At 47.1% G+C, this 117,395-nt stretch overlaps 2 protein-coding genes and 2 pseudogenes across 6 annotated transcripts; 3 read left to right on the top strand and 1 right to left on the bottom strand.

Moving 5' to 3' along the window:
* Positions 1-8,037: 8,037 nt before the first annotated feature.
* LOC114079444 (mitochondrial nicotinamide adenine dinucleotide transporter SLC25A51-like) lies at positions 8,038-8,914 on the bottom strand (annotated as a pseudogene).
* A 4,776-nt stretch (positions 8,915-13,690) lies between these two features.
* Positions 13,691-49,657, top strand: Twsg1 (twisted gastrulation BMP signaling modulator 1). Of its 5 annotated transcripts, none has more exons than XM_027920681.2 (6): positions 13,933-14,192; positions 16,284-16,448; positions 35,350-35,449; positions 40,121-40,387; positions 42,489-42,715; positions 46,811-49,657. In XM_027920681.2, the coding sequence occupies exons 2-5, from the start codon at positions 16,326-16,328 to the stop codon at positions 42,668-42,670; spliced, it is 672 nt and encodes a 223-aa protein (XP_027776482.1). In that variant the 5' UTR covers positions 13,933-14,192; positions 16,284-16,325; the 3' UTR covers positions 42,671-42,715; positions 46,811-49,657. The 5 variants fall into 5 exon arrangements, with proteins under 5 accessions (XP_027776479.1, XP_027776482.1, XP_027776480.1 ...); XM_027920679.2 differs by lacking the exon at positions 46,811-49,657 and adding an exon at positions 44,466-45,219; XM_027920678.2 differs by lacking the exons at positions 13,933-14,192; positions 46,811-49,657 and adding an exon at positions 13,691-13,826 and having other exon boundaries at positions 42,489-45,219.
* LOC114079465 (bromodomain-containing protein 7 pseudogene) lies at positions 45,456-70,956 on the top strand (annotated as a pseudogene).
* A 5,745-nt stretch (positions 70,957-76,701) lies between these two features.
* On the top strand, positions 76,702-113,807 carry Ralbp1 (ralA binding protein 1). Its single transcript, XM_027920670.3, has 10 exons — positions 76,702-76,803; positions 96,522-96,812; positions 98,844-99,302; positions 104,133-104,482; positions 106,250-106,411; positions 107,296-107,427; positions 108,842-108,943; positions 111,117-111,238; positions 111,831-111,954; positions 113,508-113,807. Exons 2-10 carry the CDS (start codon positions 96,569-96,571, stop codon positions 113,715-113,717), a joined length of 1,905 nt encoding a protein of 634 aa, XP_027776471.2. The 5' UTR covers positions 76,702-76,803; positions 96,522-96,568; the 3' UTR covers positions 113,718-113,807.
* Positions 113,808-117,395: the final 3,588 nt, after the last annotated feature.

The raw sequence follows: 117,395 nt of genomic DNA, 5'->3' as shown, positions 1-117,395 counted from the left end.
GCCCTCCCAGCCCCTGGGGCAGGCCCTCCCCCCCAGGGCCCTGGGAGCCGCAGAGAAACACAGGCTCATCCACTGTCGCCCCAGAGATGCTGTCATTGGGTCCCTCCAAAGCCTACCACACCCCTCTTCACCCAGGGGACATTCATGTGCTGATCCGAAAGCCAAGGTTCCCTGGGGACGGGGCAAGGGAGGTGTCCACACCTAGGACTCGAGGCTGGAGTGCAGGGTGCTGAGACACGTGGCCCAGGTCTCACACAGAAGGTGGAATCACTGTGGGGGAGGGAAGGGCTCTCAGCTGCATGGAGACCCGTGGACCCCAGGATGGCAAATGGTGGGTCCCAGGAGGTTACATGTGGTGGGGGATCAGCAGTGGGAGACCCCCACCACCTCTGCACTGATTTCTAGGACATTCCTCTCTGCAGTCTCTAGACAGGACCCAGGGCAGGACAGGGGCTCTGGCCTGGGGGTTTGCTTCAGGGGGTGAGAGAGCCAGACCTCGTTCCTGCCTGGGGATCCAGATATGGCATCAGAGGCAGTCTTCATCTCCACGGGTGCTGTCCAGGCTAAGGGTGGCCTGCTGGCATGGCCTCTTGAGGTCCTCAGCTTCAGGTCCCCGAGGGAGATAGGAGGGGCGAACATGAGGAGGGCAGCTGCCCTCACCACCCCACCCCTGGGCTCGCCCAGCACCTGCCACACCCACCTGGGGGTCCTCCAGGGTCCTGGCAGGGGATGTCCTTGACATAGACTGAGTTCCCCTGCAAGGGGCGGAGCTTCTGATTGATACTTTCCAGGCTTCCTCCCTGGTACAGGCCACCCAGGGGAGGATGAGACACAGCTGGCTCAGGCCTGGCCAGCCCGAGTTCCCAGTGGCCAACCCAAGCAGGCTCCAGTTGCTCAGAGCCCCCAGGGACAGCTGCAAGGGGGAAAGAGACAAAGCGGGCCCCTGTCACTCGCCCTATGCTGGAGACCTGGCTTCCTGTCCCTGTACCCCATGCCAGGCAGCTTCTGCACCCTGGACCTACTTGATTTTTTAAAAATATTTTATAAGTTATTGGTGGCCCTTTATTTATTTTTATGTGGTGCTGAGAATCGAACCCAGTGCCTCACACATGCTAGGCAAGCGCACTGAGCCACAAGCCCAGCCCTACTCGATTTTCCCCCCAGAATTTCTCTCTTTATTTTCACTTCCTGTATTTTCTCTGATTTCACTCCTTACATGGTCCTAGACCTCACAAATCAGTTTTACTATGGACAGTCTAAACTCCCGCTCTGACATTTCTTCCACTGGGGTGTTTTAGAGTATCTTGGTTTGTTTGGGATGATTTGTTCCCTTGTTTTTTCATGTTGGGTGTCTACCCCTCTAGCAGAATGGGTCTGAGGCAGTCGAGTTTCTACTCTGTGGACAGCACCTCACAGCTTAGGGGGAGACAAAAAATAACAACAAATAATGCCAACAATTATACAGCATTAAACCAAATAGTTCCTGCTATGACATCTACGATGCTGTCACAAGAAACAGAAAATATATGATCAGTTATTGCCTACAATAAAAACAGCGAGTTTGCAAAAGGGTTTACAATTTCAAATGGTGGACAGGGAGAGAACCCAAGAGATGTAGAACGTGGTAATTACAAAGGAGGAGAGAAGATAGAGATAAAACATCAGGGCTGGGACCGGGGCACAGAGGTGGAGCACTTGCCTACCATGCGTAGGGCACTGGTTCGATCCTCAGCACCACATAAAAATAAAATATTGTGTCCACCTATAACTAAAAATAAATATTTCTTAAAAATCAAAGGAAGAATAAAAGAAAGAACAACAGACATTGGCTATTAGCAGAAGAGAGAAAGAGAATCAAGATAAAAATTTTTAAAGTAAAAATAAAAGAATACAAAACCAAACCAAAATAGACTAGTCAAACACGCTAGTCCTCAAAATACTGCTCCATGAAAAATAACTGGCTTCCAAAAATGCTAGAATTAAGAAAAAAGAAACAAATATGTATAAGTGTCCATGAACCATTCAAGTCACAATTAAGGCGGGGGTGGGGGTGGAGGGGGGATCTCAATGAAAAACTATAGAATTGTGTCCTTAGTCCAAACCCGCCTCAGCTTCTCTTCTCAGCAGCCTAGATGGGTGGGCGGAGCTCCTGGGGGCGGGGCCTAGGCCTAGGTGGGCTCCAGGTTCTCCACTGAATGGCAATTGGTCTGGAGGTTTTGCCTCGGCGCACCCCAAGGGCCCAGCATTGCTGTGCCCCAGGCAGACCGTGCCCCAGGGCTCTCCCCTGGGTTCCACTCTCAGGGAGGAGCCAATCCTTAGTCCCCTCGGCCACCCATAGACCCCTGGTCTCAGGTTCAGTCTCCAAACTCATTTGCTGCCCACCCCCCCAGCTGCTCCTGCAAGCCACTGCTCAAGGGGAGGGAGAGGTGGTTTCCACGGCCTGTATTCCCCTGTGCAAACTCCTCTCCATGTTTGATTTTCTCCTGGTCTAGGTCCTACTGCGTGGGTTTATCAGGCCTGGTCTGCCCAGCTCAGGTTTGCCAGGAGTCTGCGCCCCCAGCAGCTGGCCCCCAAGATGTGGCTGCAAAATGGCTCAGAGGACAGAAGTCCTCTGAGGGCAACTGGAGGGAGGCGCTTCTTTCCCGCCCCTCTCCAGTTGGTCAGCAGGGTCTTTGATTTCCGCTCTCTGGGTACCCAGACATGCCACAGGCCTCCTGAAGGGCAGGTCCCTTTAATTCCCTCATCCCTGCACTTTATCCATGGGGGAAGGAGGGGTTGCTCTGGCTGGGACCCCCATCAGTGGTGGCACTTGTGGCACTGGGTCATCTTCCTTATTTTATTATATCCAACCTCCTTAGGCTCTGGTCTGCTTTGAATGTCTAGGATTAAATCTCAGTAAAGTACCTTTTTTTCTTGGTGTCACATGGAGCAGTCAGGGTAAGTGACCTCTTCCATTTCCCCATTTTCTGTGCCCTGGACCTGGAGGAGGCTGGTTCAGCCCATGTTCCTAAAGAGCCAGGGTGCAGGTCTGGTTGGCTGCCGCTGGCTCTCGGAGACCCAGAGCCTCAGTTTCCCTCAGCAGATCTCCCTGGTGGCCTGCTGGCCAACAAATGGCCCGTGCCGCTGTAGGCAGTGGTGGATGCTGGGTGTATACAGTGCTTCATGCTCATTGAGAACCTCCGAGGCGGTGCTCTTTGTTTTCCCGTCCCCTAGCCAACCCCTGTAACGCCTTCATGACCGGACACGGATTAGTGATCCTGTGCCCACATCCTCACAGTCCCTGTGCTCCCTGCTGGAAAGAACTATGGGGGTCCCCTGCCCACCCAGGCCAGCAGAAATGCCAGAGGGTGTCCACGCCTGCTGGTGAGCTACCTCAAACTGACCAAGAGTCTGTCCTCATGAGGGTCCTGGAGGCAGCTGCTCATCTGCCCTGGGGAACTAAAGCATCCTGCTGGGAAGTGGCTGTCCAACCTCAGAGTCCAGCGGTTCCCCTCCTGGTGCCATCTCCTCTCTGTTGGTGCCCAGCACAGGACCATTCTGCTGCTCCACAATGGCCTCTGCTTCCTGGATCTCACCTGGTCCAGGTTCGAGGTGGGGAAAGCAGGGTCCCAGCAGCCCTCTGAAGTCAGGTTAAGGGGCCCTGTCACGCTGGGTGGGAGTGGGGGTGGCCGGACCTGACGAGAGAAGGAGCCTGTCACACCCGCCCGGCACTTGGGCAACCTGGGCCAGGCCCCTGAGCTTCCTGGTCTCAGTCCCCCAGGCTTCTGGAAGGGGGCAAGAGCCGGGTCAGTACCCGAGGGACTGGGAAGTCCCTATCAGAAGTCTCTGTGACTGGTCTGGTGGCCTCAGGGCGGGGGCTCTGGAGTGTGGGGGTCTTCAAAGGAGTGGAAGCATGGGGGTGATGACTGGCTGTTGGAGCAGAAGGAAGGTAGTGGGTCCTTTTGGCACCTCAAAAGGACTCTCCCAAGAAAGAGCAGCATCCCTGGCCACCCCGCATGGCCAAAGTAGCCCTGGACCAGTGCCCCAACTGCCAGGTTCAAGGGCAGGTCCCAGGGGCAGGAGTGGGTGGAGAGAAGGGCCAGCTGGGGAGAAGGGGTGGTGTTTTTTTTGGGGGGAATGAGTGTCACTCTGAAACCAGAGGAGATTATCCAAGTGACAGACTGCCATGCGTTAAGTCTCAGGAGGGTGTCTTCAAGGAGTTTGCCCACAATTGAGGTCACCTCTCCCTGAAACTCAGGGTGCTCCACCCACTGCACAGCCTCTTCTGGACTGGAGACAGCCCTGGCCAGGCGCATCCTTTCCAGCCCCTCAGCCCCTCAGGCTGGGTTCTGTAGCCCTCACCCACCTGGAGCCCGTGCCTCCAGCTCCTACTACAGCCCCATCTGTGCCACCCTGCACTGTCACCAGGGCCAGCAGGGACCTGCAGATCCATGCTCAGGCATCTCTGTGTGCAAGAACCTGATCCAGTGTGCAAGTCTTAATGAAGCACGGTGGGTGGACAGAGGCTGGAGGACCCTGGGGAGGGCAGGGGAGGAGTGGGTCACCAGGAAAAGGAGGCAGAAGGATTTGGGCAGGAAGTGCATTTGGCAACTGGGTCTTTGAGAACACTCATTCTAGTTGATTGATTGATTGATTGATTGATACCAAGGGTTGAACCCAGGGGCGCTTAACCACTGAGCCACATCCCAGCACCTCCTCACCTTTTTTGTTTGTTTAATTCAATTTGTTTGTTTAATTTCTCAAAGTTGCTGAGGTTGGCTTTGAACCTATGATCCTCCTGCCTTAGCCTCCTAAACTGCTGGGATTGCAGACATGAGCCACCAGGAACAGCTGACTACTCTAATTCTGAGAGCCTGTGCTGAAGGAGTTAATTCTGAATTGCCCTGGAGTGTGGCAGCTGCTCAAGGACATTCAATGCACTGTCATTTAAAAGTAGCTAAGAGGGCAGAGACAGGAGGCTGGAGGGGAGGCGGGGCTGAGAGCAAAGGAGGCCTATTCCTTCATTTCTACTTTGTATTTAGAGTAGTTTTACATTCACAGCAAAATTGAGCAGAAGGGACTGAGAGTCCCCATAGAAAGCTCCTTCACAATCCAGACCCCCAGGGTGGGGTGGTCCAGGACAAACATGGGGTGTACCATGGACAAACCCCACACTGGCACATCATACACCCACAGTTCCCAGAGTCCCCATTGCACAGAGGGGTCACTCGTAGTGTGGGATGTTCTGTGGGATTGGACGAAGGTCTAATTTCGTGTGTCTGTCACCACACATCATCCAGTATGGTGTCCTGCACTCCGCCTGTTCCTACCTCTCACCTGACCCTTTGCAACACTAATCTTTCACTGTCTCTGGCGTTCAGGCTTTTCCAGAATGTCCTAGAGATGGAATCATAAAGCACATGGCCTTTTCAGATTGGCTTCATTCACCAACACACTTAAACTCCCTCCAAGTCTGTTCTTGGCTTAACAGCTCCTTTCTCTGTAGTACTGAATATCACCATGAGCTATTGAAGGACGCCATGGTTGCTTGCAAGCCTGGGAAATCACCAATAAAGCCTCTATAAATATTTGTGAGCAAGTTTAGGTGTGAATGTAAGTTTTCAGCTTCTTTGCGTACACACCAATGAGTGGATTGCTGGGCGGGATGGCAAAGGTACACAGCCTTTAAGAGACTGCCTGTCCCCAGAGCGGTGGTGCCTTCTTTATTCCCACCAGAGATGAAGGGGCCCCAGGTCCTTGCCAGGACGCCCTGGTGTCAGTCTCGTGGATTTTGGCCATTCCACTAGGTGTGCGGAGGCACTGCACTGTGGTCGATGGACCCTTCCCTGAGGACATGTGATGTGGAGCTCGTCCTCAGATGCCTATTTGCCATCTGTATATCTTGTTTGATTCGGAGCCTGATAAGGTCTTGGCCCAGGTTGTAATCAGGTTGCTTCTTATTGGTGAGTTTTGAGCGTCCTTTGCGTGTTTTGTGTAGCAGTCTTTTTATTCCATGTCTTTTGCTAAGTTTTCTCCCTTGTCTATGGCTTGGCTTTTTCCTTCTCCTAAGAGTGTTTCTTTTGCAGAGCAAAACTGGAGGGCATTAAGTGGAAGAAGCGAGGCATGGAGGACAAGCCCTGCTGACCCCTGTTTGGATTTTGAAGATTGCAACTGAGATATCACTTAGAATTTTGGTCTAGCTTCCATCATTAAACAGGATCTTGGGTCAGAGAAGGAGGATTGATTATGATCATGTTACTTGTTTGAGTTCTTCCTTTCTGAGAGAGAAAGAAAGTCTGGTGGTCCATTTTCAGAACATAGAATAATTAGTAAGACTGGCTCTTACCAATTTAGCTTTAATTGGTAAGATCCAGTCGCAGCTTATTTCTGTCATTGGCTGTGGTTTGACAAAAAAGAAAATGAGTTACAAATTGGAGAAAGCTGCCCCTTGACTGTAAGAAAACCAGATACCCACAAAGAGGAACTTCACCCATGGTAACATGGTGAAGAACTGAACTGCCAAGGTCTGAACAGAGAAGGACTTTGGCAAGAGAACATATCTTCAGGTGGGCAGGGGACCTAGTGAGGTGGCACAAGACTGTGTGTGTTCTCCTTCCTTTTGGGGGATCTGTGTTCACCTTTTGCTGGTCTCCAGGTATGTATCACTCCTCCATTATGATTCCTAAGTATGCTCAATTGATTCCTGAACATCTCTTTCCTTGGGTTCTCTGAGCACAGCTCAGTACACTGGAATTTGCAGTAAGAAGTTCACCTCTGCAGCTGAACGCCACCAAGTGACCTCAGTCAATTCCACGTGGAATGAAAGGATTGCCCAGCTGAGCCCAGGCTGAATTCCTGATCCACAAAGTCATGGGCTCTGCACCCAGTTTTGCATTTTTCCTTTTAAAAATTTTCACCAGTTAAATGGTGAAAATTTCCTGAGAATAGAGTCTGTCTGCCTCCTCCTCGCTCTGCTTTTCAGGAAGTCCTGCCTTCTGGTTTCTGTGCCGTCCACACCAAGTTCTTCTTCCTGGAAGGGAGATGGAATTCCAGGCTGAAATCTCTCAGGCCAGACAGTTTCAAAGATTTCAGCCCATAATTGATTGATCTTATTGCAGAACAGAATATCATGGCCGGACTGTGTAACAGAGGATGCTGATCACCTCATGGCAAAGCTTCAGAGGTCTTAGTCCATAGAAGGCCAGCTCCACTCCCCAGGGCCCAAGGTGAGACTGAACATCATGGCGGGAGAGTATGGCAGAGGGAAGAAGCTCACATCATGGTGATCAAGAAACAGAGAGCTGGGGCTGGGGATGTGGCTCAAGCGGTAGTGCGCTTGCCTGGCATACGTGCGGCCCAGGTTCGATCCTCAGCACCACATACAAACAAAGATGTTGTGTCCGCCGATAACTAAAAAATAAATATTAAAAAAAAAAAAAAAGCAGAGAGCCCGGCCCTGTTTTTTTTTTTTTTTTTTTTTGCTTAGAGATAGGGCCTCACTAAGTTGCTTAGGGCCTTGTTAAATTGATGGCTTTGAATTTATAATCCTCCTGCCCTAGCCGCTGGGATCACAGGTGTACGCCACGCCCGGCTCTGTTTGGCTTCTTTGTCCTGTCGTGTATATGCTTGAGTTCTGTGAAGAATACCCTTGTAACTGCTCCTGAGAGGCGAGAAGCAAGGAGGAATAGAGTAACAAAGCAAGCCAGAGAAGTTCCAGGCCCCCCCAGCATTCTCTCTTACAGGCTGTTCTGGGAAAAGAATCATATCTTTGCTATTAAGTTACCCTAGGAAAGGTCATCAGATAGACAGCTATTTACCAAAAAATCAGCCAAAAACTCTTGGTGAGGATAAAAACAACAAAAAACAAAACAAAAAACCCTAAATTTTCCTACTGAAACTTTTTATTGTGTGTTGTTGTTGCCTAAGGAAAGTAACTTGACCATAATGCGTGCAGCCTGGACTTAATGACACCAACTGTATCTGAGCCACTTAGGAACAAGACAATCTACATTCTCAGATCTACTTAGTTGATAAATGTCACTTCACCAATGGCTTTTCTCACATAACCTTTAAGAAGAACTCATAAGTTGCACTGATTATGGCCCAAGAGATGAGTGACTGGTGGTAATTCAGATGGGCACCTCTGAAAAGATTTGTCAGTTTCTGGTCTTGTTGTAGCCAGGTTGTTTTGAACACCTTGAGAAAGACTGAAATTTCCCACCAATCTGTGTCTGTGTGCAAGTTTTTATGACACTAATTGGAAAAAGCAAGAATCCCAACGTGGCACCCAATAGACCTCCAAAGATAAAGTCATTGACCAAATGAGCACCACAAGTCCCTGTAGTAGGCTCTTTACTGGACCTCACAGGCCAAAGGAAAGGACATTGCTGAATCCATTAAGGAATAGAGTGGGCAGCAACCCCCACCGATACTCTCCACTCCATGGCATTTCAGTGCCCTGAAGCCTAAAGTGTTTGTGACCTTGTCATGATACTTGTGGTCTTGAAGCCACGTCTGAACTCCTTCTGATGGAGTGAAAAAATGGATTCTGTTGTCCCTGCCAGTGTGCCACCACGACACAGGGTGCAAACTCTGGGGCACAGAGGCACTTTCAAAGAAGGCAGGGGAAATCCTTAAACAGACCAGACACAAGTGCCAGGGTGGTTGTCTTCTGCATCAGTGGGGAAGGATCCTGCCATACAAGTTCCAAAATCCATCCCTCAACAGTAGTTCTGCATCGCGAGTTTGGCTTCCATAGAGTTGCTGCTGAGAAAGGATCTCCTGCAAGGGAATGTGAAGGCCACATTGTTGGAAGCTCCACAGCGGCCGCACAGCAGGGCTTCACTTCTCCAACACTGGTGATGTGAGGTGAGATCTCTGGTTTTGAAGATGTTAGAATCAGTGGCCTCTTCTCATGAGCTTCTGAATTCATCATGTTGCCTAAGTTGCCTCCCCTTTGTGAAGTTTATTTTTTTTAGTTGTAGTTGGACACAACATCTTTATTTCACTTGTTTATTTATTTATTTATTTTTAATGTGGTGCTGAGGATCGAACCCAGGGTCTTGCACGTGCGAGGTGAGCACTCTACCACTGAACCACAACCCCAGCCCCATGTGGAAGGATTTTTTAATAAACTTATTTCAAAATTGCATCTTATGTCAGGTAAGTTGGCACACCCCTATAATACCAGCAATTTGGAATGCTAAGGCAAGATGATTGCCAGTCCGTGGTCAGCCTGGGCATTTTAGCCAGAACTGTGATCCCAGCTAAGCCTGGCGGTGGGAAGGATGAAACTTTCCCAGTTTCTTCCATTGTTACTGTTTGTTACTCCATTGTTAAACAGTAACAATGGAGTCAATTTTGTTAACTGGATTTCCAAACAAGAGACTAAATGAGTCAACTCCTCCCTGAGGTGAACAGCTTGTTATTTTCCCCTAAGATGCATTAAGGGTGACCCCAGTTCCAAAGCACCTAACCTGTGCCCCAGAAACACTCTGGGACATGAAGTGTCCTAGCACATCTGATTCTGTGGAATCCTTTCAAAGCAAAGGCACAAGAAGCCCCAACTGGCCAGGTCACCATTCATGTATTTCAAGGGCTTTTGTTTACTAGATTATAGGTAAAGAAACTATAAGGATGGCCTTAGCCTAAGCAACTCCATTTTAAAACTCTATCTTAAAATAAACCTGCATTCTCACCAGGCAAACCACAGAGCCCTCCAATATGTCATCAAGCATAGCCTGATAAAACAAGTCACTTTCCACAACCCTGATAAGAGCCAGGAGGGTGATATTAGGGTGGAAACCACCAGACCATATGTCCTCACTAAGAAACCTGGTAACAGCTGATAGGGACCAAAAGTGCATGCAGAAGCTCTCAAAATTTAGTATAAATAATGGAACAAATGAACAGACATTCAGCCAGCTGATGCTGATGCACACAAGCCTGAGAGCCTGATGAGGACCTAGACTGACATCCCATCTCTCCTCATCTGCCTTATCCTCTGCTTCATCCTCACTACTCTCAAACTCTACAGCAGCTTCTTGACCCTTCTCCTCAGCCAGCCATCAACTCCACACCAGGAGAAGCCTCGGTGCATCTGCTGGACTTAAAACCTAAGACTTCAGACTGTAGCACTTGAACTTGGCAAGCAGAGGGAATGTCTGTAATGAGTCTGTCATGAATTAGTGTGTTTGCAGTGCTTAGAGTTAACTTAGAATTGTTTGCTGTGAATTGGTTTATGTCTATTGGAGAGCCCAGCATTAAGAATTGTCATTTCTTGATTAAGAACCTATAGAGTGAAACGTTTTGAGTGATTTTGAGTGAATAAAACATTGAAAAGGGCATTAGCATGTGGACATTCTTTATTTCTCCCCTCGACTGCATAAGTCATACTTTCGCCCATCACAACAGAAACAGAAGTGGGAATTAAGACCAGCTCAGTAGAGCTTGGCCAAGGAAACCCAGCCCCATGCCTAAGGCTGCCAGTGGCTATAGGACAGTAGCCAGTGAGCCCTCTAGCCAGTGCCCACCCTGACCTTTTCATCAAACCCTACTAAGAAGCATCCTAGCACCATCAGATCCTCTCCTTCACAATGACATAAAGGCTGCTGGTCAAATAAAAGAGCCACCACATTGACCTCTGTGGGTTTTGGGTTCCTGAATCTCAACCGCAGACCTGGAACCATTGGATAACTACCTGAGAGGGCTTAACAACCATTTGACTCTCTGGGGCCTATCAGAAAGACTTGTTTGTTTGTTGCTGTACTGGGGACTGAGCCCAGGGTGCTCTACCATTGAGCTACATCCCCAACCCTTTTCATTTTTTATTTTGAGAAAAGGTCTAACTAAGTTGCCCAGGCTGGCCTTGAACTTGCAATCCTCCTGCCTCAGCCTCCTGAGTCTCTGGGATGACAGGCATGCACTATAATGACCAGTCAGAAAAGATTAATTTTAAAATAACCATTTTCTCCTTATTACTCAAGTAATACATGGAAGGACATCAGCAAATGTACAAGAAGAAAAAAACATCAACAAGTAACAACACTCAGTCTCACTAAGACAAGCATGCCCAAACCATGATCATCTTTCCAGAACTTTTCAACACCTGTACATGCAATTTAAAAATATCTAGACATGTACATGCATTCCCAAAATATATAGACTACTCTAAAAGTTTTATAGATCATTAATATCTTTCCATGTCAACAATACTCATCTGCCCCATTAGCTCAAAAAAACAGTGTGATCTGTGAACCTCTGGGGGATTCAGGAGCGCAAACTATTTGTATTTTAATGGTAAGACATCATTTGCCTTTTGCACTTTCATCCTTTTTGTTGTTGTTGTTTTTAGGTATACATGACAGTAGAGTGACATCATACATATATGGAGTATATCTTCTCATTCTTGCAGTTGTACATGATGTGGAGTTACACTGGTCCTGTATTCATCTATGAACATAGGAAAGCTATTTCTGATCCATTCTGTCTTTCCTACCCCCATCCCCCCCTTTCCTTCATTCCCCTTTGTCTAATCCAGTGAACCTCTATTATTCTCTCTCCCCCTTATTGTGTATTAGCATCCTTACATCAGAGAGAACATTTGACCTTTGGTTTTTTGGGATTGGCTTAGTTCACTTAGCATGGTAGTCTCCAGTTCCATCCATTTACCAGCAAATGCCATTATTTCATATTTCTTTATGGCTGAGTAATAATCCATTATGTATATGTACTACATTTTCTTTATCCATTTATCTGTTGAAGGGCACCGAGGCTGGTTCCACAGCGTAGCTACTGTGAACTGTCTGCTCTTGTTCTATCCCAAGCATACACTTAACCTTCCTAGAGGCTAAATGATTTATAGCAGGATGAATATAGAAACAGATATAAAAGTAAAGCTGCTTCTATTGTTTGATGCTAAACAGAATAACAAAAATCTTAAAGCATACCATTCTTTCTACTGTTTTATTAGTTTGGGAATATATACTTAGTTTTCATTAAATATTATTTATGCTACCATATAATGAATTTATTGTTATTTTTAAATGAAATAGTGAGTATTTTAAATTTCTCTTTTAGTTTCAAAAGCTTTGACAGATGCAGCTATACATCCTCTTTGGAACCTCTATAATTTTGAAAAAAAAATGTAAAGGGATCCTGAGACCAAATAGCTTAAGAATCTCTGATTAACTACAACATTTTTTAAAATGGCTGACTGATTCCATTGATCTGAAGTATCATAACTCCTTTAACCAGTAAGTAACCCTGCGAATAAGATCAAGGTAAATTTGTGTATACCCTTAATTATCCTCTTAGAATAATTTTCAGAGGTGAATTTTCTTGTTTTTATTTTTTAATGCATTATTTTGTTTTTTCAGGGGTGAGTTTCAAATGAACTAGTATGGACAATGCAATCTGCCCCTCAGCCACTTGGTTATTTCCCTACAATACACCAAGGGGAGTGAAAGGCACGGAGACTCCTCCTAGCTTAAGGGTTTCACATTAGGTGGTCGTTCCCAAGGGGAAAGGACCTTGTGGACTATCTACTTCCATGGGCTCTAACCTAAACACCCTCGAATCTTGTTTAAAAGCAAATTCCTGGTGGGGAGGGGGGATGAGTGCAGCTACCTACACGCTAACTATTGCTGGGACGAGCTTCCTTTTCCTAAAATACAGGCTGAAATGATGCCCAAGTGAGATGGGCTCCGCTGCCCTCTGTGCTGGACTTCAGGTTAGTTCCTTTCCCAGGGCCTGGGGCTTTCCCAGCCAGGATCCACGCAGCCTTCTCTTCATTTCCATCTCAATTCTGAGAATATTTCAAAAACAATTAACACAGGTGCTTTAAAATCAGTTGGAAATGATAATCTAGAGCTTCCAGGTGTATTAACATTATAATTACCATATTATTGTTATGTAATTACAATATACTATATTTAAGTATTTATGAGTGTGCCACACCTGGGATGATGCGACACAAAGGAGTTTTTTTGTTTTGTTTTGTGCTACGGGGGACTGAACCCAGGGGGACTACGGGGGACTGAACCCAGGGGGGTTTAACCGCTGAGCCACGTCCCCAGCCCTTTTCCTTTTCTGAAACAGGGTCTCCCTAAGTTGCTGAGTGCTGGCCTTGAACTCGCGATCATCCTGATCTTCAGGTCCAGCCTCCGTAGCCGCTGGGATAACAGCTAGGCTGACACGAAGGATCTCCACCAACCCTGAAGAAGTCTGGAAGGTTCTGACTCAGTGGGCCCCAGGCCAGTCCAGAAGCCTGCATTGGAAATGCGCGCTGCTGCTGACGTCAACCAGGGCCAGCGTCCGCCCGTCGGTACGGGATAGGCGGCTCCGCGGAGGCCGCGGTGCATCTCCCGCAAAACAGATGCCCCCAGGGCTGCGGCGGGCATTCGCCGGCTCCGGGCGCAGGTCGGCCTTTGATCCCAGCGGCTGTCGACTGCAGCACCTCAACCCCAGGACCTCGGGTCTGGCCGCAGGTCTGCAGGAGCCTGAGGAGGGCCCACCCAGGCGTTGCAGGAGCAGCGGGGAAGACCGCGGAGAGAAGGCGCACCAGGGCGGCGCTCGCCCAGGCTAGGTTCCCTGCAGGGGCGCGCGCGAGTGGGCGAGCCTGGGGCGTGGCTTCTGTAGGGGCGTGGCCACCTGGTGGGTGGGGCCGGCCGAGGTGGGCGGAGCCGGGAGCGAGGGCCGAGAGGAGGCGGCCCCGGGCCCCAGTCTTCGGGGCTGAGGCGCGCGGAAGCTTCCGGGTGCTGCGAGGAGGGGCGGCTGGAGGCGCGGCCCGGCCTCACTCGCACGGCCGCCGCGGCGCGCCCGCGGGGAACGAGGGCCGACGGCGCACGGTGAGCGGGCGGGGCGACGCCGAGCTGGGCCGGGCAGGTGCGTGCGGGGCGGGGCGGGGCCGCGGACCGTCCCCTGCGCGTCCCCGGGCCCCGCACGCCCCCGTCCACCCCCTGCGCGTCCCCGGGCCCCGCGCGCCCGCCCGCGCAGACAAAAGCTGCCGGTGCGCCCCGCTGCTGTCAGCGGCGCCTCGGGGACCTGGGCCACCGGGCCGACATCGGAGAACGTCGCGGCGTGGGGACGGGCCCGCTGCGTCGCTCTGCGGCTCTGTGGACAGGCCGCAGCCCTCGGCACGGGTTCGGGCGGTCAGCAGCGAGGCCCGCGGTGAGAGGAGCGAGTGACGGGCGCGGGAGGGCTGGTGGTCGCAGGTGAGACCCTGGGCACAGCCTGTCGGGGGCCTGCTCGGCCGCGCCGAGGGCCCGGAAGTGGGGCCGGCGCTGCGCTGCGCGGGGGCCCGCTGGGCGCGGAGGGGCCGGACCGGGCCTGCGGAGCGCGGCCCGCCCTGCGCGGCCCTGACCCACCCTGCGCGGCCCTGACCCCCGGTCACGGAGCGTCCCCGCGGGTGTCCCTGATGTCCAGGAGTGTGCTCCCCACCCACCGGCTACCTCTCCTGCCTCAGTAGTTACTTTATTCGTTATAGTTTGGAGATTTTTTTTTTAGTTGTCCACGGATCTTTTATTTTATTTATTCTTATGCGATGCTGAGGATCGAACCCAGGGCTCTTCCACTGAGTCCCAGCCCCTTGGAGATGTTTTTAGCCTCAAGAAAGTACATTTTCTCTTCCTTAAGCTGTTTGTGCGTGTCTTTTTTATCCTTTCTTTTTGTACTGTAGTGTCTTCTTTTAGTTTTTTTTTCTTTTTCCTTTTTTTTTTTTTTGTAGTTGTAGATGGACAGCATGCCTATATTTTATTTGTGTATTTTTTATGTGGTGCTGAGGATCGAACCCAGTGCCTCCCACATCCAAGGCAAGCGCTCTGCCACTGAGCTACAGCCCCAGGCCCCTGTAGTGTCTTCTTAATAAGTTAAGAATCCATGGGTCTAACAAAATAGATTTTTTGAACATAATACTATTTATTTATTTATTTAATCTCCATCTTATAGATAAAATAGAATAGGAATGACATTAAGGCGTGTTTCCCCAGTATTTTTATTTATTTTTATGTGGTTCTGAGGATCGAACCCAGGGCCTTGCACACGCTAGGCCAGCGCTCTCTACCTCTGAGCCACAACCCCAGCCCACAAAATAAATTTTTTATTTTATTTATTATTATTATTTTGGTATGGGATTGAACCCTGGGGTGCTTAACCACTGAGCCACATCTCCAGCCCCCCTTCCTTTTTTTTAGTTGTAGATGGACACAATACCTTTATTTATTTATATGTGGTGCTGAGGATTGGACCCAGTGTCTCACATGTGCAAGGCAAGTGTTCTACCACTGAGCCACAACTCTAGCCCCTCCCCAGCCCTTTTTATGTTTCATTTTGAGACAGGGTCTTGCTGAATTGCTGAGGCTGGTTTTGAACATGCAATCATCCTGTCTCAGCCTCCCGGGCTGCTGGGATTACTCAGCATTCTTAATGCAATTAATAATTTACTGCCCCCTTTGTTATTGGTTCAATTATTTAAGGAATGACTTCGGACTGGACTCCTTTCATTGAGCTTCTTTATTCTCTTAAGAGATAAAGTGAAACCCTTTAATTATGTATGACTATAAAGCTCTAATAAAAAAAAAGTCAAGCAAACACACACACAAAAATAAGAGAGATAAAGCAAGATGGTCATAAATAATCATTAGAATAATTTCCACCTACAAGTTTGTTTTGATTCTAAACATTTTAAAATTGGGGCTGGGGATGTAGCTCAGACGTAGAGTGCTTGCCCTGTATGCAAGAGGCTTTGGGTTCACCCCCCCACCAAAAAAAAAAAAAATCTTGTTCAGTGTTTTTAAAATTATATTATAACATTAGTAATTTTTATGTGGGTTTGAAGTTGAATAATGGACCTGAAATCAAAGTTGAATAATAGCAGCATAGTACTGAAACTCATTGATTGAGTGTTGAACTTTCTGGTTACTAAGAATTTAGACTTGGTCACTTTCGAGGTCACCATTTTTGGGTAGGTTCTGTATGATAGGTTTTTGAAGATGGCTATCAAGACATTATTAAGATATAGTTTAGAGCTGGGGTTGTAGCACAGTGGTTGAGCACTTGCCTTTCATGCATGATACACTGGGTTTGATCCTCAGTACCACATAAAAAATTTAAAAATAAAATAAAGATATATTTAAAAATATATAGTTTAATTTTTGAATGTTTAATCTTTCATTGGGATGATTTTGAAATGATCATTCAAAGTATTCTGACACAAACAACCAGTTTTGGTTCATTTTGATTTCCGTTTCAGTACTTGTCTTTTACCCTGCCATTCACCTTTGAATCAACTGCTTGTCTGTCTGTAGCTTCCTGGGAGTACTGATCCGCCTTCATCTCACTGAAGCATCATGAAGTCACACCATGCTGCTGTGCTTATGCTAGCCTTCCTGACACTCCTGATGTGGCTCCCTGGGTCACTGAGCTGCAACAAAGCACTGTGTGCTAGTGACGTCAGCAAATGCCTCATTCAGGTAGGACCAAGAGTCCTCTGTTAATGTTAAAACACATAATAAAGGGGCTGGGGATGTGGCTCAAGTGGTAGTTCGCTCGCCTGGCATGCACAGGGCGCTGGGTTCGATTCTCAGCACGACATAAAAATAAAATAAAGATGTTGTGTCCACCGAAAACTAAAACAACAACAACAACAAAAACACAAAGAAAGCTGAAAAACAGTAGACAGATAGTGTGTATATGATGTGGCATTGGGCCTGAGGTGCTAAACTGTGGTGCACTCTGGATTTTTACCTCTGTCATATGTTGCACACAAGCACTGTAGAATTTAAGAAGTTCAGTACTACCAGGTGCAGTGGTGCATACCTATAATCCAATTACTTGGGAGGCTGAGGAGGTTTGCATGTTCTAGGCCAGCCTAGGCAACTTAGTGAGACCCTGTCTCAAAATAAAACAAATAAGCAAAGGGGTTTGGGATGTAGATCAATGGTAGAACTGGGTTCAATCCCCAGTACCATAAAATATAATTAAATTCAATACTGAGTCTCATATCCTGCTTTTTTAAAAAATATTTATTCTTAAGTTTTAGGTGGACACAATATCTTTATTTTACATTTATGTGATTTGGTACTGAGGATCAAACCCAGTGCCTCGTGCATGCTAGGAGAGCACTCTACCTCTGAGCCACAACCCCAGCCCCTGATATCCTGCTTTGTAAACACGCTGTTATAAGGTGATGAGCATCTTTTTCAGGTGAATTTCAGGATTCCCTTATGTAATCTAATATTTAATTGCAAAGAGACTCAAAGACTATGTTTAGAAAAAAAATTTAGCAGCTCAACTAATAGAAACATTGTTCCCTAAGTGTAATATATCATTTTGTATTGTAGTATAACAAAGTACTTCAAAACATAGTAGCTTAGTGGAGTAAATACTCATTCTCTCTTGAAATTTCTGAGACTGGAACCCTGGGAGCAGTTCAGCTTGGTAGTTCTGCCTCAGTGTATCTCATGGGTTGCAGGCAAGTGTTGGCTGGGATTAGAGACTCCGCATCCAGGATACTTTAACATGGACTCTTCTGGTCATCAAGCCAAGCCCACTACCCTAGTTACTGCTCTCTCTCTCTCTCTCTCTGAGGAGAAAAGAGGCTCCATAACTTGGCAGGGTTCATATAGGGAGTAAGTACTTGAGGGACCTGATCTGGCTTGACTCCAAGTCTGCAGCCTTCCGCTGAACGTTCTGGCTCGTCTCTTGTTCCCTCTCCCATTAGACTAACAATAGCCTTTTCATTTTGAGTATGTCTTTATTTTTTTTATTTTTTAAAGAGAGAGTGATGGGCTGGAGATGTGGCTCAAGCGGTAGCGCGCTCGCCTGGCGTGCGTGCGGCCCGGGTTCGATCCTCAGCACCACATACAAACAAAGATGTTGTGTCCGCCGAGAACTAAAAAATAAATATTAAAAAATTCTCTCTCTCTCTTTCTCTCTCTCTCTCAAAGGCGAGCGCGCTACCGCTTGAGCCACATCTCCAGCCCTTGAGTATGTCTTTATTAGTCTCCCTTCTTGTTATTGATTGTGGGCTAAGAAATTTAGTAACCGTGCTTGTAGGTTGAGTAGACTTATCTAAAATGCCAGAACTGGTTCAGATTTCAGACTTTGTTACAGAGTTTAGAATATTTTCATATACCTAATGGTATCTTGAAATGGGACCCAAATCTAAGCATGAAGTGCATTTGTTTCATATAAACCTTACTTATACACAGAGTCTGAAGGTAACTTTATGTGCTTTTTTTAGAGCACCTGCATTTTGACTGTGACCCAGCACCTGAGGCAGGTGAAGTGTCACTTGTGGCATCATTCTGGTACTCAGCCAGTTTCACAATTTGGAGCAGTTCATGTTCAGGATGCTGTACCTTTATTAGCATTCCTTGTGAAGTGTGGTTCAGCCAGCTCTGCAGCATGGTGGTCCTTACTGGGGTGGTAGTTATAGATCAGAGGCACTGCGTGCTTCTTTCTGGTGTTTTGAGTCTTCTCATACCATGATAACCCTTCTTCGTGTTTCAAATTAGAATGTTTACCTGGAAGAATTTGCTTGTTGTCTGGCTTTAACTTTTTCCTGTGGACATGTTCAAGTGTGGACAGAGGAGACGTGAGGAGGCAGCCGTCAGCAGTCAGCGCATCCTGGCTGTGGGCTGCCCTTCTTTTATTGGTGTGTGATTCTGCTGCCTGTCTCTGGCAGGTCAGACTCTCTGACACCCAGCTGTGAGACCAGAATGCAGCTGGAGCTTCTGAGGTGGCAGGTTCTGTCATCTGCACAGCAACTGGCTTTGTGCTGTGGTCAGATGGGCTCTGCCCCTTCCAGGTCATTCAGCATACCTTTGTCATTCATCGTTGATAATAAGGTCTTGGAACCATTACTGTGTCTGGGGGTTAGGGGAGATTCACTTGAACCTCAGGTTGTTTTCGTTTTTTGGCACTCCAAGTTTCCATTAGTTCCAGTAATTAAAAATAGTACTTTAAAATACTTTTCTTTGTAAGGAAAGTTTAAAAGAGAAAGCTTTGGGTTAATGTTGATAAATACTCTGTAAGGCTTTTGTTTGTTTGTTTGTTTAAAAAAACTTTTTTAGCTTGAAAGTTTTAAGATTTACAAAATATTTCAAAAAGTAAAGAATTTTATGCAAGTATAAAAACTGGACTAGTAAATAAGACTCCACCTTGTGAAAGAAGCTAGGATTGGAGTTTTGTCTGATGCACGGGGCTGATATTCTGAGGCTGCGGCTGCTCTTCAGGCAGGAAGTGGTGACTCTTTTTCTGGAGTAGCAGACCCAGGCCTTCTGGTGCTTGGCGGGTGCTTGGGGTTGCAGATTGTGTGGGGCGGGGACTTCCTCTGCTCTTCCTCTGTTCAGTCACACTCTGAGCACTGACCTGGGACATGCTTTCACTGCACTTCGGAGCTCTGGCAGATGTCCTCACGATTGGACCCCCAGTTCCCTTGTGTTCCTTTCACTATGGCTGTGTGATAGATCACCCCAAGAACCAATGACTGAGCTCAGCATTTATTTTGCGGAGGCATTTCTTTCTGAGCAGGGCATGGGGAGAGCTGGCCTCTTGTGAGGTCCTTTACTGGAGTTGAGGCAGCATTACCCACCAGGCCTGCCCTGTCGAGTTGGTGGGAGCTAGGTGCATGTGGCAAATGAAGTGTCACTAGTGTGATTGGAACACCAAGTTTTAAATTTTACCCAATTTAATTAAAATACCTACGTGTGACTGACGGCTGTTCACTGTACTGGACATCCAAAATCTGAGTGCTCACAAAATCTGACACCTGAGCTAGAAATATCCTTTGGGCATTCCTCCACACCCCAGACTCCCTCGCTCCCTCCCTGCCTGGGCCTTCTGCATGTGCTCTCCACTGAAGCAGCGCGATGCCTCACATCCTGGATCACAAATGCTATAGGTAGAGAGGATGTGGGCCTCACCTGTGGTGTCGGGGATTGAACCCAAGGCCTCATGCACACAAGGCCACCACTCCACCAACTGAGCTATATCCCCAGCCCTGGGCCTCTGCCTTTCCATGGAGGAGCAACAGTGTCACTTTGTCAGGAAGCATGAGGACAGGACACAATCCTGTGGCCACCTGTGGAAAAGACAGCCCATTAGCCACTCACCTGGGAAAGGGGCGGGCTGGATGGCTCGGTGTTCTCCTGGTTCCATGCAGCTCTAAAGAAAAAACCAACTACTGTATGTCAGATATTTGTTTTTTAATTGTAGTAGTAAATTGTTAAATTTTCAGAAGAATACACAGCAAAAAATCTCTGGATCCAGTTCTCCCTACTCCTCCTCCTGTTACAAAGGGAGATCCACTTTTAATGTTTTAGCTACTTCTATTTTCATTTCTGTTTGTGATTTTTACCGAGGTGATGAAATACTAAACTTTTACTACCATTTCTTGATTTTTCAATTCTAGGTATTGTGTGTCTAAAACTGCTTTTCTGCTATAATAGATGAGGGTGTATCTCACTCACCCACCCCCACCCCTGCCCTCGGTGGTTTCCTCACTGTTTCAAGTTTATCTCTGGTTTCCTTTTTAATTTCTACAATGTATTTAAGCCTTTCTGCTCTGTTCTGATTTCTGATATAAGAGGAGATTAATAGTCCCATTCTTCCCTTTAAAAATTCTAATTTTTAGCAACAAGATATAGTACAATTTTTAAGAACAGTGCAGCCAGACACAGTGGCACACACCTGTGATCCCACCTACCCAGGAGGCTGAGGCAGGAAGATGGCCAGGTTGAGGCCAGCCTGGGCAATTCAATAAAACCCTGTCCCAAAATAAAAAACAAGGGCTGGGGATTTGGCTCAGAAGTAGAGCACCCCTGGCGTCAATCCCCAGTACTTTCCCCTCCAGGGAGCATAGAGAAAGGAGGGTTTATCAGGGCTACAGTCTCAGGCAATCCTTGCCACACATCATGTCATAGAAAGCCAAGAATTGCGATTTCCTCATATATGCGAATGCTGCCCTCAGCGTTTTTACTCCTGGCCTGACCTCTGGAGAGCAGCGTAAGCCGAGGGTACTGGGTTATTTCCCGACTTCACTCCTGTTGTGGAGTTGCTAGATCTCTGCTCTGGAGACAGCCTGCTGTGATGGTGAGGGCAGCGCTGCACTTGCTGGCCCTGTGCCCAGGGCAAGTCAGTCCGTCTCAGTGTCTCTGTTTCCTCACCTGCCAAGCAGCGGGAGCAGCCAGGCCTGCCCGTGTGGTCACTGGGCTGTGCCCGGCACTTGGGTGCTCCTGTGGCAGTAACTACCCTTGTGCTTGGGTTCTGTGGCTGTGTTTGTGTCTTCCCAGTTTTGTTCAGGTGTGTTCCGCAGTTAGCGCTCTGCGGTCTGAAGATCGCGGGAGCCTGGACTGCTGGCTGCTGCTCGCTTTCACTTGAGGAGCTCTGTCTCCAGTTGCTAACTGTCCTTCTTTGTCTTGCATCATCAGCCAATGATTCCTTGGGTGTTTTAAACTCATGATCCATCTTCCTCCCACGTGGAGTCTCAGTCTTGATGTTTCTGGACTCTGGGGGGCTCTGACTTTCCCGTCGTTCTCCCCAGTTGGTCTCTCTGTTTTAGATTCCGTATCTTGTCCTTTTTAAAATGTTTGCCCTCATCTTGTCGTGAGGTGCCTTCAGGTGGCTTGCTCAGTGGGCTGTGTGGGAAGTCCATTGGGTGGTCCTGCCAGCTGGGAGTGGAGTTTCCTCTCGGGTCACACACGGGGAGGGTCTGCCTGAGTGTCTATCCTGCTGGCATCCCACGTTGCTGGTGAAAGGTCAGTCCAGCTTGTTTCCTGCTCTGTGTGGGACTTGGTTGGTTATTTCTCCTGGGAGCCTCCCCGCCACCTCTCTGCCCTTGACATGGTGAGACGCACCCTATAGAATCCTGGCCAGCCTCATGGGGCTCAGTTGAGCTGAAGACTGTCAAGTGCGCGTGTGTGCATGCTTTTTCTTCTGGAAGGCTGACTGGTGTGTGTTGAAGATGGAAGGATCCATCTGGGTCAGATCTTTTTAAGACAATTTTGTTGAGATGTAATTCACACTATAAAATCCCCCTATGCACACATCTGATCCAGTGGTGTTTGGTGTGCGCAGAGTTGTGCAGCCATCACCACGATCTAATTTTAGAACATTGTCATTACCTTAGAAAGACATCCCACACACAGCACATCACACCCGTCATTTCCTGTCCCCCCACCCCCCATACAAGACTCTTTGGGGTGTTGAATACACTCGAGTCCAAGAGTGTTGCTGCGCCTGGTTCCTGTCTCTGATCATCCTGTTGGGGGGTCCACCCACAATGTAGCATATTGCAGTGCTTCGTTTATCATCGTCAGGTGCTGTGGAGAGTTGGGTTGTTTCTCCTTTTTGGTTTGGGATAATGTTGCTGTGAGCAATCATGTATGAATTTTTGAATGGATATCTCTTTTTTCCAGTATTGGGGATTGCTAGCCATGCCTTCCACCACTGAGCTACATCCCCAGTCCTCCGTGTACCGTCTTCTTTCTCTTGAGTGTGTACCTAGGAGTGGAGTTGCTGCATCCCGTGGTGACAGTTTGAGGAAATGAGGGTTTTCTTTTTTTTTGTAATATTTATTTTTAGTTGAACACAATATCTGTATTTATTTATTTATTTATATGTGATGCTGAGGATCAAACCCAGGGCCTTGCATGTGCTAGGCGAGCACTCTACTGCTGAGCTATAACCCTAGCCGCCCCCCCCCACCCCAAATGAGGGTTTTCAAAGTGGCTACTCTGGGTGAGGATCAGACCCTCAGCCTTACCTACGCTTATCTTTGAGGGTCACCTTATCTTTGAGGGTCACCGGCTCAGTCTATGATGTTGTGATCTGTGCGTCCTTCCTGCCAGGGAGCTGAGCATTGTTTCACATGCTGATTGGCCATTTGTTTATCTTCTTCAGAGAAATAGCTATTCAGTATCTCTGCCAATTTTTAATTAGATTGTCTTTTTTTGTTGTTGAGTTGTAAGAGTTCTGACTACAAGTACCTTATCAGACAGAATTTTCAAATATTTTCTCTCATTTTACGGGTTGTATTTTTACCTTCCTTTGGTATCATTTGTAGCACAGAAGTTTTAGTTTAGTTGTTTTTGTTTTGTTTTGTTTTTCCTTTTGTGGTGCTGGGAATTGAACCGAGGGTCACACACATGCTAGGCAAGCGCACTCTCAGGTGCCTTTTAAATTTTTATTTTGAGACAGGGTTTCATTAATTGCCCAGGCTGGCCTCGAACTTAACATTCTCCTGCCTCAGCCTGCCAAGTGCCTGGGATAACAGGCATGAACCACTTTGTCCAGCTAAGTTTTTAATTTTGATGAAGTCTAACATATCTAACATTTTGTTGTTGTCGTTGCTTGTGCTTTTGATGTTATATATAAGAAGCTGTGCCTCATCCAGGGTCATAAAGGTTTGTTCATATACATTTTTTTCTTCCAAGAGCTTTATAGCCACAGCTTGTGCATTCAGGGCTGTGGTCTAGTTAGTGTGGGCTCAGTCAGATATGTGCTGTGAGGTGGTTCCAACTCCCGTCTTTTGTATATGAATATCCAGTGTCCCAGAACCATCTTTCCTAAGTGTATTATCCCCGCACCCTGTTCAGATCTTTGTTTGTAAATGGGAAGTCTGTATGTTTGCAGGGCTTTACAGGCAGGAGGGCTCACCTGGGTGGGGAAGCCCCTAATCCAGGAGTGTGTTCCCCCTCTCTGAGGCTGGTTGTTTCCCTGGAGAATGCGCTGGTAGTTTGATTTGCTTGCTTGTGTTGATTGGCTGCTTTCCTTGTTGTGCTTGGTGGCAGGTAGATGGCCCACAGGTGCCTGGTTCCCATCTTTTTGCTTTAGCATGGGGGCAGCCTGACTGGTCTAATGGAAACCAACTTTAACACCCTCTTCTAGCCCTGGTCTCTTCAGTTAAAGAGCAGATTAGGTATTTTTATTTCATATGCCAACAGTTATTAACTGGGGTTTGTCTTTGGACCTCTTGGTGGCTTCAGGGGATTCCTGGGAATTACATTCAGGTTGCGTATGTGCAGTGTCCTGGGAGAAGGTCTGTAGCCTTCAGGGGGTTTCCAGAGTGGTCAGAGGCCCTGAAGAGGTTAGGAATTGGTGCAGCCTTGCTCTCACTGCCACACTGGGGTCCTTGTTAAAATCCACCTTTCACAAGGCGTTTCAGATGATAATAGCTTTCCCTTAAGCTTGCTTTAATTATGGACAGAAAGGACAGACATAAGGGGGAAGATGAAGCACTAAAGACAAAGAAGCAACACATGAGCAGCATAAAGGAAACTTGCCTCTTAGAGAATTTAGAGTCTCTTTTTACTGGTTTGGTTTACAGCCTCTGTAGTGATGAAAGGATGTTCTGTGAGGATACAGTAGAACATGTGTGTGTGTTGACCTTTCTACACTCATGAAATAAGCAGAAAGTTTCCCTGGAAGCTCATAGTTGTGTAAATATTTGTGACCAGCACAGTTGCAGGGCAGTAGTCATTCCTGCCACTCCTTCAGGTTGCTATGCATAAGGGTGGTCCCTATGTAAATATTTATTTTGTGCTTCTGATGGGAAACTTTAAATATCAAGAAAATAAAACTGTTGTCTTGGTGTACCCCTTGCTCACATAATGAGTGGTTTAGCTAATCTTGTTTCAGAAAAATAATTGGTGATGTAGGATTTTTCTTCTAACAAGATCTTTACTATTTTGGTGCTTTTATAAAAAGAACTTTAAAGTTTGGATTGGTATTATGCTCTATAGTGTGCCAGCTTTCCATTCGTGTGTCAAAATGCCTGAGATGATCAACTTAAAAGGAAGAATGGTTCGTTTGACTCATGGTACGAGGTTTCGATTGGTGATTGCTTGGCCTTAGGACAACACAGCACTTCACAGGCAGAGGAGGCCTGCTCACCTCCTGGTGGCCTGGAAGCAAAGAGAGAGGGAAGGCCAGAGTCTCAGTGACCCCTTTGCAGGCATGCCTCCAGTGACCCAGCTTCCTCCCACTGCCCCGCCAGAGGTCTCCCACCTTCCCATACTGCCAAGGTAGGGACCATGATGGCTTTGGGGGACATTCCATACCCAAGCCATAAGCCCCTGGTAATCTTCAGGCCCATTTTATTTTAAGTGTGGAAAAGCCCAAGTTGAGTTTTAAGTGCTTTTGGCTAATATTTATGCTCATCTCATGGGAACATTCAGCCTGGTTTCCAGGCCCCAGGGCACCACCTCAGCACGTGCTGGTCCTCTGAAGATGTGCGCAGCACTCCCCTGTGCTACGTTGACACCGGCCTTCTCATTCTAAAATTAGTTATTGAATCTTAAGTTTTCTAAAGAATGTTAGAATTTCAGAATGCTTTATTTCTTTTTAATGATTCTAGTTTTAAAAATGTATTTTCCATCAAAAATTGTGCTTTTTTGTATACAGTGAATTGAAGAGCATTCTGCTGTCATGTATAACTGATTGGAATGAATGAATACATAAATAAAAGAATGCAAATATTTTTAAAAAAGTATATTTTTCCTTAGGTTAAAATTTTAAATAGTTCAGGAATCTTTAAAGTTTTCTTAATTACAATGAACTAAAAAGTTGACTCTCTCTTCCATATTCCCTTCTCTTCCTTTCTCCTTAATGCAGATTATACTCCACATTACTCCATGGCAGTTGCTTGACTTGTCACTGACCACTAATACTTTTGGCTCATAGTAGGAACTGCCTTCCTACTATATGCATGGTGTTAGTTGCCTGTGCTGTTCCCAATCGCATGTTTCTGCCTGTGAAAGCCATGCCTCGAGCCCCGTTGCCCTGCTGTGCTTCAAGTGACCTTCGTGGAAGTCTTGGAACACACAAAAGCAGTCAGTGTCCAGCCTCGTGAAATTCAAGGAGGAATGCATCACTGCTTCCCCCTCTTATTTCACCAGCTGGAATACCTGCTAAGGTGTACAAGTAGTGGTCAAGGTACATTTTCACCGACCACTTCACCTGTTGGATTGATGTGTTAAAGACTAGGATTCACTGGTGCATGTGGAAATGTTCATGCTTACACAAGAGGGAAGACTGTAAGTAGCTGATTTCCACCCCGAGCTTGGGCAGTGATCTACATGTGATCGATCCATCCCATCTGGACCTGCCCCACCTTATGCACTGGGTAATTTTAGAGAAATGCATGGGGCACTTCACTTTCACCTTCAGTTTCTTTTGCTAGGTTTGTGCAAGAAATGGTGCCAGTCGATATAGTCAGGTCTTCGACCTGCTTGTGTAAGCTCCTGTGCGCCTGCATTTAGCCAGGAGGATGGATTCTTTTCCCAGCTGGTTCACTTAAGTGCTGGTTATTTTCAGGGCAGAGTTTACAGAGAGGATTTTGAAGAACAATGCGATGGAGGTTGGTTGGTTTTCTGCCCCAGGTTGAAGGTTTGCTTGATGTCTTCCTCAGAGTCTTAGAATGGCAAGCAGATGTGTTAGAGCCTGGTGGCAGCTGTTGGTTCTTGAGTGAGGGCTAATTCTGGAAGGATGCTTTGTTACATGCCTGTTGGGCCTGTGAAAGTGTGCAGCAGCCGCAGTGCAGATGTGACCAGCATGCTCACCCACTGACCACCTTCCTGTTGACTGAGGTCGAGATACTGCGAACACTGGGAGTTTGCCTTGTCTCACAAATGAGGATCGCAGTCTGTGTTCTTGTGTACCTTGCTATCTTATGAAGTCATATATGATACAAGCAAATTAAATGTTTGCCCTTGTAAAATAATTGCTACTCAAAAATTCAGAAAACACGGAAAAAGTAGCCATTCGTAGTCCTGTTCTCCAAACCCAGACTTGGATTCTGTTGAGGTGACTAACAGTTGTAGTGTATACACAACTTTTGCCACTAGTATTTTTCATCTGGATTGTTTTGTGTTTCTTTGTTTTAAAAATAGTATTTGTGTAGATTTTTAAAAGCTCTGAGTTCAGAGACCTGCTTTCTGCATTGTTTTCTGTTGTACCAACAGAAGAGTTTAGATAAGTTTTGCATTTAGGTAAGTTCTGTGCTTTACAGTTCAGGTTTATTAAAAACAAAAACAAAACAAAACAAAACAAAACTAATGGCTAAACTACAGTGTACCGTTACTGGACTTTCAGAATGAAACAAGGTGTTCCCTGATCTCCCAGAGCACTGTTTTTTTCCCTTTTTCGGTCATGTTTATTGTGGTATAATCCACATGCTGTACAATTCCCTCTTTAGGGGTATAGTTCTGTGATTTTTGACAAACATATACTCATATAAATGCTACCAAGGTCAAGATAGACAAGATTTTCAGCCCTATAAAAGGTTCTCATGGCTCCCTCCTTTTTGCAGTACTGGAACCCTAACCCAGGGGTGTTCCACCACTGAACCACATCCTCAGCCTTTATTTTTTATTTGGAGAAAGTCTCTCTAAGGCTAGCCTCCAACTTGTCATCCTCTTGCCTCAGCCTCCCAGTAGCTGGGAGTACAGGTATACACCACTGTGCTCAGCCCTGCACCCCTTTGTAGTTGTACCCTCCTTCCTCTCCCAGCCTCTGCCCTGGCAACCACAGATCTGATATTTGTCCCAACAGTTTTTTTTTTTCCAGAATTTTATGTATTTGTTTGTTTCCAGAATTTTATGTATTTTTTGGAATCCTGTGGATTCTGTCTGGCTTCTTTAATTTGGAGAATGCTTTCGGGTTCTTCTGTGTGGCCGCTGTATCAGGGAGTGCTTTCCTTTTTGTTGGTGCATGTGCCCCGTTGGTGGGGTGTGTCTCATCGTTCATTCATTTACCATCAGATGAACTGGGATTGCTGCAGCAGCCAGGCTGCTGGTGGTCATGAGAGAGTGAAGCTGGTTCTTGCTTTCCTGTTCAGTCTTTGTGTGGGCCTGTAGGTTGTTCTCGCCAGGTAGATACCCAGGCGTGAGACTGCTGGGTCACCAGAGCATTTGGTATTCTTTATCTCATTTGGATGCCAACATCTTTGAGGGAGAGTCCAGCAATACCAGTCCTTTCCTGCCTGAGCAGCTGAGAGTCAGTGTCACACGCTGCCACTCTGGGCTAGGACTTGAAACCCCACCCTGGACATCCAGGTCATTTGCTCTTTTGCTTCCAGTGTTTCTCTGTTGTGAAGAACACATCAGGTCTTGGCAACAGTTAGAGAGTGCAGTGTTTACCAAAACCGAGCCTCAGAATAAACAAGATCCTTCCTCAGGTTATTAGCTTCCCTGTCTCACCTAGAAATTTGGAAGTTCGTACAGTAAACATTCTTATAATCTAGTCTTAAATCAATCTCCCCAGAAAATGTGTTTTGCATAGATATCTCCCCAGAATGTAATTTGTATATGGAATAAGATTCCTCTCCAAAGTCAATTGGATTGTTACATAAAATTTCTATCTTGTGGCATTCAGAATGAAATTCTTTACATGGTCGCCAACCTTAAGAGCATCTAGCATAACGCTTCCCATGGCACCCCAGCTCTGACATGCAAGAGCAGCGTTGGAGAAAGAGCCAGTGTCACGGCCGACCAACTGAGGTAGTGTGGCCTTGGAGCCCCAAGCCACTGGGGAAGCAGATGCTGCTTCATTAGCTGAGAGGAGTGAAGGGGAGTCAGGGTCGTCGAGCACTGCGTTCCAAGTACCTGGCCTTGCAGGTCAGCCAGCCTCACCCTCTCCTGGATTTGGGTAGCAGCCCTCCAGGTGTTTGCAGGGCTGGTCCTGAAAAAGGACCTGATTACACAGCCTGCAGGACAAACTGAGGCGGTCACTGGGCTCCTGATCTCCAGGAAAGAGTGACAGCAGGAGTTACTGAAATGTTAATGAGGAGTGAGCTTTATTCTTCTTAAAGAAACAGGGAGATCTAACCATCACTGGGATCGGTCCCAGCCACTTAGTAATGGAATGGTGATTTATAAATGTTTTCATTTACATTTGAAAAATGAAAATAATAACTACCTTAATTTGAGCTTTATGAGGTTCAAAATAGTGCATGTCAACTCTGAGCACGTGTCTGTAAGTGGTAAGTGGAATCCCTCCAGAGCCTGGGGGCAGAGGTGGGTGTCAATATTGGAAGCTCTGAATCAGTCTTTATTTTGGACTTCTGTGAACTTGGTGTTTGGTTTGATCAGATGTTCCATTCAACTGAGCAGGACCCAAGGTGAGCCATAGTGGAGCTGGATAAATGTATAAATACATTTCCTAGTCTCAGCTCTACTGTATTTTCTGTTAAGTAGAGACTTTGAAAGACAGTAAAGATGAAATGGAAGCTGGCAGAGTGTTAGAGAGTGTCCTAAAGAAGAAGATGGCCAGACGTGGGAGGGATTCACAATTTAAGGACTATTCCTAAATTTTTGGCACAGTGGGTTGCACAGCTCTTAAGTTATGTTGACAAATTTTCATGATAGGGAGATGCTTATTTTTCTTAGATCAGGATATGTGTAATCATTATTTTGTTGGAAAGTCCTGAGACTTCATCAGCATGGGATGCATCTGATTGTTTTGTTCCCATCTTGTACCCTTGTACATATTTCTCAACATCTTATAATTTCAAAATTTTTTTTTTTTTTTTATTTTGCAAAGCCTTAGTTTTTGGCTGGGGATATAGCACAAGGCTTTGGGTTCAATCCCCAGCACCACCAAAAGAAAAAAAAAAAGCTTTAGTTTTTGTTTGTTTGTTTTTGTTTTGGGGGTGTCTTGTTTTGAGAGGGAGTCTCATCATGTTGCCCAGGCTATCCCAACTCCTGGGCTCAAATGACCCTGCCTCAGCCTGGCAGGGAGCTGGAAGGCACCGCCAGCCCCCAGGCTTGTTTCCTGTTCTATCCACCTTGCTGCTCATAGAAGATCACTTGTCCTCCTAACTGGAGCAGCTAGAGGTGGCATGTCCTTGGCACATGTCTTAAATGGAGTACTTTTGTACTTTTCCATAATCCTTGATTCAGCAGTTACATTTCAAGTTTATTATTGGGGTCTTTTTTTTTGTTTGTTTAGTATTTTTGTTGTTGATGTTTGTATTTCCAATACTTGAGTTTAAAACACTTTACAAATATTTTCTGTATTTAGGAACATTCCTCCTAGCCACAGTTTGCTTGCCGTGAAAACACTTGCAGTGTGTGTTTCCAAGTGTGTTTATGACCAGTTGTTAGTCAGTCAAGCTATGTTCCGAGGCATGCAGGGGTGGAGGAGGGAATCGTGTGGTGCGCTACTCCTGCTGCCCCATAATTACTTACCTGTGCAAATTCAGGGTTTCAGTGTGTTTCCTGCTTTAAAAACAGAATTTTGGAAAGCAAATGATCACAGTCTATTTTTGCTTTCTTGATTTGCAGAGAGATTTTTGAGATCAAGAAGCCGTCTGTGAACTTGTTTATGTTTTCCCCTGCAAAGTGAGAAGTGCTTTTGAGAGTGGAAAAGGCTCAGATGCTCACCAGGAGGTTGGGCTGGGGGCTTGTTCCCATGTCCAGATCTGAAGTGCACATTGCCAGGAGCTGTGAGGTGCTGCTCATGTTTGGGGCTTATTCACTCACATTGCTAAATTTTATCTGATTAATTTGTTTTATTAAGACAAAGATTTTTTTTAAGCTTACCTACAGTAAGGCAGAAAGAAGGAGAAATATTAGTCAAGTGTTATGAGAGTGCTGTGTCATTAACAGACCAAACACGTTGGTGTCTGTCCACATGTAGACATCACCTAACAGCAGATTCATGGTTACGCCTCTCTCACCAGTGGCAGTTCACTCAATAGGCATGGGTCACCTGGTGATCACAAGCCACCAATCAGGTTCTTTTATTCCAATCTCAGTTTCTAATATCTGTAACACTCAAGTCACACGTCACACTTCACACAATCGTGTACTAGATTACAGAAAGGCTAAGAAAGGGTTAGGGTAACCACGTGGGGTTAGAAGGCCCGAGAGCAGCTATGTAGGTGTCAGATAAGACCAGGAACCAGCCAATGGACATCTTCAGGGCACAGAAAGCCCAGGATGTGCTCTAGGCAATGGTCCTGACTGCAGGTTCGGTGTCTGGTGGAGGTGTCAGCTTGGAGTGGGCCATACGTGGTGATCACGGGCAGGAGAAACCGCACTTTGCTGAAGTCCTAGGAGGGTAGGAAATCAGAGGTTGTTTACTGTATCAATTTTCCTGAGCAAGGCTTGTGACTAGTGATCAGGGGACGGGGTGAAAGTGTTGCTCTGTCTAATCTTGGGGACGGGGATGGGGTGAAAGTGTTGCTGTCTAATCTTGGGCTTCTTCTTTATGGGCCTTGAGTGAGGGGTTCACATCTGGTGAGGTTTATGTGATTTGGGAGGTTTACGTGTCCAGGTGCTCCTGAGTTTGGTAAGTTGGCACATTTATCAATTTGTGCCTTATGGTGGCAGATGGTGGCTATTTACTCGTACCAACAAGGTGTGGAGTCGTTCTGCCTTGACACTTTTACTCAAAACTGAGCAGCTCATGGCAAACTAGTGCTTTACTAGATGGAATCACTCAAGATCAGGCACAGCCTGACAATTGCTGTTCTACATACCAAGGGGTTGCAGGCACAGCCTGAGGACTGCTGTTCCTTACACCAAGGGGTCACTCAGGGCAGGCACAGCCTGAGAACTGCTGTTCTACACACCAAGGGGTCACTCAGGGCAGGCAGAGCTTGAGAACTGCTGTTCTGTACACCACAGGGTCACTCAGGGCAGGCATAGCCTGAGGTCTGCTGTTTTACACACTGTGGGGTCACTCGGGGTAGGCAGAGCTTGAGAACTGCTGTTCTACACACCAAGGGGGTCACTCAGGGTAGGCACAGCCTGAATACCGCTATTCTGTACACTGTGGGGTCACTCGGGGCAAGCACAGCCTGAGGACTCCTGTTCTATACACCATGGAGTCACTCAGAGCAGGGCATAGACTGCCCTCATGTTAAAAAAGTAAAGCCATATTTCTATGTGTAATGTACATTAAATTTTAAAGGAAGCTTTATTTCTTGCGATTAAGTGGCAGCCTTTTTAAAAACAAAAAGCATCAGCATCCTTAACTAATGGTGTTTTTAAAAAAATGTTCCCCCAAAAATGTTGTCCTTCCAGTGATAAAACAGGCAGGTTTCATGGAGAAACCAGTCACACATTTTCAAGTAACTTCAAGCTTGTAGTTTTGTGTTGCTTTGCTTTGTTGTTCCAGAAATCAAAGCCAGGGCTTCTCCCATGCTGGGTGGGTGCAGACATACAGCTGTGCTTCTCAGTGAGTCCCTACCCTTTTGCCCTCTTTTTTTTTAATCTATATATTGGGGGAGGTGTTCGTTGGGAGCTTGGGGTTTTGGGGTGCTGAGTCTAGAACCCGGGTCCTCACATATTCGCAGCATGCATTCTGCCACTAGCTGCCCCCCAGCCCTGAGACTTCCTGACAGCCCAGCAGAGTTCCCTTGCCTCTGCAGTGCGGGAATGCAGCCCGACCTGCAGTGGGAACTTGTTGTCCTTTGTATGTAATAAGTCACAAATGCTGACGTGGTACTAACAAATTAGTTAGAAAATAGTGCAGGTGTTGATTTCTGAAAATGCTGTGTGTAGCTAGGGGATTTCTAGAGATGAAAAAAGGAGTTAAAATCAGTGTTGCAAAACAATGTTATGTTAGAATTACAGGCTCAAGTCCAGTGATCTGGAACATAATGAGATGAATTAATAAGGATAGTATCATGTCCAATGTTTAAATTTTAAAGGCACCATATTGACTTAGAGAAATAAGGGTTATATGGCACTAGTTAATTTTTTTAAATATGTGCTATTAGTAGTATTTTACTAAGTCTCAGTTTTTTAAAATATTGTTGAAATGGTTTGAAAACAGCACAGTTACTAACAGCATCTTTGTACCCCAAACAAGCCTTCTAATTTAGGCTACTTCAGTTATGAGAGGCGGTGCCCAGAATCCAGCAGGCCAGTGGTTGCTCCGCTCCTCCTGGCTGTGCTAGGCTCTGATGGGTGGTGGTGGTGGTTTTTTCATGGTGGCCTTAGGAAGAAAGTGTTTGCTGGTGGCACAATCAAGGTCATATCATGGGAGGGTCACACTGTGGGAGACCTGACCTAGGACGAGCGGGCAGGGAGGGAACACGGCCTTGCTGGGGTCAGTGGGGCTCTCTGGCTGGATGTGACTTGGGTGCTGAGAGCATCTCACGGGGTAAGTGTCACTTCCCTGCTGCTCTCTCCCCGTAGACAGCTGGAGCTGATGACCAAGGGCGGTTTCGGTGGACTAGAGCACAGTGGCCCCTCCAAGGACTGGACCCGCGAACTGGTGCATCTCCAGGAGCAGGGCAGCCTTTTCCTCCCCACCCCCACTTCTTGTGACTGAGTGGCCTCCCCACTCAGCTTCCCATCAGCCCCCAGCGAAGCTCCTCAGGGACTGACAGACATCTGCGTCCCACTTCCACAATCTGGGAAGAGAATGGACTGCCAGTGACCACCTGCTTTCTACCAGTGCCAATTATTTGTAGCCTGGAAGAAGAAAGGTCACACAGTCTAAATGATTTCTGAGAACCCAGGAGGGTGGGATCCAGACGGTGTGCAGGTGGCGAGAGGCGGGAGGGGCTTTGTGGAGAGAAGGTATGTTTGGGGGCAGCCGGTGGCGGGGGCTTAAAGAGCAATCTCCCAGGAATCAGACTTCAGTTCAACTTAGGGAAACACTTACTGAGCCAGTGGTGGCACACATCTGTACTCCCAGCCACTCAGAAGCCTGAGGAAGGGGGACAACAACTCAGGCCAGCCTCTCAGCAAGTTAGCCAGACCCTGTCTCAAAAGAAAAAGTAAAAAGGAATGCAATGTAGCTCAGTGGTAGGCACCCCTAGTCTCAATCCTCAATACCACCAAGAAAATATAAAAAAAGAATGGAAAACATTATTGGAGCATTACAAGTTGTGACAGGCTATTTGGGTTAAATCCCTCATCAACTGTTGGCTCAAATGACCACTTGTCAAAGGAACATTACAGAAGAGATCCTAGTCTTAGATGGAAAGATGGTCTAGTTTACCTCTGAAGTTCCTTCCGAGCCTGAGGGTAAGATCAGTTTTATCATAAGTTACTTCTTTCCAAGTAGTAAAATTTAATGTTTTTCTTACAGATACATCCAGTATCTCTTAAGCCAGGGAAACCAAGAGGGCTGGGAGGCTACAGAATCCCGTCTCAGTTAGTTCAGGAGTGATGGTCTGGGGGCAGGGGGAGGCAGGTCAGGGGCCTCCTTCACAAAGCAGGCTGCATGGTTAGCCCTCGTGGAGTGACCAGCCACCCAGAGGGGCCTGGTTCAAAACAAAGCGTTTCTTGGCTCCTGTGTCTGTGGGTTGGCAGTGTGGGCTTGGTCCAGCTGGGTGGAGGCTGCTGCTCTAGGATGACTTCCGGTGGCCTGACCTGTCACGTGTCCTCATCCCAGCTTCACGGCACAGCTGGGGAGCTCTCACAGGAACAACTAGCACTACAGGCTGCTGCAGGCCGAGGCCCAGAGCTAGTGTGAGGTCACTTCCACTGAATTTGTCCATCAAAGTAAATCTCAGGATCACCTAAAGCCAGAGGGGCTGGGCATGTCCCTTGATCAGAGGAGAGGACCTGAGAAGCTACTTGTGAAGAGGGGATATAGAGATGGAAGGTCATTTCCACTTTCTTTGTAAATAAGTACCACAGCAAGCACACCGTTTTAAAGTATTATGGGTCATTAAAAATATCCTGTGTGTGTGTGCATGCGCGCGCGGGTGTTTTACTGGGGATCGACCAGGCGTGCTTAACTACTGAGCCACACCCCAGCCCTTTTTATTTTTTTGAGATAGGGTCTTGTTAAATTGCTGAAGCTGATCTTGAACTTGCAATCTTCTTCCTCAGCCTCCTAAGTTGCTGGGATGACAGGTGTAGGCCACCATGCTGGGCTCAGAGTAGCATTTTGTAGTAGATGCTTTATTCACATTTTATATATTGAGAAACTATAGCTCTCACCACAAGTTGACTGTTCATTTATATTAATCTGAACAACAAATCGAATACCTGAGAAGTATTTTCTGTTCATGTACTGAATGGTACTTTGAGGTGGTTTGGAGGTTAAAGTTACAAGTTATAAAAGTAAATTGTTTCCTTTGTTTCAAAGTAAGATAAAAGTATTCAGTTCACTGAATCTGTCCAAAAGAAAAAAATTGACTTGTCTTTGTAGGCCCTTATGTTCCTGCAAATGTGAATTAGGTTGGATAAAAAGTTACACCAAGAGGGCTGGAATCTGGCTAAGTGGTGGAACACCTGCCTAGTGAGCATGAGGCCCTGGGTTCAGTCCCCAGTGCCAGGAAAAACAGTTGCATCAGGAATAAATTATTATAATGTAAAGATTTGGGGGTTAGTTCTTAAAGAGCAATAACATTAGATAGCGTTGTTTGAAACTTCGCCTTTAAATGTCTGTCCCTTCTAGGAGCTCTGCCAGTGCCGGCCCGGCGAGGGGAACTGCTCCTGCTGTAAGGAGTGCATGCTGTGTCTCGGGGCCCTCTGGGACGAGTGCTGTGACTGTGTGGGTAAGTTGCCACCCAGGCGGTGGCTCGGGCGTTTAGGAGACTCAGGGGGTGGCCAAGTGGCAAGGCTCTTACCTGGTGTGTGCGTGACCTTGGGCTTAATCCCCAGCACCACGGTAGAAAAAGAGAGAGACTTCACAGAACAGAAGTGTGTTTTATGTGTATGAATGAGTTGCCTCAGGTATAATAAGCATTTGGAACATTGCTATTACATGTGCTTGTATTGGATCATATTTACATTTATGTGCTTTATTTTTATAGAAAAAGTTTGGGGAGGAGATTTAAAGTGCATGTCCTTGGGGTGTGGAAGGGAGGGACCCAGAGGTGATACTTTTGCTTTTCATTTGAAATCTTCTATACTGTTGAATTTTTTGTAAGAAGATATTTGTTGCTAGGAACCGTGTTTTATAAGAAACATCTAGAAAAATTTTCCAAGATATATTAAGTGAAACGTGTGCATGTGTGTTGATAGAGTGCTGCTGGTGGTGCTGAGAAGGAAAACCGAGCACCTGAACCGTGGCTGGGGCAGGACACCCCCGCGGCTCCTTCAGGTCCTGGTGCAAACACCCCCTTCTCAGCAGCCCTCACAGGGAGCCGGGAGCACCCGCTCACCCTGCAGGACTGCGAACTGCAGGCCCCTGTGAGCGTTGCTAGCCTGTAAGGAGGAAGCAGTCAGCCTTTTGCACAGTTAACTCCCTGTCCGTCCTCATTTGCTCACTCCTCTCTCCCTGTCTGTCCTCACCTGCTCGTTCCTCTCTCCCTGTCCGTCCTCATCCTGTTTGCTTTCTGGGGTATTGTGAAATCCATCATTTCACAACACTACCAAAATACTTTAGTTATGTATCTCAAAAAAAGAGTAATTTTTCTTACAATGTCCAGTGAACAGTCCTTCTTTAATGCCATCTAACACCACGTCAGTCCACTGATGGACTAAAGGTCTTCTGCAGTTGTTTTACCCAAATCAAGAAGTGAAGTCCACTTGCTGTGGTGGGTGGTTGAGGTTTCTTAAGTTTCTTTTTTTCTAGAACAGTTCCTGCTTGTCCCCATCTTTTGCTGTTCTTTTTTTGAAGGAGCCCATTTGTTTTGATGGGAAGGAGACCTCTTCTGGATTGGGTGGTGGCTTCCTATGGCCGTTGAACCTGTTATTCTGTCCACTCTGTCCTAGAAGCTGGAAGTGAGGTTCAGGCTCGCTGTGGGGAGGCACAGAGTGCACCTTAGCAGGCAGGCAGCACCAGAGGTTCTGTTTCTGGCAATGCTTAGTTTGGTCAGTGGGTGACAGTGCCATCCTTGGTGATAGGTGGAGGTCCCTGTCGGCCTCCCACCTAGCAGTCTCCCCCTGCCCTGATGACCACTGGCTGGGTCAGGCATCCCACTGGAGTTGTGAGGCAGTGACTGTCCGTCTCCGTAACTGCTCCTGCAGTTGTCACCAGCTGGGACTATTCTGCGTGAAGCTTCCCTTGATCCAGTGAGGCCCGTTGCTTACCTTGAAATAAAGGTGTATAGACAAATGCAAGATAAACAGTAAATCCTTTCCCTTCATGCATTTGCCAAGCACTGACTCTGCCCTCAGTTTCCACTGAGGTTCAGTACGTTTTATTTGCTTTTTGCTTGCTTGCTTGCTTTTTTGATGAAGGGGTTTGGGATATATATATTTAGTGTTTTATTTGTTTGCTGCCGTCCCTCCTCCTCTTCCTCCTCTTTCTTTTTCTTCAAATTGCCTCATCTCTAGTTAATAGGAGTCTTTCCAGATCCTCACAAAGGCCCAGAGTCCTTTGGATGTGGCTTGTTCCTGTGGCTTCAGAACCTCCCAGACTCCTGGGATTGCCCCTGGAGCCTTGCCCCCCCCCCCCCCCCAGGAAGAATGGTGGTTGGAGATGGCCATCCGGACATTGGGAGTGTTGTGGCTGCTCCTGGGGCCTCTCCTGGCCCTTTCCAGTGGGCAGGCATGATAGGCAGGTATAGGCATGGGGAAGACCTGCTTTGAGTTCTTACTAATTTGGTTTTAAGATAACAGAGTCTTGGGGCTGGGGATGTGGCTCAAGTGGTAGCGCGCTTGCCTGGCATGCATGCGGCCCGGGTTCAATCCTTAGCACCACATACAAACAAAGATGTTGTGTCCGCCGAAAACTAAAATAAATAAATATCTCTCTCTTTCTCTCTCTTTAAAAAAAAAAAAAAAGATAACAGAGTCTTGGGCCGGGATTGTGGCTCAGTGGTAGTGCACTCGCCTAGCATGTGTGAGGCCCTAGGTTTGATCCTCAGCACCACATAAAAATAAATAAAATAAAGATATCGTGTCCAACTACCACTAAAAAATAAATATAAAAAAGATAACAGACTGTTTATTTCTTTGATTTATATTTGTAACTTCTTTTAAATTGAACTTTTTGGTTCCTACGTATATGCTTGATTTTGTTTTTTTGTTTATACCTTTTCTGTGTGAAGGAATTTATTAGAAAAGTTATTTTGACCTTTTAAAATAATAATATATGCTTTTATGTATAATAAATCAATGAAATGATTAAATAAAATTTAAGGTTGCTGATTCTTAAATATTTCCTGAAGATGCAAGCTCAAATACTGTGTTCCAAGGTCATCTAGAATCATTTCCCAAGCAGTTATGGGACTATGTTGACATAAAGTAAGGTTTATTTGTATTCATTTGTTTTCAGTTTTTAGGGGTTGTTTCCTTTTGGTTCGGATTTTGGGTTTTTTAAAATAACTTTATTTTATTTATTTATTTTGTATGTGGTGCTGAGGATCGAACCCAGTACCACTGAGCCACAATCTCAGCCCCATTTTGGTTTAGTTTTATGTTTTGGGTTTTTTTTTTTTTTTGGTGTGTGTGTGTGTACATGTACATGCTCATGCCAGGGATTGAATTTAGGGCAGCTTAACCACTGCCACACCCCCTTTAAAATATTTTTTAAAAAATTTTTTATACCTTTATTTTATTTATTTTTATGTGGTGCTGAGGATCGAACCCAGGGCCTCATGCATGCAAAGCAAGCACTCTACCACTGAGCTACAACCCTAGCCCCGCAAGCCCTTTCTTTTATTTTTTATTTTGAAACGGGCTGAGTTGCTGAGGCTGACCTTGAGCTTGTGATCCTCTTGCCTCAGCCTCTCTGGTCACTGGGATTACAGGTGTGTACCACCATGCCCAGCTAGCTTTATGTTTTGAGGATATGAAACCTGTACAAGAGAACCAAGCCAAACACACACAGCACTGGTTAGATAGGGGCTCATGTCCATCTTTGTCACCTCTGCTCTACTTCCTGCCTCCCCTATAATTTATTGTTCAAGCAAGGTCACTGGGAAAGTGAAACAATGGTAGCCAAGCCTGAACTCACTGAAGAAACTGGACCTGTGATCCCTTAAAACTCCATAAGCATTTGCGTTTGTCATCAGAGCACTCATCCTGCACACACCGCTGTGCCCTTTGCCTTCTCTTCTCTTTTCAGACTTAGTTGCGTGCAGCTGTAACCATGCTGCTGGCCATGGGGCGTGTGCTCGCTTACCGTGCGTGGGCCTTTGGTTGCTTCCTATCTTTCCCCATTCGGACAGTCCTGCAGCGAGTGGCCATGTGCAGAGGTCTTCTGTGCAGCTGTGCTGGTGTCCACATGCTCTTCCCTAAGGGCTCTGTCCTCTGCACTTTCACCAGGGCCCTATAACTCTGCAGCTTACCCAATCCCTGCAGCATTGCTATAAAATTACACTGCTGGGCTGGGGCTGGGGCTTGGTGGCAGGGGGCTTGCCTAACATATGTGAGGCACTGGATTTGATCACATAAAAAGTAAATTAATTTAAAAATACAGTTATTAAAAAAAGACTTCCTTCCTTAAAAAAAAAAAAAGAAATTACACTGCTGAACGCCCATTGCTGTTGCTAATGAACTTCTGGATTTTTGTTAATCTGATAGGAAGAAATGGTATGACTTTAATTTTTATTTATCTTATTTCCAGTGAGGTAGAGTGTCTGTTCATATGTTTAAGGATTGTATATTTTTGAATTGTTTATTCTTATATATTATCCACTTTTCTACTGTTTTTTTCCTTAATTATTTAGGAGTTTTGACAAATATATAGGATATAACTCCAACGCCTGAGTTTTTCCTCAATCATTTGTATTGGTTTTGCTTCGGTATTTTTCATCCTGAAAGTCTTGTTTTCATGGAACTGACCTCATTAAGGTTTTTTTCCCTCAGACTTGGCGCTGTGGTGGTCCCCGATGCGGTAGTACTCGGTGTGCTTATGTTTGTTGTGCACAGCTCTCTGGTGCATTTATCCTAGGGTTGGTTTGTTTATTTGTTTTGTCCTGAGGGTTGAACCCTGGGGATGTGGCTGAGTGCTACTCACTGAGCACTTCCTTCCTTTGTCCCAAAAACATGTTCCTGTCTCCTGCTGTGCTTTGCCGCTGGGCCCTGGAGTCACCCTCTTGAGGAGCCCTGGTTCATGGGCTGGAGGAGGTAGCTCCACAAGAGCAGGGCCTCGGTCCTGAGAACAGTGGCGTGGTGGCCTCACTGCTCGGCCCTTCTGGCAGACACAACTGGGAGAGTGTCCAGAGTTAGGTTAGAAGCTGCTGCTTGAACCCCTGAGTGCCCCCCGCAGGGCAGCCACCAGCACCCTCCCTGGAGCTGCTCAGTGAGGAAAGTAAAGGCCCCTCTCTCCCCAGGCATGTGCAACCCTCGGAACTACAGCGACACGCCACCCACCTCTAAGAGCACAGTGGAGGACCTGCACGAGCCCATCCCCTCGCTCTTCCGGGCCCTCACCGAGGGGGACACCCAGTTGAACTGGAACATCGTCTCCTTCCCTGTGGCGGAGGAGCTCTCGCACCACGAGAACCTTGTCTCCTTTCTAGAGACGGTGAATCAGCCACACCAGCAGAACGTCTCTGTTCCCAGCAACAACGTGCATGCGCCTTACTCCAGTGACAAAGGTAACTGCCCTTGGACTTCCTTCCACCCTCTGGTCTATCCCTGGTCCAGTGACACCTGCATTCAGGTTATCCTCTGGAACACCCTGTGGTTTTGAGTCTGTGTGGGTGGTCCTGAGTAAATTCTAGACTCTAGTAACCCAGACAGAAGCCGTCTGCATGCTGCAGAGCTCCGCGTGGTAGGCAGTCACACTGGTATCCCTTTGCGTCACACCTCACCGAGCAGGGCGTTGCTTGTCCCTGTGTCCCCAAAGCTGACGTTTCAGCTGTGGTAGTGTTGGCACCACAACTAGACCTCTCTGCCACAAGCAGTATTGTGGCACCTTGTCCCCTGGTCCACTCTGACCCAGCCAGCGGGCCCTCCTGGTCCCACGGGAGCAAGATGAGAACTCCCTGTGCCAACCCGAGGAGCACACTAAAGATGGGTGGGAGGGGCTTTAGGTTTTATCAAGCCCTGACGTGTTCTAGTTCCAGTCACCACATGGCTCTGCCACCGTGATGGAGCTGCTGTGTCCAGGACACAAGGGCGTGACTTGGGTTCCCCCCTCCCTGCGTGTCCTCCATCACAACCCTGACCTGCATAAAGTAGAAAGGACTTAGGACATGGATAGCAAAAGCAGAGTGGCTTTTGTTAGAGGATAGATTTCATAAAAATGTTAATTTTAATATTTCTTAAATATTTAATAAAGATTCTTATTTTCTCTTAGGTTAAAATACTTTATGCAACAAATTCTGAGTTTTGGAAAACATCAGGAATATGTGGAATATGATAATAAGACGTTTTACTGCTATTTTTCCCACTATCAAAATACGGATGATCAGAGCTATAAAATAGGAACGCAGAGATTTCGCTCAGAGACTGCTCAGGTTCTGGGGACGGAGGAGCTAGTCCTGCAGTGTCCTTGGAGCTCCCTGGATGGTGTCCTTGGAGCTCCCGCCCCTGTGGCTGCATTCTCTCCTTAGTGTATAGGGCTGCCTTGGCTGCTCTGTCCTCAGGTCCTCTGATTACTCGGGGTCCCCAGTGGCCGTCCGCTGGAGTGTTCGTGAGAGCTTACCGACCAGGGAAACTTAGTGGGACCAGTCACTGGAGGCCTGCGTGCCTGCACTGCCCTTCTGTGCTGTGCTGCCTCCCAGGCCCCCTCTCATGTCCTTGGCGGTGCTGTCCCCGCACAGCACACCCACCCCCTCTTGGCTGTCCTCTTGGCTGCCTGTGAGCTTCGCTTTTCACCCTTACACTAAAGACGTCCAGTTCCTCTGTGAAACCTCCCTCACTGCTCGAGCCCTGGCAAATTATCAGTTGTGTAAATGGCTCTGTAAAAATGGCCCAGCCTTAGATCATATGCTCTTCATCCTGGTGCCCGTTATCCACTGTGGATCTCCTGGGCCCTTTTCTCCCAGGTGAGGAGTTATATGGGCTTAATCACCAGGGAAACTTGAACCAGAGTCAGTGTCCTGTGGAGAGTCAGACGCCAGGCAGGATGCCGGCCTGCTGGCCACTCACCGTGTCTAAAGCACCTAAAGTGTTCTTTACTTACATCCTCAACATCATCTTAGAATAGAATAGTGGGGTTTTCAAACTTTTGACTGCAGAATTCTCTCTGTAGGAAATCTTATCAGAAGCGATGAACTTAAAAAGAGCTTTGGTGTGGTACTGAACACAGGACTTCATGCTTGCCAGACAAGCACTGTACCACTGAGCCAGATCCCAGCCCTCTTGCTTTTTTATTTTGAGATGGGGTCTTATAATTTGCCCCATCTAGCCTCAAACTTGTGATCCTCCTGCCTCAGCCTCCTGATACACTGGGATTACAGGCATGTACCACTGCATCTTGCAGCAAATAGTTTTTAAGCCTGGTAATGTAACTTCAGGTCAAAGTCTGAAGTGTGATGGGAGAGACTAAGGATGCCCTTTGCTTTCTGCATCTGTGGTGGAAGGATTCTCAGCATGATTGGCAAAGACCTTTTCTCCTGTACCTCATTTATGTCCTGTGCAGATCAGCAGTAAGGGAACAGAGACAATTAACTGTCAATTGTATTCAACTCCATAGAAAGCACTTCGTGTTTTAACACCCTCCAGCTCTGAAATCTTAATTCTGTTTTCCAGAGCACATGTGCACAGTGGTGTACTTTGACGACTGCATGTCCATACATCAGTGTAAGATATCCTGCGAGTCCATGGGCGCATCCAAATACCGCTGGTTCCACAATGCCTGCTGCGAGTGTATCGGCCCCGAGTGCATTGACTATGGCAGTAAGACTGTCAAATGTATGAACTGCATGTTCTAAAGAAGGAAGAGAAACAGGAACCCAAGCACTCGAATCACAAGAAAGGTGTGAGCATGACTCAGTGAGTCCACTGGTTGGATCAGAATGCCAGCAAGTTCCAAAGGTGCAGGGGCTGGGAAGGAGGTGCCATGTGAGGGTGCTGGGTGCCGGGGTGGGTTAGACACATGCGTACTACCACTCCCTCCTCTCCGCACCCCTGGCCGCACACCTCTCCTTGTTATACATGCACAGCACTGGTGTAGGAGAAGCAGGTGCACAGGAAGCCTCAAAAGCCTTTGTGCCCAACATAAAGCCTGGTACCGCTCCCTTCTCGCGTTCCAAGCACTTTCCAGTGTTTGCAGAACCCACTCAAGTGAGTTAGGGCTCCCTCAGTGCCTGCGACTCCTGGGACCTATTTCCATAGCTGTGTGCCACTCTTCACTGTGCCTTATGTCTCTCTGCTTTATGAACAGAGGGGATGTTCAAAGACATCTCTGAAAACCATGAAAATCACCTTAGTAAGTGTCCGTATTGGTTCTAGAAAGCAGGTGCCCGCTACATTTTACATTTGAGAGCCCTGATGCGCTAGAAGCCCTGCCCCCCCCAGGGACAATGCTCTAGGGCAGGTCTCTTGTCTGCCCACCCAGAGTGCTCAGCTGGGTGTCAGGGTGCATCGTGAGACTGCGTGGCGCACTCTGCCAGGGCAAGTAACTGGCGTCTTAGGTACCAGCGAGGAGCACTGGGCGCAGCAGGACTGCCGAGCCAACTCCACCTAGCCTGCAGAAAAGCATTCTGTCCTCTGGGCAGGTGGGTGGCTGGTAGCCAGGCCACGTGGAGGTGACAAATAGCCTCAGCCCTGTGGAGACAGAGCCAGTTCCCTAGCCCACACAGGATCAGAAGAGAATTCAAGATATGAACAGGGCGGGATGAAAGTGCTGGGAGGGCGCTGAGGACAGCCACACGAGGCCGTGCCCGTGCGGACGGTTGTGTCTGGATCTCTTGTTCTTATTAAATAGGCATCAGATCGTGGGAGGTTGAAATTCTGAAATATTTTTAAAAATATCTGTTCAAGATTCTGTACACTCCAAATACACTGCAGGATTATTTAGTCAGCTTTTTATATAATGTCTCAATGGAGATAAGCTTAAATACTCTGTCCTTCATAGAATCCCAAACTTCAAGTATGAATCTAAAACATAAATATTTTTATTATACAAACTCTTGATTTTACAAACTTTCTAATTTCTCTAGTGAATATTTGAATTACAAGTAACTTTTTAGGAATACCTCTTTGTATGTCTTCATGTTTTAGTGTACGCCCATAGATAATGCTGTTGGGTAGTTTGTATTATTCCTTATCTGAACACTAGTTATGGGGTCATTTGTGACATTGTGATTACAATAAAGTTCACAGCTGGATCACATTTCTGCTCTGAGGTCACTAACGAAGGTCACAGGGACTTAGGTATTTTGGCCTCTTAGGAAGCTGAGCTTTATGGCTCTTAGGACATTGCGGGGAGAGCATGGGAGCCCCTGCTTCCCTGTGCCTGGAGGCTCCTGGCGCCCTTCCTTAACCCCTTCTCACCAGCACCTTCGAGGCCGAGGCCAGGGAAGGAGTCCGCTGCCTCATTTCAGCTTCACTGCTTTCCAGGTGGCTTTATGCCTACGAGTGGAGGGATGCTTCTGGATTGGTTGGCAACACAGTTGATATTTTCTTAACAGTGACAAACATGTTGAAGTGCATTGATCACCATTTTTTAGCTTTCATTATGAAGTTGTAAAATGCTGTACTTTTTTCCACCTTTACGTTTCTCAGAACCCTGTTCTCACTGCAAGGGATCCCCAATGGAGTGGTCCATGTGCTCACCTGCTTCTCCTGGTTTGCCAAGGGATGGAGAAGACCTTAGGGTCCCACTTCCAGTTCTCTGGTGGCCTCTAGGTTCTGCATGTGAATGTTTTTCCAGAGTGAAAGCACAGTACTGGAGAGGCCAGCAGCCTCGCAAAACACAGGTCCTTTCTACCACGCAGAATGTTCACGCCCATGCTGATGCTCAGAAGAAACTCTTTTTATTTTAATCAAAAATTGAGTGGTCACCTGTGTTATAGCCATATCTAAGCCGGGGGGCCCTGTGAGAGGTGTGCATCAGCCGCCTGTCCTGTGGAGGGGCATGTGCTAGCCAGCTTTGCCCTCCCTCCCGTGATGTTGTGACTATCGTGACTGAGTTCATAATGGTTGCCCCAAATCAGTTGACAGTTCAAATAAAATCTCACGTCTGTTCACAAGGCTGCTCTGAAAGGGAGGCCACCATGTAGCAGCACCAGAACACAAAACAGGTGTCAGGTAGCATCGAATGCAGGAGAGAAACCGAGAATTCGGTGGAGATCGAGGGAACTCAGCCATGTTTTCAAAGTTAGTTTTGAGAAAGCCACTTTGAAGGTTTCCAGGTCTATGCTGCACTCCTAAGAGTGGGTTTACTATGTTCTAGATGATCTACAACATGTAAAATAGGTATCTTTTCTTTGGTTGTCCCTATAAACAAAAAAGTATTTTAATAAAAACTTGAAATGAATGTGAGGCACGTTCTCTGTTAATTTCAGCCAAAAGTAGTCAGGCGCTTCTGTCTGGTGAGGTTAACGTCTGAGGGTCAGTGAAGTGTGTCCTCTTCCCTCTGGAGGGCTCTACAGAGTTGGCTGGGACCAGGGACCTTTGAAGTCGCTCTCTGCCTCTTCCTATGCTTCGTTCCTTCCTGGGGACCCTTAAGATAAGCACTTCACCATTCTCCGCATCTGCAGGCCTCGTGATCCCATGATCGAGGTTACAGGCACAGAGGAGGATGGCTGTCACTATGGCAGTCCCTACAGCAGCACTGCTGGTAGAGGGGAACCACAGCTGCACTGGGGTGACAAAACGAGCCACTTCACATTTCAGCCCAGCACAGAGGATGATGGAACCCAGGACACTCAACCACTGAGACACAGCTCAGTCCTGTTTATTTTATTTTGAGATAAGTCTTGCTAAGTTGCTGAGGTTGACTTTGAACTTGGGATCCTCATGCCTCAGCCTCCTGAGTTGCTGATCTTATGGGCATGCGCCACTGAGCCCGGCAGTTTGTTGTTTTTTTAGATGGGGTCTTGCTATGTTGTCCAGTCTGTCCTCAAACTCCTGAGCTCAAGCCCCCCTCCCCCCTCAGCCCTGGGTATCGGGGATGGCGGTCCACACCACCACTCCTTTTATTTTAAAGTCAGGGTTTGACTCGTGGAGTTAGCAACAACCCCAAAGTTCAGATAGAAAAAAAAGATTCCTGTTTCTCCCAGCAGTGCTGGGAGTTCCCAGGAGCCTGTGCAACTCAGAGAGGACTGGAAAGCACGGTCCCACGGTTAGGGTAAAGAATTCTGCTGCTGACTCCAGGGAGCCACTGACAGACGCAGCCACTACCAAAGCATGGTAATTTGGTGAAGGTGCCATGTGCCCTCCCTCTGGCCACGCCACACTGTGGCCAGCATGATCTTTCCACCCGGCCATGTGCAGGCCATGTGCAGGTCATGACCGCCGCCACCCCAGCTCCCAGCAAGTTGCCAGGCCTTTGAGCTCCTCTGCCTCAGAGAGCTGGCGTTACCTGGCAGGGCGTCAGCAATGGCGGGCAGCCTGCCTTGTGTTGTCCAGAAGCCGGAAGATGTCGGGTCTCCATGCCAAGCCTCAGCATGCCCAAGGCCCCGGGGCGATCTCTGCACTAAGCCAGAGCCTGGCACTGCCTGAGCTCACAGGGAGGCCATGTCTGGGCTGGACCTGCCTCTTTCTGGAGGTTTCTACTTAGGAATACCAGCAGCAGCCCTGCCCTCATTGTCCAAGGCCCCTCAGACCTGGCGCCAGGACTCTGTGATCCCAAGATGGATGATAGAGGCTTTTTCCTGGCTGGCACTGGAGCGGATAGGGCTCAGCATCAGATGTGTTTGATTTAAAGAAAACAATGAGTAGGACCTGCTGCTACCTGGGAATGGCATTTACATCCGAGCCTCCTGTCCCACACCCATCCCGCTCTGCTGGGCCAGCTTGTCCTGCAGATTGGGGCTCCTGTCCCAATTCCAGTCTCAGCTCTTGCAACACCTGGCAGAGAGGCCTCCTCCCACCCGCTCCCACAACCCTGTCATCTTTCTTTGCAGGACAAAGCTCTGAGGTCTTGCTGCTCCTCATCCATCACCTATGCCCCTAGACTGTGGGGCAGAACATCTGTGATTGGCACTTGGATTGCCTGTGTCCCCAAAGCTGCTTGTGCTGGTAACATGATCCCCATGTGGCCATGTTGAGGTGCCGCATGATGAAAGGCCTCAGCACAGGTAGAAGGAACACAAGGAAGACAACAGGAGCCTTCCACCTGCACATGATTTGAAACTCTCCGCACACTCTGGTCATAGGTGACACTATAAAATCAGTCATATCCTCGGGTCCATAAATAACCCATCTCCTGAGCTGGCCTTAAGAAAAACAGATCTGAGAATGCTTTTGTTCAATGAGCAGATTGTTTTGTAATTGATATTTTGAGGATGCGCTGACTTTATCCCTGTCACATGCTGCAAGTTGGTGACACAAATGCAGTACTCCTTAAATTCCCAAGCAAAACAATAAAACCTGGGCATCTGGGACAGTAGTAGAGATATTTCACCAAAAGCAAAGAAGAAAAGAATCCCTATAGGCAATGACTCACACGCAAGCGGCCAGCGCACAGGAGGACTAGAAGTGCCCTGTGAGAGCGAGTGTGTCCTGCAGGTTTCACACGTACAAACGCCTTGATCAGTGAAGCCACCGCATCCTCTCCAGCACCACACTGGGCCTGTCAAGAGTGTGCTCCATCTATGCCAGGCTCCGTGGCACACATCCTAGCAACTCTGGAGGCTGAGGCAGGAGGATAGCAAGTTTGAGGCCAGACTGTCTCCAAATAAAAAAGCTGGGGTGTGGCTGCAAGGTAGAGCACCTTGGGCTCAGTCCCTACTGCCACAAAAATAAGTACATAATGAATATCAGTCTGTGCCTTGCTTTGTCCATCCTTAAGTTTCTTTCTGCGATGTTGTCTAGGACCCACAGGGCCTGAGTCAAGGTGTACCTCCCTTTAGGCATCCTGGAGACCCTGTCCTAGGAGACACCCCAGTGGTGGATTAATAGGAAGCTCAGGCACTCCTGCTCTCTGGCTGGGTTAGTACTTTGAGAGCGGGTTGTTAGGGTGGACAGCCCGTGCCTCTGTCCTCTCTGCACACAGCCAGCTCCCCTTCTGTTTCTCCCTGTGTGGTGATGGGGCCCGGGTTCTATCTCCAGGACACCACACCCTAAAGCTTGGACCCTCCAGCAACCAGAATCACAAGCCCACTAAATGCCTTCTCGAAATGCCCAGTCTCGGATGTTTAGTTACAGCAACCAGATGGACTAACGCAGGACCTGCCCCTTTTGCTACCCACCCTGAGCACACCCTGACACCCTCAGGGTCTCAACTGGAAGCACAAGCTCTCACGGATGGGCAGATGATGGCAGATCTTTTCACCCACTTAAAACAGTGGCTTCTTGTTGCCCTCAGAGAAGTCCCAACACCCCCCTCTTCCCAGGCCTCTGAGCTCCCGTGGTCTGTGTTCTTCCCGTCCTGCAGGCCCACCTGAAGGCTCTGGCTGACCATCCAGCTGCACTCCTGCTGGGCTGCTGCGTCCTCAGCCTGGAGGCCTCTCCCTCCACAGTGGACCCCACCTCACTGACCAGCTCGCAGGGCTCAGCTCTCCGTGACCCGGGGCCCCTCAGCAGCATCATGACCACAGAGGTCCTGCCCAGGAGTAGCCAGCCTCTGTGGTCACGGCACCTCTGTCAGGTGCCCAGGTGCAACGCGCCTCCTTCAGGTGCTGCCCACACACCTCATGCTGTGGCCTGGGCACCTGCAGACTGCCGGCCCCCGGGGGCCTGGGGAGACCAAGGGGCTGCCTTAACCACCGGGCGAGACCGTGCAGTGGTTGCTGTGAAGGTACTTGGCATCCTTGAAGGCCATTTTTGTTTGCAGAAAAGACTATCAAACACATATTTGTTTAAAATAATAATGTTCCGTTTTTTTTTTAATTTACAAAGTCGTAAACCTAGTTCTTGCACAGTTTTTAAGAACAGTTTGCAAAATATCATTTCTATCTAGCAGCCTGGCAATCTGACAACGTTAAGTGTCTGACAGTCACTTTCACAGGCCCTCGTTCGGCGCTGGCTGTGTTCTCAAGCAGCTGACAAGCTCACGGTAGAGGGGGATCTGTTGGAAGCCCTGGGACCACAGGGACACTTGGGAAGACCAAGTCCAGTGCAGGTGAAGTTGACTCTGACTCCGTTTCTCAGCTCGGTTTAAACTGGAGTCACGAGCCTGCACTCCTACAAGCCAAATCCTCCGCAGCATTCATATATGCCAATTGGTTTTTGTTCCTGTTGTTGTTTGTTAGTTTTGATGCTGGAGGCTGAACCCAGGGTTGCTTCTACCACTGAGCTGCACCCACAGTCCTTTCATTTTATTTGGAGACAGGGCCTCACTAAGTTGGCCTTAAACTTGTGATCCTCCTGCCTCAGCCTGAGTCCTGGGTACAGGAGTGTGCCACTGCATCTGCATACAGAGCCTTTTTAAAGGACTCCATTCACAACTGGGGTTGTGGCAGATGACTTTGCCTTGCTGGCGGCCACACTTGAGAAGTGGCGGATGTACAAGGGATCTGCTGCAGCATTGTTCACCACAACTAGGGGCTAGATGCCCAGCTGGGAGCCAGTCAGACCTGGGGCGTTCTTCTACAGGGCACACACAGCTCCTGCATCATGGATTTTGCATCTGAGGATTCAACCAACTGCAAATCAAAATATTTTTTAGGTGCTGGGGCTGTGGCTCAGTGGTAGCATACTTGCCTGGCATGTGTGAAGCATTGGGTTCGCTTCTCAGCACTATATATAAATAAATAAAGGTCTATCAACAACTAAAACAAATTTTAAAATAAAATATTTTAAAAATTGCATCATACTGTACTGAATATTGTGAAGACTTTCTTTTTGTCATTATTCCCTAAACAATATAGTATAATGACTATTTATATGCCATTTACACTGTCTTAGAGGTGTGAGTAATCTAGAGATGATTGGAGCTACATGGGAGAACATGTGCAGGTTATATGCACTCCTTTTTCTACCCATTTCCTTCCAGGGCTTGAGCATCCTGGCATTTGATACCTGAAGGAGGTCCTGGAACAAATTCCCTGCAGATACCAAGGGACAATTGTACTATGGATTGTTATGGATAATCTCTAAAATATATCAACAGGAAAGATCAAGATGCAGATGTGTAATAGCCTACAATCTCTTGTAAAAACAGATTTATGAGCCAGGCGTGGTGGCACAGGCCTGTAATCCCAGCGGCTCCGAAGGCTGAGGCAGGAGGATCACAAGTGCTGAGCCAGCCTCAGCAAAAGCGAGGCACTAAGCAACTCAGTGAGACCCTGTCTCTAAGTAAAATGCAAAAAAGGGCTGGGGATGTGGCTCAGTGGTTGAGTGCCCCTGAGTTCAGTACCAAAAACCAAAAACTAAACAACAACAAAACAGATTTATGTACATATTTGCTTGTTTTTCAAATGACGTATCTGGGAAGATTCACAAGAAAATGAAAAACTGCCTACCTCCAGGCAGGGAAAGAGAGAGGCCGAGGGGCAGAATCAGGAAGAGGATGTCCTACTATAGAGCCACGAGAACGTACTACAGCTGAGTGCTAATCGGAGCCAATGGAAACACCAGCCGAAATTCCAAAACCACAGTTTTTTAAGACTCAGAAGAACAATCTTTAAGAAGAATATATTTTAATTCAACTTGAAACCACTACCCTAGAGCTTGCACCTGTTGCCCCATGGGAGGCTGCTGCCCTTCACAGCTCTGCTCCCATGAGCTGGCCTCCATTACACTGATGACTTGGAATGGCCTTGCTGCCGCGTTGCATAAGGAGCTCTGTGCGTTGGGCTGGGCCCAGAGCTCCCAGGAAGGGGAGGGGAGCCCTGGAGTATGCTCAGGTGATGGTGTTATGCTGTGGATGTGAGGTGTCGCCCGAAAGCTCACGCTTGAGACAGGGCAAGGAGGTTCAGAGGAGAACTGACTGGGTTGGAGAGTCTTAACCAGTGAATCATCCCTGATGGGATGAAGTGAAATGGTGGGGTGTGGTGGAGGAGGTGGGGATGGGGCATGGCTTCGGGGCATATGTTCTGTATCTGGAGTGGAGACTTTCTGCTTCCTGATCACCACGTGAGCTGCTTCGCCCCGCCTACACTCTTCCCCATGGCAGAGCTGGCGTGAATGCACGGAGGTCTCTGAAACCCCGAGCCCTCATAGAAACCTTTCCTTCTCTGCACTTGTGCTGGCCGTGTCATTTCGTCATAGCAGTGAGAAAGCCGACTAAACCATAAGGTAACTGTTAAAGCAAACCTAGTCGATGAGAGTAATCACGACTCTCCTTCATGAGTTGTTTGGAATGGACTTTCCAGATTTCTGCCCAGGGCCTTTTCTCAGAGCACATCCTGAGCACAAGCTCCACTGGCCCGAGCACAGCCTACCTGGTGACTCCTGGCCAGAGGCCAGGTCTGTTCACACCCCAAGACTCCAGAAATGATCAGATCTCTTGAAAGGACACATTCTCCTAGTTACCAGGGATCACGAACGACATGCAGGAGTCCAGGTGTTCAGCAACTCTGAAGATAAACCCAGGCAGCAGAGCTGAAGCCTTCCTGCTGCCTGGGAGTCACTGAACCAGGCCTCCCTGACACGGCCGCTGACACCAGGCCTTTCTCAAAGACTCTCCTGCTCCTGTCCTTCAATATTTTTTTATTTTAATTTAATTTAATTTTATTTTTTGGTACTAGGAACTAAACCCAGGAGGGCTTAACCACTGAGTCACATCCCCAGCCCTTTTTATTTTTTATTTTGAGACAGTGTCTCCTTAAGTTGCTTAGTGGCTCACTAAGATGCTTAGGGGCTCGATAAGTTGCTGAGGCTGGATTTGAGCTTGTGATCCTCCTGCCTCAGCCTCCCAGGCCTCTGGGATTACAGGCATGCACCACTGCACTCTGTCTTTGGCGTTTGATTTCTGAATAAAAAGCAAAACAGCCAGTGAATGTGGGGAAAGGAGAAGACCATGTTTCATTCTGAGGCTTGATTCCCCTGGGGATGATGGACCCACAAGTGGATTGAAGAAGACACCCACTCATAATCCGGTTGTCTCGGAAGGGTCCAGTCGTTTCTGCTGCAAGCAGTGACTACTGAAGCCTGGCCTGGGGACAGCTCTTCTTGGAGAGGTCTTCCAGCCAAGGACTGCACCAGACGCCTCTCCTGGGCCGCAGAGCCCCTAAGCTGCCTCTTCTCCACCATATGCCAGTGTTGCCTGGGATGACTCCCCCTTTTGGGGACCAACATCAGTTTCTGCTTTTCACAACTGAAACCCAAAGTGGTACAATGTCCTCCTAGTCTCTGTCCCAACACAAAAGTAGCCACATGTGCCCCCTTGTCACACTGAACCATTGGAACGTGACAATATAGTCAAGACTTCTCATATCTTCACAACTTGGTAGTTTCCTTGCAAAGTACCCAACTGTCTGAACAGCTGTCGTCAACATAGTGAAGTCCAGCCTGCTGCCATCGTACTGAAAACGTGCTCTGCAAGGGAGGCCTCCCGCCTTGGCTCCCGGGCTTCGCCACGTGCACTGCCTTCCAGCAGCCCCCTGCTGAATTGCAGCAGTGAACTAGTGCAACCTTTCAACAGCAGAAGCACCCTGGAGCCGTCGCAAGAACATGAAACAGGCCACGAGAAGGAAGCAGGAAGCCCAGCTCTGTGTTCCGAGGCGTTTCAAAACAGCACATCTGTGATCCAGATCAAAACCAACAGACTCAAAAGCACTCTGATGGGACTCAGAGAGAAGGTGGCCCACAGTGGCGCCACCTTGTGGCCACCAGGAAGTGTGGGCCTTTCAGAGGACACTGACCCCCTGGCCTGTCCCATCAAGCTCCTGAGGCCTGTGTCCACTGTGGCCAGGACCTGCAGCAGCATCACTCCAGTCTTGGATAGGAGGCCCCAGGCAGGATCCCCTAGGGGGCGCCATCCTGGGCTCTATTGCCCAGCGTGTCCTTGGGCCAGCTACTGTGGCCTCCCCCATCCAGTGTGGACCTCAGCCAAGCTCCAGCTGCTGGATGTGGTGGTGTGTGCCTGCAGTCCCAGCTGCTTGGGAGGCTTGGGCAGAAAGATCTCTTGAGCCTAAGTTTGGGGGCAGCCCCAACAACATAGCAAGACCCCATCTCAAAAAAGAAGAAGGAGAAGAAAAGGAACAAGGGAGGAGGGACAGTCCTCCTGGCCCTCTCACTTCCCACTAGAAGATAAAAATGCAAACTCTCCAGAACCCCAGCCCCGTGGTAAGCTGGCTCCAGCCTGCAGCTCACTCCCCCAGGGCTTAACTCCCATGTCAGGCTCTGGAAATCCCAGCTGCCTTCAGTGTCCCACACGCTCCATGTGTCCCCTCTGCCTGAAATGCCCTTTCCAAGTGACTACATTAAAATCAGCACCAAACACATACTATGCTCACAGCCTTCCAAACAGTGCACATGTCTTCTCATCTTCTCATGACATAGGGACTGACACTGACTTTGTGCTTGACCAGCTGTGCTGTGGAGAAGGAACCCTGGGCTCCTGGCTAGAGAATCCAGAGTCCAGCCTTGCTCCTGATGGACTGCAGGCCTTGGGTAATCTCTTGGGACATCTGTTTCTCATTTCATTCTATGTAAAGTGGGAGTCACAGACACTCCGCGGAGGGGAGGAGCTTCTTACACTGCACAGAAGCTTCTCTGAGCACAAGCTGTCCTGCAGGCAGGGGCACATCAGAGCAGAGACCATGGTTGGCTCTTGGCAACATTTTGTGGGTTCTGTTCAGCTGTCTTGAGTCCTGGGGAGAAATCCCTGGCCGACTATGGCATGGAAAACATACTATCGGCTGCTCCATCAAAGGCCACAGCATTCCTTCCCCCAAGGCAATTTAGGCACGCACAGCCCCTGCCCTCAGTTGTGGGTATGACAATGCCTCCATGTGGCATGTGTGCTCAGGGTGGAAAGGCTTCCGGGGGAACTCAGCAGACCGTGGGCAGAGGCACCGAGTGCAGGGGACTTCAGTCTGACCTGGCCTCTGCTGCCAGCCTGAGCCTCCTGCGTCACTTCTCTGACCCCTTGGCTTGATTAAGTCAGTACTAAGGTCCCTTCCAGGGCTTGCAGTCCATGGATACGTATGGCCTAGATATGTATGGTCCAGATAAGACTGGCACTGAGTGGGTTCCTTAAAGACTAAGCTTCGCATAACTTCCACCTTTAAGTAGCTCTGGAATCACTCAGTCCACAAATATTAATCGATCTACCCCAGGTGTGGTCTATAGTCCAATCAGATCACTCTCACGAAAGGCACCATCCATGACAAACACTGAGTGAAAGCTCTGTCTATTTGGATGCTGATTTTTTAGGATAAATTTCTTTTTTAAGAAACAAAGTTGTACTCCATTGGAAAAACTAATTAGGAAAGGCTCATTGCCGCTGCCTCTGGGCACCCGGAGTGAAGCCCTGTGACTCACTTCTTGCTGACTTTGTTTCCCAACTTTCGAATTTCATGCTTCCTGTTTGTATTGCCTGTTCTTTAAAATAATCATGTATATTGGGTTCAATCCCCAGCACCACAAAAAATAATAATAATAAATTAAATAAAAATTAAAATTAAATAATCACATATTTTCTTATGAAATGATACAGTGTCTGGGACTTGTTTTCAAGTGCTCCAGGCTGGGGTCAGCCAGGTAGTGACTGTTGCCACAGCTGGGCAATGAGGACCTGGGGGTTCCTGTTCTACTTTTGGATATGTCTGGAATGTTCCAAAATGAAAATATTAAATAGTAAACATTCTCATTTGTTAAAAGCACACTTAATTACTCACACACTGCAAATTTTTGCTTTATTCCACCTTTCCCCTGAAAACTGTGTTGGTATAATGAAAACAAAACCAAATTCCTTCTGACGAATCAGTTACATTTTTCCAAGAATTAGGGAAAAAAACCAGAGAGGAACCTGGAGTGCAGTGCCAGTGGCCAGCAAGGACAGCAGCAGATGTCTCTTGGGGACACCATCTTCTGTTCTTCCTTGGCGAGTTGGAGCCAAGCCAGACACAAAGCAGAGCTTCCTGGGTGCACCACTGAACAAGCACTTTCCTTGAAGGGCACTTTTCTTGTCTCACTGGCTTTTCCTTTAGGAAAAAAAGCAAAGTGGTAGACCACCAGTAAGAGTGGGCTTCAAATATGTCTCTCCGAAGGGCAAATGGCCTTTGATATCCATATGCTCAGCCAAAATTTGCTGTAGTGTCTCTGATTTTTTTAGCAATGCATTTTTTGAAATAGTTTATGAATAAGTGTTTCTGGCATTGGGCCAGCTGCTGAAATATGCTAGGCTTCAACTGATGTATGGGCTTCCTGTTGCTGCTATAACAAATCACCTCCACTGACCTGGCGGTCAAAAATAGCACAAGCTTGATCTCTTGCAGGCTGGATGTCAGAAGCTTGGATTCAGTTCCATCTGGGTCAGATCAGAGAGCTCAGCTCCTCTGGAGTTCCGAGGAGGGAATCACCCCCACCTTTCCCAGCTTGCTGCTCGCGGGCAGCCAGGGCTTGGTCCCTCCTGTCTTCACAGCACACTGTTCCTCTCTCATCCTCGGCCCCATCACCTCTGCTCAGCCCTGGCTGTTCTGCTCTCCCTTTTATTGAGGTGTGATAGAGTAAAGATAGGTAGAAAGGAGACAGAGGGAAGGAAAGAGACCTCCACCCCACATCTAAACGCCCATGACCCGACTGACCCGCCAGGCCTGTTTTTCCTCCAGGTCTGCCACTCCCAACTTTCTGAGAACTCTATTAGAGTTACTGCAAATTCACTCATCTGTGAAAAGTGCCTCGAGCAGGTTACAGCTGAAGTGCCCTGTTACCTGCACGATGCTCTTTCAGATGTGGCAAAGCAAAGACAGGTGTTTGAAGCAGCCTATCCCTCAGGGTACTTTCCAAGTGTTACCTACAGAGCTTTGGAGCAAGTCACGGTGTTAGAGCAAGTTGGCCTGGGACTCTTCCTTCATATGTATACACTGGTGGTGGGAAGCGGAGCTGTCGCGCCAGGGCCATCCAGAGCACCAACACCAGGTTTAAAAGGCCATATGTGAATCGCAGCTCCTTTTCTATTGCTTGGCATGACTTCTTCTGGTGGCTTCACTTCAGAGACTGTTCCTGGCCCCTGAAAAGAAGAAGGCACATGGACCAACACATGCACAACTCCATCTGGTGTGAGCCAGCTGTGGTAGCTGGCTTCCTGTCACTGTGACAGAATACCTGAAAAGCCTATTTAGGAGGAAGAAAGGCTTGTTGGGCTCATGTAGCAGAGGTTCCAGCCCATGGTCACTTGACGCCATTGGTTTGGGCCTCTGGAAGCACAGCACGGTAGGGCGAGAACGTATGATTAGTAAGCCCTGTCCACCTCATAGCGGGTGGAAGGCAAGGAAAGAGACGGGAAGGAGCTAGGGTCCCAGTACCCCTGCAGACACGCCCAGGACCCAGCTCCTCCTATCAGGCCTGGCTCCTAGGCCCCAGCACCTCCCAGTAGCACCACAGGCTAGTCACCCAGTCTCTACCTCGTGGGCCTCCAGGGACATGTAGATCCAAATAGAGTCACCTCTGTTTCCTTTTTATACTGACAGTGAACCACGAATTCATGCTCACTGAGACAACGGCAGCAATAGGGAAGGAAGTGTGTGGAGCAGAACAGGGCAGCCCTTCCAACCATTCCCTCCTGCTCCCCTTCCAGGTTCCCCTCAGGAGATCAGACGCGTGGTTCTGTGGACGGATAAACCCCCCCTTGCTCTGCTCCACCCAGCACAGCTAGCAAAACTGCTGCCCCTCCCCGCCTCACTCCCCATTACAGACTCTGTTTGGGGGCATTTTTAATTTTTTTTAGTTGTAGATGGACATAATACCTTTATATTTATCCTTTCATTTTTATGCAGTGCTGAGGATCAAACCCAGAGCCTCACACGTGCTAGACAAGCACTCCACCACCAAGCCCCAGCCCCTGTCGGAGCATTTTCAAGAGCAGAAAGTGATGCCATTTTGCAAAGCAAAGGGGTTCCATAGATCCCTCTGGAAAAGGAGAGGAAAGCCCAGGCCACGGAGCCTGGAAGACAGAAGCGCTCAGAGTGGGCAGGGGCAGGGAGTATGGCTGGGCTGCAAGAGGGAGAGGGGGCAGGTGAAGCCACCAGGCAAAGCTGGGGCACCCACAGGTAGCGTTCTCACAGGCAGCAGCCTCTGTCTTTAGGGTCTTGCTATCTTTGGAGGGTCAGGTGATCTAAGCCTTTGTTTGGTTCTTGGGTGGGCTTGGGGGGCCCACTGGGCTGGCATGGTACAGAGGGAAGGAGGCCACTGCAGGCTGCACAGGCAGCTCCACCACACCTCGGGGCAACAGGGAGACCTCACAGTGAGGAGCATGTCCCCAAGCAGGAACAGTGAGAGGGCCTGGCCTGCCTTAAGATGGGCTCTTAAGACGGGCTTGCCTCTTGTGGGGGACTTGGCTGCATTTGTCCTCCAGGTCAGGTACACATGCACACCCTTATAAAAAGCACGAGTGGAATCCTACTAACTTATTTTTCTGTGACTTGCTTTCCCCTTAATATTCTAGAGCATTCCCTGTCAGCTCACGGGGAACACCGATTCTTCCAGGCACACACTGTGCATCTTCAATGTTAGCAGGCTGCTGCTGGCCCTCCCTTCTCTCCTGCCGCTGATTAGGTCAGGGAGCAGGAAATGAGGGCTGCTCTGGGCAGGCAGGGGACACACTGGCCACTCCCCTGGGCTTGCCCTACCTTGTCCACGCACTGCCTTTTGGAAGCCCCCTTGCTATTCACCAGCCTAATCCTGGGGGATCAGCCTCAGCCTCAGCCTCTGCCGTGCTGTGGAGGGGAGGTCAGGGAAAGTTGGGGGAAGTCCCCAAATACCATCCTTTTGAAAATGTTTCTATTTGTTTTTGGTTTCCATAGTGCTGTAGCATGAGCCTAGAAAACTTTCAGAATGTTTTAGTGATGTTAAATCTCCTTCCCCTTTTATTTCTTTAACTCTTTTTTTTTTTTAAGAATCAAAGACAAACTTCAAACGTTTTGCATGTCAACTTCATCCAGTTCAACGCTTTTATATGTGCTGCCACAGAATTCCCAGAAGCAGTCATGTCAAAGCAGTCTTTGCAAAAGGAGGGGCAAAACTTTGTTTCAAATGTCATTCATCAGCTCTTGAAATATAATACTCACATTTGGAAATCACGCTTCTCTAAATTAATTGCCTCCAGATCACAGTGGGGCTTTTCTTTCACAGAGCTTTCAAACAACCTCAAATGTCATATCAACTGGTAATTTTCCCCCTAAGAATGAAACCAAATCTCCTTAGTAGTGAATTAGTGGGTTATGGGTGGGGCTAGGGATCAAACCCAGGCAAGTGCTTTGACACTGACCTCACCCTCCACCCTGAACTGGCTCTTATAGATGTGTAAAAATGGACGACAGGTGAGGGCCTGGGCAGGACTGCAGGCACCGAGCCAAGCAGGCGTGTCTTCAGTAGTTTCAGCTCCTCCGGGGGCATCTGCCCGGCTGACTCTGCTCTCCTCACCCCCAGGGAAAACGCGCTGCCCGGCCTCATCGGGGGACCTTCCAGCAGAGACCGAGGGGAACTGGGCTCATCCTAAAGTCAGCGTGGAGAAGGTTTCATAAATACAAGTCCAGGTCTTTTAAAAACTGTACAACTGGATCTCCATTCCTGCTCCCAGTGTGGGGTGACAACCCACTGTGAGTTTCATCCAGAAAGGTTGGAGGGAGGCCTGGGGGAGCAGGGGCTCCACGTTTCCCACTCCTGGAAGCAGCATCTCCTGGTGAGTCCTGGAATAGTTTCAAAGCAATGGCCTCATAAATCAGGGGTTGGGGTGTGTGTGTGTGTGTGTGTGTGTGTGGTGTTGGGGGTGAACCCGAAGCTTCGTGGATGCTAGGCAAGTGCTCTATCACCAAGCTACATCCCCAGTCCCCATAGATCAGGTGTATTGGAGCAGGGCAGCTCTTCTCAACTGATGGCTAAAAGAGGTCAGTGTTTTTACTTCGATTAAAAAAAAAATAATGCAGCAATTACTTCTTTAAATTTTCAGCCTTAAACAGATTGTTTACAAGCCACTAAAAGGTTATTCAAGGATCAGATGAGATGAATCAGCTCATGTGTTAGTTTATCACTCAGCAGATGCAACTGGCTAGTTGGGTGGTATTAGCTTTCTGTTACTATTACATAATACCTGTAATAATCAACTTAGAAAGAGAGAAAGCTAAGGGGGGGAAAGTGAGTTGAAATGTGTTTAATGTGCATTTCAAATCTAATCTCAACCCATACCAATCCTTCCTTAAATGAATTACCAGAATAATTTTTCCAAAAATCAATCTAATCCTTTCATTGAGAGAAAGAAGAGGGAGAGAGAGAGAGAGAGAGAAAAGGCTTATTCTGGCTCATGGTTCCGGAGGCCTCAGGCCTTGATGTCATGCTATGTTGGCCCCTTGCTTTGGACCTCTGGTGGGGCAGCATGTCACGGTGGAGCATGGGGTGGGGCAGAGCCTCTCACCTCATGACCAGGAAGGAGAAGGAAGGGGCCAGGTTTCTCTGTCACCTTCGAGGGCATGCCCCCCAGTGACCTGGACACCTCCTGCTAAGTCCCACCTTGTGAGAGCTCCGCCACCTCCCAGTGACACTGTGGGCCTCTGACAAGTGGCTGTTGGGGACCAGTCCAGACCCACACTGTATGGCAGGGGGCTGGCACACTGAGCAGTTTTCGTTCTTTAACCCTCATACATTCAGTCTAATTTGCTGCATATAAAACTACTGCTCAAGGTGGGGAAGCAGAGGGAATGGAATGAGAGAAAATATTTGCAAGTCAATTATCTGCTAAAAGTTGAGCCTCCAGAGTACATGAGAAGGCCTGCAGTCCTACCACATGCAAGAGCAAGCCCCCCAGTGAGGGAAGGGCACAGGGCTCACACAGGAGGTACTCCTCCAAAAAAGATTCAAAACAGCCTAGGGAGATGTTCAACATCACTCATCACCAAGGAAGTGCAAATCAAAGCCACAATGAGGCACCATGTCACACTAATCAGGATGTTTATTACAGAATAACAAAATTATAAGCATTGGTGAGGGTGTGGCAAATTGGAACACTGAAAAAACTAGACTTATCATTAAAAAAAAAAAAAAAAACATAGACTAATCATAATGAACCAGCAGTTCTACTTCTGGACCTTTCCCCAAAAGTCAAAAGCAAGGACTCAAACAAATATTTAAATATATCTATACCAATGTTCACAGCAGTATTATTCACAATAGTCAAAAGGTAGAAATATCCAAAATGTCCAAGGGCAAATACACACCTTAGCAAAGCATGGTGTAGACACACAAGGGGTGGCAAACCTGTCTGTGGGCACGGGGCTGATCCCCAAGGCCTCATGGAGACACAAAAAGACTGGGCCAGCACCCTTCCACCCCAGGGGGGGGGGGGGTGCAGGTCAGAGGCTCAGGGGCTCAAACGGCCTCTGGAGCCAGCCTCAGCAACTTAGGGAGACCCTGCCTCTAAATAAAACACACAACAGGGCTAGGGATATGGCTCAGTGGTCCAGTGCTCCTGGGTTCAATCCCTGGTGCCAAAAAAAAAAAATAACTTTTTTTCTTTTCTTTTTTAAGAAAGGGTGCATATTTTGCTATTCTGGGTGGCGTTTTCTACATATAGCCAATATTTCAAGTTTGTTTTGATTTCTTGCAATTTTTGCATTATTTTGGGGGTTCCCACTTTCAAATGTATGGCATGATTTTTAACTTGTATTTCCCTACCCTTTTACCATTGCCCTTTACCATAATGGAATATCCCTCATCATCTCTAGCAATGTTCCTGCTCTAAATTTGGCTGTTATGTCTGTTTCCAACTTGTTTGTTCTTCAGTGCTAGTGATGGAACCCAGGGCCTGACACACGCTAGGGAATGCTCTACTACTGAGCCACACCCCAGCCCTCATTCCCTTAGGTAGGAGTCCAGGGACACCAAGATGGCGGAGGCAGGGCCTGAGAAGCCTGCCTGCCAGGACGGGGGCCCAGGCCTGTAGTCCCAGCAGCTCAGGAGGCTGAGTCAGGAGGATGGTGAGTTCAAAGCCATCCTCAGCAACTTAGTGAGGACCTAAGCAACTCGGAGAGACCCTGTCTCTAAATAAAATGTAAAAAAAGGGGATGTAGCTTGGTGGTTAAGTGCCCCTGGGTTCAAGCCCTGGTACTGGCTCCTTGCCCCGACCCAAAAAAAGGGCAAATTCTAGGCTACGTGTATTTTATTGAAGTTAAAAAAGGAAGAAGAATAAGGAAGACGTGGTTCAATTAGGTAGTTACTTTGTAAGAGTTAACAAGGAGAAGTTTAAAAAATCATGTTTTAAATTCCTGTCAAGACATTTTTCTCTAGATCCATACCCTGTGATCACGATTCTCACACAGCACATCAAACTGTCATTGGTTCTCTAAAAACGAATAATTGAAGAGAAAACAGAATTTTAAACAATCAGTCTGGTTTTTCACTGATGGAAGACCTCTACTAACAATGTGTGATTTCTGAACAAAGGCAATGAAGAGCGGTTGAAATTTTCCCCATCTCTTCATTTAGAAACAAAAGAGAAATTTTATAAAAATAAACTGGGTCTTTTGTAGCCCAAAATTGCAAGCATTGGAAACAGCTGCTTGGTCTATTTTTGATGGCATAATGCAAGATACGCCTCCATTTAATTTTTTTCTCATTTCAACTAATTTTTAGCACTATGATACATGTGACTTTCTTTTTAAACACTCTGAACAGAGCAGACTTGGGATGACGAAAGCCCACTTAGGCTGCCTCCCCCACCCCCAGGCCTGCTCCCTGAGGCCGGCCTTCTCCTGCGCTTCACTCCTGCGGATCCTCCATGATTCCACAGACGCAGTTAGGTGGCACTACTTTCCTTTGTCCCCATTTTGGTTGGTGCCTTGTAGTTGTACATCATGGTGGGGTTTGCTGTTATACAAACACACATGCACACAATCTAACCACACCACTGGGCCAGTGCGCTCCCCAGCATTCTCCCCCACACCACTCCTTTCCTCTACTCATCTCCCTTGGATTTTTCATGAGATCACCCTTCTTTTCCTTTTTCCCTCGCTAGCTTCCACATTTGAGAGAAAACATACAACCCCTGACCTTCTGATTTTGGCTTATTTCACTTAAAATAATGTTCCCCAGTTCCTTCCTTTTTCCTACAAATGACATAATTTCAATTTTCTTTATGGCGAAATAAAACTCCATTGTGTATCTCTACCACTTTTCTTTGTCCGTTCATTTGTGGAAGGAAACCTAGGCTGGCTCCATAGTTTGGCTGTTGTGAATTGTACCACTACTTTTAGACTAAATAGATACCATCTAACAACGACTTGCTCAAAAAGATGACAATGTAAACCACATGATTACCCTTGATTTTTATAGCTAATTTAGTTTTATTTATTCTATTTGTTAGTCTTTGTAACTTGAAATAATGCAACTTCGGTTCCTGTACTGAGTGTTTTGTAGGTTGTAGGGAATCAAACCTGGGGCCTGGTGCATAAGGACTGATTCTAAAATTTATATGAAATGAAAGCATCTAGAATATCCAAAGGTATCTTGAAAAAGAACAAAACATAAGCTGTTATAATAATGACTTAAAGAGCACTATTATGCTGTCGTCATGAGTAGGGCACTGGTAGAACAGTAGATGAATTGGTTCAACAGACAGAGAGCCTAGAATCACACAGACATTTGGTCAGTTGGTTTTGATTTCTATATTTGTGGTGCTGAGGACAGATCCCAGGACCTCCTATGGGCCAGGCAAACCCTGCCACTGAGCTGTATCTCCAGCTCAGTCATTTGATTTTGGGGGGGACTACTATGGACTGAACCCAAAGGTGCTTAACCACTGAACCACATCTCCATCCCTTTTTATTTTTTATTTTGAGACAGAGCCTCACCAAGTTGGTAAAGCTGGCTTTGAACTTACAGTCCTCCTACCTCAGCCTCCCAGGTTGCTGGAATTACAGGCCTGCTCCACCATGTCTGGCTGAGTCATTTAATTTTTGATCACAACTCTCCAATGAGACATTGGGCTGTAGCTCAGTGGTAGAGCGCTTGCTTAGCACATGTGAGGCACTGGGTTCCATCTTCAGCACCACATGAAAAAAGAATAGACTAATAAAATTATTGTGTCCACCTACAACTAAAAATATTTTTTTTTTTTTTTTTTTTTAGAGAGAGAATTTTAATATTTATTTTTTTTTAGTTCTCGGCGAACATAACATCTTTGTTTGTATGTGGTGCTGAGGATCGAACCCGGGCCGCACGCATGCCAGGCGAGCGCGCTACCGCTTGAGCCACATCCCCAGCCCCCTAAAAATATTTTTTTAAAAAAGCTCTCTAATGAGGAAAAGAAAAGCTTTCATAAATGGTACTAGAATGACTAGAATGTTTATAAAGGAAAAAAAAAAGAACTTTGATGTGTACATCATTCTTACCTAAGAAATAATTTGAAATGTATCAGAGACCTAGACTGAAAAACCAAAACCATAATCTTTAGGGCAAAACAAAAGAATATCTTCATAATGGGGTAGCACCTAAACCTATGACCACTGTATGTTTTTTCTCTGGGCATACATACCTGTGATAAAAGTTTAACTTATAAATTGGGCACAGTAAGAGATTAACAAATATAACTAACAATAAAATAGAATTAGTACTACAACATACAGTAATCAAAGTTATGTTCATGTAGCTTCTCTCTCCCCCTCTCTCTCACCCACCCCTTCCACCCTGCTCTCTTCACTTTCAAAATATTTTACTGTGATGCACTTGCCCTTCTTTTTGACTTCAGGTAACTTAAACCTCAGAGAGTAAAACCACAGATAAGGAGGAAGTTCTGTAAAATCCCGGAGAAAGATACGTATACAAATCCCAATGAGGTTAGAGATATTTTACTGTGAACAGAGCTTGTTAATGAAGATAAGATTGGAAAATATAACTCAAGGCCAAGTTTGAACAGTCTTTTCAGTAACCATAAATGAGCTATTAATCCAGAGATTTCTCTCAGAAAGGAGAGATTGAGAAAGGGGAGATAGGAATGAAAGATGATGGCAAGAGCCAGGTGCAGTGTGCACACCTCTCATCCCAGCTACCGGGGAGGCTCAGGCAGGAGGATTCCAAGTTCAAGGCCAACTTCAGGACTTCAGTTAGACCCTGTCTCAAAATAAAATTAGTGAACAAAACAGCTGGCAGCATAGCTCAGTGATGGAGCATATGCCTAGCTTTTATGGGGTCCCGGGTTTGTTTCTAGCTTGGTATTAATGGAATATTTAAAAATGTGTCTATTTGCTACATAAAATCAATAAAAAGAAGGTATCTTTTAAAATTATGATAGACAAGTGTACACATTACTTGATGCATACAAATAATTTCCTAAGTCCATCAAAATTCCAATAAGTCAACAAACGTGTTTTTAAATTGTGACCGTACTGCATATGATAATTCTGTGAGCTCAGAAATTCAACTTAGGACTCTGTTGCATTACATGTTTTTCATGTTGTATGACTTTCTGAATTTATGACATGATTCTGGCAACTTCTAGAATGCTTTTAATATTGACACAGACTGTTACATTATTTCCCTGGAAACATATAAATTACTTTGTATCACAGTTCTTGCCCTCAGACTTTGGACAAAGGAGCTGCCACTAGATGTGGAGTCATGTAGTGACTTCTCATCTGCATCCTGCAACAGCATAGATCTCTTAGAGAGATGCAATGACTTCTCATCTGCATCCTGCAACAGCATAGATCTCTTCAGCCCAGGGTCCTGCTGTTTCCTGTGGCACTGATGGAAGCAAGTTAAAAATGTGGAGGATTTTTTTTCCAGACTAAAAACATCATTATTGCCTTCCTCATAATCCATGGTTTTTAAAAAAAAAAAAAAAAAAAAAAATATATATATATATATATATATATATATATATATATATATTTCTCCCCCCCCCAATGGACCTTTATTTTGTTTATTTATATGTGGTGCTGAGAATTGAACCCAGTGCCTCACACAGGCTAGGCAAGTGCTCCATCACTGAGCCCCAGCCCCAGCCCAATCCATGGCTTTTTTTTTTAAAAGACCTAGCTTAACACAGAGAAGATGGACATATTCTCATATTTGTCCCATGGAGGTAACTAACATCTTGCTGTCTGCTGTCTAGTAGGCCCCATCCATGTCAACACATGAAGATCTGCTTTTTAAAAGAAAGACACTGTCTACTACAATGGATTTATCATAATTGACTTAATCCTATGCTAACAAACCTTTCATTATTAAAAACAATATCATAAATATTCTCTTGCAAGCCTCATTCATCTGGTTATAAATAACCTTGGAATAAATTTTGGGGTCACCGCTTTTGCATGCTTCAGTCTTTGTTAGGAGGCCTGCACCTGCCGACTGTCCTCCAGTACTGCTGTGCTGTAGCTGCTGGCCCTGCAGCCCCTGCCACGCAAGCTAAAATGTGCAGCAAAGGGACCCTCACCCTGGACTGTGGGCCAAGCCTAGGACCCACACATGCTGGGCGTCTGCTCCTCCTCAGAGCTGCATCCCAGCCCAGGAACATTTTTTTTTTTTTTTTTTTTTTGCCTTGTTTCAGATATTAAACCCAGAGGTGCTTCACCGCTGAGCCACATTCACAACCCTTTTTTTAGAGATAGGATCTAACTGAGTTACTTAGGGCCTCACTAAGTTGCTGAGGCTGGCTTTGAATCTTCTGCCTCAGAGTCCTGGGGGCTGGGATCACAGGTTTGTGCCACCAAGCCTGGCTCCAGGAACTCTCTCTGTTCACTAGAGGGACCTTTCTCCTCCTTTATTTAGCAGGAGGGCTCCTGCCCTTTGGAATCCAGCTCCCTGGAGGTTATGTTGATTGGTGGCCCTTGGTAATTGGCCCCCACACTGACATCCCGGGCAGAACCACCCTGTTCTTACAGTCCTATCTAGTTCCAGAAGCTCCCGATAGCAACTACATAGCAACTATGAAGAAATTCCAATAAGTCAACAGTTTGATGGCTTCAAACTTCAAACTTCAAACTTCGAAGCCCTGTTTTGGCTAAGGCCCTTTTTTTGCTTCAACTTCAGTGAGGAGATAGACTGACTTCCTGACACTTGAAAACTAGAAATTCATTTGTTAAAGGAGCATGTCCCATGAATGGTGGAATCCAGCAGGACTGAAATCTCCAGTGCTGGCTACCAAGGGAAAGAGGTGGGGACAGACAGGAAGGAAAGAGACGCAGACAGGGCTGCAGCCCGCGGTCTGCCTCATGACACACAATGTGACTGAGCAACACCACTCAGCGCTTCCGAAAGCCTGGGAGGTGAGGTGGGGGTTTTCAGGTGAGTCCCCGTGGTGTGTCAAGATGGACAGAATACCTTTATTTGATTTGTTTATTTTTATGTGATGCTAAGGACAGAACCCAGTGCCTCACGCATGCTAGGCAAATGCTTTACCAATGAGCTGCAGCCCTAGCCCTATAATTTATTCTATGACAAAAATTTTAACTTTATTCCCCCAGAAATGATTGAACAAATCATTGTCTTCATGACTTTTGGTGGAAACTTAAAATAACTATGCTGAGCTGGATGAATGGAAGTAAGTTTTCCAAGGAATCTCCATACTTTCCATATTGGTGGCACCAATTTGCAGTCCCTAAGTGTAATCTCGCTTCATAGTTTACTTACTCTTGGAAAGTCTTTAGGACTCGGATGGAACCAGAGAAGGTTGTGTTCACTTATTTTCTTTTTGTATTTTATTCTATTTTTAAATTAAATTATTTATTTATTATAATTAATTATACACGATGGCAGAATGCAATTCATTTCATATTACACACATAGAGCACAATTTTTCAAGTTACTGATTGTACACAAAGTATTTTCACACCATTTGTGTCTTCATACATGTACTTTGGGTAATGATGCTAACTATTCCACCATCAATCCTACCCCCTTCTCCCCTTCCTTCCCCTCCCTCCCCTTTGCCCTATCTAAAGTTCCTCCATTCTTCCCATGCTCCCCACATTGCCATTATGAGTCAGCATCCTCATATCAAATAAAACATTTGGCTTTTGGTTTTGGGGGATTGGCTTGCTTCACTCAACATTATGTTCTCCAACTCCATCGATTTACCTGCAAATTCCATGATTTTATTCCCTTTTATCCATTGTGTATATGTACCACAGTTTCTTTATCCACTCATCTACTGAAGGGCATCTGCATTGGTTCCACAGTTTAGCTCTTGTGAATTGTGCTATAAACATTGATGTGGCTGTGTCCCTGAAGTATGCTGTTTTTAAGTCCTTTGGGTATAGACCGAGGAGAGGGATAGCTGGGTCACATGGTGGTTCCATTCCCAGTTTTCCAAGAAATCACATACTTTCCATATTGGCTGCACCAATTTGCAGTCCCTCCAGCAATGTATGAGTGTGCCTTTTCCCCCACATCCTCACCAACACTTATTGTTGTTTGTATTCTTAATAGCTGCCATTCTGACTAGAGTGATATAAAATCTTAGTTTTGATTTGCATTTCTCTAATTGCTAGAGATTTGAACATTTTTTCATATGTTTGTTGATTGATTGTAGATCCTCTTATGAGAAGTGTCTGTTCAGTTCTTTGGCCAATTTATTGATTGGGTTATTTGTTTTTTAAGGTTTTTGAGTACTTTATATATCCTAGAGATTAGTGCTCTATCTGATGTGCTTGAGGTAAAGATTTGCTCCCATTCTGTAGGCTCTCTATTTACCTCACTGATTGTTTCTTTTACAAAGAAAAAGCCTTTTAATTTGTATCCATCCCATTTATTGGTTCTTAGTTTTGATTCTTGTGCTATAGGAGTCTTATTAAGGAAGTTGGGGCCTAATCCCACATGATGGAGATTAGGGCCTACTTTTTCTTCCATTAGGCTCAGGGTCTCTGGTTTAATTCCTAGGTCCTTGATCCAAGGTTGAGGGTGTTCACTTATTTTCAACAATCAGCCAACATGATGGCCAGCCTGTGTTGTCTTCTCCATCTGGTCTATAATGAAGCAGAGGGGGAAAGTCTACAAATAGAACAAGCTCTGCTGTTTTCTTTTGAGGAGGGGGAATTAACAATCTATCTAAACTCAGAAGGAAAGGAGGAATTTAAAAGTAATTCGATCTCGACCTCCGCAGGGAATGAGAAAGAGGAACTTAGCAGAGATGTACAAGTATAAAGTGAAGTGCTTAAGAGTGGCTTCTCCATGACCCATCCCCCGTGCCAGATTTCAAGTCACATCATTAGTGTACCTTTATTGTTAATCTCGAGGACTGCAGGCAACATTCAAACACAGTCATAGTCAAATACAAGAATAACTGTCTTCAGCCCAGCATGGTGGCACATACCTGTGATCCCAGCAGCTCAGGAGGCTCAGACAGGAGAATCTCGAGTTCAAAACCAGCCTCAGCAATGGCCAGGCACTAAGCAACTTAGTGAGACCCTGTCTCTAAATAAAAAAATACAAAATAGGACTGAGGATGTGGCTCAGTGGTTGAGTGCCCCTGAGTTTAATCCCCCACACCAAAAAAAAAAAAAAAGAATAACTTCCCTCTATAGTGTTAGCTAGAAAGCACTCAGTGTGATCTAGGACTTTCAGAGATGGAGGGTTAAACCCAGACAGACTGGCTCCCAAGCTCATGCTCTCAGTCACTGTGTTGTCACATGTGTTAACTTACATGTAGTTCTTGACCCAGTGGTTCTGTGTGTGGCAGATGTTGGCATCACAAACAGAGGAAGAAGACATTCATAGTACCTGAGAACACACGCTTTGGTGGGCAGTGTCACCTTGTGGGGAGACTAGACTGCCAGCCTGTGAGCCTGACACCAAAAAGGGGAAAGCCCGAGGAGGAGGGCAAGTCCTGACAAGGTGCAGAAGCCCTACACCCAGCTGTGGCTAGGACTAGGCTTCCTGGTCTCGTGTATCAGGAGACCCTCCTTTTTGGTTTCAGGTTGAATGTGATTTCTGTCACTTCCTACCAAGAGTTCTAGTGGCTGTGTTGCACAAAAATGGATTAATCACCTACTGCATGCCAGGTGCTCTACCAGTCATCAGAATCAGGCTGTGGAGTGTGCGTGTGACTTCGGTTCTTGTCCTTCCTTCCATGTTGGCCGAAAAGACAGCTGGTTCATCCATAGCTTTCATTTGAAATGATGTGTAGGGCCTGGAGGGGCATAACACATTATTTCAGAAATCAAGGAGGTTCTTGCAAATAAATGGCTAAAAATTATTTTGGGGGCCTCTTATCTAGGGGCAGAGTCTATTTTTCCATTCCTGGCATCTGGGACTTGACATGTGACTTGCTTTGTGGAGGCCATCTTCTCACAATGGGCCTCACACTATGATCTGGTGAGATCGAGACCCTGTGCAGAGCAAGGCAGAGAAACACCTCCAGGGTCATGTCCCTGTAAGATTAGACTTGACCCTGAGAAGCTTCTCAAAAGCTCTTTAGCCAACAAGAAGTAGAACAGACACCCCTTCAAGAAGCTTTGATGGGGCTGGGATGGTAGCTCAGCAGTAGAGCACTTGTGAGGCCCTGGGTTAGATCCTTAGCACCACATAAAAATAAATAAATAAAATAAAGTTATTGTGTCCAACTACAACTAATTAATAAGTAAATAATGAAAAATTTAAAAAAAATTTTTTTTAAATTTTAAAAAGAAGAGGCTTTGAATCAACTGATGAGACAATTGCAAAGAAAAGACCCAAATGCTTTCTTTTAATTTCTATTGCTCCTGGCTATTCCATGAGCATTAAACACCCCTTGGATTTTAGTACCATGAAAGAAAAGATCAAGAACAGAGACTCCAGTCCATGGAAGAACTAAAGGATAATTTCCAACTAATGTGCAACAATGCTGTGATTCATAACAAGCCAGAGACCATTTACTGTAAAGTTGCAAAGAAGCTTTTGCACTCAGGAATGAAAATTCTTAGCCAGGAAAGAATCCAGAGCTGAAGGAGAACATAGACTTCACGGCAGACTTGCAGAAAACTCAAAAGCAGAAAGAACAGTTGCCTGGCAGAGCAGGGAGGACAGAGGCTGCCAGCCATGGGGGGGAGGGGGGGACAATGCAGGCGCCAAAACCCAAGCCTTCAAAAGTCCCAATAAGGACGATAAAAAGAAAGACTCAGATGTGCTTAAGATAGTGGAGAAGCAGCGCCTCCAAAAGGGAAGAGGAGCAGACTGACCGGTCTGTCCAGGACTCAGGTGGGAGCTGACCCAGCGGCCAGCCAACTGTTAGTGCCAATTTGAAAGAAGAAAACTAGGTGAGCCCTGGGACTTCTCCACCATGTGGCTCTCCTTGTAGGAGAACCAGGCAACTGCCCTGTGAGACTGGGAAGGCCAGCGGGAGGCTTCCCTCTGCAGTGAATGCCTTGCAGCTGTTCCAAGGGCATGAACGGAGCAAAGTAACCCCAGTGTTATACTCAATTGTGGACCCCACGGTTCTCATGCCCCACATTACGACTCCACATCGGCAAACATCCCTCAGGATGAGCCTGATTTAATCTGCTCAACCCATGGGAAGACTCCGACCTTCCAAGTGATTTCAGCAGCCGTGAATCTTTGGCCACATGCCAAGATAATTCATCTGTGATGGCAGATAGTTTACTGGATGTTTCAACAGAAGGAGGGCAGGAGTCGAGACATCACTGCCTCAAGAAGAAGGCCAGGTTAGGACCCTGGATTACAGAAGTAGAGCCAGTGGGCATTTTGCACTCACGACAGGCTCACAGCACTGCAAGCAGGAACACCCTGGTGCTCCAGGTGAAGTGTGGTCCTGAAGAGGCTGAAGTGTTTCCGAGAAACTCGAGGACACCATGAGATTGCTGGGGGTGCTCCAGGAAGCTTAGAACAAGCGACCAAGCCCTAGAACCCCTCCCAGTATAACCTGTCCCTTGGGTCTATGATACAGAGAAATGCATCTTGCCGAACAGGTGACTAATAATTTTGAAGAACTTGCCCAGCAAGTAACTCCAGGTGCCTTGTAAGCATGCGTGGAGTTGAAAAAGCAATGGGGATTTCCATTCCTTCCCCATTGTAGAGAACAATTGCGCAGATCACACGGAAGGTTATGAAGGAGCAGGGACCTGAAGCCACTGGTATTTGATTATATATTATGTACATTTTTTTTCATTCTGAACTTGGAAATGCTTTTGAAAATATCTTAACTATTTGTAGATTGTGCTTTTAATTAAACTTTGCAACAGTTAATTTTAATTGAACTTCTATGAGGTAACAAAGCTGAACCTAGGAGAGGGCTGTGCATACCAGCAAAGTTAGCCCTTGGCCTTTTCCCAGGGTGTGTCGGAGGATGTGACAGAGAACCTTGGAACATGCCTTTTTCACGGTCATCCCTTAAAAAGAAAGTCCTCAAAATAACTGAAATCCTTAATGTTCCACATTTTCCACAATTCCCCACTAAAGAAATTAAAACCAAATTGTTCCTGAAAATAAGTTAAATAAATAAATGATATTGTAAGTGGGGGAATAAACAATGCTTGTGTATAGGGAATGGGGATGAGTCTAGTGTGGAGAGACCATTGCAGAGAGACTGTTAGCCATCGCATTGCCCCAGCTAAACCCACTGCCAATTGTGAGTGACCACAGGCAAGACCAGAGTAGTTGTTTACAGCAGCAAGGAATGAGGGCAACTGTTACAAAAAGGAAAGGCAGAGTCCTGTGGTTCTGGTGTTGTTTTTCTAATGCGTTCCAAAGGTCTTATCTTTTAAACACAGCACACCAAAAAAAAAAAAAAAAAAAAAAAAAGGAAATTTCTGCCAGATTATATGCCTCCCAGTGACATGGGAGGTTGAGGCAGGAGGATTTCAAGTTCCAGGCGAGCCTGGGCTACTTAGCAAGCCCGTCTCAAAATAAAAAATAAAAAGTAGGCCAGGTGTGGTGGTGCACACCTGCCTGTACTCCCAGTGGCTTGGGAGGCTAAAGCAGGAGAATCACAGGTTCAAAGCCAGCCTCAGCAACTTAGTGTGGCCCTGAGCAACTCAGTGAACCCCTGTCTGTAAATAAAAAAAATATAAAAAGGGGTGGAGATGTGACTTAGTGATTAAGCTCTCCTGAGTTCAATTCCTGGTACCAATAATAATAATAATAATAATTTTAAAAATAAATAAATAAAAAGAGCTGGGGATGTATCAAAAAAGAAGTCCTATAACTTCATTTAAAAAATAAAAATAGCATTTCTGAGACGTAATTCAAGTGCCAGAAAATTGACCCTGTTAGAATGTATGATTCATGAAGGTTATTGGTCTGCATTTCTGTTTTGTGCTGATGTCCATGGCTGTTACCAAGATCATACAGGCCTCATAAAATGAGCTGGGAAATGTTCCTTATTCCTCTATTTTCTAAAAGAGCTTTAATAGATTATGTAATTTTTTCTTAACTATCTCATAGAATACACTAGTGAAGATAAATGGACCCGAGTTTTTCTTTGTGGAAAGAATTGTATTTTTTAATTTAATTTTTTAAAACTCAACATGTGTCTGTTAAGTTTTTCTAAGTGGAATGCAGGGTGCACGCCTGTCATCCCAGAGACTCAGGAGTCTGAGGCAGGATTATCGAAAGCTCAAGGCCAGTTTGGGCAATTTTTAGTGAGACCCTGTCTCAAAATGAAAAATAAAAAGGGCTGGGATGTGGCTTGGTGGTAGAGCACTTGCCCAGCTTGTACAAAGCCATCCCCAGAACCACCAAGTGGGAAAAAAAGATTTTCTGAAGTCAGCTTTAGTTATTCCTTCTCCCTAAGAATTCCTCCATTTTCATCTAAAATTTTTTTTAATTATTGTAATTTTGATTTTCGTATTTCTTTCTAATGCTCATCATTTCCGTTAAGTCTGTAGTGTTCTCCCTCTTTTTATACATATTTTTTGTAATTAAATATTTTATTTGAAAATAAAATAAAAGCCGAGGGGTGGAAAGCCGCATTCCATCTACTGATTCCTGGTGCATATTTTTGCTCCACACTGATTTCCTATTATTAAGAGTAATTAGACTACCACCACTGTATTACACAACAACATTTGCTTTGGTCTTTCAGAATCACTATGCATATCAAAAAGCAAGTTTTCACAAATGTCAGAAATACATGAATGGATTCAAGGCTTACAGAGGAAACACGTGCCCCAGATCATAACTTCAGGGACCTGCTGGCTGAATGTATGCAAACTCGTGAAATCAGAGCTACTTTTGCTAGATATCTCAATGCTGCTAGTGCAACCCCAGCCACCCTGCTACCCACAAGATTGCAAATTCAGACAATCCCCCTCTTTTCATTTCTATTTTGGTAATTTATGTCTTCTTTCTTTTCCTTAGCCCAGCTAAAAGTTTATCAATTCATTCTCTTTTTTTTTCTTTTTATACTGGGAATAGAACTGAGGGGCACTTAACCACAGAGCCACATTCCTAGCCCCCTCCTCCCTTTTAAATAATATTTTATCTCTTAGTTGTAGTTGGACATAATACATTTATTTTATTTTTATGTGGTGCTCAGGATCAAACCCAGGGCCTCGCACGTGCTAGGCAAACACTCTACCACTGAGCCACAACCCCAACCCCTTCCCAGCCCTCTTTTATATTTTATTTAGAGGCAGGGTCTCTCTAAATTGCTTAGGGCTGACTCTGAACTTGTAATCCTCCTTCCTCAGCCTCCCAAGTCTCTGGGATTACACATGTGCACCACTGCACCTAGCCTAATTTGTTTTTTTCAAAGAACAAGTTTTTGGGTCTTTTTTCTATTCTGTTCCTAACTCATTAATTTGTGTTCTCCTCATCATTTCATTTCCTTGCTTCTATTCAATTTAGGTTGTACTCCCTCTACCTTCTGAGTGCCTTGGTTCTAAGATAAGTGAGGCGTGTCACCGACTTTCCTCCAAGTGTAGCTATAGGTCCCTCCCTTCACGTGGAGTTGATATGTCATGGTTTTGTTTTCATTCATTTTAAAGTACTTTCTGGAGCTGGGGTGCAGATCAGTGTTAGAGTACTTGTCCAGTATGTGCAAGGCCTTGGGTTTGATCCCCAGATCTGCAAAAAGAAAAGAAAAAGGGTATTTTTTAACTTTTCCTTATGATTTCTTCTTTGGCTCATTGGTTATTTACAAATATGTTGTCTAATTTCCAAACATGTAGATATTTCTCAGATTTCTCTCTCTTGTTGATTTCTAATTTAATTTCATTGTGGTAGGAGAACATATTTCAAATGTTTTCTATATTTTAGAATTGTACAGATACTTGGGTTTTGTCAAACCTTATGGTCTATCCTGCACAAGCTTTTATTTGTACTCAAAAAAGGTGTAGCCAGGTGCTGTAGTACATACCTATAATACCAGTAGCTCGGGAGGCTGAGGCAGGAGGATCATGAATTCAAAGCCAGCCTCAGCAACTTAGCGAGGCCCTAAGCAACTCAGTGAGACCCTGTCTCAAAATAAAAAGTAAAAAGGGTTGGGGATGTGGTTTAGTGGTTAAGTGCCCTGGGTTCAATTCCTGGTACCAAAAAGATAATTTTTAAAAAATAACATGTATATTTTGTTATTCTAGGTGAAGTTTCCTACATATGACTAGTATTTCAGTTTGTTTTCATTTCTTGTGATTTCTGCATTATTTTAGGGGGGGTTCCTATTTTCAGGTGCATGGATATTTTTAACTTTTGTGTTTTCCTACCCCTTTGCCATAGTCCTTACCCTTTACCATAATAAAACATCCCTCTTTGTCGCTAGCAATATTGTCATTTAAGTCTACTTTTACATCTGGCCGTGCCTCCTAATGACTGCTTACATGCTATGTCTGTTTCCAACTTGTTTGATTTTCAGCACTAGAGACAGAACCCTGGGCCTGACACAAGCTAGGCAAGTGCTCTACTACTGAGCCACACCCCCAGCCCTCATTCCTTTAGGGACACCAAGATGGCGGAGGCAGGGCCTGAGGAGGCTGTCCCAGGCAGGGGGCCAAGGCCTGTTGTCCAAGCAGCTCAGAAGGCTGAGTCAGGAGGATCGTGAGTTCAAAGCCAACCTCAGCAACTTAGCAAGGACCTGAGTAACTAAGTGAGACCCCGTCTCTAAATAAAATGTAAAAAGAGGGCTGGGGATGTGGTTTGTGGGTAAGTGCCCCTGGGTTCGAAATCCCTGGTACCAAAAAAAAAAAAAAAAAAAAGGAACCTGTGTCATATATACAACCAAATCGGTTTTATAACTCTTACATTTTTAATACCAACTGTCTTAGATGACACAGGAAGTTGATGGCTCAGGACTCTTAAGTCTACAGGACAGAGGTCCACAGTGTAAAATGGCGAGGTTTGATATTGCAGTGCTCATGATGCCACCACACAATGTTTCTCTTCCTCTCTCCAGCATTTACTTCATCCTCAGGCCCTGCTGGTGTCCTCCCCTAAATTCTCATCCCTCTCTTGAGTCCCCTTGTAAAAGCAAACTGGCCACTGCTTTTCCGGACCTCAGATGCTCATACTACATACAAGAGCATGGCAGTGCTTTAGAATCCCCAACCCAGGGGATTGTGTGCTCTTTGGTTCTGGTTGGGTTACATGATGACTACTGAAATTCTTGGTTGCCAGAAGGCATGGCCATGCTGCTGCCTCCGCTGAGAAGGCCGTCCACACCTCTCAGTAGTGATAGAGGGCGGACTGCATGTGCTGGCTCGTCCCCTGGCTCAGGGGCTCACATGCTTAAGGAGGGGCACAAACCATGAGTGAAATCACAAACCTCACTCTGCCAGCGTTTTTTCTGTCGTCCGCCCCAGCTCGTTTGGCCTCAAGCATAACCTGACCTCAGCAACTACCTCTCCCTCCCCACTTGTTTCCATTCAGGCCAGGGCTCCATAATGCCCAGCTTGGGTCAGTGTCTATCCCTCGGCCCAACAGTGTCGCCAGAGGCAGAGAGTACGGTAACTGGCACGTTCCCAGGGCCATCCCAGTGGTCACTGCCAGTGGTCACGGAGAGCGGGAAGGAAATGCACAGCAGAAGCAACGGCTTCGTGGCCAGAAGCGGGAGCGCTGAGCCTAGCCACGCAGCTCTGAAGACTGGCTCGCAGGAACGGCGGGGGCTGCAGGGACATCCGCCCCAGGCCCGCGGTCTTCGACGAACAACACGACCTCAGAACGCGAGTTCCACAAGGTCACGGCCAGCTCCCGGCGAGGGCCGGCGGCGAGAGGGCCGCCCCGCGGCCGCGCCCCTCCACCCCAGGAGCTCTCCCCGCATCGCCCACGGGCGGGCACCGCCTCTCCAAACGCGAGCCAGCGTCCCGCCCACGCCCTCTCGAGGACGGGACGACCCCTGAGGCCGGCGAGATCGGCTGGCGCGGTTGAGCCGCTAACGAGGCAGGTAGGAACTGGCCGGCCAAAGCGCGAGAAACGAGCGCCTCTTCAAGGCCACAGCGCCACGATTGGCCGAGGACTGCGTAGGGCCGGAATGCCCCAGGCTAGCACTGCGCAGGCTCCAGGGTGCACCAGCGCTCTCGCGTCCTCTCGCGCGACCCCGGTCTCCTCGACGAGCCCGGGGAAAGGCGCGGTGCATTCTGGATGCTATAGTTCTATTCCGGGACAAGCGCCCTCAGACGCGGGGGAACGGAGACTCCAAGGACTACAACTCCCGGCGTGCCGCGCGCGGGGATTCGGGCGTTCGCCCAGGGCGGCCTTAGCCGTCAGAGCGGAGGGAGGCGGGCCGCGAAGACTGCCGCGGCGGGAGGAGGGCGTGCGCGTGCGCGCGCGCTGGGCCGGCCCGTCTTGTTCCGTCCCAATCCTTGTAAACAGGCGGAGGCCGGGCGGGGTGGGAATGGGGCGCCCGAGGCCGGCCCGGGGCGCGGCGCAGAAGGCGGCGGCCGCGGCCGCAGTGGCAGCGCCGGGGCGGGCGGTTGCGCGGCGGCCGACGCAGGTCAGTCGCGGGGGACGGTAGCACGGGGTCGCGGGTTGCCCTCGCGTGTCACTGGGCTCGGGCGGGGGGCGTGGCCGCGCGGTGCTCCTACGGAGCAGACTCGTCTTCTTTGCCCCCGGGCTCGGCCTTCCGCCCGCGGGCGGCCGCCTGGCTCACCGCTCCCGTGCGGGGCCTTCGGGCGGGACGCTGGCCAACACCGAGCTGCGGAAGGCGCGGGGCACCGTGCGCTGAGGAGGCTGCGGGAGGTACCGGGCACCGAGCGCAAGGAGGTTTCGGGGGGCACCAGGCACCGAGCGCGAGGAGGCTGCGGGGGGCACCGGACACCGCGCGCAGAGGAGGCTGCGGGGGCACCCGGCACCGTGAGCGGAGGTGGCTTGTCTGGGGGCACCGAGAGCGAGGAGGCAGCGGGGGCACCCGGCACCGTGAGCGGAGGAGGCTGCGGGGGACACCGGGCACTGCCGCGGAGGAGGCAGCGAGGGCATTCGGCATCGTGAGCGGAGGTGGCTGCGAGGGGCACCTAGGGCAGCGCGCAGGGGAGGTTGCGGGCCTGGCGCCTGCGGGCAGGGTCCTCTGCAGGTCTCGGCGGGAGTGGACTGCTCGTCTGCGTTGGAATTGAGACTTCCCCTCCCACATCACTCCCGGGGTGTTGGTGCGGGGTGTTGGTGCGCAGGCCTGCGGGCCAGCTTGCCCTCGCCTCTTCTGCATTCAGCATTGCGAAACAGGTTTACAGAACAGCCCCCACCTCCGTCTTCCAGAAGTGGTCACACTAGTTTAAGTTTTGGCGTTAGGTACTGCAGGTGGCCACTCCTTGAGCAAGCGGCGCGTGTTAGCTGGAGGCCTAGCAGCATGCTCGAGGGTCAGGAGAACCTTAGCTCGTGGTATCTTGAACGTGCAGCCATGTGGACACTGAATGAGCGTCGCGCCCTGCCCAGCCTCGGTGGGGAGATTTCCACTAAGTTTCTGCCTCTTGGAGTGGAAGCATCCTGCTGCAATCCTTCGGACAGTGCTCTGTCGCACTTAGCAGTCATTCCCCAAATACTGGAGGGTGATAAGGTGTAGGCCCATTTGGGTTTGGTGTTCAGGGAGGCAGCACTTCTAACGAAATGAGACTCAATGAGAAAGAAAACCTCACTTCTCTTCAGAATTGTCTGCGTGATTTGACAGTTTTTTGGATTGTCTTCTGAAAGGTATTAATTACTGTGGACTGTATGGGCAGGAGTAGGCAGTGGATCCCAATTTCCGTTTGATGCTCTATAGGTCCAAGTGGGATATGCTGGTTTTAACAGTAAATGCTGATAAGTAAATTTTTAAAAAGTAACAAGAAGCAGTGTAAGATGACCTAATTTTCTCACTCTTCAAAAGCATTATTTACTGTAGGTCTTGCAGGGACCATTTTCTCTAAAGTAAAAAGACGGAAGTGGTATCAGAAGGCTTACATCAAGTTCATGCAGTTATGGTTTGTGCAGCTATATTTGCAGAGTTTTTGCTTGGCAAGGAGAGATCAGGTTCAGATAACCCAAAAGTATGTTTGTTCTTTTTAAGATGCAAAATCCATGATAGAAGCTTATGTTAGCATTTTTAAGAAGGAACAAGGAAAAGCGCTGATTATTTAGAATACAAGAATTACTGTGTGGTAGGTTCTGTGCCAAATAAAGATGGTTTGAATATGGATTAGACCATACGGCCCCTTTAGAAGGTCAGACTTGATCTTTTACTTGAATCATCAGTGAGTGCAATATAAATATATTTGTTTGGGCCTCATGCATGCTAGGCAAGTGCTCTACCACTGGGCTATACTACCAGTCCACAGATGCCTTATGTTTTTAATATTGCTTTGATTGGAGAAAGCATGGGTGTTCAGTGATGTACAGAGGGGTGTGGTTGATTTGCGGGGTGGGGGTGTGTGTAGGTGTGTATTGGGATTTAACCCAGGGGCATGTTACTACTGAGCCACATCCCCAGCCCTTTTTTATTTTGTATTTTGAGATAGGGTCTCACTAAATTGCTGAGGGCCTAAGTTGCTGAGGTTGGCCTCAAACTTACAATCTTCCTGCCTCAGCCTCCTGAGTCTCTGGGATTACAGGCATGTACCACCATGCCTGGCTAGTGGTCAGTTTCTTAAGGGAAGCCATCTGTTTGTGTTCTAAGAGGTGGCTCAAGTCTTTGATTTAGGGGAGCACCACTTGGGAAGAGTTTACGGATAACAAGTTATTCTGGAAACAGGCCTTGGAGAACAGGGACACTTAAAGCCAGAAAGAGGAAGAATTGGAAAAGGAAATTCCTAGGTGTTCAGAGATACAGAGGAATCATAAGAAGGAATGTAATCAGAAAGGAAGCTGTACTTGACAACAGTTAGTGGTTTGGACATGAGGTGCCCCCAAAGTTTCTGTTGGTGCAGGACTGTTCAGAGGTGAAACGATTGGATTGTGAGAGCTGCAACCTAACCAGCCCAACCTAGTTTGAGAGGGCTGACTGGGTGGTAACTAGGCAGGTGGAGCAGGGCTGGAGGAGGTGGGCCCCTGGGGACTGCCCTGGAGGGTGTATCTTCCCTGTGACCTCTGCCCCCTCTCCTGATCTCTGCTTCCCAGCTGCCTGAGTGGAGCAGTGCTCCACCTGCCCTTCAGCCATGTTGTGCTGCCTCATCTTGGACCCAGAATAGTGTACTGACACCCTGGAGTGAACCTCTGGAACCAGAACTAAATATAAATAAGCCTTCCCTCCTTCAGGTTGTCCCTGGCAGGTATTTTGGTCATAGAGACACAAAGCTAACACAACAACCAATTCTTTGGAGAAAAGAAAATCTTTTTTTTTTTTTTAAAAAGGAAAGTGCTCCTTTAAATTATTTGAGTAGTTGAGTAAAACAGGATTATATTAGGAGTCTATCAAATTTGATAACTATGAGTTATTGAGTTTAATAACTCAGTGATTTTGATGGAGTGGTTGGGGAAGGAGCGCAGCAGCCATTAAGCGAGGCAGGGTCCTGCAGAAGTGCAGTGGGGACTTGGGGAGTAACTGTATCAGCTGTGAAGGGAGGGGGCCAGGTGAGCAGAAGGTGACCAAGCCTTGTGGAAGCGGTCTTTAACACGGCAAGGACTCAAAACTTTCACACAACATCTTTTACTTTAAACAGTGTCTTCATTGAAATATAATTCACAGACCTATGATATTAACCCTTTTAAAGTGCGCAAGTTCAGTGGTGGCTAGTGTATTTAGAGTTGTGCATCCATCTCTCAGTAAGTTTTAGAACATTTACATTAAGCCCCAAAAGAAACCTTTTACTAGCCTCTCCCAAGCTGGGGGTTGAGGGAACCTGGATCTGTGACTGTTGGTCAGTGCAGGTGGCACCGTGGGCTTGTGACCTGCAGCTGAAGCACGTGCCGAACACTGGGTTCTGTGGACTAATCAGAGTGCGCCCAGTTGGTGACGGGAGGTTGGAGAACTGGGGTTTGGTGTGGATGACAACGATCACTTGGTGTGAGAAGAGTCAGGAAGCGCTCCTGTGGAGCTTTCATGCTTAGCGTTTGAGCAGCTGCCGGCCGCATCCAGAGCAGCACCCCACTTCATAGTCCAGCTCTCCACATCTTTGCCAGCATTTGCTATTCCCTTGGGGTTTTGGGCTGTCCTACAGTGTGCCATGGTGTCCTCTGGCGGGTTTGCTCCCATTTCCGTGGTGGGTGACGGTGTGTCTATGTGCTTGGCAGTTGCTTGTGTCGTGTCTTTGGAGAAATACCTATTCAGGTCTCTGCCCATGTTTTATGGGGCTGTTTCTTTCGGGACGGAGTGCTCAGAGCTCTTGATATATTGTGGATACCGGGCCCTTGCCAGATGTGTGGTTTATGAATACTTCTCTCACTCTCGGTCGGCTTTTAACTGTCTTGATCGTATCCTCTGATGTCTACAAGTTTACAGTTTTGAAGTATAGTTTACATTTTTGTTTGTTGCTCATGCTTTTGGCATCATACCTAAGAATCTATCGCCAAATCCAAGGATGTGAAGATTACCCTCCTCTGTATATGATGGCCAATTTCAAGGCCAGCTTCAGCAACTTAGTGAGACCCTGTATCAAAATAAAAGTTGAAAGGGCTGGGGGATGTGGCTTAGTGGTAAAGTACAAAAAAAAAAAAAAAAAAAAAAAAAATTACTCTCCTCTTTCCTCTAAGAGGTCTTTGGTTTTAGTTCTTATATTTAGGTGTTGATCCACATTGAGCTACTTTTGTTTATGGTGAGAGGGTTTATTTTATTGGTTGTGGTAAGCCAGTTATCACAGTTGTCACAGCTGCCCCATCTGATGAGATCATTCTCTCCTGACTTCCTTGGTGAAAATTAATTGACCGCAGATATTTGGGTTTATTTCTGGACTCTCAGTTCATGTCCATTGGTCAACATATTTATCCTGCTGGTATCACATATTCTTTTAATTACTGTAGCTCTGTAGTATGTTTTGGAATCAAGAAGTGTGACTCTCAGCTTTGTTCGTTTTTCTCTTTTGGCTCTTCAGGGCCCCTCGCAAATGGGCATGGCAGAAGAAGCTGTCAGCTCAAGGCCCCCAAGAAGCAGAGGGAGGAGAGAGGAAGGATAGGCCCTCCCAGGGCACTCAGCAGTGACTTCTCTCCAAGTGGGACCACCCCGTGCTAGTCTCTTCAGCCAGGATCAGTGGAGTAATCCACTGAGGAGGTCAGAGCCCTTATGATCCAGTGCTTTCCCAGAATCCTACCTCTGAACACAGGAGGCTCTGGGGACATTGCAGAGCCATGCCATAACACCCATTGTAAATCTAAAAAATATTTTAAGTTGAAAATGCAGCTGATGCCATGATAAATTCGTTGTAAATCAAAAAATCCTGAGTTGAACCACAGGAAGTCCAGGTGCTCCCCAGTACAACGCACTTGCGTCCTGGTAAAGCCACACGAAGTGGGGGGGATCTTTAGCTGACGCATCCTAAGTTGGGACCATCTGTGTTAAGTTCTCTGGCTGTCAATCTGAATGTCTTTCCATTTATTTAGATTTCCTTTCATTTCTTTCAACATAAGTTTTCATTTTGTAAGTCTTTCATTTCCTTTTTGTCATATTCACTGCGTATTTTCTGTCTTCATTGTGTGTCTTGTAACTTTGCTGCATTCCTTTACCCAGTCGTTTTCTAGTGTATTTGTTTGGGGTTTCTATATAAGATCCTGCCATCCACTGAGAGCAGCAGGTCCACCTTTTCCTCTTGCGGAGAGATCTTTTCATTCTGTCTTCCCTGGTCCCCGGGAGAGCTGTGCTGAGTGGAAGGGCACCCTTACTCATCTTCTTCCTGCTCTTAGAGAGCTTCCGGCATTTCACCTTGGCTATGATGTCAGCCGTGGGTTCCACTGTGACCTTTTCAGTGTGAGGGATTCCCTTATATTCCTAGTTTGTTGAACATGTTGCCTAATTTCTACGTACTTTTTTACTTTGTGGCATTTTTGTCTGTTATTGATTTCCAGTTTTATTTTGTTATGATCAGAGAACATAATATGCTTGATTTTCATTCTTGTGTTTCCCGAGTCTTGTTTGGTGATCTGTTCTGGAGAAGGTCCACGTCCCCTTGAGGTCGTGTGGCAGAGTGGCTCTTCAGCTGTGCTGGGTGTCATTGGTTTATATATTTTTCCAGTCTTTCTGTCTGTTACTGAAAGGGATCATTGAGCCCTCCTGTTGTTGAACTGTTTCTCTTGTCAGTTCTCTCATTTTTTGGTTTGTGTCTTTTGTGGGCTTTGTTATTAAAGGCACATATGTTCATGATTTTAATATTTTATTGATGGGTTTACCATTGTCATTACATAATACTCAAGAGGCAGACCATTTTGTGTAGGGTTGGCCTAGCCAGTCTAGTCTCTTGGTTACTCTTCATATGGAATATTTTTTCTGTCCTTTTACTTTCAGCCTGTCTGTACCTTTCAATCTAAAGTGAGTCAGTGGACAGCATATAGTTGGGTAATTTATTTAATCCATTGCCAATGTCTGTCTTTTGTTGTTGTTGTACTGGGGACTAAACCCAGGGGCACATAACTGCTGAACTGCACCCCTAGCCTGTTTTATGTTTTTCTTTTGAGACAGGGTCTCAATACGTTGCTTAGGTCCTGGCTAAGTTGCTGAGGCTGGCTTTGAATTTGTGATCCTCCTGCCTCAGCCTCCCACACTGCTGGGATTAAATTATAGGTGTGTACCAACATGCCCAGTAATACCTGCCTTTTAATTGAGGAGTTTAATTTGCTTATATTTAAAGTAATTACTAATAAAGAAGAACTTCTTCCATACTGCTATTTCATTTTGTTTTGTTTCTTTTGCAAGACAGAGTCTCAGTATATTGCCTAAACTCAATAGTCTTGAGAGATCCTCCTGCTTCAGTGTCCCTCATAGCTAGGACAACAGGTTTATAACAGATTAAGGTATCAGATTAATACCTTCTTAATTTCAATAGTATAAAAAACTAGTCCTACATAACCCCACCCCCTTTATGCTGTTATTGTCATAAAATACATCTTTACATATTGTATGTTTAACACTGATTATAATTATTGCTTTATGCAATTGTCATTTAAATCAAGAGAAAGAAAAGAGATACAGACAAGTCTACATTTGTACCGGTTTTTGTATTTACCTGTGTAGTGACCTTTGCTATTATTCTCTTGTAGATTTGAGTTACTGTCTAGTGTCCTTTCATTTTAGTGTGGATGCTGTTGAGTATCTTGTAGGGCAGGTGAGTCTTCTAAGTGTTGAGATCTCCGTGTTTCTTAATCTGGGTATGTCTTAATTTTCCTTGGATTTCTGAAGATAAAGGTGCCAGATAAAGACTTCTGCTTGATGGGTTTTTCCCAGTTCTCTGGTTACATCGTGCCTCTGCCTTCTAGTCTCTGGCATCTGGTAAGTAACCTCTTGCTTTTTTCCAGATTCTTTGTCTTTCAGCTGTCTAGGCTTGTTGTGGTAGCATCTCTTCCAGTTTATCCTACTTGAGTTTGTTAAGTTTCTTCCTTACGTTGGGAAGTTTGGTTCATGCTGTCCTCGGGTTTTCTTTTTGCTCCTTCCTCTCTTCTTTGGGGACTCCTGTGATGAATATTTGCAGTCTTTTGTTGTCCCAGATACCTTTCAGGCTCTGTTATATTCTCCTAATTCTTTTTTCATTGTGATCCTTGGACTGATCTATCTCAGTTGACTCTCTTTAAGTTCATGATTCTTTGTTCTGCCTGATTGGATCAGCTTTTGAGTCCTTGCAGCAAATTTTTCATTTCTGTTATTGTCCTTTTCAACTTCAGGATTTGTTTGATTCATTTTTTAATAATCTCTGCCTTCAGACTTCTCTTTTTAGTGAGACAGAATCCTCTTGCTTTCCTTTCTTTAGGTAGGGTTTCCATATATATGTGTGTGTGTGTGTGTGTGTGTGTGTGTGTGTATTAGTTTTAGGTAGACACAATATCTTTATTTTACATTTATGTGGTGCTGAGGATGAAACCCAGTGCCTTGTGTATGCTAGATGAGCACTCTACCATTGAGCCACAACCCCTGCCCTGAGATGGTTTTCTTTGGTGCTTGAATATGCTTAAAATATCTGACAAAGTTTTTATGTAATAAGTCCAGTGACGCCTTCTTGGAAGCAGTTTCTGTGATTCTGTTGTCTCCTGTGCATGGACTGTTTCTTCTTGTTTCTTTGCATGCTCACAAATTTTGTTTAAGCTGAACATTTGTGAATATCCTAATATGACAACTGAAAGTCAGATTCCCCTTCTCCAGGCTGTTGTTGCTGGTCATTGTAGTTGTCCTTAGTTGGCTTTTCTGGACTAATTATTGTAACTTCTGTGGGGTTTGTCATGTGTGCCAGTGGAAGGCTCTGTTCTATTCACTTGGCAATGATTGGAAGAGATTTTCTTAAACTCTTGGAAGCAAAAGCATCTCCATCTTTGCAGAGGTATGCTGTCCCCTGTTGGGGACACCTAAAGCACTCAGCCAGTGTGGTTTCCTGTTTGTGCAGAGCCTCAGGGTCTTTGACAGGTCAGAGTATAGAACCTTCTCAAGTCTTTGCTGAGCACCTACGTGCACAGCCTCTGTGCATGCAAGCTGCCTCTGGATTCCTAAAAGGAAGCTGGCGCTGTCCCAAGCCCATCTTCCCATCCGTGGCGTTCTGTGGCCTGCCTTCTTAGGACGGTTGCTCATCATTGCTTGCCTGTTACCCACTGCTTCAGTTGCAGTAGCCGAGCCACGTGTCTGTCAGTGCTTCTGGCAGCACTCCTCGCGCACCATGGTGACTTCTGCTCTGGGAGAGTTCCAGGTCAGTTGCGCTGGGTCAGATAAAACCGGTCTTCTGAGCAGGTGTTTCACGGGTCCACAGATAGGCCAACCGCTGTGTTTGCTGAGGAGGTTTATTCCGCTGACCAGTACTAAAAATATAGGCTGTGATTTTCAAGGCTGTCACTGATCTGGGGACCCCAGGATGTGACCAGAGGGTGTGTTAAAACATCACAAAACTCGTTTCTTACCAAGATTCAGTTGTTTTTCCTGAGTAAGCTCTGTCTGGGTTATTGTAAGCTTTTGGGTAGTTTTCAGGGTTCTGAAAAAGATGTTTATGGCAGTTTTTGCCAATTTTTCGTTTCTGTCATGGAGGGTGGACTTTGGTTTCCTTATTCTGCCCCTTTCATCACTGTTGTTCATCCAGCCAGCTCTCCAGCCAGCTGTCTCTCTGGCTATTTCTTTGCCAGTTAAGCTGCCTGTATCACGATAGTTCAGTGAGTTTCTTGTAGCACTTTTTTCTTTTCTCTCTTCTCTGCTATGTTTCTTTCTTTCTTTTTTTTTTTTAAGAGAGAGAGAAGAGAGAGAGAGAGAGAATTTTTTAATATTTATTTTCTAGTTTTCAGTGGACACACATCTTTATTTTATTTTTATGTGGTGCTGAGGATCGAACCTAGTGCCCCGCGCATAACAGGCAAGTGCGTTACCGCTTGAGCCACATCCCCAGCCCCTCTGCTATATTTCTAAAGATACAAGGTAATGAAGATTTTTTTGGCTGTCAGACATAGTGTTGAGGTAAATATTGTTTTATTTACATCCTGCTCATTGTTTTGTATTTGGGGGCTGTGGTTCTGACCCTGGAATTGCTGGACCAGTGTATTCATTTGTTAGCTTTTTAAAGATGTCTCTGATGTATGTCACTTTATGCTTCTGCCAACAGTAAGAGACTGTTTCTTCACCCCTTCCTTGCAGAGGTGTGCTGTCCCTAGTGTTGCCACCTTCCGTAGTCCTGGGTGTGGAACTTGTTTGCCTTTAGAAAATTGGTAGGTGCAAAAGGGCATTTCTCATTGCTGTTCTTTCATTTTAAGAACATCTTTTATAAGTGCATTTTGTTCCTATCCTTTACTTATTTTTGTTTTATTAAAAATGACTATTTATCATGTCTAGTGCTGTATTTTTTTTTCAAGTTTCTTGTCTTCTTGAATATATAGTATTTTAAAAATGTAACTGAAATTTTCTGAAGGGCTTTTCAATTAGAAAATTAAGGAAATGAAAAGCAGTAAAACTCTTCCAGACTTTTATGTGGGGCATATATTTTTAAATTACTTTTGTACTTTTGCCTTGTAGCTGGATAACAGCACAGAGATTGCGGCAGTTAGTGAAAGGTCAAGCCCATGTTCCAGACTGCTTAGAGTTGAGTCCAGGCGATTTGTTGGACCCCAAAGCCCGTTACTTTCCTACACTGCCTCTCCATCTTTGTATTTCCAGTTCCCTTGTAGGGTGATGTTAGAAGAGAAGAAAATAATATTGTTGCACTTTTAGTTAAAACCATTTAAAACATTTTTTTTTTTAAAGGTCATGCTCACAGTTCGCAAGGGTGAAAGCATGTGTCTTCTCTACCCGTTTTCCTCAGCCATCCAAGATCCCTCCCAAGGGATGGCTCCTTATATTTCCTTGCATGTTCTTCCAGAGGCATGTCATAACATAACTAAAGGTGTGTGTAAATGTGCGGATGTCCATTATGAACAGTGGTGATGTGATGCGGAGAAGAAGGGACTCAATGTTTGCTGAGCACCTGTGATGTGATAGAGCCATGGGTCCTTTATATTTGGATCAAGTTTTTCAAACAGATCATCCTGAAAGGTTGTTTAAATGTGAATGTTTTACATATAAGATTATTGAAAACAAAAATACTGATAGAATTGTTTTTGGAGCTTGACACTTATGAAACGTGGTAATTCGTTATGAAGTGAAGGTTAAATTAATTCAGGAGCACAAAATTGAGAGCCAGTTATTGTTGATAGGTTGAGAATAAAACTGCATATCACTTCCATTCTTTAAAAATGAAGTGATTTGTCAGTCCTAAAATGGTATTTTTGTGTGCTGTTAATCTCATTTATAGCTAGTGACCTTTCATAATGTGCACGTTAGGTGCCTTTAGGTGAGTGTACAGTTGGCCCTCTGTGTCCACAGGTGCCACATCTGTGGATTCAACCAAATGGGGATCAAAACACAAACAAAAAACACTCGCCAAAATTGTACCTGTACTGAACATGTACAGTTTTTTTTTTCTTGTCATTGTTCTCTAAACAGAACAGCATAACAGCTGTTTACATAGCCTCTACATGGCATTAGGTGTTATAACCAATTGAGTGATAAAGTGTAAGGGAGGGTTGTAGGTTATATGTAAACACTGTACCATTTTATACAAACCACTTGGGCCTCTTCAGATTTTGGTATCCACAGGGTTCCTGGAACTACTTCACCCATGAACACCTGGGGATGACTGTTTCTCTCTTCGCTCACTCTTCCCTCCCCTGCCCTGCCTCTTTGTTTCCTGAACATGGAACTAGGGCTGTTCTACTACTGAGCTACATCCCCAGCCCTTTGTGAAATAGTCTGGCTAAGTTGCTGAGGCTGGCCTCAAACTTGAATCTTCCTGTCTCAGCCTCCCAAGTCACTGGGATTACAGGCGTGCTCCACCATACCCAGTTAGGCATATTGCTTTAATTATATATAATTAAAGTGTACAATATTGGGAGGCTGTGTGGAAAACCTGAAGTCACCATGTGATTAAGTGAATTTCTCTGAGTCACATCTGGGGCTCTAACTAAAAGTGTGTGGATGAGCACCTAAGTCTGATGACATTTAAGAAGGGTACAGAAAAAAGCACTAACTCCAGAGTGTAGTCTGTTCAGTGCACCCTGACAGTGTTGCTAGAGTGAAGGGTGAGTTATACAACAGCTGAGCTGGATGGGGGTCCTCCTGTGGGGTGTGCGGGAAGAGGATGGGCACGCCTGAGTGAATGCTGGTTGGTGTTTACTGGAGACTGTCTGTCGTGGAGAGCATTTCACTCCTGGTGAGACTCGGCCTCCTGCCTGTTCTGCATAGTCTGAAAGGTCACCCCTGTCCCATTTCAGCTCATAAATGTAAAAGAATAGTAATGTTCATATCTTAAGAGAAAATCCCTTGTATTTTGAAAGATTTCTAGTCTTCCTTTTTGTGGAATATGGATTTTTAAAAATATTTTAGAGTCTAATCAGAGTAACTCCTCAGGCTGGCATAGGAAGTGAGATTGTGTTGGAGAGAGCTGGCACAGCAGGCTGGCCTCTGGGGCCCAAGGTGAGCAGCTCCCCAGTGACGCACAAGTAAGATGTGGCTGAGCACCTGCTTTTTTTTGCCGAGAGTCTGAAATTTGGGTCCATGTCAGGCAGCCTTTGGGAGAGCCTTAAGAGAAGCTCAGAGCTGATGGCTGTGGTGCCTGGCAACCACACACGCCCTCTTACTGAGGATGCAGTCACATCCAGCATGACCCATGGCCCTGGAAGCTTGCCCTGAAGTCCTGTGGGCTTTGCACCCCTGCCTTCCCTTTGCGGCTTTGCACGGCGTTCCTCTCCATAGTAAATCCCAGCGATGAGCACGGCCATGTGCTACGCATGCCATGGGTCCTTCTGGAGAACCCCTGAGCCTGGGTGTTGTCCTGGGGACCCAGACAGCACTTGGACCTGAGGTGGAAATTGCTCCAGCTTGTTTGCACCCCTCACAGTTGGAATTCTTCTCTGTTAGGTGTTTCTTTTGGTATTTCCTTATTTTGAAGTCATATAATCCAGCTGCTTGTTCTTGAGATCCTGGTGGCTGACATTATCCATCATAAGATAGCATGATGGAGGAGGATTTGGTACTCTTCTGCCCTGTTCCACGCTTCCAGTCTCCAGTGTGCATTTCTCCTGCCCTTGGGGACTCCTCTCTGGTCTCCCTGTGGACTGGTTGGGCACAAGTGGCTTTTCCTGATCCTTCCCTCTGGGGCTCTCCAGGGTGGAATCTCAGGTCTCCCTATTGCTTCTTCTACTGCCTGGTTTTTGTAGGGTCTTGAGAAGACATGAGATGCATGTCTCATAAAATATAACTGCCTTTATTTCATGGTTATTAAAACCTGGAATGATTTTGGGGACCCATTAGTTTTGAAACTACTCCCTTGCACCCTAAAGCTTCCAGTGTCCTTGTTGGGTGCTCCCACCCTGTGTGTCAGCTGTTTCCGGCTCCCTCACCGGCAGGAAACCTTCATACCATCTTCGTAATCCCTCTTCCCTGACGTGTCAGGGCATCTTTTGCCGTTCTCTCCTTTCAGTGTGGGGCACTTAGTTGTCCATACAACCTGGACCCTGTAGGTTTGGTGCAGATTCTTTCTACTTCACTGGAAGAGCTATGTATAGAGACTGCTTGGGGGAGTTCAGCATTCCCGGGCAGGAGGTCCCACTGTGCCGCGCTCATTGTTCAGGCCGTGATAGGCCAACATCCCCTTGTTGGCCGCAAGTTGGAGATGAGACTTGCTGCTTGTTTTTAAGAATCATGAGATAAGAAAAAACTGCTGGTAAATTTAAGCCTGTTATTTTTTAATAAAGAGCACTTGCAAAATATTGGATCTGAACTTGCGAGCTAGTCCAGCAGGCTCTTGGCTTTCTGGCTTCTGTTTTTAATGTTTAGATGATATTAAGTTCAGTACACCAGGAGATTTATTCTCAAGTCATTCCAGGAGGTTTTAACTTAGCCATCTTGATTACTTTCTTCTCTATGCTGCTTTGTCCCTTTGCACAGGTGAGTGATTCTTTTTATATGTGCTAATTAATACTGGTGCTTGAGCAGAAAAACTATTTTAAGAACCATGTATATCCTCTTCTTTTGGAGAAATTGAAATAGTTGTTTAGTTCAGTTTGAGTTTTCTTTTTTTTTTTTGCTTCATCTCAATTTTATACCTGTTCTTTGAACTTGAAATATCATTCAGTTTCAGAGGTAGAAATGTTTTGGTTCTAACGAGTAATTCCAGATTTGTGGCTTTATGCTTTCCACTTCTAACTTATACTCTCTGTTAGTTATGTAGAAGTGACTTTCTTAACCTTCTGTTCTCTCTGGAGGGAAGTTGTTTTTTTTCCCCAGGTGTCAGCCACATGCTTTTGTGTTGGTGTGATTTGGAGATAATATTCCTGTGGTAGTGTTTTGAGTGTGTACGTGTGTGGGGGGTGGCATACTGACACACAAGTGGAGCAGCAACGTTTGAAGAGCAAGGTCATCTTTTAATGGCTCATAAAGCATCCATGGCCTTTTTAGTTTCCTACTCAAGAATTTTTATTGAGATACAGTTTGTATTTGGTGAAACACCGTGTGAAATTTTACCCACTGTGCCGGCCGCACTTGGCGTGCCTGTCCAGGAGGGGAATGCAGCCATGGGCGGATCCTGAGGGTTTTCTCTTGCTACTTGTTTCTTGGTCCCTGCCTCTTCTCCCCTCCCCCCAGTTCTCAGCTCCTTTGACACCTAGATGAAGCCATGTTCTAGAACTTTGTGAGTAGAGGCTGAGTTTGCTTAGTTGGAGTGCTGGGGCCAGAAGTGTCTTGAACTTCTGTGCAGCTTTGGAATACGTGCACAAAGGCAGTGTGATGTCTTGGGCCGTGACCAAGTCTAAACATGAAATTTGCGTTCTTGTGCACACACAGCCTGCTTTTGGAGCATCTGCGTTCTGACTGGGACCCATCCCAGGTCAGGTGTGGAGCTTCCTCCTCCTGTCCTGTTGGTGCTCAGGAGGTTTGGGGTGTTTCTAGTTTTTAGTGGTTTGGTGTTAGCCCAGCGTCCACACTGTGGGCAGAGTTGATCTGATCGGAATTCTTTTTGTTTCCGTTTCTCTTGGGCAGATGTTCAGGAGTGGAGTTGCTGGGTCTTGCCAAGGTGTGTTTACCAGGACACTCGAGCAGTTTTCCAGAGTGCTCAAACTGTGTGCCCCTTCGATGTGCCCCTTCAGACTGGTCGCCCCAGGTCCTTGCCAGGGTCAGGACTGTCCTTTTCCCATTGCTATTGGTAGCTCAGTGTGATTTCGGTTTCATGTCTTGGATAGTTAGTGATGCGGGGCTTTCATCGTGTACTTACTGGCCATTGGTATATTTCCATTTTAAACTGCACACTTCTGCAGTTTGTGTGTTAGGTTGTTCTGTAGTTTGAACTGGAATGTTCCCAGAGACTCATCTGTGAGGGGTTTAAAACCCGGTGTGGTGCCCCGTGGGAGGTGGCCTTTTCTTGGATCACTGGAGGTGGCTCCTCAGAGGGAACAGTGACACCAGTCCCCCTCCTCTCTCTCCATCCCAGCCACGAGGTGAATGGCATGCTCCACACATTCCCTGCAGTGATGTACCGCCTCGTGGCGCTCAGAGGAGCAGGGCCCTGGATCATGACCAAGTCCTCCAAAACCACCAGCCCAAATAAGCCTTTTCTCTAAGGTTGATTCTTCTTATATACATATATTTTTTTCTTAGCTGTAGGTGGACACAATACCTTTATTTTGTTTATTTATGTTTATGTGATGCGGAGGATCGAACCCAGTGCCTCACATATGCAAGGCAAGCGCTCTGCCACTGAGCTACAACTCCAGCCCCGCTAAGGTTGATTCTTCTCGATGTTTGTTATAGTGATGGAAAGCTAACACAGAATGTCTCTTTCTTTTTTGAGTTGAAGGACATCTTACTGTAATTTTAAATAATATCCTTTGATACACACACATATACAGAGCTGTTCCTCATTATCCACAGGGGATTGCTTCCCTTGGATGTTGTGTCCAAGATCCCTGTGGGTACCAAAAACCCATGGATACTCCAGTCCCTTATAAAAGAAATGGCATATTATTGCATACAACTTATATACATCCTTCCATGTAATGTAAATCCTCTCCAGACTGCTCAGAGCACCTGATATGTGCAGACACCATGTGAATGCCTGTGTGGCCTGGGGCCTGATGGCAGGGAGGGTCTGCACATGCCCGGTACACATGGGTTTCCTTCCACGGGTTTTTAATGTGTGGTTGGCTCCAGGGAAGCAGAGCCCCTGGACTTGGAGGGCTGACTGTACTTGTGTCTAGACGCACGTCTTGGCCTGGCCATTCATTTTCATAGTAGCGTCTTGACGAGAAGTCCAGTTTTTATTGATAATATCATTATGGTGTTCTTGATAATATCATTATGGTGTTCTGGTACTCTCCAGGAAATTTTTACCTCAAAAATGTGTTTTAGAAGTTTTATAGTTGTTAGTCTTTACATTTTAGGTCTGTGATTTGTCATGAATTGTATTGTGTGTGACTTGATGCAAGGAATTGAGTCACATTATTGTCTGTGTGTGTCCAGCACCATCCAGAGGGCTTCCCCTCCCCATCCAGCATGGAGGAGTCTTATTGAAAACCAGTTAGCTCTACACCTGGAGTGTTTCTTGGGTTCCCCATTTTGTTTCCAGGATGCGTCTGTGTGTCATGTGGGCTTTGGCACCACACAGAGTCCTTGTAGCTTTAGCGTTTCCAGCATCATTGCTTCACCTCTGTGATGTGAGGCCAGAGGACCTCAGGGCCCAGGGACAGAGCTCCGTGACAGAGCACTTGCCTGGCCCATAGGAGCCCAGAGGTCCATCCCCAGCACTGCTAAATGCACGCAAGACCCTGAGAGGCAGGAGAGGTGCCTCGGGAGATGCTGAGTTCCCAGCGGTTTTTCCTGGCGCTGTGATTGAACCCAGGCCTTCACACATGCTAGGCAAGCACTGTACATTGAGCTGCGTCCTCAGCCTCCTTTCAAATTTCTTTTTAAAGTTTTTTGAGACAGGGTTGCCCAGGCTGGCCTTGAACTTCCAACATCCTGCTCAGCCTCCTGAGTAGCTAGCTGTGTGTTACACGGGCTGTGGTGTTACAGGTGTCTGCCACCACACCTGGCATCTTCTTTTAAAAAATCGGATACCTAGGGTTTTTAGTTATATTTATCAGGAGGAGTAGGGATAACTATGGTTTATTTAAATTTTTAAAAATGTATACCAAATTATCTCTTACCACAAAAATAGGAATTTCTGGGTTTTGGTATTTCCTTACCTCTGGATGTTTATACTTGAATTTTCCATTGGCCATTTGGAGTCTTTTGCTTCCATGGCGTTCAGGCTTGTGGTGTCCCTACCCCCCAGGTTACTCTGCACCCTTGTCCTCATTTGAACACGCTGCTTTTTCCTTCCTGCTTGATCACCTGCCTGCTGGCCCTGGCCCTCAGGGCTGCTGCAGCTGCCCCAGCTCTGTGGTGATTAGGTCCTCTCAGTCCCTTCAGATTTCTGGAACAGCACTGAGGGCGGCATTGCATTGCTCTAGAGGCTGGGAAGGCCAGCTCTCTGCTCCACCTGCGTACCCTGGGGTGGAAGCAGCAAGCCCTGGTCTCTTCAGCCCCTGGCCAGGACACTAATGTGTTCATGAGGGCCCCACCCTCGTGACTAGTCACCTCCAAGAGGCCCTGCCTCTAATACATCACCCTTGGGATTACGTTTTAACTTGGGGTTGGGGGAGACACAGTCCATAGCACAAATCAGCAACTACTGATTCTGAGTAGATCTTACAACATAGTCTGTTAAATGCTTTATGATCAAAATGTTCTTTGTCCATCTAGTAAGGGAGATGCATAAGGAGGGTAGTGCACCAGGAGGACTTGCCAGTGCCCCAGGAGCAGGAGTGAGCAGCAGCTGTCTGGTGCTGCTGCCAGCACCCTGCCCTCCTCCTCACAGTGGCCTCATCACTGGCCAACTCTGCAGGTGGTGACAACCCCCACCATAGCTCCTTGTCCTGCCCAGCCCTCCTTGTCTCCCGACGCCCTTCCCAGGGTGCATTGGCAGTGCTGCTGCTGTTAAGCCGGTCTCCTTCCTTTTTGCCCAGGGCCCACGCCCACAGGGCTACCCACAATATCTAACACCCTGCCCCATACTCTTCCCTGCAGTGTCCTCCTGAGGGCAGTGTGGTGGGAAGAGGTTTTTTTTTTTTTTTTTTTTTTTTTAAGAAAGAGAGAGAGAGAGAGAATTTTTTAATATTTATTTTTTAGTTTTTGGCGGACACAACATCTTTCTTTGTATGTGGTGCTGAGGATCGAACCCGGGCCGCACGCATGCCAGGTGAGCGCGCTACCACTTGAGCCACATCCCCAGTCCCGGGAAGAGATTTTTTGAGTCAAGTGGCTCCCATCCTTACCTCTTGCTCTGTGATTTTTTTTAGATACGCTACTTAAGCTTTCTGAGCCTTGATTTCTGTGGAAAGGGGGAAAAGTACCAATTTTCTTACAAGCTGTACTAAGGTTAATTTAGGAAAGTTCTGGAAACTTTAGGAACTCCTATAAAATTTGGATCTGTATCCTGAATTGAAATTTAAGGCCAACCGTGAGACTCATTCTTTCTGATCTTTGTCTTGGCAGTACATTTGCTGAGAACAGAGGAGGTTCTGTTAGTTTATTAAACAAGCCCTCAAGCATTGCCATGGGTTGGGTTAAGTGTGGGACTCAGATGGGCCCAGTGGGCGTGTGTTCAGATGAAGATGGGGTGCAGTCAGTGCCGTGGTGTAGGTCTGCTGAGAGGGTCCTGGCCCCACAAGGGGCAGCCCCTACAACCTGTGCTGAGTGGGTCGAATCACAGGAAGGGCTCCTGGGGCCAGGGTTGCTGGTGCTTGATCTTTTATTTTTAAGCAGCTTTGTTGGGTAACAGTTTATATCCCAAGAAATCCATCTACTTGAAGTGAAGAGTTGCGTGGATTTTAGTAAATGTACAAATTATGTAGCCATTGTCGAAGCCACGAGTGTTCTCCACCATCCAGAAGGTTCCTGCCTGTCGCAGGCCTGACGTGGAGCACGGAGTGACTTAGCCGTGCAGCACAGTTGAGAGCATGGCCGGGTGCAGCAGGGCTGTGTGTCTGACAGGAAGCTGTGCTCTTTCCCACAAGCTGTGTGTCAGCCTCCATGGATGCTGGGACTATTTCCTTATCCGTGAGATGTAATCACTTGTCTGATTGAACTGTACCTCCCTCTGAATTCCTGAGTCCTGTGTTTGCCTAAACTTAAGGTACCTTGGATTAGTGGAAAGATAGGGTGCACTTTCAAAAGTGATAACCAGCTGAGTGCATGGTACACGCCTGTAATCCCAGGAGCTCAAGCCTAAGACAGGAGGATCACAAGGTTAAAGCCAACCTCAGTAAAAAGGTGCTAAGCAACTCAGTGAGAACCTATCTGAACATAAAATACAAAAAAATAGGGCTGGGGATGTGGCTCAATGGCCGAGTTCCCCTGAGTTCCAACCCCGGTACCCCCTGCCAAAAAAGTGATAGCCAAAAGACAGGGCCCATCAAGGAGAACACAAGGATTGAGCCAGGCACTGTGGTGCTTGCCCCTGCTCGACTCAGGAGGCTGGTCGCAGCAGGGTTGCAAGTTGGAGACTAGCCTGGGCAACTTAGTGAGACCCTGCCACAAACATTGCCAGTCTAATAATAGAAAAGTAGCTCTCATTCTTAAAATTATCATTGAAGTTTAACATTGTTTTCATTGTATATTTGTGAACTGTGAATAAGTTTTTGATGAATTGCCTATTCACATTGTCTAGTTCTCTTGGTTTATTTCTATTTTCATTCATTTGTAAGAACTCTTTGCTTTTTAAAGAAATTTCCTATCTCAGTTGACAGACGTTTTTGATATTTGCTTGCCTTTTAACCTTAAGGTCTTTTTGACTACAGGGTCAGATTTACCAGATATTTCACTTACGGCTTATGGAGTTTTAAAACTGCAAAATAACCTCAGCTTAGTATCATAATAATGTCAAAAAGGAGGAAGAACTAATTAATCTAAGTAGCTTTTAAACTTGGCACTTTGACTACTCTGTGTCTAAAGAAGAAAACAAAGCAACCAAATTTTGAACTCTTCTTGTTTGTCCTTTGGTGGTATCTGCTGTAGTGAAACTTGTGTGTGTTTTAGGGTCGATCAGTAAGGGCTCCTTTGCTTAAGTGTAACTGCCGCACAAAATACAACGGCTCTTAGAAACACAGGCTTGTCTAATCGCATGCAGTGGGCAGTCACAGTCAGTGACCTGTGATTGTGTGACTCCTTCAGTCTGTCATTGAAGCATTGTAAATTTTAATGATGTGAGCTGTTCATATGTAGTTACGTAAGTAGTCTAATTTATTATTCAGTGAGGTTTTATGGTGCGTAGCAGTCAAAATGAGGCCCTTTACATTAGCTAGTTCTTCCTCAAGGAACTGTGGATTCTGCCTGGAGAACCCCAACTCTGATTTCCAGTTGGTTTACTTTACTGATACTTGAAGGTCCTAGCGTGCTCAGCTGTGAGAAGGGAACTTGAGATAATAAAATGAAGGCGTTTTTAAAGGGGAGTTGTGGGGGAACTGCTTGCACTCCTTGGCTGTTGGATGGTCAGACTGATGCCTCTGTTCTCTGCACAGGTGTGATGGGCAGGTGAGGAGAAGCCACCTCCCTGTCTGGTCTCAGCATGACCGAGTGCTTCCTGCCCCCCACCAGCAGCCCCAGCGAGCACCGCAGGGCCGAGCACGGCAGCGGGCTGACCCGGACGCCCAGCTCCGAGGAGATCAGCCCCACAAAGTTCCCTGGACTGTACCGCACGGGCGAGCCCTCGCCCCCCCATGACGCCCTGCACGAGCCCGCCGATGCGGCGTCGGAGGATGAGAAGGACCATGGCAAGAAGAAAGGAAAGTTCAAGAAGAAGGAGAAGAGGAGTGAGTGCCCTCTGCCCACAGTCAGGCTGGCGTGGCCCACGTTCTTGCTTTTAGGGTCTCGGTTTTCACCTATTGAAGTTGTATTTTGGGGTCTTAATTTGACACACAAATTACCAAATTTCCAAATACGGTAAAAGTTTTCTAGTGGACATCTTTTAAAATATATAAAAAGAGGGCTGGGTTGTGGCTCAGTGGCAGAGTGCTTGTCTCACACATGTGAGGCACTGAGTTCAATCCTCAGCACCGCATAAAAATAAATAAACAAAGATATTGTGTCTGTATAACTAAAAAAATATTTTAAAAAAACAGACACTGGAATTTTGGCTGAGAGAGCCTTGCATTCTCAGTAGGTTTTGTGGGCATTTGGGGTACACTTTGGTTGGAACTGAAAAAGGTAGTTACTCCTTGTCATAGGCCAGTGCCACAACCTTCTGAGGCTCCCATTCACTGGGAGGATGCAGCCCTCTTGGGTGTTTTAAAGGCAGGTGAGGTGAGTTGGTTTAAGTTCAGTATTTATTTTGGATCTCATGGTGTTGGTTGCCCTGTGGAGCAGGCCTAGTGCGCGTCTCAGCGCTGCAGACTGAGGAGCAGGTCAGCTCCTAGCCCCAGGGCCTCAAGAGACAACCGGCTGATGTCACACCTGGCTCGGTGGGGGCCTGCCCCCTCTTCGGCTGTCTCTTCCGCCCATTCCTGTTCCTTGCTCCCAGCAGTGACTGTGCACCTCTGTGGCCGGACAGTGTTTCACTGTGTTCACACACTAGGATCGATGTACCCGCTTTGCTGCATTATCATTAGCTACTTTCATTTTTCAACTGTTGTGAGGAGCACTTTCCTGCAGTCCTACCTTTTTTCCCCTTATTATTTATTTATTGATGTTGTAGATGGATGGAATGCCTTTATTTTATTTGTTTATTTGTATGTGGTGCTGAGGATGGAACCCAGTGTCTCATGCATGCTAGGTAAGCGCTCTGCCACTGAGCCCCAGCCCCAGCCCCTCATGCCTGTCTTTTGGTGAGCGGGTTTATGCATTTTTGCTGTGTGTGCCTGGGCATGGAAATGCACACTCTAGGCCTTGAGTCTTGCAGCTCCAGGAGATCCCAAAGAACAGCTTTCCAGGTGGTCAAACCAGTTCACATTCCTGACAGCAGTGCATGACAATTCTTCTTGCTTTACGTCATGGTATTTTGTCCTTAAGATTTTTGCCACCTGGTTAGTGTAGGATTCATGGTATTTTAGTTAGATGGTAGCTTATGAAATACCTTTGATTTTATTATAAAGTAGCTTATAGCTAGCTAAGAAAAGGAATGGGAGAGTTAGAGACATTAAAACAGAAGCCACGGGCTGTGAGGAGGAGGTGCAATGTCACTAAGCCGAGGAGTTTGGGGCTAGCCTGGCAGCAGAGCAGGCCCTGTCTCAAAAACAGTCAAAACACAAAAGCTAATTGTGACCTGGTGTTAAGGCCATGGGGCTCTAGGTCAGTGTGAGAGAGCAAAGCTACTCTGCCAGCAAAGGGGTGACACATTGGCCACCATCCAAGAGGGGGAGAACCTCTTGGAGCAGTCTTCCCAAGAGGTGGCTGTGGTCTCTGCCCCAGTCAGCAGAAAGAGCCCAGTAGCTGGTGACAGGAGAGCCAAGCCTGTCAGGAACCATCAGAGCGGTTTCTGTGGTGCCTTGAGACTGCATTGAAAGCCCAGCTGAGGAGCCTGGGTGGAGAGCAGGGTCACCGGGAGAGAGGACACTCTGCTGCAGGGCCCATTGTGTTTGTCCTCAGTGTGGACCTCCAGCACCCCACTCACACGCCTGCACTGTAGGGCCAAGGCCTGTGCTCTGCCTGTTGCCCTCATGTGGCTGGCAGGGGCACTGCCATTCCTTGCAGCTAGCTGAGCACAAAGCCTGCATTTGCAGGGCTGAGGAGGAAAGCCAGAGAGCTGGCGCCTGGGCACCTCTGCAGCTGTGCTCTTTTCAGAAAGCAGATGGCCACTTTGACACTGAGCACACGCGTAACTCACACTCCCTGCGTTTCTTTGGCAGCTGAAGGCTATGCTGCCTTTCAGGAAGATAGTTCTGGAGATGAAGCTGAAAGCCCTTCCAAAATGAAGAGGTCCAAGGGAATTCATGTTTTCAAGAAGCCCAGCTTTTCTAAAAAGAAGGAGAAGGATTTTAAAATAAAAGAGAAACCCAAAGAAGAAAAGCATAAAGAAGAAAAGCACAAAGAAGAAAAGCATAAGGAGAAGAAGTCAAAGGACTTGACGGCAGCTGACGTTGTCAAACAGTGGAAGGAAAAGAAGAAAAAGAAGAAGCCCATCCAGGAGCCGGAGGTGCCTCAGGTGGATGCACCCAGCCTCAGGCCTGTCTTTGGGATCCCTCTGGCTGCTGCGGTGGAGAGGACCATGATGTGCGACGGCGTCCGCCTGCCGGCTGTGTTCCGCGAGTGTGTGGACCATGTGGAGAAGCACGGCATGAAGTGCGAGGGCATCTACAGAGTGTCAGGTATGGGGCGCGCCTCGCTGCTGGGCTGTGGACCTGAGCTGCTGTCTCCAGCCTGTAGGGAGCGCTGTGGCCTGTGCCGCAGCCCGAGCGTCTCCCTGGCCCTTGCAGTTGCAGCCGCCACCACCTCTTTGTCTGACAGTCTGTTTTTGTAAGCATTTGCACCTGAGTTGTTCGTAGCTCACAGCAGCAGGGACAGGATGGAGGGAAGCATTTGGGGAGCATCGTCCAGCAGGGCTGTGCTCAGAGCCTGCTTGCTCTCCCTTCTGCCCTCTGGGCTGCGTGAAGCTCAGTGGTGGGAGGGCCTGTAGTGAGGGGTGGGCAGTGAAGGAAGCTCCGACAGCCTTGCACTATGGCTTTTGAGTTTGACTGAATGCTTGGGCCCCAGGTGCAAATGCTGCCGCTAGCCCCCTGCAGCTAGTACGTGGATCACTGAAGAGGGTTTTCCATTTATCTACATCCAGTGTGTATGAAAACTTGTTTCATAGTTGGCACAAATTTATTTTATATTTGGTGTCTAAAATCAAGCAAATGGTATCTTATTTAAAAGTAAACAGGTTTCTTTCTTCCAAAATAGACACCATGCTGCTCTGGGTGAGGTTCTGAGCTGGAGGCATCTGTGTCCCTCAGCTCCATGACTCACCTCCAGCATCACCCACTTCTGTTCAGAGAGTTATTTTATGAAATCAGTTGTTGGTCACATGTTTTTGTGAGTTAAGTCATGTGCACTGGGGACATCTGCAGAGCTTAAGAAGCTTTCCACTTACTGGGTTCTGACACATTTGCAGCAGGTAGATTTAATACTTAAGTTTGTTGAGAAGGGGCAGATATTTTTGATACTTAGGAAAATCTTTACACAATCTAATAGATAACTTGTCCTTGAATATTTAACACGGTAAGAGTAGTTGGTCTACGGGGCTGCAGCTGTAGCTCAGTGGTAGGGTACTTGGGGCAGGTTCCATCCTCAGCACCACACAAAAATAAAATAAATAAAATAAGGGTATTGTGTTCATCTACAACTAAAAAAAAAAAAAAATTAAAAAGAGTAGTTGAGCTACTATTTTATAGAAAACAAAGTCAATCAAGAAATGAATTTGAATTGATACTTCCTTAATATTATCTAGAATTAACACTTAAACATATTTGCAATTTTGATTTTTTAAAGAATAGTGTATGGGGCTGGGGCTGGGGCTCAGTGGCAGAGTGCTTGCCTTGCATATGTGAGGCACTGGGTTTTGATCCTCAACACCACATAAAAATAAAAAAACAAAATAAAGATCTTGTGTGCATGTATAACTAAAGAAAAAAATTTAAAAACCCCAAGAATAATATATGACAAATTGTGTTTTTAAAGATTTAAGCAGTAATAATACAAGCTGCTTTCCTTATATCACCTTGATAGGCATGAAAAATTTTGGTATTAGGTGAAAGTTTCTCTGAAGAGTTTCTGGGATTTGTTCAAAGGACTCTTTTTTTTCTCTGACCTGTTTTTGATGTTTTTGTTTTGCGTGTTTTCCTGGGGAGTCAGAGTGGCAGGTTCTCTCTCTTCTGAAAGCATTCAAACTGAGCTGTCTCCCTGGTCTCCTCCTGGGCCAAGTGCTCACCTGGACAGTACCGTCAGCACAGCCTGCTGTGGTGTGGTGGGTGCTAGGGACTTTCCTTTTTCAATGCCATTAATATTTTTTGCTGGGGATTATTTGGTCCTCACTCATATATCATTCCCAACTTTAAAACCAATGTGAAAGACAATTGAAGCAATTTTATGTTTTTAATTTACTTATCTACATTTTACTGTATCTGTGTAATCTTTCTCTCCCAGGTACTCCTTATTTGAATGTCCAGTTTTTAAAGGGAAAACATTTTGCCCGTATTTTTATTGGTACATTATGCTCGTACCTGATGGTGGGGTGTGTGGTCGTTTTTCTTTATGTAAATAAAACTCCATTGTGCATATATACCACATTTTCTTTATCCATTCATTCATTGACAGACATATAGACTGGTTCCATAGTTGAGCTGTTTGTGAACTGGGCTGCTGTGAACATGGGTGTGCATGTATCTCTATAGTAAGGTGACTTCAGCCGGGCATGGTGGCACACACCTGTAACCCCAGCAGCTCGGGAGGCTGAGGCAGGAGGATCATGATTTCAGACCAGCCTCAGCAATAGCAAGGTGCTAAGCAACTCAGTGAGACCCTGTCTCTAAATAAAAATACAAACTAGGGCTGGAGATGTGGCTCAGTGAGTGCCCCTGAGTTCAGTCTCTGGTACCAAAAGAAAGGATGATTTTATTTCTTCAGCATAAATACTAAGGAGTGGCATAGCTAGGTCCTGTGGTGATCCATGCCTGGTCTACTGAGGATTTCCATGGTAGTTGTCCTAGTGTACAGTCCGCCAGCAGTGTGGAGTGTTCCTGTTTTTCCACACCCTCTCCAGCATTTATTATTGTTTGTATTCTTGACAGTTGCCATTCTGACTAGAGTGAGATGAAATATTGGTGTAGTTTTGATTTGAATTTCCCTGATTGCTAATAATGTGGAACATTTTTAAACTCTTTTTGTTGGCCATTTGTATTTCTTCTTCTGAATTGTGTCTGCTTCATTTGCCCATTTATTAATTAAGTTATGTTTTTTGAAGTGAAGTTTTTTGGGCTCTGTATATATTCTAGATTTTAATCCTTTGTCAGAAGAGCAGCTAGCAAAGATTTTCTCTCATTCTGTAGGTTCTCTCTTCACATTGCTAATTGTTTTTGTTGTTGTTGTGCAGGAGCTTTTTAAGTTGATGGTATCCCATTTATTAGTTCTCAGCATCATTTCCTGAGATTTAGGGTTTCTATCTAGAAAGTCCTTCCTGTGCCTGTGTGCTGGACTGTCTTGGTATTTGACGGGGAGTTGCTTTGAATCTTACAGCACGTTTGGTAGTATGGTCATTTTAACAGTATGGACTCTGCCTATCCGGAACAGGGAGGTCTTCCTTTCTAAGGGTACCTAGGTGGTTTGCGGGGTCAGTACTGTTGGGGGTTTATATATACACATACATATCACATAAGAGGAGAGAGGAGGTCTTTGACAGAACTCACAGTTAGTTGCTCATCAGTTAGTTACTCATATTGTCATCAAAGTAAGAAAATAGGAATTATTTTCTAACTTTTTGTCTCAAAGATTATGCAAAAATAAGATCCACATTGCTATTTTTATATATGGTGCCGTTTGTGATTCTGGATAAGTTACAGATTTATTTTAATGCCATTAAAAGTTTTTACAAAAGTTAAGAAGTGCCAGAGCACAAATGCAAGCACTGTGTGGGTTATAGATGCTTTCAGATTAGATGGCTCGTTTGAACCATTGGCCTAAAATTTAAGTATTAAAAACAGTACAACATGTATAACTAACTAGAACAGCACAACAAAAAACCAGCACAAACTGGGGCTGGGGTTGTGGCTCAGTGGTAGAGCACTTGCTTAGCATATGTGAGGCACTGGATTCAATTCTCAGCACCATGTAAAAATAAAAAATAAAGGTCCGTCAAAACTAAAAAAACAAAACAAAACAAAAAGCACAAACCTACTTTGTGCTCTTTGGGATCAGTGTTGTTACTGGATCATGTCACAGTACAGGTGGATTTCATAAAGACTGAAAAGCTGATATAATGTTTGAAAAATATTTAGTTTATGTAGTTTCTTTCTGTTCAGTAAGAAAGCAAATGATTTGATTTTAGAAGCCCAAAGTTCATTTTATTTTGAGTTCCAGCTCTGTTTACGTTATATAAACACTTAAAGGACTGGAGATGTAGCTAGTAGAAAAGTGTCTCCAGGTTCACTGGTACTGCAAAAATGTAGGGAGCGGGAATACTTAAGAATTTACACTTTAAGATGAACGCAGTGGTACACACCTGTAATCCCAGTGGCTTGGGAGGCTGAGGATTGCAAGTTCAAAGCCAGCCTCAGCAAAAAAGCATCTCAGTGAGACCCTGTCTCTAAATAAAATACAAAATAGGGCTGGCGATGTGGCTCAGTGGTCAAGTGCCCCTGAGTTCAATCCTTGGTACACCCGCCCTCCCCCGAAAACAAAAATAAAAAGAATTTATACTTTAAAGTAGAAACTATACAGGAATTAGGGGATTACTTAATAGAGAATAGTTTTTAAAGAGTTTACAGTTAAACTTATAGTAAAATTTTTACTTTTAAAAGAGTAAGCCTACCTACAACTATTGGACATTTAGGTAAACAAAGTTACATTTTATGTTTCAGTCTTATGACTGAAGAGAAAACATTTGGCTGTGAGGGTAAGACTTACGCTTGGGTTGTAGTTTAATTCTTCTAAAATTTCTTTTTCTTCTTGAATCTGTTGGCATATTTACTTAACATATTTGCAGTTGCTCTGAATGTTAAAATTTTCAGTTATCACTTAGGTTGTGATTAAGTTCACCCTTGAAGGGTAATCTTCTATTTAGTTAGTTTAATGCTAGGAATTGAACCTAGGGGCACTCAGCCATTGGACTACAGCTTCAGTGCGTTTTTATTTTTTCAACACAAGGTCTGGCCCAGTTGCTGAGACTGGCCTCAAAGTCATGACCCCCATGCCTCAGCTTCCAGTAACTGGGGTTCCAGGTGTGTCAACACCTGGCTGAAGTGCAGTCTTTCTTACGATTGTGTCTACAGGATAACTGTGTGGCCCTCGGGCAGGTATGTTGTTCATGTCAAGAGTTCTGCTAGTAGCCAGTGGCAGCTCTTGATCTGCCCAGCAAGATGGGGGTGGGGTGTCCTAGAGAAGAAAGCCTTTGTGTTTGATTTTTTCCCCTCAGTATTCTTTCTTCTGAATTTGAATGGTTTAAGGAATTAAATCAAAGGTGGATGAACTAAAAGCAGCCTACGACCGAGAGGAGTCTCCAAATTTGGAAGAATACGAGCCCAACACTGTCGCCAGCTTGCTGAAGCAGTACCTGCGAGACCTGCCAGAGAATTTGCTTACCAAAGAGCTGATGCCCCGATTCGAAGAGGCCTGCGGGAGGGCCACGGAGACCGAGAAAGTGCAGGAGTTCCAGCGCTTGCTCCAGGAACTGCCGGAATGTAACTACCTTCTCATTTCCTGGCTCATTGTTCACATGGACCACGTCATTGCCAAGGAACTGGAAACGAAGATGAACATACAGAACATCTCCATCGTGCTCAGCCCCACTGTGCAGGTACCCGTGGCCAGCGGCCCTGGGAGTTGGGGCATGTTTGCTGTTTCAGATGCACGTGAAGCTGGGAGCCTGAGGTGGTGGAGGATGGGTTAGCTTGACTGCGTCTTCTTTCATAATGTGGATGTTTCAACAGATGAAAGATGATCAATATGTTTGCCCTTTTGCTTGTAGCTGTGAAATTTGAATGTCATACAGTCTTTGTGGAGTTATAAAGCAGTTCTTGGTGACAGTGATCTGTTATTGGAGTAGATAGAGCCCATGTGCCTGCAGTTACAGACTTCATCTATAAACTTGTAAAGGTTTCTGCTGTTTCATCAAATAGCATCATTGCCTAATTATATCACGTACACATCAAACTCAGGCACAGAGGGCCGAACGTTCATTTGATTTAACCAGGGTTTCACTTGTAAAAGTGGGTCCCAGAGAGACCTATCTGTAGGCTTGTAGCATGAGAAGGTACCACAGGGCATCAGGGGTGGTGTGTCCATTGGTGTCTTTCTGTACCTGTGATTGGCTTGCCTTTACTGCTGCTCAGGTGAGCCTGCGTCAGGGTATGTTCTCCTCTCAAGTTACTGATATACTTTTTTTAATATCTATTTTATTATTTTTTAATACCTTTATTTTATTTATTTATTTTTATGTGGTGCTGAGGATCGAACCTAGCACCTCACATGTGCGACGCGAGTGCTCTACCACTCAGCCCCAGCCCCAGCCCTGTTACTGATATTTTACTCAGGAAATAGTGGTGAATTTTTATTTTCAGTCCTCTTTTTGGCCAGCATACAGGCCACTGACCATAAATCATTGTCACTGTTATAAGAGTATGTTTTATTTCACTAAAGATTCTTTTACTGCATGTTGATTTTATATATATATATATTTTTTTTTTTTTTTCTTTTTTTCTTTTTTTGGTACCAGAGATTGGACTTGAGCACTTGGCCACTGAACCACATCCCCAGCCCTATTTTGTATTTTATTTACTGACAGGGTCTCACTGAGTTGCTTAGTGCTGTGCTTTTGCTGAGGCTGGCTTTGAACTCGTGATCCTCCTGCCTCAGCCTCCTGAGCTGCTGGGATGACAGGCATGTGCCACTGTGCCCGGATATTTATTATATTTTGGGAGAAAAATATTTTCAAGTTTCTCAAAATATAATGATCATTTCTACCAGTTGGGAGTTTAGCATTTGGTGAATGTTACATTGTTACTTAATGTTACCCTGCTGTGGACCCTTGTTGCTGCAGATCCCAGTGAGTTGTAGGAGTAAGTGTGGGAAAGAGCTTCTCACAGCAGTTCAGCTTCGTCCTGTCCTTAGCGCAGAGTGGCCGCCACCTTTGAACGCTGGCCATGCAGGTGTATCTGGAGGCCCTGGCTCTGGAGCCATGCTGGGTCCTGGCCAGCCCTACCCCTGTGGGTGCTCTAGCATTTGCCTGGTCCATGGGAGGAGCTGCTGGTATGGGTGGACGTGGTGTCTCTAAATGTTGGAAATGAAGAGCATCTGTTTTTTAAATCAGCTAATATCATAGTCATCAAAAACGATAACAGAGTCGTCAGCTTTGTGTCCCTTTTCTGGCCTGTTTTTCGCTTCCATCCTCATGGTGTTTGAGCATATGATTTAACTCAGATTTTGTGATTTTCTTCTTAAATTGGCCATTGATGAGCACAGCCTGCCTTGTACTTCTGAGTCTAGGGTTAAAGGTTGCACGGCCTGGAGACGCAAATGAAACAAAATGACAATTTTAACTATCTCCTTGCAATCTCATCCCCAGATCAGCAATCGTGTGCTGTATGTGCTCTTCACACATGTGCAAGAGCTCTTTGGAAACGTGGTACTAAAGCAAGTGACAAGACCTCTGCGGTGGTCGAACATGGCCACCATGCCCACGCTGCCAGAGACCCAGGCGGGTATCAAGGAGGAGATCCGGAGACAGGTGCGTGCCTCACGCTGCACCACGCCTGCCACTCCGTGGCCCAGCATGGTGGAGCCAGGACAGTCTCTGCTTCCTGCACCTGTCCCCCTGTGTAGGAAGCCAGGCCTCTCCAGCTGGCGTTGGGTGCCACATAAGTCAGCATGTCCCGGTGGGAGAGCTTTGGTCTTGAGAACTGGAGACCTGGTGGGAACTCCTGTTCTGCTTCTTGTTAATGTACTGATTTCAGGTAAATCGCCAACCTCCTGAGGCGCTGGTGTCTTATTTTTTAAATAGATACCCATATGGGGCTGATATTAGGAGTTCCCGGTGAGATAATGTGAGAAGTCTCAGCCCAAGACAGTCACTGTCTCTAAGAAACCTCTGTTGTGTGGACAGAGTTGCTGATATTGCCACCTGGAAGTCCTTACCTTACTGATAAGCACCCTGGAATTTAGGGAAGTGAATAATTTATGTCACATGACTGTTAGGCTGTGCAACCAGAGTGAGGCCAAATCCTGGCTTTTCACTGTGCTACCTTGATGCAAGGGCTGCTCTGGGTATATAGATGAGAAAAACATTCAGGACTTTTAAGGAAATTTACATATATTTGACAATTTATGCATTTGCTTATTGTGCATGCACATTATCAAATCCTTGCTTCTCTTCCCTTATCTCTTCAAGTCCCCATTTCTCATCAGTTGATGGTGTGAGGGAAGGGCGCGGGGAGTGAGCGAGCTGCATCAGTGAGGGGGAACCCCACTCAGGCGGGCCAGGCGGGACTCACAGGCCCCCTGGAAGGCAGCAGTACTGTCATGCCACCGCTGGACGGAGAAGGAGCTAATCTGCACATGATTTTTATGTCGTGAGACATGGAGTACTATTTGGTATGTGCTGTTGTTTTCTAGGAGTTTCTTTTGAATTGTTTACATCGAGATCTGCAGGGTGGGATAAAGGATTTATTTAAAGAAGAAAGATTATGGGAAGTACAAAGAATTTTGACAGCCCTCAAAAGAAAACTGAGAGAAGCTAAAAGACAGGTGAGTGGATTTATTATTTTGGCATTTCATGTTTATATAAAATAATAAAACTGGATAGAGCCTTCTGCAGATAGCAGGCAGGCGGGTGACTTGTCTTCAGGCCCTGCTGGGGTAGCGGAAACCCAGGGGAAGAGTCGGCTCTTTGGAAAGTGCTATGATGAGGGCTGCCTAGAAGGTCTTGGAGATGGGGGACGCTGTCACCTAATTCTAGGAAGAGTCCACAGCTGGACTCTGATTTTCTGGCCTCACCTGTAATGTTCAGCTGGGACTGGAGCTTCCCAGCGGCACCAGAGCAAGACGCCCCCCACTTCTGTACCATCTTAGGCCCATCCCGAGACCCAGTGGCGGGTCCTGAGAACACTAGCTGGTGCTCGCTAGGCTGAGAGAGCAGAAGGGGCACTGTGGGGTTGTGTGGGAAGACCGGGTGCTGCCCTGAGGGCGTCTCGACTGCTGTGCTTCACAGTAGCCCAGAGGACAGGCCCACAAAAGCTGCCACAGATGGGCTCCCTCCTCCTCTCCAGCCCCCAGCTTTTCTCCCATTCCCATGCCTGGTTTTCATAGTCAAACTCTTCCCTTGGTGTATCAGCCTGGAATTGGAGCTAGTGACCTCTGCCCAGGCCTCACGAGGAGGCTGAAGCTCATCTCATCTGCTGTGATGCGAGCCTAATAGGAGTCTTAAAGCAGTGTGTGGTAAAGCAGCTAGAGGAAGCTGGGCGTGGTGCCCACACTGAGATCCAGTGATGCTGGAGGCTGAGATGTGAGGATCACAAGTTCAAGGCCAGCCTCATCACCTTAGTGAGACTTGTCAGAAAAATTACAGAGGGCTGGGGGTATAGCTAAGAGCCCTCTGGGTTCTATCCCTAGTACCAAAAAAAAAAAAAAAAAAAAAACGAGAGAAAGATGAGTGATAGGTTTAGTTTATAGGAGACTTGAGAAGCAAGAACCATACATAGTAGTGGGAGGAGGTGGGTGGCTGCTGGGAGCCATCAGGTGGTGGCGCAACCACAGGGCTCTCTGATGGTGGACTGTTCCATAGCATGATGATGGTCATTGTGGATGGTGGTCATCGTGGTCATTTGACTTTGTAGTTGTCGCAACTAGTTAAATCATACACTAAAAATGGACATGCTAGCAGCCCTTCAGAGCCCCACAGAGGGTCATTTATGCAGAAGGGTTCCAGAGCTGGCAGGCACACCCACTGGAAGGTGCATCTGCATGGTGCAGGCCGATTGGGCCCTATATCCTGTTCCAGGCCAGTTAGCAGCTGCCCGCCCTTGTATGTGGTTCACCTGTTCCTGTGACTCCTTCCAGTCATATGAAGTGAGAGGGAGGCTCCTGGATTGTGGTGGTGTGGATTCGCTAAGGATGTGTTCCCTATAGACTGACGGGTTCTCTTACTTGTCTTGTTCCACAGGAGTGTGAAACCAAGATTGCACAAGAGATAGCCTCAAAGGAGGACATTTCCAAAGAAGAAATGAATGAAAATGAAGAAGTCATAAACATTCTCCTTGCCCAGGTAAGCTAACTCTTTGTCTCCATTTTGTAAGTCTCTGAACTGTCAGTTTTAACTTACAGTATAAGAAACTCAACTCTAGGCTCTTTTCACCAAAATCACAGAAGGGGACCAAGGGCCGAGCCTGTGGCTTTGGCACTGCCTCGTGTGTGCTGCAGGTTCAGCTGCAGGAGGGGTGGCCTTGTGCTGATTCTCCTTACAGGGTGCTACCTAAAGGTCCTGCTTAATCCCCTGAGTCCACCCCAAGTCTGAGGTGTTGTATCTACATGTTAGTGGCATTTGTTCCACATTAATGAGACCAGACTTGAGTCTTAGAATATGTTCCTACTGTCTAAAATGTGGGATCCGTGAAGTGTAAGGTTAGGTTTTAAATGATTGCTGTTGCTGACAACATGTGGATGGTCCCATGTCTGCTGTGCAGGTGAAATCAGTTGTCAGAGGCAGGTTTTTATCTTTCATTGGTTCAGGTACAGAGCAGGCCTGAGCTCATGTCTTTCTGAATTCTCAGATCAGGTACACTGTTCTGGAAGTTTCCAGAATCCAACCAGAAAGGAATGGCATCGAGGCTCTGCCTGCCTGGTCTGTGTGGCCTTTGAGAAGCTCAGTGTGGCTCCCGGTCCTGCAGATTTGGGTGTTTCTGGCCCTTGCCTGGTCCAGTGGGGGCACATAACTGCCCAGGAGTAGAGTCCTGGACCAGGCCTTCACCCCAGGGTTTTCAGCCTGACTCTTTTTTTTTTCCCCACCAATATGGTTTTATTTTTGTTATTGTAACATGTACAGCATTGGAATTGTATCATTTTATTTCTTTACTGGAGTATGCATTAAAAAAATACTAATACATTTGAAGCCAGCAGCAGTGACATACACCTAATCCCAGCTATCTGGGAGGCTGAAGCAAGAAGATCACAAGTTCAAGGCCAGCCTGAACAATATCACCAGACCCAGTCTCAAATAAACATATATATTTTTTATTTATATAATAAATAAATTATATTATAATTTATATAATAAATTAGGTTGGGGATGTGATTTAGTGGAATGCACCAGGGTTCAATCCCCAGTATCACCAAAAAACATTTAAGAAATATGACACATTAAGAAGGCCTCTGTAAACATAATCCTTTCTCAGTATAGTTTCCTATTTTGCTTCATATGTAAATAACTTAACCTATAAAATCATACATAAAACTATCAACTCTTACAGCCTAGAACTTCATACACATTTGAGAGTTTGAGAATAAATATTCTCTTTGATTTATAAATAACATGCAGTATTTACAGTGTTTAGTTTCATTCAAATGCTTATCACAAATTCTTATTATCTCCCAACTTGTTCTGCTAATAGACCTTTTCAGTTTACTGATAAAGATGCCATGAATTAAAAGTCATAATGGTCAAGTAAATATTAAAAAAAAAAAAAAAAAGGAGAATGTGGCTACGTAAATATCACTAAATCTTATTAAAACCACTTCAGCTTATATGCGTCAGCCTCCCTGGGTTGGCCAAAGCAGGAGCACCCGGGCTTCCTCCCGTTCACTCCTCCCGTCTCACTCCTCCGGTTCCTGTTTGCTGGGAAGGAAAGAGCTGGCTGTGAAGGCCCACAGCCAGCTGCTCCTCCCACAGGCAGGGTCTGTGGCATCCTGGGTTTCACCAGCACTGCTGCTTTCCTCTAGGTTGGACTCTCTGGATCATGGGCAGAGAGTGATTTTTCCATTCTCTTTTCCCGAAGCTGTGACTCGAGTTTTATAACTGGAAATTCTGCCAAAGCAGACAGTTCACCGTCTCCTCACAGGGTGGGATCTCCTCACAGCATGGCCTGCTAGGGTGCCTTCCGTGCCCTCCTCTCCTCCTCTGAGCTGCCCGCTCTTGGCTCCCTCCCTGCGGTGGTAGAAGGCCTGCGGGGACTCTGCCTCCTGGGAAGCCACTGTGGGCCAACCGCACCTGGCCTTGCAGGGTCCGGCCTTACAGCCTTGGCTGCAGGGGAGCAGGGAGAGAAGAGTCCTTCCTTCCAGAGGCTCTGTGTGCTGTATCAAGGCCTCTTCTCGGCCCAGGAAATCCTTCTTCTGGTTACACATTTTGTGCCTTGGGCTCAACACAGAACGGGGCTGAAGAGACCTCAGAGCAGTGACGTCCCCTAGGCTGGGAGCTGCGAGGGCTCACAGTGCTCTTCCTTTAGGAAAACGAGATCCTGACGGAGCAGGAAGAGCTCCTGGCCATGGAGCAGTTCCTGCGCCGGCAGATCGCCGCCGAGAAGGAGGAGATCGAGCGCCTCAGAGCCGAGATTGCCGAGATCCAGAGGTAGGGCAGGGGTGCCCAGGGCTCGGTGCTGCCCGGCGTCTCCTGCCCCCAGGCCCCCCTGAGCAGCAGCCTCTGGCTCCTGCAGATTCAGGAGCGGGGCTGGGTCTGAGGAAGGGGGGGACAGGCGCACCCCGTAAGGTGCCCCTGGGTCTGAGAAGGGGGGGACAGGCCCACCCCATAAAGTGCCTCCGGGTCTGAGGGGGGACAGGTGCACCCTATAAAGTGCCCCTGGATCTGAGGACGGGGTGCCAGGCACACCCTGTAAAGTGCCTCTGGGTCTGATGGGGGTGGGACAGGCGCACCCCATAAAGTGCCCCTGGGTCTGAGGAAGGGGGGACAGGTGCACTCCATAAAGTGCCCCTGAGTCTGACGGGGGGGTGGGACAGGCACACCCCGTAAAGTGCCCCTGAGTCTGATGGGGGTGGGACAGGCGCACCCCATAAAGTGCCCCTGGGTCTGAGGAGGTGGGGGACAGGCACACCCTGTAAGGTGCCCCTGGGTCTGAGGGGGGGGATAGACGCACCCCGTAAAGTGCCCCTGGGTCTGGGGCGGGGCAGTGTACCTCATAAAGCACCCTGGCCTCTCCCCACAGTCGCCAGCAGCATGGCCGGAGCGAGACAGAGGAGTACTCCTCGGAGAGCGAGAGCGAGAGCGAGGACGAGGAGGAGCTGCAGCTCATCCTGGAGGACTTGCAGAGGCAGAACGAGGAGCTGGAGGTGCATGCGGGTGGCTGGGCGGGGGTTTCCGGAAGGCTGTGGGTGCACTCTGCCTCTGGGCTTTCCTGGGCCATGGCTCAGAGGATCTTAGGGGAATCACACCCCAGAGTTGGTGGGCCTGGGCTGCTGGCAGGGTGTCCTCAGGCGGGTGTGATGTGTGGTGACCCCAGTGATGGAGCGCCTCCTGGACCCACCCTCAGAGGCCAGTGCACCTGGCCGCCTTCCCATGGGGCCCCCATCCCCACTCTGGGCCCAGGGGAGAGGCCACTTGCCTGGCAGGGAGACGGTCTCTGTTCCCAGACAGGAGCAGCACAGTCAGGCTAGTGGAGGGAGCAGGCCCGGGTCTCCCTGAGGGCCGAGTGGTGACTGCTTCCCTGGCCTTCAGCCCACAAAGCAGCGGTGAGCCGTGGCTCTCGGGAACTGGGGCCAGGGCACAGTTAGCGGGCGGCAGGCCGGGTGCTCAGGCCCTCCCTCCTCCCTGAGTGAAGCAGCTCCACTCCCCTCGGTGGCTCGCTCGGTGGCTGGGGCCAAGCGTGCCACACCTGCCCGAGGACAGAAGAAGGCCGGGCAGGAGCGTGGCAGGTTCCGGGCTGCTCGGCCACGGGGCAGGCCCCTATCTCGGCACATGTTAAAGTGAAACAGACCGGGGGCAGCTGGGGGTGATGGGCCTGGGGTTCCGTCCCCAATACAGATAGGTGGTGGCCTGCGATGATGAGTGAGCCGAGACAGGACCGCGGAGTCCTCCAGAAGCGTGGGGCAGAGTGCCGAGCGGCTGCCCTGGAGGCCCAAAGTTGGGGCAGTCACCACTGCAGGGGGAGGCCTTGGGAAGGCCTCGAGGGGGCCCTTAGTCTGCTTCCCTTCCGTGTTACGGGGCATGTCGCAGTCCTGAAGCACAGAAGCAAAATCCCAAGCAAGTCCTTAGGGTGGGGGCAGGGGTGAGCTGCTGCAGCAGAGAGTGGCAGGTGGGACCCAAGTGCCATCTCCCTTCCAGGCAGGTGGCTTCTCCACTGGGCCGAGTGGCGCTGCCTTCCCCTTCAGGTGGGAGGGAGGATTCGGCCAGGTGCCGAGGGAGCCTGCTGTGCCCACCCTCACGAGGCCGACACCCTCAGCCCCACTGCCCGGAGCTGGGCACACCCGGGAGGAAGGGGGTGGGCAGTGTGGGTCTGCTGCCACTCAGCACCCCCAACTCTGCGGAGTGGGTGCTGCTATCCAGGGTGGACGGTGGCTTTCTGTAGGCTGAGTGGCCCCGTTCACAGGAGGGACAGCCCTGTCATAGAGGGATCCGCTCCCACCCTGCCTGACTCCTCCCTCTCTATTGCTAATGTCCCTTCTCTTTTGTCCTTAAAGCTTTGGGAAGCTAGGCTGTCCCTCTGTTCCCAGCACTAGTGTGCTCATTCAGGCCACCATGTCCTTTCTGCATGGTGACGCTTTGCAGCCAGGGTGACGCTTTGAAGATGGGGTCATGCTCTGGAGTCAGGTCCTGGGCTGGCGTGGGGCGGAGTCCTGCTGCCCTGCTGGCCGCCCTCTGACCGCCTCTCTCTGACACTCTCAAGATAAAGAACAACCACTTGAACCAGGCCGTCCATGAGGAGCGCGAGGCCATCATCGAGCTGCGGGTGCAGCTGCGCCTGCTCCAGACACAGCGTGCCAGGGCCGAGCAGCCCGAGGACGAGGAGCCCCGCGACGGTGCGCCCGAGGCGAAGGCTGGCAAGGAGCCCGCGAAGCCGTCGCCCAGCAGAGACCGCCGGGAGACGCCCCTCTGAGCGCCCGGGCAGTGGCGCTGGAAGGTGCCTGTGGCCCAGAGTGCCCAGTGCGGCCGGCGCTGTCCCTTCTGTAAAGACGCCTTCTCTCCTCAGACTCCTCGTCACGTCGGCTCGTCAGGCTCAGGGTCCCAGGGACGGAGCAGCGGACGTTTTCCAGATAGTGTCAGCTTATGGGGAATTAATTTTCTTTGTTAACTTAAAATAACTATTTTAACCCTTGAGTGGCTTCTTTTTAAACCAAAAAATCGTGTTTCTTTGCTTTTCTATCACAGCAGAATCAGGATCTCATTAAGGTGGGGACACCAAGCCAGGTCTCTGCGCCGCCTGTGGCTGCGGCCCGGGCTCCTGCTTGTGCCTTTCACACCTCCTCGGTGCAGACCATTCGGGGAGCTGCCTCCCTTGTGCCGGCCGGCCGGTGGCTCTCGGGTCCCTTTGCCCACTGTAGCCCTCCCACAGTTCTGAACCACAGTCCGCAGCCCGACACCAGGTGGCCTCGGTGGCAGGCGGAGGCTGCGTGGAGCTGCCCGCCCTGCCCGCAGGCTCCGGCTACTCACTGCCAGTGATCAGCAGAGGCCTTTGCACTGGGGCGGCCGGAGGCGGCCCCCTCGCCCCGAGGCATCCACCCACCAATGTTTCTCAAACCCGAAACCTTCCGCGTGACAGACCCTCCCGTCAGCAGTGACCTGGATTGCTTGCTTGGGCTAGAATGTACCCGTCTCTGCCTGAATAAGCCATATGTATGCTCCTACACCAAGGTAGGTCGTCCCTGCCCTTAGTGAGCCCGCTGAGGGACCCCGACGACAGGATCGAGCAATAGGAAGAGACGCCTCCTGGGGGTAACTGGGACGCCCCTTTTGCTTCTGGCCCGTCAGATCAGATGGCTGCTGGGAGGCTCCTGGGAGGCCAGGCTCCTGAGGCAGCTGCTCGCTGGCTGGCCCCGAGAGGCCGCCTGCAGCTCTGCAGACAGACCCCATGCACCCCGAGGCCCTGTCCTCCTCCTGGTTAGTATTTATTTCCAGCACCTGTCTGATGCGGTTTTTTATCCTCTACCTATTGCACTGTTGTGACTTGTCGGCCATTATTTGATTTTTGTACGAAAAAAAAGCTTTGTTATAGAAATCAGCATACTATTTTTTTAAATCTGGAGAGAAGATATTATGGTGACTGAAATATGGTCAGGTGTCAAATATAAATGTATAAACGCCTTCTTGCTGTTCTGTCCGACATCTTACGTTCATTTTGTATTTGCTGGCAATACTGAAGGTTTCTTCTGTTGGTGTGAACTCTGATTTCTACAATGGTATCATGGGTTTTTAAAATCAGTGTCTCGTTACAACTGTCTCAGTGTTGGTGAACTAATTTTTGCCAGGACCATTATTGATTGAGCAAATAAATTCAACAGCCATTGGGGAAACGCCGCCTGCTGTGACCTCGTGCACCTTCTTTCTCTGGAACAGCCGAGCAGGCTACGGCTGAGGGGTGGGTCTGGGCACTTCCTCACGGGCAGGAATGCCTTGCCTGACGTGTCCCCCTTGTATGCCTCTGATGGCCACCTCAGTCCTGCACCCCTCTTCCCGAGAGGAACCTAGGAAGCGGCACAGGGAGCCTGAGGCGGGTGTCCTCCCCAGCAAGGAGGGCTCCCCACCAGCACTGTGGTGGGGGTCCTGGCTGGCATCTGTTCATATCTGTTGCCCTCACTTCCGGTGGAGATGTACAGAGTGGCCCGTCCCAGTGACTAACCCAACCTGGGTTTGCAAACCCCGCTGTGGGCTGCCAGTGGTCTGCAGGGGAGGCTAGGGCTCCTCTCACCTGCCGCCGGCCCAGCAAGGCCCAGGTGACGCGTTCACAGAAGTGGGCGTTTCAGACGAGAGGTCAATATGTGTGTGTGTGGTCAGTTTTTCCACTGCTGTGGCCAGACTAGCTGGCAGAATAACCTAGAGGAGGAAACGTGTTTCGGAGGTCACTCCATGGTCAGCTGACACCGTATGCCTGGACTCGGTGGTGCAGAGCGTCGTGGCACAGGAAGCAGACAGTGCCCTGCTCACAGGTACAAAAGACCTGCCACGGCATGACCTGCTCTGGCCAGCACACCTTACCTAAGCGAAGTGGCCACCTGGTTAATCCATGTCAGTGAATTAATCCACTTGTTAGGTCACATCCCTTGTTATCTAATTTCACCTCTGAAACCTCTCGAGTTGCCGCACACATGAACTTTTGGGGGACATCTCATGTCTAAGCCATAACCTTTCAACCCTAGCCCTCCAAAGCTCTTGCCCATCTCACAGTGCAGAACCCATGCAGTGCGTTTCCAAGAGGTTCCCCATATGCTGTTTTTTTTTTTTTTTTTAATTTTAATTTTTTTTTTTAGTTGTGGTGGACACAATACCTTTATTTATTTACCTATATGTGGTGCTGAGGAGCGAATCCAGGGCCACATGTACTAGGCAAGGGCTCTGCCGCTGAGCCCAGCCCAGCCCAGCCCAAGATTCCCCTTACTCTTAACAGTCTCAGCGTTACCCCAATGTCAAATCCCAAACCTCCTCAGACTCAAACTCTCAGCACGAGCCTCTTTAAAAGTTGAAGGACAAGTCACATGTGCCTAATATACAATGGCACAGAGTAAACCTCCATCCCGAAGGGGAGAAGCCAGGCATGGGGGCTGGGATGGGACGAGGAAGACTGAAACCAGCTGGCAAGCAAGTGTAGGGACAGCTGCACACCAGCCGGCTTCGCACCTGTGGCCTGCTCCACTTCTCTCCAAGGTCGTGGGGTTCGTCCCTGTGGCCTTGGTGGTGGCCCATGTGACCTGTTTCCAGGTGGTTCCACAGCTTTGGTTTCCCTCCCACGTGTCCATGCATCGCCCTGTCAGCAGCAGCCACAGGACTCCGGCCCTCTGCACTCTGCCTGGCCCCAGGCCTTCCTCTGAAGCTTGGTGGGAGCCTCCAGGACCCCTGCATCCAGCACCCTGTTTTCTTGCAGAACCAGCCACATGGTTTGTCTGGAGCAGTAGCCAGGACCCAGCTGCAGTGCCTGAGCACCTGGTGGCTGAGCATTGTGAGACACTTTCCTAGCTGCTCTACAAGCAGGGCACCCCGCTGGTCTTTTCTCAAAGGAACTTTTACTTTCACATCTTTGAGCCTGAGGTGGATGTGGTCTTGCCACTTTCTGCCTGATGTTTCTGGGTGAAGTGCTCAGCTTCTCTGTAACCCCTCTAACGACCATAACAACTACACCTTCCTCAGCCCAGTTTTACTTGTACTTTTCTGGCCAAACTGCAAGTTTCTAAAACCCTTCTGCTCCTGATGACTGCAGTAAACATGGTTAAAAGTCACCAGCAATATCCAAGCCACCCCCTGAATGCTGGGCTACCTTGAAATTTCCTCTGTTAGTTCATCACTTTCTTTTTTTTTAATACCAAGGATTGAACCCAGGGGCATCCAACCACCTAACCACCTCTCCAACCTTTTTTTTTTTTTTCCCATTTAGAGAGAGGGTCTTGCTAACTTGCTTAGGGCCCTGCTAAGTTTCTGGGGCTGGCTTTGAATTTGTGATCTTCCTGCCTCAGCCTCCTGAGCCACTGGGATGACAGGTATGTGCCACCACGTGTCAGTCCATCACTTTTAAATTCAATCTCACAGAAAGTTGGACACAAAATATAGACAACTTCTTTGCCAGAAC

Source organism: Marmota flaviventris, chromosome 16 (assembly GCF_047511675.1).
Source record: "Marmota flaviventris isolate mMarFla1 chromosome 16, mMarFla1.hap1, whole genome shotgun sequence".
NCBI lineage: Eukaryota > Metazoa > Chordata > Mammalia > Rodentia > Sciuridae > Marmota > Marmota flaviventris.
Note: the sequence above shows the minus strand (reverse complement) of the source record. Positions and strands in the feature narration are given on the sequence as shown.

Excerpts from the sequence above, each read along its gene's own strand:
- Twsg1 (XM_027920681.2), top strand. The coding sequence starts at position 16,326 with ATGAAGTCACACCATGCTGCTGTGCTTATGCTAGCCTTCCTGACACTC. Across the intron at positions 16,449-35,349 it reads TCAGCAAATGCCTCATTCAG|GAGCTCTGCCAGTGCCGGCC; the intron begins GTAGGACCAAGA and ends TGTCCCTTCTAG. Across the intron at positions 35,450-40,120 it reads CGAGTGCTGTGACTGTGTGG|GCATGTGCAACCCTCGGAAC; the intron begins GTAAGTTGCCAC and ends CTCTCTCCCCAG.
- Ralbp1 (XM_027920670.3), top strand. The coding sequence starts at position 96,569 with ATGACCGAGTGCTTCCTGCCCCCCACCAGCAGCCCCAGCGAGCACCGC. Across the intron at positions 108,944-111,116 it reads TAAACATTCTCCTTGCCCAG|GAAAACGAGATCCTGACGGA; the intron begins GTAAGCTAACTC and ends CTCTTCCTTTAG. Across the intron at positions 111,955-113,507 it reads GGCAGAACGAGGAGCTGGAG|ATAAAGAACAACCACTTGAA; the intron begins GTGCATGCGGGT and ends GACACTCTCAAG.